The sequence below is a fragment of the Rutilus rutilus genome, assembly GCF_951802725.1.
Source record: "Rutilus rutilus genome assembly, chromosome: 21".
Taxonomy (NCBI): Eukaryota; Metazoa; Chordata; class Actinopteri; order Cypriniformes; family Leuciscidae; genus Rutilus; species Rutilus rutilus.
In genome coordinates this window covers 5193641-5337819 of record NC_140226.1, presented here as the reverse complement: position 1 = coordinate 5337819, position 144179 = coordinate 5193641, and the positions used below count along the sequence as shown (strand labels likewise).

Below are 144179 nucleotides of genomic sequence, written 5' to 3'. Positions count from 1 at the left end.
AAAAGTCCACTGATATGGTCATTTTGAGGCACTTTAAAAGGCTGGTAAATGAATTAACATTTATATTTCAGAGATAACTGAGTAACCGTCTGTTTAATTGAAATGATCCGTTCAAAAGAATTTAGTAAAATGAAGCAACCCAGACAGCAACATAGTGTCGGCCCAGATCCGGCCCACATCTGGATTGCACACGGCCCAGATGTGGGCCAACCTGTTGCCTTTAACTGTAAGAAATACTCAAACATCACCAGTAGACGGCGCTACAGTCATTACAGTTCTGTACTAGAGTTGCTTACACACTAAAAGCGGAACTTGAGGCCCACTCAGAGAAAGCGTTCACTCATTTATCTTATCATCTTCAGACCAAATCTGAAAAACTGCAAGCACATTATCTGTTGTACATCACATTACAGTTTGCAATTGTAAAAAAATATAACATTTAGCTAAACAGTTCTCTACATTGGACACGTTACTCAAAACTAACAGCTCTTGTGCTTCATTTGAAAACACTGGCATTTAAATGACACACATTTACTGATGACCTACAAACAGCATTCGTGTGTGAAAACACGTACACATAAATCGTTCTCTTAGAAATCAAAACTTATTTTACATCCTTGCATTTCTGTTCATATAGTGTAAATATACCTAATTTGTTCACTTAGAAGCCAATTTTACTGAATATGCATGCAAATCAAGTCACCTTTATTTCTATAGCACTTTTCAAAGCAGCTTCACAATTAATAACATATGCAAATTCTGCTGTAAAGCAGCTCTAGCAAGCCAATACAGTGTCTTTGTTCAGCTCAGTGTTTATTCGGTTCATTTCAATAAAATTCAATTGTGCATATGGACTGAATGCACAGTGTATCTGTGCACATACATTTTAAATGTTATACTTAACTCACACTAAATGTGTGAGTGCTATGACAAACTCCTGTACACTCCACAAGACACAAGTGTTTTAGATTTTTCACATGTTGTTTGACACATTTATGGCTAATCATTTGATGCGTGCATGTAGTTACTATATAAACACATTTGTTTACACACAGTTAAAGTAGTTTTAGATTAAGTGTTTGCTTTTGCAAAAGATGTGACCTTTTGCAAGCTGTCTGCATGCTATGTGGTTGTGTGGTCTTCCAGGAAATGGAGCCATAGTTTCAGAAATTGCGTGTAAACAATTAGAAGAAAAAAAAAAAACCTGTAAGTGTGTAGTTCTGCATTTCTTGCACACATGCACCATGAATTATCAGAAATCATGAACAGCCATGAAGCTTATTCACTTGACAAGCTTTTCCCCATTGTGCTCCATATATAGTGACTCCTGGTTTGTTTCAGTGTTTGTAACCCAGAATCTTTGTGCACGTATTCAGATGCAAAATACTGAAAGGCTACAGGGCATGTAAATGAAAAACAAGACAATTCATCATTTTACAGCTACCTTTATTTATATAAAAATACAAAACTTAAAAAAAAAAAATGTTTCCATAGGAAAGCAATATAAATGCAGTCCCATCTCTTTTTATATCCACTTCAAATGCATCAGTGGCATACAATTCAATCAATAATACATTTTTCAGGTCAATAATCTTAACGTTAAGTTAATAATCAAGTAAAAAAAGAGAAATGGTCACTGAGGAGGAAATCTGTACGTGTCTTTATGGAGGGCGAGATCGAAAAGCAGCTATTTCATGAAATGTTCTCCCAATAAACTCTTAACGCTCCACGGAAAGTAGCGTGTCTTCCATTTGGATGTTTAAGAGGGGGAATCAGTTCAGGAATAGACCTTCCTCCAACACACAGAATATCAGACACATGTACACCTCCCTCATATCCTCCACCCAAGTATCTGGCCTCAAATTACAAGTATATATGTAAATATATATTTTAAAAAAAGTAGGAAAAAACTAAATTAAAAAACAGCCACAGGACTGTCAGACAAAATTGTGCGTCTTCAGGTCTGAGGGTTTGCAACTTTTACAAACAAGAGGCAAAAGAGCTGCATTTAGAATAGTTAATTAAACTTATGTTGTAACTTAAAAGCACACATTTGGAAATGGACCCCGAGACAGTGTTGTGGTGTGAAATGCATGGTAAACGCTGTCTGAATGAGAACTGGCTCTAGCTGTGGTCGTCAGAGAGCGTCACAGCACGTGAGTCGGGCTTGGCTTGGCTGGCACGTCCAGGGTGCTCTCGCGCCCGCAGTGAGATGGCATGTTTCCAGTGCTTTGCTCCTCAGCGGGAAGAGGAATCCCCTGCTCACGGATCTGCTGCATGCACTGCCTACAATGAAACATCAGTCAGTCAGAAACAGCCTCTTCCATTAACCACTCTTTTAGTACAATAATCGGTAACACACTTTACAATAAGGTTCATTAGTTAATGTATTAACTAACATGAACAAACAATGAGCAATACATTTGTTACAGTATTTATTCGTCTTTGTTAATGTTAGTTAATAAAAATCCAGTTGTTCATTGTTTGTTCATGTTAGTTCACAGTGCATTAACTAAATGCAACCTTTGATTTTATTAATGTATTAGTAAATGTTCAAATTAATATTAACTAAGATTAATAAATGCTGTATTGTTCATTCTTAGTTCATGTTAACTAAGGTAGTTAACTAATGAACCTTATTGTAAAGCGTTACCCAATAATCATACTTTTTGCTTGGATAGGGGTATTATTTTTAGATATTTAAAAATATTATGTGTAATTTTAAACTAAATATTTAAGAAATGCAGTGTTATTTTACATAACAAGAGCATTTTAGTAAGGTGTTTGGTCTACATCAAACAAAAGAACTTAAAGAACAGTTAACATCATGAAAATGGATTCCCAAACCCAACTTACCAGGCGGTTCGGGACATGATGTAATAAATATCGGGTTTCTGGAAGCCATTGAAGGTGGAGGATGCGGCTACAGTGTAGGCACCCATGTTCTCGAACAGCAGCCAGTCGCCCACCTGCATGTCCGGCAGGCTGCACTGCTCCACAATGCGGTCGAGCCCATCACAGGTGGGTCCCCAAATACTGCATGGGTACATGCGCTCATCAGGCTTGGGTTTCTACAAGAGAGTACGGGTTAGTTTTAGAGAATGAAAACCATAAAAAATTTAATTAAAAGGATAATCTGATGGGCTAAAACTCATTTCCACACCTTGTGCAGAATGGGCAAGACATGCGCATGGTCGTACAGAATGCAGTTGAAGGAACCATAAACGCCATCATTCACGTAGTACATCAAGGTTCGGTCATTGGTCCCATCCTCTTCTTCTGAAGTGGGGGAAAAAATTAAACCAAGTCAGTCAAGTCACATTTACTCATGTGGCGCTCCAATGATGATTCAATTCAGGTCAATAATAATGTCAATACTGCAAAGTTCAACAATTACAAAAAGCAAAAAATTCAATTCAGCTAGAAGCAGCTCTACAGAAGACTGTTCAATAACAGTGACAATGGTGCAAATCAGTGTCATAACCCATCTCAATTCAGTAAAAATTTTATTATCCGATAGTGTCAGTGCAGTTAAATCGATAATATTGCTGAATATTAGAAACAAACATGGTTTTGGATGTTAGCTTTTACCGTCAGAGGCTGATTGCTCCTTCATGATGACCTTTTTGGCAATGATGTTGACCGCCAGCGTGTATGCAGACGCCACGTAGAAGCGGCCAGGTTCAGAAATGATCCTCACGCCGGAGTCAGCAGGGAAGTATTTATCCAGTGCAGGGTTAATCACAGCAGCGATCTGCAAACCACAAAAAACAAACAAGAGTTTATCATCTAAACGTCTTTGATCACCCAAAGTTAAGATGGTGATTTAAAAATAATAATAATAATAATAATAATAATAATAATAATAATAATAATACCTCTTCAAATTTCAGCTTGGTGTCCTCTGAGCCTGGAAAGCCTCCGCCAATATCAAGCAGGGTCATGTTATATCCCAGCTCCGCCTGGTGGACAATGCATTTTTCAGATTAATTATACACCATCGCAGAAATGAGTGTGTTTTTTTAATTTCTCCAGTAAAAGGCCACTCACCCCCATGTCAAATACACAGCGTGCATCGGAGATGGCCTGCCTGTACGTCTCAGAATCAGTGCATCCGCTGCCCACATGGAAACTGACTCCGATCACATCCAGCCCAAGCTCCTTCGCCCTCTCCAGCAACAGCCGGCTGCTCTTTAACGTGGCACCAAACTTCACGCTTAACCTGCACACGGCCTTGGAGTCGTCAGTGGCGATACGGAGAACCAGTCTGCAGACACAGAGAACGGGTTTAATGGTCATGAAAACCTTTTACATTATCGGCACAAGTCTTTCTGTTTGGCCGTTAAGTGTCTTGAGTGGGACTTTCATTTTGATTGAGAACACCTGAGCACAGCCTTAGTCTTCATTATTTTACCATCTTTATTTAACAGTTCATTTCTTAAGTTTAACAGATTTGTTATATTACATTTTTTTTGCAAGTTGAACATTTTTCTAAATATTTACTAAAATAGTGAAGTAAATTGTATGTCAAACATAATTGCAGTATTGTTATAATGTTATTTGTGGTGAAGTGAGAAATGGTTTCCTGGTGACGTTACTCACTTGGCACTATCATGGCACCGTGCAACCTTCATGAGCTCCACGTCGCTGTCAAACGTCATCATCTGCACGCCGTGAGCCGAGGCGTACTTGATCTGAGACACCTGCTTGCAGGGGTTAGCGTAGATGATCCTGCTGGAGTCCACACCCACAGACTGCACGAGCTGGATCTCCGTCTAGCAGAGGAGAGGAGGATTAAAAGTCAGGTTAATACAGGATTAAAGCTGCTAAACATACTTGGCTTTTGCAGCCGAGGTCATTGAGACACATGGAGAAGTCACGTTTGCGATTTAAGGGACTTGAATGAAGACTCTTCCACATACCTTGCTCGCACAGTCGAATCCCGCTCCCAGAGACGCCAGCGTCGTGACAACAGCCCTGCTGTCGTTGCACTTCACTGCGTAGAACGGAGTGATTCTGGGTAAAACGCGCAACCAACGGAGGTGCTTCTTCAGGACGTCTCCCAGGTCAGCCACGTAGAAGGCATCTTTGTCATCCTAAAGGAAGAGAAGAGATGCGATCAGAACTCTTGACTGTATATGCAGCCCCATTTAGGAACAAATGGAATTATATTACATGACCGTGTCACATTTCATCACAACCTTTTCCATAAACAAAAGGAGGCATATTTTTATATTAACATTTATAAATTTTTACAGCAATTAAAGCAAGACACCACAGGTGAATAGGGTTAAAAACAAAAAAAACGACATCATACTTCCCAGCTGACTGATTATATTAAGAATTGCAAACATTCTCTCTATTACAAGTTTTCTGAAATAGTATGTTAAAATAAACAAATGAGCATTATTTTATTTTATCTTGTTGACATATTAAAGTTTATCACTCCATAAATCAGACAACACGGTCAACAACCAGAAAAAAATAAATAAAATGAAATAAAATGTTGTATAAAATTAGGCAGAAGATATACATTATATATTATTCAGACAAGTGGAAAGACAACATTCATGTAAAAAAAAAATGCCCCAAACCTCGAAATATGACGAAAAACAACACCATTCCTTGCCTTAAGCGGAGAGGTAGGAATGCAGGTATAAAAGAAAGGGTTAACTCACCGATAAGGACGACTCGTTGATCTTCTGTTCCACGATATCCCGTGCACAGAATCCCTCCTCCAGGAAGGTGAAGTCAAAGTCTGATCCAGTCAGTGTGGTCATCGTGTTTGTTCAAGAATTAACTGTAAAAGAAACTGTAAAAGAAAATGCGTGTTATAAAAGGTGGCCTCTAAGATAACAGCCTTTACTCTGCCAGATAGTCTTTCCTGGAATTCAACAGCCACATGTCCTCAAACGAGACCTTATCTCTGCTGCAATGACTACAGGACGACTATCACAGCTACTGTGCAGTGACAGTCTCCACTAATCTAGTATTTTAATATCAATGAGATGCCATTAGAGTTATCAAAAGTTTTTATTTTGTACATTTCCCACAGTCGTTTTAATTTTAAAGTCTCAGTAATTTTATGGTGCAATTTTTGTTTATTTAAAAAAAAGTTTATATAGGCCTACTTGTTTTTTTTTTAGAGTTTTATTTCTGTTTTAGTTATTCTAGCACATCAGGATAAACTAAATGAAAACAACGAATGTTTCCTTGGCAATTAGCATTCATTTTATTCATATTTAAATTTATTTTGAGAAACGTTTTTGTTAAATGGTTTTAGTTACTAAATAAACACAAAGTTTAAGGAAAGCATCTCATATATGACTTTTTTAAAAGCTTTTAAAGCTATTAGGAAAAAAATTCTGAAATGTTTGTTATGGAAGCTTGTTTCTGACACATAATAAAAAAATAAAGGTAATTGCGACTTTTTATCTTTTTATAAAGTCCATTTATGAGGAAAAAAAAGCCGACTTTTTTTCTCAGAATTGCAAAGTTCTCAGCAACTCGTATTAACCCATTAACAGGGTTTCATAGCTTATTAATCCCCAGATCCTATTAATTCCCACATTAATTTCCTTTTTTTTTTTGTCACTTATAATGGCTTACCAGATGAATGGAAGAGATGGGATTTTAATATGCTAACAGACGTCAGACAGCCAGGGAGGTTCACCAGTGAAGTTGAATCCTTTCAGATAAGCCTCAAGGCCAGGGCCAGTGTGTACTTCTCTCAAGCAAGAATTCTGAAAGGATTAAAATGACAAGAAAAATGAGTACAGTCTATTAAAGCCTAAAGAGAATGTAATAAATCAGCCCAATATACGAAGTTTCTGGTAAGTCACATTGCGTGTGAATTTCGTGAAACTTTCATTGCGTGTATTAAAGTTACAACACGAAATTGGTCGTTTATCGTAACAGACAGATCATATCGTGTAAGATTGGGAAATTGTTTCCCAACGGAACTGGAACCCGCACACATTTTTGGACAAGACGCCGGGCATTTACGCAAAGGCAGTGAATTTAGTCCCTCCCCTTTGAAGAGCGCGACCACACCAGTTACCCAATAAGGAAACGCTCTGTTTGCACAAACTATAACAGGCATTCCAGTCAGCCAATCACTGATCAACTCCAGCCGGCTTCCGATTTCAGCTCAGCCAATAGAATGCAGTCATTCAGGCTAGTCAGGCTTTGCAGCGTGTGAGACTCCTGACTGACTTCATTCATTGATCTTGATCTTGAGAATAACGGTTAGCGTGTACCAAATAATCAAGATATACAAGTAAGTTACTTCGCGCTTGTCAACACAGCTGGTTCCGACTATAAAGATATTAGTTATAACATTTATCAAAGCCGGAGTTAAAATTACGCAAGAAAGCGTGATACACACACCGGCCACGTTGACTCACACAGTCTCACACACACCACAGAAGGCCATTATGTCATAACATACGCCACAACTACACAAGTCGCGATCTTTTAAAGTCAGAAAAACACTTTTAGCGATGCAACTAGCGGCTAGTTTCTTAATTTATGATTAGACTGTACCATACTGAAAGTGTATCCTAACATAACGGATATAATGATGCTAAATTTCACTCAATAATTTAATATAACTCACCTTAAAACGCATTTACAAAGAGTGTTCCCATTAGATCAGACAGTTGAAAATTAATAACGTTGTTCTCCTCGCGCACAAACGGCTATGGTGATGATCAACTGACGAACTGTCGGAGTAAAAGCCGGCGCTCGCTCTCAGCCCTATATATAGTGACGTGGTTTCCAAGGTGACGCACTAGCTGAAACCGGCTTCCTCCGAAGGGGCGAACCGGTTTGCTCTTGTTAGCGGCTTGAAGCGCGAGCGAGTGATAATGGAGGATCTGAATAAAGAACTAGAAGTGACAGACTTCCCGCTTCCCTATCAAACAAAGGTTCTTACTCATTTGGTAAATAAATCCATAAATATGATACTAAAACCTGTTAATGATACAGAATCCCCTAAAATGAACAACGTGCTAAAAAAAGAAAAGAAAAAAGGTTTTGTGGTTTACTAAACATAAACTCCCCTCTGAACTGTTGTTGCTAAATGGAAAAGTTTATAGTTGTAGGGAAGTTTGAATATACACACACTTACATTTTAGTATTCTCTCTATGAGCAGATAAAAGTTTGAATTATAAAATAAGATTGATAATATATCAGTGTTTCTATTGATAACAAAGTAAAACTACTACAGATTGTCTGTAGATAATTGATATGAAGATGAAAGTAAAATACAAAGTGTTATAAATATGAAATATTGGATTAAGACGACCACAAGCACATACTAAAACTGGCAATATAAAGGTAAAAGCTAATTAAAAATGTTAAAATAATAGCCTACTAAAATAGCACTATATATTTTTTTCTCTTTTTTGAACTATTTGGCTTAGGCCTAAGTCATTTTGGATAAATCCCTCTGTTAACTGTAAATATAAATGCAAATATAGAATAGAACTATATAAATGAAGAATAGAATAATAGGTCTTTATTGGTCTATATATGTCATTAAAACAACGTAAGACAACATTTTAAAACAACTAAACGTTTAAAACGTAAGCTAAAACAACTTTTAGCAGCTCACAAGGATTGGCAAAAATAGAAAAAGTGTACATTTAAGACAGTGTGGTAAAATAAACAATAGTTTTTGTGCAAAAAACATCATAGTGCTGTAACAATATATAGTATACATATTATAAATATGACAATATATGTAGAGATACTTATCCATATGATATATAGACATAACATATATATATATATATCACACACACACATTATATAGCTATACATACATACACATAAATACACATACTGTATAGATGTCAACATAAAAAAAAATCTGTGGCTGAGGAAGGGTGTTGCGCTTCCAGTTCGTGAGACAGGTTTATTGCACCCCAGTGTTTGGAAGTGAAAGGAGGGAAGGGAGAGGAGGAAGATATATTAGGGGAAAACAGTTATATACAGCTACATTTGCATTTCATTAGTAACACTTTTATTTAGATCGGGCCAGTGCGGATAATGATGTCATGTGGAGGAGAGTTTCTGTGCCTTTGTAACTTTGTTCCTTTCTCGTAACCAAACTAATCTGGTTCCAGTTAAACCTCGCTTTCATGACAGCAGCTTTCTGTCCACATGCTGCAAGACCTTGCTGAAGATGCCAAAATGGATGTTTCCTCACCTTTTGCACAAACGCCCCCTTCCGTCTTTTATCTTTGTTCTGCAGACTTTGTTGTCATCCTGCCAGATGTTAGAAATTAGCACTAAATATATCAATCCTAAAACTCCCCATAATCAAAGGAGTAGACTAATCATGGCTATATCCTGTGCACCTGGGCACTGCACAAACAACTTTTTCCTTCTTCTTTTTCAAATACACAATACTTAAGAAGAAAATTAGATCCATTGAGGCTCAGGAGCATCTTAACATAGATTTGACTGCCTTACAAGCACAGTATTTCATACTGTATTCCCCATATAGGCCCTTGTAGGCAGTTGTCATATCGGTTGCCATCACGTTGAATGATTTTATCTTAACAGCCGGATATCAGACTGCTGTTATCTTTGAATCGGTCTTTCAATTGTCTTCAAACCAACGGAGTTATCTTGCATATCATCCCAGTTATTACCATGTTGTCAAATATCTTTTGATTATTGATATATTATTGTTGCAAACACTGATCTGAATTACTGGCAGTCACCTCTAATCAATCAATCAATAATAAAAAAAATACACATTTAATTTTGCAAATTCATACAGAATTGTGCTTAAATGTATTCACAAATGCTTCAAAAATCATCACTACTGGAAAAAGCCATAAGCCTCTGTATTTCACATCCTCGCTGTGGCTTTTGCCCTGCCCCCTTTAACTCTATGATCCATGAAGGCTACATTGCTGTGGTCAGGAATACGTTTTCCAGATGCAAATGAGCCCAGACCTTTTGTAATTCATCGTCTTGCCAGTCAGTGTGTTTCCAGAATCCACACATAACCATTAGAGGTCAACTAGAACATGAGGTCATTGTTTATTGCTGTCCTCGAACACCACAAACCACATCACTTTCTCGTGAACTCAATAATATCTAATGCGTAAGAAGGTTCCTATGTAAGTTTTTCCCCCTCCCATAAGGCTCCAGGCAACACTTTTCATGTGGCAACATTTTCCACCCTTATCAAGATGCTGAGATCTAAATCGGTTTTCCTAATCTGTCAATCATGCATTTTCCCTGGACGTTAATACAGAGACATCATGGAGAGAATAAGGAGATTTCTCTCGTTCTTTTCCTCTCTGTGTAGCTGCATGGCCTTAGTGGACATTTTTAAGGATTCATATTGGATTTACTGTATGTGCAGTTGATAGTTATGGAAATATACTGATGTTTACAGCTGTGTGTTGATTTGGAGAGAGACAAAATGGCACGTGCACAACATAATAGTTTCAGAAATATGATATACACAACACACGGGCTGTTCTGTGTACAGTATACACAGTCTTGAACTAACAACCTCAAAACCTCTATTTCTAGCAACACAGATAGTTATGAGTCAAAGCAGTTTGAAGGGTGTGACTTATTTGATCAAACCCCAAACACTTGACATAAACACTGAGAACATGCTAGGTAAATAATTGAGTTTTTGTTTCACTTCTCAAAATAATCACAGATAGAAACATCCCAAGAGAGCTCAGACAAACAAACAATTACAGTAGTAAGACACTGCTGAAAGGTACATAGATGTTTCCATCCACATATGCAAGTTTTGGGATGTCGCATTTAAAACACTGCTGGATGGAAACGCCAAGATGCGCTCAAAATCTTAAAATGTGCATATAAAATGCATGCGCTCAGTTTGAGGATATTTTTAATATGATAAGAAGATGTGCATAAATTACGATTTATGCAGTTACCAAATAAATTCTTGGTTGTACAGCAAAAAACTTGACTTAGCAGATCAAATGATTGAATCTCAAATGTTGTTTTAGTCATTCTGAAATGCCTGAGCGATTTGATATAAGTAATTTGTTATTGCATCATTTCCTTTATTTATTACATAAAAAGTCACTGGCTTGGTTGCAGTGACTTTTTATCTTATTATTGATATATTTCACCAAGTTCCCTGGAAGGCAATATTTTGTTCTCTTGATCACATGAGGTGGAAATGGTGCTTTATTCCTAAATGTTTATTTCACAGCATTAGAAGGAAACAGACGATCTTTTCTGCCCCTAAAGGTACTATTTTTGTACATTTTCTCTGAGAATGTATAATGTATATTGACAGTGATTAGAGGAAGGAGGTTTCTGTGTCACATGTAAGCCTGCTGTATTTACCAGGACTGACCAGGTGACTATTTCAGGGCCAGCATCTGTGGTGGAAACAGACCTAAGAGCATTAAGACACTTTATGTGTGTCACAAACACAAGTCACACTCACACACGCACGCGCACGCATACACACACACTCTGAACACAGCTGATCCAGGAGAAGGGTTATTATCGTTTACTAAAACTAAAACCAATCTGTTCATTCAATACAAATAATTCAAATACAATAAAATAAAACCATTCACTCATGTCACCATTTATATAGCGCTTTTAACAATATAGATTGTTTCAAAGCAGCTTTACAGTGATAATAGGAAATTACAGTAACAGAGATTGTTTTGGCTTTACAGCAGCTCTAGAATAAAGTTATTGTCCAGCTAAAGTTAGTTTTGATTGATTGATTCACTTCTGTTGCAAAGATCATTAGTTATTAACTTAGGGGCCGCTAACACGACACCGTTCTAACAGAAAACACTAAACAGAAAACAAAAATATATATATTTATTTGTACAGAGGTAAAGATAAGGGAAGGAGGCCTTCACAGGGGAGGGACTGGTTGACACTTCAGGACTGCGTTGTCGTCGTGTCCAGACGCAGGTCCTTCATCAGATCTGGATACGGCCTGGATCCGGCGGACTGCGGTAAACCTCGGGATAAACAGAGAGATTAATATTAGCGTAGACGCCATCCTTCTTATGACGTAACAAGTACATCAGGATTTATGGGAAGTGTTCCCGGTTCCGGCTGACCTAATCTATGCAGCCTAACATTGAATTATAAAAGTCTATAATGTGTTATGAATATACTAGGCCAAAGAGATGTGTTTTTAGTCTAGCTTTGAACTGACAGAGTGTGTCTGCTTCCTGGACAATGGTAGGAAGACTGTTCCAAAGTTTTGGTGCTAAATAGGAAAAGGATCTACCGCCAGCAGTCGATTTTGATATTGTAGGTATTATCAACTGGCCGGAATTTTGAGATCGCAATAGACGTGAAGGACTATAATGCGTTAAGAGCTCGCTCAAGTACTGCGGAGCTAAACCATTTAGTGCTTTGTAAGTAATCAGCAATATTTTAAATCTTGTACTATGTTTAATAGGGAGCCAATGCAGTGTTGACAGAACCGGGCTAATATGGTCATACTTCCTGGTTCTGGTAAGATCTCGAGCTGCTGCGTTTTGAACCAGCTGTAGTTTGTTTTATAGGCAGGGCAACCACCCATAATAGCATTACAATAATCTAGCCTTGATGTCATGAATGCATGGACTAATTGTTCTGCATTTGTCATTGAGAGCATATGACATAATTTAGATATATGTTTAAGATGGAAAAATGCGGTTTTACAGATACTAGACACGTGACTTTCAAATGAAAGATTGGTATCAAAGAGCACACCCAGGTTCCTAACTGACGACGAAGATTTGACAGAGCAGCCATCAAGTGTTAGACAGTATTCTAGGTTATTAATTGAAGACGTTTTTTGTCCAATAATTAGAATCTCTGTTTTTTCAGAAGTAAGTAGTAGGAAATTACTAGTCATCCAGTTTTTTATATCAGCTACAGTATACATTCCATAAATTTTGTGAATTGGTAAATTTTGTCAGGGCGTGAAGAAATATAGAGCTGAGTATCATCAGCATAACAGTGAAAACTAATGCCATGTTTCCTAATGATATCTCCTAATGGTAGCATGTACAGAGTGAACAGCAGCGGTCCTAGTACTGAGCCCTGTGGTACGCCATTCTGAACTTTTGATCGATAAGACATCTCTTCATTTACTGCTACAAACTGATAACGGTCAGATAAGTATGATTTAAACCATGCTAATGCAATTCCACTAATGCCAACATAATTTTCGAGTCTATTTAAAAGAAGGTTGTGGTCAATAGTATAAAGTGCAGCACTAAGATCCAGTAACACTAAGAGATACAACCACGATCGGATGATAAGAGCAAATCATTTGTGACTCTGATGAGAGCTGTCTCTGTACTATGATACGGTCTAAATCCTGACTGGAAATCTTTGCAGATAGGCTACCATTTCTTTCTAAAAAGGAACATAGTTGTGAGGATACTGCCTTTTCTAATATCTTTGACAGAAAAGGTAGATTTGAGATCGGCCTGTAATTGACTAAAGTTGCGGTTTTTAAACAAGCGGTTTAATCATAGCCAGCTTAAAAGTTTTTGGTACGTATCCTAATGACAAAGATGAATTAATGATATTAAGAAAAGGAGCAACTGTGTCTAAAGTGCTGGAAAAGAGAGAGTCAAAAGTTTCTGTCACAATATCGAGTTCTTCTAAGCTATCTGGGATGCTGAGGAGATGAGACTGATCAGGAATATTGTTAATAAAGTAATCTTTAGTGGCAGAAGTGATAGTTCTAACATATTTGTAACAAAGAGTTGGCTTTGCAACCTTGGATGGAGTATACACGAGACTAGATAATGATCTGAGATGTTATCGCTCTGCTGTATCGCTCGCATCAACATTGATTCCATGTGATAATATTAGATCTAGAGTATGATTACGACAATGATTAGGTCCTGACACTTGTTGTCTAACTCCAATAGAGTTCAGAATGTCTTTAAATGCCAATCCCAATGCATCTTTTTCATTATCTATGTGTATATTAAAATCACCAACAATTAGGACTTTATCTGCAGCCAGTACTAACTCTGATAGAAAATCAGCAAATTCTTTGATAAAGTCTGTATGGTGTCCTGGTGGCCTGTGTACAGTAGCCAGCACAAATCTCAAACGTGATTTATCATTTACACTAGATAGATAGATAGATACAATAGATAGATAGATAGATAGATACATTAAGCACCAACACTTCAAAAGAATTATATTTAAAACAAGACTTCTCAGTTATTCTGAATATATTGCTATAAATTACAGCCACACCTCCCCCTTTGCCTTTCAGACGAGACTCATGTTTATAACAGTAATCTTGTGGGGTGGACTCATTTAAAGTAATGTAATTGTCTGGTTTTAGCCAGGTTTCTGTCAAACACAGCACATCTAGGTTATAATCTGTAATCATATCATTAAAAATTTTGAAGTAAGTGAATAATAATCTTAGAGAATTTACAATTAGCATTTGCCAGCACTTTTAAATTTGCTTTGATGTCAGGCGCTCTGGCTCCCGGCAAACTTGTGACTATGGTAGCTGGTGTCTCTATTTTCACGTTCCGTGTAATAGAATCCCCAATAACTAGGGCACAATCAACAGAATTCACAGTGGGTGTTTCACTGAGTGGGGAGAATCTATTTGTTATGGTAATCGGAACGGAAGAGCTGTGTTTTGTCCCGCGAGTACAGCATCTCACGGTCACCCAGTTGCCCTGCTGCACGGGATCTACAGCCGGAACCAAACAATGTACAGAGTTCACTAAACTAGTTGCATCCAAAGCAGTATCAAAAGCCTTTGCACTCGATTAAAGTTTGGATGCGTGTCTCTAGTTCTGAAATATTCTCCGTCAGCCTGACTATCTCCCTGCATTTTTCACATAGAAATCCCTCATTGCTGACAGAGAATGCTATACTATACATGTGACACGAGGTGCAAGTGACAATAACAGGAGAAGACATTACTCACAGTGTTTGTTGACTGATCCTACTCACCACAGTTGTTTGATAGACTTGTAAAAGGCGTGAGCGTGTAAGAGAAAAAAAGACGGCAAGCACGGATGGCAGGTTAACAGGCTAGCGAAATACTAGCGTGTTGTGCTAGCGATAATGATTTAGATAAAAGCTAGCGATGTCAGATTAATGTGATAGGCAATATTAGACAATATCTAATATATGTTGATGAGTAAGTTAAATTTAGCAAATAAAAACAACAAGGAATGATAGTAAATAGAGATTCAAAACAGACAGCTATACGGAGCTTACAGACACAAACCAGCAGCAAGGCAGACAGGCTTACTCATGTACCTAATCTTCAGACAAAGTATGCAAAACTGCAGGCACATTATCTGCTTTACACTCTGTTTGCAATTGTAAAACAAACTTTTTGCAAACCGCTAAACCCAGTTCTCTATACATTAGACATCACTCAAAACTAACAGCTCTCGTGCTTCATTTGGAAAACAGTGCCATTCAAATGGCACAGTCGTTTCCCAATTACCTACAGCCAATGATCATGTATGAAAATACTTACACATAAATTGATCACTTAGAACTCAAAACACTCAAATAAATAAATTATTTTTACCCTCTTGGATTTCTGTTGATAGTGTAAATATACCTAATTTGATCGCTTAGAAGCCAAAAATCAATGTTCTGAGAAACAAATATTTTTTTCACCCTTGCATTTCTGTTTATTTTGTAAATATACACTGAATATGCATGCAAGTCAAGTCACCTTTATTTCTACAGCGCTTTATACAATACAGACTGTTTCAAAGCCGCTTCACAAAAATAAAATATTCAAATTCTGCGTAAAGCAGCTTTAGCAAGTCAATAGTGTCATTATTCAGCTCAAGTCACTTCAATGTTGATTCAGTTCAGTTCAATAACTGTACAATTAAATTGTGCATATGGACTATGTACTGTGTATTTGTGCACATATAGACTTAACAGGCGCCACCCTGGGGAAGGCCGATGGAGATGGAGATCCAGGTGGAGGTGGAGCTGCAGCGACGAGCATCCAAGGTGGAACACGGGAACCTGTAGACCGAGGTGGAGACTGTGGGATAGAGGACGAAGGCGGAGCCAGACGGAACCGAAGGTGGAGGCAGGACGACGTCTGATCAAGGCGGAGGCTGTGGGATAAGGATCTGAGCCCGGTGGAGTCGTAAGGCTGAAGGTTTCCGGTGGAGCCGAGGCGGAGACGATGCATCGACAGGCTGTGGTTGAGTGTTGGATTCATAGGCTGGAGGCAGGGGATCATCTGGACTAGGCGGTGCTGGTGGCCTGAGGAACTGAGGCAGATCCTCACCGGATAGTGTAGGACAGTGGTTCTCAAACCTGTCCTGGCGTACCCCCAACACTGCACGTTTTCTTTGTCGCCCTAATCAAACACACCTGATTCAATTCATCAGCTCATTATAGCATGGGTGAATGAGCTGATGAGTTGAATCGGGTGTGTTTTATTAGGGAGACAAAGAAAACGTGCAGTGTTGGGGGTACGCCAGGACAGGTTTGAGAACCACTGGTGTAGGAGATGCAGAGGGGCTGAAGGGAACCAGCAGAGTTGGGGCTGAGGAACTGGCTGTTAGAGGAGGCGGGAGAGGGAGGCTGGGAAGGAACCAGCAGGGATTGAAAAAAAAACAGGGGAATTATGTCCACAAACACATCCCATAATCCAAGAAATGTTCTGGAGGCCATAGCAATAACATCCAACATGGTGAGGCTGTGGGTGGGGCAGTACACGATGTTGCAGGCTCAAGGGCCGGGCCGATGGTGGACGGGGAGTTGTTGTTCACTCTTTGTTACATATACATATTTTTAGATTTGGCATGCCTAATGAACTATCTGGTCCAAGGCACGCCTTCCAGTGAACAGTCCCTGAGAGGATTTCACAGCATTTGTGGAGTGGGTGAACAACGGATTGGTATTTACCATCTGCCGAGCTGAGGACAACATCACCAGCCCCACTCTGAACCCAGAGCTCAGCCAGCCACTGCCCACACACTGCACAGAACGAATGCCAGAGCCTACTGCAGACAAGTCTGCCACGATGCACAAGCAAGATAAGTGTCAACCCATCCCCGATGGTCCACGACCATTCACCTTCTACCCGCCTCCTCTTCCTCGGCCCCACCTTCACTGGTTCCCTTCAGCTCCTCCTCTGACACCACTCTATTGTGTGGATTTGCCGTTAGGTTATTAAACTTCGGGTGCTACTCAATATCCCTCCTCATCTCCTCGCTCCTCCGTCCTCCATCCTATGACCCGGAAACCGATCGAGCTCAGCCATCTTGAAGGACATCTCAATTCTCTAATTGCACCGCGAGGAGGCGAGGATCGAGGAGTGAGGAGTCATGAGCAAGGATGCACGGGTGTATCCTATGCGGAAGAGTTTTATCGACTAAACGTGACGCACGTATCAATTCTCCTCCCCCTTCACTTCGATCACAATCATTTTAATTTATACTTTACCTTTGCAGTTTATATAAACCACACATCTCACACATTTCAGCAGGGTATCTTGCTTTATTATTATTTATTATGAATTTCTTAAATAACCAAAACTTCAACAACATAAGGGCAGATGCTTTGAGCGCAGCTTATGACGTGATGAAATGATGCTTGAGTGATCAAGTATTCCAATGTATAAGAAAGCTTTCCTTCGATTCCTCTGTCCTCATTTTCTTTCCTTGCAGCCTTGCAGAAAGGAAGCGAGGAAAGGAAACGAGGATGCACAAAGAAGAATTGAGAAGCACCCTTTGAGTGTTTTGATCTTGAGCCGTCTGTCTTCGTCTTCCTTCCTAAACACAAATGTGACAATAACGTTCTCAGATTTAAGGTTTTGGCAAGGTTCTCTATATTGTTATGAACAAACTTTCTTCCAGTAACTTTAGAACGTCCGTTCAAAGTTATCTGGAACATATTTTTTGGAATATTTTAGTTGGATGTTTATCTAACATTTTTTTAACGTTACTACTTGCTTAATTTTTAAAGAGAATTAAAGAGAAGAGAACATGGAGTCCCAAGACACATGCATAAGGAACAAACACTGCAAGTTGTATATTGAACATACTGGCAAGCAGGTATAAATACACTGACTTCATTGAACCTAATGCATTACACTAAGCAATCAGGACTTTGAACTTCCCCTTCCGTAACAGCATTTCACCTGATTCCGAACTAAATTCTCTCATCGTCTTGCTATTTTTAAACCAAACATCCAGAGTCTGCAGACAACCGTTAGTAACCACATTAAAGATCCGGAATATTTCCTTTATCAAGACGAAAATATGCTTATAAATGACCTGATAGCAATATGGTGACATGCAAATACAGCTTTTAATCATTTCAGTGCTGCTCATATATTAAAATGAACCAAACAGAAGCAACTTAAAAGTGTGCATTGTAAAAGGCAATTTCTTTATATGACAAATAAAAACAGCCACAGGTCACTAATTCAGCCAAGCACATAAAACGACTCGGAAAATGACAGGGAACTTGATATCAGACGGTTTCTTTGAGTTTCATCTTTCCTGCAGATGGGAGAGTGTATAGGGAGAGTGTATAGCTGCGAATACTTTAAAGCTTCAAGTTAAAAGTTCAAATGTTGACATATCTAACTGAGGATTCAGTTTTATATAGTTTATAATCTTTATTATGTACATAAATGGGCCGTGGTGAACATTTTTAGTTGTGAACCCTGTTTTTTTTTTTTTTTTTTAGACAGTTGAATATGAGAAAATGCTCATTAAAGGCAGCTGTAACAGTCGCTAGTTGACAAGAAAAGTCCTCTGAAGGCTCCGTCCAACAACGTTCGCTGGTCCATGACCTTTGACATCCACACCCTTCGAAGGGAGCAGCCTCTGAATTGGGACGCAGCTTGTGAGTGTAAAATTACTCTAGACTTACAACCAACATTATTTAATTTTTATTAATATGTAATATTATTAATATTTTAAATTAACTTTTATTTTGATATTTTTTGTTAATTTTTGTTTAATTGTTTGTAATTTCGTTATGAGCGTTTGTCATTTTTTTATTTCCCCCCCTAATTGGCTATTTATGTTTTATTGATTTTAATTTCAGTTTAGGTAAGTTTCATTTTTTAATTTGTTTCCAGTTAATAATTTTAGTTCTACAACGTAAACTGCCATGGCAAATCTGTATTTCAATTCACAGAAATGCTTTAAATAGTTTTAGATTTAACAACAAACACAGACTTCATATGCACGTGTATTACTCATGAAATTACAAACTTTCTCAAGAGGAAACTCTCATCAGCGTCACTAGTTTGCGTAACAGGCGTGCATGAATGCGCACAAACAGCTTGTATGGCGTAATATTGCCTAACAGATCTCAGTGATATGAATGCATTTATTAGTACCCTCCAGCTAATCAATAAATAACACGCGTATACTACCGTTCAAAAGTTTGGGGCTGCTAAGATGAAAAAAGTCTCATGCTCACGAGTTCTGCATTTATTTGATCGAAAAAACAGTGATATTGTGAAATATTATCATATTGTGAAATGTATTTTTATCAAAGCTGAATTTTCAGCATCATTACTCCAGTCTTCAGTGTCACATGATCCTTCAGAAATCACTCTAATATGCTGATTTGATGCTGAAAAAAAACATTTGTTGAGTATTATCAATGTTGAAAACAGTTGTGCTGCTTGATATTTTTGTGGAAAGTTTGATAACCTTTTTAAGGATTCTTGTGAAATAAAAAACAGTATTTATTTGAAACCGACATCTTTTGTAACAATGTTAAAAACAATCTATGAATAATAATAATAATTTCTGCATTACATGCTGCTGGTATAGAGATAATAAAATCCGATGGGAGTTGACATTGAAATGAATCAGGACAGTGTTGTTTAGGAAACAAGCACAAACTGCTTCTTACTGGCTGAAGGTTGTTCAGACCTCGGCTGATGACATAATCACACATCTTTCCTCACAGACTTTCTTTCTTTCTTTCTTTCTTTCTTTCTTTCTTTCTTTCTTTCTTTCTTTCTTTCTTTCTTTCTTTCTTTCTTTCTTTCTTTCTTTCTTTCTTTCTTTCTTTCTCTCCCTGTATTATTTGGTGCTTCTATTGGCTGTGGGAATGTAAATCTGTAAAATATGTCAGGGTCATACAGTACGTGTCCAGGAGGAAGTTGTTATTTGGCTTGATTTTTGCCATCATGTTGTTCTAAAAGTTGCCCTAAACGGATCAGGGCAAATACTTTTTTTTTTCTTTTTTCTTTTTTTTACAAAACTCTGTTTGTTTGTATTACTCGTGCATTAAAACGAAAGTCACGAACTGGGATTTTTGACATCAAAACCCAGGTCTTCTTTGGTAAAGGATGAGTCCTGAATGTTTTGAAAAATTTGGTATAAAGAGAAACTTGTTTGATATGATTTAAAGCTCTTCTGGAGCTCTGGTAGTTGGTGTTTAAACAAACAAACTATTAATAAGTTTAACTCCTCATTTAAGGCGAGACACCAAAAAAAATAGATAGATATCACCATACTTCACCAGTTGATTGATTACATTAATAATTGCAAACATTTTTTGTAGTTTTCTTAAATGTTGTATTTTAATATGCAAATGAAGCGTGATCTAATTATATATGCACTCATTTGCATACATTTCTAGAACAAAAATCTTAACATTGGATAGAGCCAGGTTCAAAAATCTTGTTTAAATTTTTTTTTTTTTTTTTTTGATATATTTGAGTCAAAGGTCTTTACAGAAGGGATTTGGGATATCTTTATGTATCACTCCACAAATCAGAAAATACTGTCAAAAGCTAAAAATAAATAAATTTTTGCCATTTTTTTTAGGAATAAAATGTTGTATAAAATCAGAAAGATTATATATGAACAAACCCCTTTGTAAAAACCGTCAGAATATAGATCAGAATAAAACTGTAACGTTTGGTGTATGTTTATGAAGTGGAGATTTTTGGCTCAGTGTAGGAGGAAAAACTCATTTTGAGAAAACGGCCTTTAAAGATATAGACTGTAATTGAAATCTACAGACGCAGAAAGATAAAGTGCTCTAAAAGATACAGTTAAAAGTGTATTTTGGATGTTTTCTTTCCACTAGTGTGAAAAGACACTTTATGAAAAGCCAAAAGACCCAACATTTCAAAATTGACAGATGCCTGAAAAAAACCCTGTTTTTGCCTCTAGTGTCTCGCCTTAAGAAGTAGAAACAAATCATTTAACACTATCTTGGCTATTCTAAAATAATTCCGTCTTTGATGACTATAGCCTGCTCTGTTTTGGGAACTTGTTTAATAGTTAATGGCGAGACACCCCAGGTGAATGGGTATAAAAAAATAACTAATAAATATCACCATACTTCACCAGCTGATTGATTACATTTATAATTGCAAACATTTTTCGTATTACAAGTTTTCTGAAATGTTATGTTTAAATATGCAAATCAGGTGCTATCTAATTAAATATGCATTCATTTGCATAACTTTCTAGAACAAAAATCTGAACATCGGATGAAGTCAGGTACAAAATGATTGTTTCATTTTTATTTGTTTTTATATGTATTAGAGTCAACGTTTTTTTAGGATATCTCTATGTATCACTCCACAAATCAGAAAATACTGTCAACAGCTAAAAATAAATACATTTTCGCCATTTTTTAAGGAATAAAATGTTGTATAAAACCAGGAAAATTATATATGAACAAACCCCTCTTTAAAACCCTTCAGAATATTGATAAGAATAAATCTGTAAAGTTTTGTGGAGATTTCTGGCTCAATGTAGGAGGGAAAACTCATTTTGAGGAGACGGCCTTTAAAGATACTGTAATTGAAATCTACAGACACAAATAGACAAAGAGCTCTAAAAGATACAGTTAAAAGTTTTTTTTTTTTTTTTTTTTTTTTTACTAGTCTGAAAAAACACTTTATGAAAAGCCAAAAAGCCCAAAATTTCTAAATTGACAGATGCCTGAAAAAAACACTGTTTTTACACTCGCCATAAGAACTAGAAACAAATCATTTTACACTATCTTGGCTATTCTAAAATAATTCCGTCTTTGATGACTAGCCTGCTCTGTTTTGGCAACTAGTTTAATGAGTTAAAAGCATAATGTCTTTAACAATCAGCATTTTTATGAGAATTTGGGATTTGCGTGGCTTTTCTCTCCGTTACGTCATGTCTGAAGAGTTTTGTAACCACACTCTTCTGTGGTCGCATTTAAGCCCCAGCTCTAGACAAAATGCATTAGATTACATATTTCCCTGCTTTTGATCTATGTGGGCTATGGCTTTAGCAGGTGAGCGTTGACCCCAAAGCAGGCCATTCATTTCAAAAGCTCCCCGCATTACATTTTGCAACGCAGAGATGGCGATGATCTCAATAAATGTCATTTATGACCGTCAGCTGCTCCTACACTAGACAGACAGACAGCACAGATGCCAGGAGCCAGAGCTGAGGTCAGCACATTTCTCCCGCAGAAAACGAGGGAGACAAAAGAGGGAGATCAGAAGGAAAGCGTAAATGACGGCAGGATCAAAAGAGGATAAATGAGGGCAGACGGAGTGCAAAAAAAGAGACGTCAAAGGGAAGCTCGCCGTGATTGAGACAACTTTTGTACACGCATGGATGGACATTTATAGAGAATGACAAAGTGCCAGCAGAGACGGGCTCATGCGCTTGTGAAAAAGAAGTGCACTTAACTCTATAGTGAATGTGTACTTCAGATCTTCAAAGTAGAATCGAAAAACATTGAAGATAATATATTAATGAAAAAAAGGCCATTTAAAGCTGCAGTCCGTAACGTTTTTGGGTTAAAAATGATCCAAAATAGATTTTTGAGCAAGTACATCACCAGCCAGTGTTCAAAACTCTCTGCTTGTAATAATGTTTTTAACTCCAGTGGTACTGGTGGATTTCCGCGGGAAATTCGAGCATGTCTTTGCGTCATTACGTCACATCTGATCACATAAAGAAGAGTCTCGGCTGGTAGGCGATGAGTGTGAGGATGCTGGAGGTGGAGATTTATAGCCTTTTCTCACAGCACTTGATAAACTTATCAATTTGATGGCGGATCCAGAAAGGTTCAAACGACAACCACCAGTGACAACTGGAGATTCACCCATGTAAAACGCAAAAGACTTCGGACTTCGGAGAAAAAAAGAGACTGCAACCGGATCATGTGAAAACAAGGATAAATATCGGAAGGGCATTAAATGTAGTCACGCAATGCTGATGTTGTTAACATTAACAATTTGAGAACAAAGTATAATTTGCACGGTTTGACGTGATATGATAAGCGATCGTTGGATTTAATCAGCACGATTTACTGCAATGCTTTTTTCCCTTAGTTGGTCAGAACAAAAGTGGAGGTTACTTACTTGTTCAGACGACATTTTCAGGTGAAAATTCTTAAGTTGGTTGTACTTCCAGAAAGTAGAATCTGTGATTGCGAATGCCAGTATCCACACCGACTGACAGCCGCACATTCTCCTCAAAACACTGGATTCATCCGCGCTGTGCCGTGCCGAGGCACAACCCACGTAAAGTTGATAATTCCGCGAATAACTGCAATTGCAGATTTCGAACAGAGATGGCGACAAAGAGGAAAAATGACGGACTGTGTACCAAAAAATGTGTACATTGTAATAATGTCAGATTAAAAGTTTTACTTCAAAGTAAATGTTTTAATGATCTTTTGTCATGTTCTAAAGAAGTTCACTTATTTTTGATGGGTTGACTAACATCCTAAAGTACATGTGAAGCACTTGATTATAATTTTAACTGTATGTTTGATATTACAATTAAAGTATTGTAAATGTACTAACACGTTATAAATGTTTAATCATAATATTTTAAAATACATAAAACACAAGTTTCAATAGTACAGAACCCCTGAAGGGACATGATGAAGGAAAATATGAGATGGGAGGAAAAATTATGTCAATGCTTTTGCATTAACTATGCAAACTATAAGTATGATGTTAAGTTCACTTGCAGTAAAAAAAACCCAAAACAACTGAACTAGTAGTTTACTGAGCGTATACTTTAAAGCGTACTTTCATAAACTAAAAAAATATATTTAACTAGTAAACTATGAGATATAAGTTCACTTGTAGTATACAAACCCCCCCCCCCCCCCCCCCTCAAAGTTTACTACAGTAACACTTAAAAGTATACTTTTATACACTAAAAATTGGGGCTGAGATCTGTAATATACTCTGAAAGAGATTTTGATGGAAGATTGGTGAAGAATGTTTGTTTTTTTACTTTAATGTGCACCATATGTAAGTCAGGAGTGTGCATTGAGGAGGCAAATATGGTCGGCTTGGAATGCATGTTGACTTTAATAAGTGCTAGTGTTCTCTGGCATTGTGTGATCTGTCAGCACACAACCTATACAACATATACAAGATAAAAAAGTGTGATGAAGTGGACAGAAGCGAGTGCACCTGCTTTCCCTAGAAACTCTCCAGCATTCAGCCTGTAAATCCCAGCGCGGCCTGCGACGGTCCCGGGCTCAGACAGTGACGTGAAGAGGGGAGGCTTTTAGACCTGGACCGCTGAAGGGGGATTACTCTGAATAAACACACACTCTTTTATCTGGCTGTGTGAAACCCAACCAAAACTCCTCTCTTCTTCTCATCTTCTCATCTCATCCGTCCACTATAGACACCAAACTTACACTGAGGTAAAACATTTAAAGGGATAGTTCACCCAAAAATCTGAATTTGCCGTTCATTTAGGCTACTCACCCTAACGCCATCCGAGATGTAGGTGTCTTTCTTTCTTTCTTTCTTTCTTTCTTTCTTTCTTTCTTTCTTTCTTTCTTTCTTTCTTTCTTTCTTTCTTTCTTTCTTTCTTTCTTTCTTTCTTTCTTTCTTCAGTAGAACAGTTTTGAAGATTTTTAGCTGAAACCGTGGCTGAATCATATAATGCAAGTCAACAGCTAACTTTAATTCAATGATATTGGTAAAATTTTAAATGTCCATCTATGCATTTTGGATACACTTTTGCATGCGGGAAGGGCTCATACTAGGAAGAAAATCCAGGTGCATTAGCTCTTTATAAAGGCCATAAAACTCAACCTAGTTGACACTTTTTACTGCGCCGAGTCGAAGTGCTCCCGAGTGCTATTCCGCCATACATTATAGTTATCCTTTTTACCCGCTTAGAAAAGCGCCACGTTTTATTTTGTGTCACCATACTTGGTCGTGTAACTACTCGTGTAACTGTATTTAAATAGGGAAAACGTGGAGGTGTTTGGTCGCTTCTAACGTCATCTCTGTTTGGTCCCTAATGAATGAACTGGGCTAAGCTAAGTGCTATCAAAGTGTCGCCGCGCGCCAGAGCGATTGAGTGCACGCACTGAGACTAGAGACCCAGCAAACACAGAACGTTGGCACAATACCAGAGCCCGTCTACGGAGAGCCTGCCCACTCCCTATTAAGTCCTATTGTACCGAATTTTGGTTGTAGTTCCACCAGAGTTCCACTGGGGGCGATCGCCCATGAGTGCAGAATGAATGGGAGTCTATGGGGCTAGACGGCTAAATGTGTCTCTTTCACCCGATTGCCGTTGAGAAATCTCAGATTTGATTGTAGGTTTTGCAAGTTCAACATGGGTTATAGGTCGAAAGTTGAATGAACGAGTACTTATGTCCTTTCGATTTCTTACAGGTTGAGTTGTTGTTGCCCATAACACGCTAGCATGCATTCTGCTAATGAACGCTGATTGGTCAGTGAAGGACTGATTACGACCAGAGATACCGCTTGATGGCATCGTGGCATCCGAAGCGGGACCAGAAACAAACAAAACAAAAACTCGTCGAGCACTGTGTTTTTACCTGTGTCAGCTGTGTTGTCGATGCCTCGAGAGAAAAGAAAGTGCAGAGCGCGAAAGCGCTCAATCCATATCAATGGATTCATGGATTCCATATCAATGGATTCAATGGATATCATATCAATGGATTCAATGGATTCCATATCAATCTTATGATTGATATGGAATCAAAGTGTAACTGCAACCATTTCAGAAGCCGGAAGTGTACTGAGAGTGAAACTTCTCGCCTTATTAGACATTCTCTGGCACAAAGTAGCCAACCTTCTAACAACGTTTTAACAACATGGCCAAAAGGTTGCTATAACTACGTTGTGTAGTGAAGGTTGTTACAGCGTTGTCACAATGTTGACATTAAACCATTGTTCAGGGCCATTGCTTAAGGTTGTGCCAACGGTGTCTTGACAACCACTGGACTACATATGTACTCGTCACTGCCCTGAAGCGCGAAAATCAGCCTTTTAAATTTCAACCACCTGTTGTTGGGCTCATTTGTGTTCTCATTCATCATCGATCAAGGATACGTGAGTATTGCGTTTAGCCTATATCAAACACAACCTACAACTTTAATTTCTAATGTGATTAATGTAGCATCGCTCGCACTGTTTAGTTTTTCGTTTGATTTTTCCGCTATTTAGTCTCATTCGTTTCTTTTCTCCTCTGGATTTGTGGATGTTTCCCCGGTGACAGCTGCTTTCGGCTATAGGCCTACTGTCTGCCATACAGACCCGGTTTTGTTCATTAAATGTTCTGATCTGCCTTTGCTTTTTATGTTTTATTTATTATACTTAAAATAAATTTGTATATTCGTTTATTTCTTCTTCTTTTTTTTCTTTTGTTCACAAATGTATGACTTTTGGAAGTGCAATTTGATTATATGCAGTTTTAATAAAGTTCAATTAATGAAACCTTCTGTCATTTTTACTCTTCAAAGTGTAGGCTACACTTGCAGGTGTTGATAGCCCCATTACATAATAATATAGATAAACAATAAACGATAAAAAGTATATAATTATCTAACAAAATACACCATATAAAAATATTTTCAGAACGTCGTCTCTCAGTTGCTGAATGTCGCGCAATAACGTTGCTACAGCCCTGTCACGTCTTACAATTCTACGTTGTTACAATGTTGCGATCACGTAGACAGCGACGTTGCCATAGCAGAAATGCAACGTGCCAGAGACGTTGCCACAACGTAAATGTGTTTGCTGGGGAGGTATGTATCAACTCGTTTTAGTTAAGGGAATAACATAGTGTTCCTTTAAGTATTTTACTGTTATATGTCAACAAGATTCAACAAGACATTTTCGCCTGGCTATACCCAATGTTTAGACCTGTTGTGGTATTTATGCAAATTAGCACATACGTAATTAGATTATGCACCGGTTGTCCATGTTAACAATAATTAAAAAAAACTTGTAATACATTTTTTGTTTGTCTTGATGTACAGTGAGGAAAATAAGTATTTGAACACCCTTCTATTTTGCAAGTTCTCCCACTTAGAAATCATGGAGGGGTCTGAAATTGTCATCGTAGGTGCATGTCCACTGTGAGAGACATAATCTAAAAAAAAAATTCCAGAAATCACAATATATGATTTTTTTAAACTATTTATTTGTATGATACAGCTGCAAATAAGTATTTAAACACCTGTCTATCAGCTAGAATTCTGACCCTTAAAGACCTGTTAAGGCGGGCGTACACGGTGCGATTTTTGCTGTTTTTACGAGCTCGCAGATGATTTTTTTTTCACTCGGGAGAAATCGAGTGGAATCGGTGATGCTCGCATGGTCGCGGCTCGCAGCGTGTGAGGGGAATTACGAGCCGAGCACGTTATGAGCACCTCCCAGACCTCCCGATCATTTTTTAAACATGTTTAAAAAATTCGGGGAGTCGGCCCGATTTTCACCAGCTGTCCCCTATTGCTAATCATACACAACCACGTGGGGCTATACCTCAGTGGCAGCAACCATATAGCGTGCGCATAAACTGTCACACACACACACACACACACACACACATACATATCTCTCTCTCTCTCACACACCAAACAGTGTGCGCATAAACTGTCTCACACACACACACACACACACACACACACACACACACACACACACACACACACACACACACACACACATCTCTCTCTCTCTCTCTCTCTCTCTCTCTCTCTCTCTCTCTCTCTCTCTATCTATCTAGTTTTTATGTTGAAATGAATGGCTACTGTTCTCTGCTTTACAACAAATCATTTGCACACACATTTCTGTAATTTTTTTCTATCTGAAGCTTTGCCTGCATGCAACATTGACGGTCTCTGTGTTTAGCGCGAAAGCTCACGTGATTGCTGCCGGCTCGGGATAAAATTCGTGCAGGACAGTCGTGCCGTGTACCAGCTGCTTTGACGCGATTATCAGTTAAACTGACTCACAACGTGTGCAATATCTCACGACCTCCCGAGTGTCCGATCCTGGTCCGAACTCGCACCGTGTACGCCCGCCTTTAGTCTGCCTTTAAAATGTCCACCTCCACTCCATTTATTATCCTAAATTAGATGCACCTGTTTGAGGTCGTTAGCTGCATAAAGACACCTGTCCACCCCATACAATCAGTAAGAATCCAACTACTAACATGGCCAAGACCAAAGAGCTGTCCAAAGACACTAGAGACAAAATTGTACACCTCCACAAGGCTGGAAAGGGCTACGGGGAAATTGCCAAGCAACTTGGTGAAAATAGGTCCACTGTTGGAGCAATCATTAGAAAATGGAAGAAGCTAAACATGACTGTCAATCTCCCTCGGACTGGGGCTCCATGCAAGATCTCACCTCGTGGGGTCTCAATGATCCTAAGAAAGGTGAGAAATCAGCCCAGAACTACACGGGAGGAGCTGGTCAATGACCTGAAAAGAGCTGGGACCACCGTTTCCAAGGTTACTGTTGGTTATACACTAAGACGTCATGGTTTGAAATCATGCATGGCAGGAAGGTTCCCCTGCTTAAACCAGCACATGTCAAGGCCCGTCTTAAGTTTGCCAATGACCATTTGGATGAAATGGTCATGGGAGAAAGTCATGTGGTCAGATGAGACCAAAATAGAACTTTTTGGTCATAATTCCACTAAACGTGTTTGGAGGAAGAAGAATGATGAGTACCATCCCAAGAACACCATCCCTACTGTGAAGCATGGGGGTGGTAGCATCATGCTTTGGGGGTGTTTTTCTGCACATGGGACAGGGCGACTGCACTGTATTAAGGAGAGGATGACCGGGGCCATGTGTTGTGAGATTTTGGGGAACAACCTCCTTCCCTCAGTTAGAGCATTGAAGATGGGTCGAGGCTGGGTCTTCCAACATGACAATGACCCGAAGCACACAGCCAGGATAACCAAGGAGTGGCTCTGTAAGAAGCATATCAAGGTTCTGGCGTGGCCTAGCCAGTCTCCAGACCTAAACCCAATAGAGAATCTTTGGAGGGAGCTCAAACTTCGTGTTTCTCAGTGACAGCCCAGAAACCTGACTGATCTAGAGAAGATCTGTGTGGAGGAGTGGGCCAAAATCCCTCCTGCAGTGTGTGCAAACCTGGTGAAAAACTACAGGAAACGTTTGACCTCTGTAATTGCAAACAAAGGCTACTGTACCAAATATTAACATTGATTTTCTCAGGTGTTCAAATACTTATTTGCAGCTGTATCATACAAATAAATAGTTAAAAAATAGTTTTTTGATTATGTCTCTCACAGTGGACATGCACCTACGATGACAATTTCAGACCCCTCCATGATTTCTAAGTGGGAGAACTTGCAAAATAGCAGGGTGTTCAAATACTTATTTTCCTCACTGTAAGTAATCAACTCACTATTTTTCATGGTGATATCTAAAGGTTAAAATGTTTACCCTATTCAAGTAAGAAAAAGAATGAATAGGCGTATGAATAGGCTATATTTGGGTCTTTTTCAAAACTTTCCCCTAATGGGATTCTTCTGGACTTTTTTTTTTTCCTTACTCAGGACATATTGAGGATATAAAATTCTATGTTGTTACAATGTTGCGAGCACGTAGACAGCGACGTTGCCATAGCAGAAATGCAACGTGCCACAACGTAAATGTGTTTGCTGGGTTGACATCGCAGCCTGACCTTGACGGAAATAAATATCCTACGCCAAAAGTAGGCTACCAGAGAAAAAGTCTCAGCTGTGCTCAGATTTGTAAACCGTAGCCTACAGTTGCTTTGGTTTTTCAATCCGTACCCGTTTCTCTCCCCCTGGCTCAAAAGGGACGCAACAAAACACACGAGAAAGCCAAATAGAATGCAAAATTTATTAACAAAATAACTACGTACAACGGTAACAGTGAACAAATTCATAATCCCATGCACGCTTTCGCAATCGTTGTTTTGTAAATCGTTCTTTTGCAATAGTTGTTTGTAACATTCAGTTCCTGTGAAAAAATTGTGAAATATTGTTCCAATAGGTGAAGTTACACAACAATATGCTGATTTATTACATAACAATATTTGGATGTAATATTCAGTTCCAGTGAAAATCTGTTCCAGTTCATGGAGTAGGCTATAGGCTATACACAGGTGATGTGTAATATTCAGTAACTCCACCCGCTGGAAGAGTTTCTTACCATAACTGAATATTACACATCACCTGTTCAGTGTTTTTTTTTTGTTTTTTTTTGTGAACAATTTTTTTTATTTAGTTTCATACTAACAAACAGAAAATAGAATAAACAAGGCATATACATGTACAAAAAATACATTATACACACCCTCATTCCCTCACTCGCTTAACCCAAAAACTACATATGCACACCCACCCACACACATACATACACAAACAATACAAACCAAACTAACACAATTCTACATTTATCGAACCCCCCCCTACTCTCCCTACTGAGTGATCTACCATGTCTCCCTCCCCCTCCCGGCAAGAGATTTAGTAACTTGAAGAGTTTCCGACCAAGATCTTATGGTCTTTTCCTTAGCACCGTGAGACCGTGCCACAGAGAGCTCTAAAGTAAGAATATCTAACAGCAAGTGATGTAATGAGAGAGTATGTGGTGGTTCCCACCGTATAACCAGGATTTTCTTTGCAGCAGTTGGGCCAGAAAGCCAAATTCTTTTTTCATGCACAGACATCGGAACCCGAGAGTTGTCATTTAACAAGCATAATACGGGACAACAAGGAATCTCTTTATTGAGATTTTTCAGTAACTTGTGACCAAAAGGACTGTACTTCCGAACATTCCCAAAACATGTGAAGAAAAGTACCTACACTGCCCTGTGAACACAGTTGACAGAGCGGAGATGACTCTAACTTAATCAAATGTCTGATTCTGGGCGTTAAATAAGTTCTATACAAATCTTAAGTGAATGGATCGATGATTAGGATTTTTTTAAGCTTGGTTAATATTATTCCAAATAGTTTTCCAAGCTATTGTAGGGGAAATGAAACTATAATCATTTTGCCAAGTTGTTTGAATTGTAATTAGCCTAGTTTATAAGAACTTTGCATTATTTGAGAATACATTGTGGATACAATTCCCTTAGTGTTTACGTTGTACGGTTGATTTGTAAAGTCATGTTTTGGAAGTTTAGAGTCCCATGGAGTGGGTCCCATGCCAGAACGAAGCTGCAAATATAGAAAAAAAGAAAATCCAGGTAAATTATAGCTTTCCTTCAAATCTTGAAATGTACGGAGACCATTAGTGTTGGATAATTGTCCAAGTAGATAAATTCCATTGTTCGTCCAAATTGGGTAGGCCACCCAGCAATAAATTATGATTATGAAATATTGGAGTATGATAATGCCACTTTTTTTTATAATAAGTATTGTTAATCGCAAGCTTCCAGGTTAGTAAAAGATTAAAAATAATAGGCCCCGAAAAGCATTTTGGCTTGTTTTAAAGGAACTTCTGCATAAATTAGATCTTGTAATCTATACGGATAAACTAATTTCTCTTCCAGAGAGCGCCAACAAACAGATTTTGTGGGGTCTAGCCAAGATTTTATAGTGCGCAATACAAAACACCAATGATAGACTTTGAAATTTGGGACTCCCCAACCTCCGGCTAATTTCTCTCTCTGAAGAGTTGTGAGTTTAATCTTTGGTCTTTTGTTATTCCAAATAAAACCAGTGATTAAACTATGTAAACTATATCCCAGTGCTCAATCTGTGGACTCAAAGGCAACATAGAGCTAACAAAATGTACTTGCGGTAACACCATCATTTTTATAATAGAAATCCTAGCATCAAAAGATATAGGCCTTGACATCCATTTCCCCAAATCTTTTTGGGGATTTTTTCCAGGACTTTTATATAGTTTTTACTAACTGTAGATTCTAAAGTTGGAAAAATGTCTATTCCTAAATATTTAAATTGGTTTACAATTGGGATCTTAATTTGAGTTAAATCATCGCCAGAGCTACTTGCCTAGTTCACACTACACGACTTTAAACGTCGGCAGATCGCTGTGCTGTTTAGACTACATGACTTGCTCTGGAGTCTTGAAGTCGTTGTGGTGTTCACACTATGTGACACTACGTAAATGATCTGCAACAGGGGGTTACACACTACACGAGCTGACAACAACTCTGTCACCCAATGACTCTATCCGGTCCCAAAACCACATTTTGTCACGAAAACATGCGCAAGAAGTGGAATGGGAAATGGCGCATTCCAATGGTGCATTATCTATTTGAAAATGGATGGCGGGACAAAATTGGCGGTAAAAAAAAAAAAAAAAAATATATATATATATATATATATATATATATATATATTGCGCAATGATCTGTTTAGAATCATTTCGCACACCAGACTGCTTTACAAACGAGGGTCAGTATAAAGCTGGTTTTGCTAAGAAGCTGCTCCTGAAAAGGATCGGTACCAACTATTCGTGTTCCTGCTGCACCTCCAGAATAACTGAAGTGAGTGTAATGTTTTATTACCCTTTATATTAATATTTATATTAATCTTTGCAAATCGCTTGCACGCTTCACGATGAATGCGGCTGTTTACACTCAGGGTGCATTACAGCATGTTTTCTATATACGACATTCGCAATATAATTCATAATCCCACGTTTATAATGAACAACGCGTTATGGTTATTGTGTTATTGTGTTACAAACGGTGTACGCACAGAACAGAGGGGCGGGGTGAGCAAAGCTCATTATCATTTAAAGACACATGCACTTAAACGGCGTGCTGAAAACAGAGCTGTTTTTGACCAGGTAAAATGAGTGTTTTCTTATTTTAATTAAATAAGAGAATTTTGAATTAAAGTATATTAAAAACTTTTAATTTAGACCCTAAAGAATCATATTAGCTTGTACAAAAATGGCATTATATGACCCCTTTAAGGAAATATTTTCTCCTAAATCAACTGCTTCTGTTTCAGATAGTTTCCTTATACATCGGTAAGGAAATTCTCGAATCTCTCTTTATTGAATATCATATCAGACTTATGAAGATTTTTATAAAAACAAACAAGAGCTGCATTAATTTCTGTCGGAGTAGTTACTATATTTCCATCTGGAGATTGTATTGCAGAAATGCAAGCCCGCCGTTCGTTAGAGCGAAGCCGAAGGGGCTAGCTGATGTGAGGGCCTGCTACCATTAAAGTAATGATGTTCTCTGGATTTTTGAATTAGAAACTCAGCTTTTGCTCTAAATAATGAACTAAGCTCAATTTTCACCAGACTAAGCTGACCTGTTCGTAAAGAAGCAAAGGAAGAAAGTTCTGTTGTGCTCTTTCCATGGATGCCAACTGTTTCTCCAACTCAACAATTCTTTAGTCGCCTCCCAAATAAACCTGAAATCTTCCACTGAGTCCTTATTGAAAGAAAGAAATTCACTTAATTTAGATTTGAATTGAGAGCAAAATTCATTATTTGATATTAAAGTGGTATTAAACCTCCAACGGGGTGCTTTTTGTTTAGTAAATGGTAGTAGAAAATTTGCTTTATTTGCATGAGGATCAGACAGTGAAGCTACAATAATGTCAACTTTTTTGAAACTTTTTGGCAAAGTGTCTTAGAAACAAAAATATAATCTATTCTTGAATATGATTTACGTCTGTTGAAAAAAAAAAAAAAAGTATACTCTTTGGCCACTGGATTATGGAATCTCCATAAGTCTGACAAATTAAGATCCAACATGCACTGCTGCAAAGCCTTGGTGCTTGATGCACTGCTTGCTGAAGGATTTGATTTATCCAACATAGGATTTATTATAGCATTCATATCTGCTCCAATAAATAAATAATACTCTGACAAATTCATCAGCATATTTGTTAATATTGAAAAGAATGTTTTATCATAATTAGCTGGAGCATAGGCACTGACAAAAACAACTCTCAAATTAGATATATCTGCTTTAATATAAGCAATCCTACCTTCCATATCGTTGTCCGTATCAATAATGTTTATATTTAATGAGCGTCTGATTACAACTAGCACACCTTTTGTTTTATCATCTGCTGAAGATGAAGCTACAACTTCATATTTGGCATTACTAAAACTGTTCACAGACTCCTTTGTAAGATGTGATTCCTGAATATGTTTGCTATCTATATACTCCAGACAGGCAGTTCTCTTAGTCATCCTATTCAAACCTTGTACATTCCACGATATTACAGAAAGATTAGTCATTAGTGTCAAAAGGAAATGTAAAACATTTGACTGTAATCAAAGACCACCGCTTTATTTGTGCGTAAATTCTGTGTAAAATATCAATATACAGTGGGTACGGAAAGTATTCATACCCCCGGTAAATATGATCAAAAATGGCTGTAAAAATGAAATCTTTAATTCAAAAAAATTGGCAAAAATCTAACCTTTCATTGAAGTAAAAGAATTCAAATTGGGGGGGGGAAATCACATTATGAAATAAATTTTTTTCTCCAAAACACGTTGGCCACAATTATTCATACCCCTAGAATGTTTTATGAATAAAATATCTCTGAAGTATATTCCCATTAATATTTACCTTTTTTTAGCACACCAGGGGGACTAGGAACATGAAATTGTCCATCTATGACTTCTTGTTTCACAGGAGTTTAAATATGAGGAAACACAAAGGCCAAATCCCCTTAATCATCCATCACAAAGTGTAAAACCAAATAATACAGTTCTGATTTGCAGCAAAAGATTGTTGAGCTTCACAAAATAGAAAGTGGCTGTAAGAAAATAGCTAAAGAATTGAAAATACCCATTTTGACCATCAGGGTAATAATTAAGAAGTTATAATCAAGTAAAAATGTTACAAATCTGCCAGGAAGAGGACGTGTCTATATTGTCTTAATGCACAGTGAGGAGGATGGTTTGAGTGGCCAAAGACTCTTCAAGGATCACAGATGGAGAATTGCAGAGATTACTGGAGTCTTGGGGTCAGAAAGCCTATAAAAAAAATATAAAAAAAATCAAACAACCCCTACATCACCACATGTTGTTTGGGAGGGCTTCAAGAAAAATGCTCCTCGCTCATCCAAAAACAAACTCCAGCATATTCAGTGGTCAGACATGACTGGAACTTCAAACAACACAGGGTTCTGTGGTCAGATGAAACTAAAAAAGAGCATTTTGGCAGCAAACACACTAGATGGGTTTGGTGAACACAAGGATAAAAAGTACCCCATGTGTACAATTTAATATACAACTGGATCTTTAATGTTGTGGGCCTATTTTTCTGCTGGAGATCCTGGACTTCTTATTCAGATACATGGCATTGTGGATTCTATCAAATATCAACGGATAAAAAAATCCAAACCGGGCGGCTTCTGCTAGAAATCTTATAATGGGCCGTGGTTGGATCTTCCATCAGGACAACGATCCAAAACAAACATCAAAATCAACACAAAAATGTGTTTCGGAGCACAAAAAGCATCTGCCATGACCCCTGACCTGATGAGTGGAGTGAACTGAAGAGAAGAAGCACCAACATGGATCTGGGAATCTGAAAGATCTGGAGAGATTCTGTATGAAGGAATGATCGCTGATCTCTTGTCAGATGTTCCCCAAACTCATCAGGCATTATAGGAGAAGACTCAGAGCTGTTATCTTGGCAAAAGGAGATTGCAAAAAGGTATTTACTAAAAGGGTATGAATAATTGTGGCCAACGTGTTTTGGAGAAAAACATTTATTTCATAATGTGATTTCCCCCTCAATTTGAATTCTTTTACTTCAATGAAAGGTTAGAATTTTGCCAATTTTTTGAATGAAAGATTTATTTTTTACAGCCATTTTTGATCATATTTACCGGGGGTATGAATACTTTCCGTACCCACTGTACTTGCCAGGCCAACTTCCCAGTAGATCACTCAAATCCCCTCCCAATCCCTTTATCTATATTATCGTCCATGTTTAGTGGATGCAGAGTTGTGCTCCTGTGAGCACCTATTCCCCTTCTTGCAGCCACCAAAAAAAAAAAGAAAAAAAAGAAAAGGAATAACATCAACAATTATGCTTGCTTGTTAAATTAATGAAAGAAAGTAGGCTGTTCATACATTCAGGTCATATCCACATCAACCTAAAACTAGTAATTAAACCCACTTATCTTTGTTAGCTTTCAAAACAATAGTTCCTATATATTTCCCATCTCTGTTTGAAGCCTAGCCTACGGATTAATTCATTTGGAACGTCATTTATTATCCAGTCCAAAATAATATGAATAAAACATAAAGGAGAAAAAGGAAAAGGGGTCAGCCTGCTTGGCAGATTCACTGCTGTCCTGAGGCAGGGAACTGATCGTCTCTGACCCAACTGCCCCATCATCCGAGCCCAATAAACGGTCCAGATTGAGGCTGTTCGCAAATGTTTCTGCCTCCTCCGCACATTTGAACAGCATGACTTCTTTTCCGACGGTTACCTTGAGAGTTGCTGGATGAAGTAGAAAGTTAGCGATGCCCTCTTTTGTCAACCTGTTGCATATGTCGCCGAAGGCCTTCCTCTTATGTGCCGCGTGTTTGCTGTAATCCACAAAAAAACGCAGCTCTTTTCCCGCATATGTGATTGGTTTCCCCCGTCGTGCTTCTTTTAGTATCGCCACTCTCGTACTGTATCGCAGACATTTGAAGATCATAGTTCGTGGATGGCCAGTGTGATTTCCACTGTATATTCTGTGTCCATATTCTAGATCAAGTGGCCTATCCTTGAGAGCAGGTATCTATAGTGGGAGATGAGTTGAAAGAAACTGCAGTACATTACTGCCTTCTGCTCCTTCCTTCAATCCGCTGATTCGAGTGTTTTTTTGCCGTGCCCGGTCCTCCTGGTCCTCCTGGTCCTCCAGCCTCAGTGTGAGTTTTTCAATTTGGCTGTGGCACTCTTCAATAGATCCGGTGAGGCTTTTTTGTTCTTTTTGAAGTGTACTGGTTGCTAAAATACACTGCTTAAGCTTCATATCATTTTCTTTGGTCTGTTCTTTCAGAACGTTCAGACTGATAGAGAGAGCCGACAGTGTGGAAATACCCTCCGACCTGTTCAGTTTTGAAAACTGTAGCCTACTCAGATTTGTGGTCTATACCTTATTTTAGAAATCTGTTTTTCTGTATATTGATTTGTTGTGTATTGTTAAGATGAATACAACTGTCTTAACTGAATTTGGCGATGTGGTGTGTGTATAGATGACATGAAACCGCATGTGGTTGAACTGAAACCCCCCCCCAGGTCTCCCGTATTTTGGTACCCAAATTTTGACAGGTAGGCTATGTCCCTGATGCGCACAAATTATGTTGCATACAATAGATATCTCCCAATATCAGACCCATCTCTGGACTGTGTAGTTGTGGCTCTGGTCTCTGTTTTTGTTTCTGTTTGTGCTTTGAATATTGAGAGAGTACTTAGATTATGGTTGCACTTGCACTTATTGCTTGCACTTAATAAGACTAAGAAAAAACTGTTATTTATTTGTTTGTTACTTATACTGTATTTATTTTGATATTCAATTTGTGGAAGAGTTCAGCTCGGTGGTCACACACAGCCTCAATCAGAAGTTCTGGAAGCTCATAAATCATGTACAGTAAGATCTGAACAGACTCGTGTGAAATCATACAGGAGAAAAGCCAGTCAGTTGAGTTTGTGGCTAAACCGTTTACAGTGCTTGTAGATTGTTGTCTTTCAATGCATTTGACTATTCATACTCATAAAGTAGAACTGAAATGACATTCATTACAAAAATATTAGTTAAAACATTTCAAAATGCACCTGCAGACTATTTTTCCAGTCATGAATTTTGCCATTGAGGATTTCTAAAAAATATTGTGCAAACATCTCATCTCATCTTGTCTCGTTATCCTGAACCCGATCTCCCATATAAAACGGATACTCAGCAACTTGTGTGTAACTGCACATGCCATCTGTTTTATTTCTCATGTCTTCTAAGATAACAATCTCAGGCAGGTTGAAGCAGTTTGCCGGGTCTTAAATGGAAAAATCTACTTCAAGAGATTGTACCGCGTTATTACGCAAGTCACAGTTCTCATAAAACATGAGGAGGAAGAAAGAACTTTCTGAAGATGAAAAGCATCTTGCTCACTGCAAATACCCGTTTGCTGCTCACCAGTGGCTTTTTTACAGTCAAATTAATTAGTTTGACAGACACTTTTCCTTAATAAGCCTTTATCTGACCGAGTTCTCTTGTGCTGTAAATCACTCACAAATCTTGTAGTTTGATAATCTCTATTACGTTTTCACACATTAGGCCTAGTTGTTTTCATGCCTTTTGCATAACTGCACCATTTCATGCTTTTTATCTTCAGAAAGATCTTTCTTCCTCCCCATGTTTCATGAGAACTGTGACTTGCTTAATAATGCGGAACACCCTCTTTAAGAAGGGTTCCCATTTATCTAAGTAGGCAAATATCTCAATAAACCTGTTTGAGAATGATACCAGTTATCTAAAAAAAAATTTTTGGAGGAATAAAACAAACAAACACTTTCTTTGAAAAACTTAAATTCCTACTGATATGTCACTTGCATATTAATTTGGAAGTGTATATAGAGACCTATATTAACATTAATTTGCATTTCACCATTAGATCTTAAATCTACTGTATATACATATATTTTTTTAAGTTGTAAACAAAACAGATTATTTTTTTCTTAAGAAACTGTCTTTTAACTTCAAAATATCATTTTTGATTCAATGTGACTGTCCATTTCTTTTTAATTATTTGCAAGATGTATCAGTCATTTCTGAATGCAAACTATAAACTCTGTGCACTGTGCAGTTTGATCAATAAAACAATGATTTAAAGAATCTTAATATTTCCACTCAAGATATGGAAAGTGCTAAATGGCTTTAGCTGTGACCAAACTCAGAAAGTAAATGAATGATTTTATGTTAAAATAATGAAATTAAAACACAATTTAATTCTCCTGTAATCATGTGGTTTGTGCAGTGATGTCACACTGCTCCTAAAACAGACATGCAGAAGCACTTTCCTAAGAGAAAGAAGAACCAGAGCACACATCTAAAGCTCTTATTATTGCTTTACAGGATTAAAGATTTTTAAGGACCTGATGAGGAAAAGATGATCTGAATCTGTGTTATTTTATCATTGAGATTTTTAATTTGGTTTAAGTTATTTTAATAGGCTACATCAGGATAAACTGAATGAAAATTACATTTTATTTATTATTTATTTTTATTTCAAGTAATTATTGCAATATTACTGCGAGAGTGGTGAGATGGTAGCCTGGTAATACCAAACTCTGCTACTTCGCTTTGCTTCGTAGACAGAGTCTGGCATGGCATAATTGAAAAGCGTTTTCTTTCTCGCGGGGGGGGGGGGGGGGGGGTGCTTGTCTGAAGTTTAAAATCATTGGTTCCCGTAAGCCAATCACATAACGTTTGGTTGTTATGTGCATGCTCAGCCGCATCTAACTTCCACTGTAAACACATGTAGTATGATGCGAAAACAAAACCATCGAGCGAAATACCGGAGTGAACATGGCTGTGAACGACTTTTGCAGATGATGTGAAGTAAATCTACGCATCCACGGTACAATCAGTGTCTATGTCACGGCTCTCAGCCCGCCCTCTGTTCGTTGATTGGCCGGCTGTTTTCAGGCTGGAGGAAAACGGAAAGCTATTACGCTGTCTCAGACTGAGTACAGAAGCGAAATGAAATTGAGCGGAAGTAAGAAGTCTGACGTAGTCAGGCTAGTGAGATGGTCCCCCTGTGGTGAAAATCAGGCTTTTAATGTTGTTTATATGTCTATGTGGAGTTTTTAATATGCTTTAAGACAAACCATGCATGTGCAAATTCATAAGTCAACTCCATTGCTGAGTATTTTCCCCTTAAGGGCCAGATTTACTAACAGCTTGCGCCAGCGAAAACCCTCTTTTGGCGTTAAAAAACTACTGTCAGGATTTACTAAAGACGCAGTGAAAAATTAAAGATGAAAAGACGTGAACAGTTATTTTTGCGGCTGACCTTATTGCATATGCATTTGTAGGAGTTTCCCTTTCAGGCGCAAAATTTATGGGAGGAGAGTATTTAAATGAATCACGCAAGGTTTGCGCTCGTCAATGTACGGGTGTTTGCGCCATTATTTACAGCCCCAAAAAAGCACGTCTTAAACCAGACGCTATCTGGTAGATTGTGTTGGTCATTATGGAAATGATCTGACTGTGCGTGTGTTCTTTAATTTGCGCGTCGTCAGTAGATCACTTGCAGAACTTTCCACTCCCATCAGCGCTGTTTTGGAATTGTGCTCTCACAATTTTTCTATTTTCCCAATATTTCTCTCTAATTTGCCGTTTATTAAATCTGCCCTTAAACTGCAGTGAACCAAAGAGTCTCAAAAACACTGGTGTTTCTGACGTCACAAACTACCTTGTAACCAATCAGATCAACGTGTGATCATCAACGAGTGGATCTCTGAACTGCTGTGAGTGAGTGGAGGCGGGGCTAATTTGCATATTCATAGAACTGCGTATACTAAATGAGGAAAGGGTATAGAGTTACATTCAAGATATTTTAAGGCAAGTTTAAATAGGCCTATATAATTTTGGTGATCAAAGATGAATGTTAAGGGATAAAATTATTGACTACAGGTGAACTTTAAGTGATCTGGTGTTAAATACTCTATGTCTGAATGCAAGTTATCAAAGGAAATCTGACACTGAGGGCAGGAGGAAGTTCACACATCAGATGGGCAATCTGCTACTTTCACTTCTCTATATTACTCTCAATATTCAAATATTAGCAACTGATAGTTTCATATTCCATTAAAGCAGATGTCATTTGTTTAGAAAACCTTGTGAATTTGTGATTATTTTGATGTTCTTCAATCAAACAGCAAGGGAGAAATATAGTTTTTACTGACAGTGATAATTTTTTTAAAAGTAAGGTTAGTTAAGAGGATGGAGCGTATATCCGTTTGGACAGTTACATGTTTGTCTGTGCTGCTCTGTGTCATGAATTTCTGTGTCCCGATTTGTTTCTTAAATAGTGAGAAATATTAGAACGGAGTCTCCAAAATCATAGTACGTTTGCAAAAATATGACATTTGTACAGACACACCATTTCTGATGGATTTTCAAAGTATGCATATTTTTGGGCTTATATTGTGCATGACCCCTTGGCACACCCCAAGAGAATTTTGTTACAAATTATTTTTTTAAAAGAAAAGTGGAGGAATATGAGGCCACGTCGCCATTTTTCAAATGCATTAAGAACATCCCTTTACTGCATTTTTGTGGACAAAACACATCTGAAAAATATCAGAGGACACAGAGCGAGCTGTTGCAGGAAAAGTGCATAAGCCAAGTGGACCTAAACAGAATACTTGATATTAAAGCTGCAGTCCGTAAAATTGATTGGGTTAGAAAATTATCCAAAAATAAATTGAGCAAGTACATCACCAACCAGTGTTCAAAACTATCTCGTCTTAGCTCGATTCAAAACAGTAAGTTTTCTCACAGCACTTGATATAATTAAACTTATCAATTTGATGGCGGATCTAGAAAGGTTCAAACGACAATCACCAGTGACAAAATGCAAAAGGCTTCGGACTTCGGAGTGGCTACAGAAAAAAAGAGACTGCAACCGGATCATGTGAAAACAAGGATAAATATCGGAAGGGCATTAAATGTAGTCACGCAATGCTGATGTTGTTAACATTAACAATTTGAGAACAAAGTATAATTTGCACGGTTTGACGTGATATGATAAGCGATCGTTGGATTTAATCAGCGCGATTTACTGCAATGCTTTTTTCCCTTAGTTGGTCAGAACAAAAGTGGAGGTTACTTACTTGTTCAGACGACATTTTCCGGTGAAAAGTTCTTATGTTGGTCGTACTTCTAAAAAGTAGAATCTGTGATTGCGAATGCCAGTATCCACACCGACTGACAGCCGCACATTCTCCTCAAAACACGTGATTCATCCTCGCTGTGCCGTGCCGAGGCACAACCCACGTAAAGTTGATAATTCCGCAAATAACTGCAATTGCAGATTTCGAACAGAGATGGCGACAAAGAGGAAAAACTATGGACTGCAGCTTTAAGCATGTTATACAAACTCGTAAGCATAGTTTAAGCGGCTTGCCTTTTCAGCCGCTCTACGAGATTAATTTGTTTTCTCCTGTATTGAATGAGTATTTCCTTGCAAAAAGGTTCGTCCTGACAGCAAAAGTTTAACTTCACAGACTTCACTGAACAAGCGTGTGTTCATCAAATAAACGATTTGCAATCATTGACTAAAAAATACATTTCACTAAATTGTATTTGTCTGATTAATTGACTAAATAATAAACAGATTAATGTCAAAACAATCGTTAGTTGCATCCCGAATATAACAATGTCAGAAACGATTGACTTGAGTCACCGACTATAAAAGACAAAATCCCATGATAAAGTGCACATATTTAGTACAAACTACACAGTAAAAGCATGTGAAACAGCACTTTCAAGCATTCTCTTTCAAGCATTCGTTTCGGTGTCTCACTATGGGAATACTATACGCCCCTTCCGCGTATTCCTCAGAAGCCCAATTATATTACGCCAGCCCCAACTGGCTGGCAGACATGATGTAGTGTCTGGGAGTGGCTACCCCACCCCACAGTATAAGAGGAGCAACACAACATCATTACGACATTCAAAAAGTGATTCTCACTTCACACCAGAATTTTTACCTTAAATTATACGCTTATCTCTGTAAAGCTGCTTTGAAACAATCTACATTGTTAGAAGCGCTGAATGAGGATGACTTGACTTGACTTGACTAGAAGCCTACAAAGTTTTCAACAAACTACTGGCCAGAGGCCACCACAGCGTTTTTCGCCTGGCTCCTTTGATTCGCATAGCAAGGATTGTTTCGATACAACGATGGCTGCAGCAATGCAGACTATCCCGGCTAGTGATGGAGATTCTGTGCGACTTTGTTAATGCGGGAACAAAATTTCTGCTCTGCATGTCTTGGGCTGAAACATGCTCAATTGGCGATTGAGAATCCCGGTTCATATGAACACTGTGCACAATTCACCATGAAGAGCCTTCGTCGCAGGCTAGCCTGTCGGGCCAGGGTCCTCTCATGACACCTAGCCCTGCGCCAGCTGCCACACCGCAGGTATCCATATTCCTGTGGAGCTGCTCACCACAGCAGCTCTATCCTGAGGTGAGTAGCTCGATGTGTGCGTACCTCTGCCCAGTCTGCTCAGCATGGACAAAGGAAGAGGATGCGCTTGATTTCGAGGAAGAGGGGCAATCGGACTTTCTTCTCGATGAAGAAGAGGAAGACTTCGAGGACTCCCCATTCCTCCCCCCTGCGCACCTGGCACAACTCCTCGCTGCAGCGGGATCCACGGAAGAGGCGGGCGGGGCAAAATCCTCCCCGCTTCTCAGTGTTGATCTGCAAGATGTGTGCAAACGCGCTGCAGAGAAGCTAAATATTTAGTGGCTGACCGGGGTAGCAGAGACTGCAAAGTCTCGCTATGAGGGTAAGAGGCTTCCGAGTGCGAAACGGGAAGCATGACAGCTCCTTCCTGTTTTTCCAAAACTCCTGGATGAGCTTGCGGTTACCTGGAAGGACAAGCCGTTTACCAGCAAGATGTCCGTGCAGGGAGGATCCACTCTCAATGTGGAGGGGATGGAGAAGGAAGGCCTTCTCTGAATGCCCCCCATGGAGCCATTAGTTGCCGAGCACTTGCACCCAAAGCGCACGGCGGCTGCAAATCCGTCGTTGCCATCTAAAGCTGACCGATTCTAGTCGAGCATGACGGAACGTGCTTATGAAGCAGTCGCTCTCTCTGTCAGGGCTATGAGTGCGATCTCTCTGCTGACCGCATACCGAGCGGAGTTGCAGGACAAAGCGTCTACCATGCCAGGTCAGACACATTGGGAAGAGATCTGTGTTACGGATCTCTCTCTGCATCTTCAGAGATGCGCGGATCAAACCGCGGGGAAAGCCATGGCCACAATGGTTATCCAAGAGAGAGGACGATGGCTTAATCTGGCTAATCTCTCTGACAGGGAAAAATAAGCCATCCTGGACACACCGGTCATTGCAGAGGGCATTTTTGGCTCAGCTCTGACACTGATGCAAAAGAGATGTGAAGGAAAAAAAGAGGAATGATGAGGCCTTGCAAATCTGTATGCCGAGAAAGACACAGACTGCACCCCCTCCGCCACCCCAACAGACCTTCGCACAAGCTACGGCGGAGACAGCAGAGACCGAACGTGAATGCAGCGGTTCAGAGCGGAGTACCGGAACAGAGAACTGCCTGGCATAGGTGTTTATAAAATGTACAGAACTGACTCCACTCAGGGAAAAAAGCATTCAACTCGCTACTTACATAGACGACTGGTTGGTGACCGCTCAGTCAGAGTGAGAAGCGAGAGATCACACAGTTATGCTTCTGGAACATATACAGAAACTGGGCTTAAAATTAAACAGAAAAGAGTGTTTTAATTCCCGCACAGTCTATAACATATCTGGGGTTGCCACTGGACTCGGTGACTTTCAGAGCGTGACTGTCAGAGGAGAAAGTGGGAAAATTCACCCAATGCCTGACCGAATTTTAGAGGGGGAAAAGTGTCTCTTTCCGCACATGCCTCAGGCTATTGGGACTGATTGCCTCAGCCCTGATAGTTATTCCCTTAGACAGACTGTTCATGAGAGATTTTCAGCGCTGAGTTGCGTCTCTGAGCCTGAACCCATAACGGCACTCCCGGAGGAGAGTGTGAGTGATGTCAGTGGCAGTCTTGGCCCTGCGCCAGTGGAGTCACCCAACCTTTCTGGTTCAAGGAGTACCCATGGACGTGGTTCAAGCCAGAAAAGTCATAACGACGGTTGGGGGGGCATTCACAAGGGCAGGATAGGGAATGGAAGACGGGATCATCATCTGACCAATCTTCACATAAACTATCTGGAAATGCTGGCCGTGTTTCTGACGTTGGAGCATTTTCTCCCTTTTCTGAAAGGGCATCATGTTCTTGTGAGAATGGACAACACTACAGTTGTGGCTTATATAAATCGACAGGGAGGTCTCAGATCACTTCCCTTGCCAAGCAAACTGATTTTGTGGAGCAATGGCAATCTTTCGAGAGCGACGCACGTACAGGGTGTCATGAACCAGGGTGCGGATCTGCTGTCCAGGGGCAATCCCCTTTACGGGGAGTGGAAATTGAACAGGGAAGTGGTCGAACAGATTTGCTCAGTGTCCTCGGTTTTTCTCCCTGAAAGATCAGAGTGCGCCTCTGCGGATAGATGTGCTGGCGCACTAATGGCCCCGCACTCTCCTTTACGCATTCCCACTGATAGCGTTAATATCCCCAACAATCTACAGAGTGAGGGAGAAGGGACTAAAGCTGATATCACTAGCTCTGAGGCACTATTGGCCTGGCCAGTGAGTGGTTCAATTTGAATAGTTGTCAACTGTCTGTCTGACAGTGTTATCAGAACCATACAGAATGCTCGAGCGTCGTCGACTAGGTCTCTTTATGAATGGAAATGGGGTGTGTTTGAGTACTAAGCCCGAGATTCCCTTTCAGTGTTCAGTGGCAGTCGTTCTATCATTTCTGCAGGATTTGATTGACCAAGGGAAAGTGTTTTCTACCATAAAAGTGTATTTGGCCGCAATTGGTTTTGATAATAAAACCGTTGGGCAGCACCCTTTAATATGTTCACGCATACATTTGCAAGGTTGTATAAACTGGATGTTGCAGCTCAAACTTTAGCACATGCTGTACTGGGCGTAGGAGTTTGAGTCATGACTCATGAATCGTCCAGCCCTGGAGGCAGGGCTTCCAATACAGGCAATATGGGAGTTAGGACATCACATAGTGAGACACCAAAACGTACGCTTGAAAGAGAACAATAGGTTACTTGTGTAACATCGGCTCTCTTATAGCATTAAGTGAGGTGTCTCACCAGATCACCCTCCTCGCTGCGTGAAGCGAGGAAAAGGTGTGGTTGTTTTAAATGTCGTAATGACGTTGTGTTGCTCTTCTTATATTGAGGGGTGGGGTAGCCACTCCCAGACACTACGTCACGTCTGCAAGCCAATTGGGCTGGCGTAATGTAATAGGGCTTCTGAGGAATTCGCGGAAGGGGCGCTTCCCATAGTGAGACACCGAAACGTATGCTATCAGAGAACCGGGGTTACATAGTAACCTATTGTTTTGGTCTGCCTCTCTATGCGTTGGTTAATAATAATAATAATAATAATAATAATAATAATAATAATAATAATAATAATGCAATTATTTGTAATGCCCTTTTCTTTAACCTAAAGTACTACAGTGAAATAAAAACTAACACATGTAAAGAACAACAATTAAAAACAACCTTAAATAAATGCTTCTTAGTCAACTTTTTAAAACCTATTAAGCATTTCTGATATTGAAGGGAAGCGCATTCCATAACTTGGGGGCTGTAAATGAAAAAGCTCTTTCCCCCATGGTCTTAAGTTTACATGAAGGCTGATGAAGTAAGAATGTTGGCAGAACAGAGAAAACGCGAAGGAGTGTATGGACTAATAAGATCACAATGATACACTGGTGCGGTTCCATGTAATGCTTTATCCGTTAAAATTAGACTTTTGAAATCAATTCTAGCATTAATGGGAAGCCAGTGCAACTGTGAAAGCATCGGTGTAATTGTGTTCCCGAGGAGAGGTACACGAGAGTTAGCACACGAGCAAAAGAATTTTAAATATACTATAGCCTGCTTAAAGATTTAGCTGGAAGGCCAGAGATCAAGGCATTACAGTAATCTAACCTGGACGTAATGAAGGCATGTATGAGCCTTTTTGCATCGGTAAAAGAGAGAAAAGGTCGAAGTCGTGCAATGTTCCTAAGATGACAGAAGGCGATTTCTGAGATGCGTTTTATATGTGCATCAAATGTTAGTTGAGGATAAAAAAGAACACCAAGACTGCACACCTGTGAAGTGGGAGGTACCATATAAGAGTCAACAACCAAGTTAATATGATTAGCCTTACGAGTAGCCGCCTTTGTACCAATAAGCATCAGCTTAGCTTGAGTCGTTCAATTTCAGGAAGTTATTCTGCATTCAGGTTCTGATCTCTTCTAGACACTTAAAATAGTTCACATACGGTGGACATTAGGGCTAGTAGTGATGTAGATTTGAGTATCATCCTCATAGCAGTGATACTCAAGGCCATGTTTCCTGATAATCTACCCAAGTGGAAGCATGTATATACTTAATAAAGTTGGGCCCAACACTGAACCCTGAGGAACTCCCTGTCGAACAGGTACGGTGTCAGATTTGTGATTTCCCAGGCTAACAAACTTGGCACAACAAGATAAGATAAAATAAGATTTAAAACTGTCCCAGAGAGTCCCAGCCAACTATGCAGCCTATCCAACAAAACAGAATGGCATAAGGTGTCAAAAGCAGCACTGAGGTCTAGCAAAACCAAGATACCGCATACACCAGAGTCAGCTGCAATAAGGAGATCATTTACGACCCTCACTAAAGCGGTCTCAGTACTATGCCCTTTTTCTGAAACCAGATTGAAAAGGTTCAGACTGTTTAGTGCTAAATGATTATTTAACTGAGTAACCACATCACACTCCAGGACCTTAGTCAAAATGGGAGGTTTGAGATGGGCCTATAGATAGACAAGTCAGAAACACCTCAAACAGGCTTCTTAAGGACTGGTGTAATGACAATTATTTTTAATTCTGTAGGAACAGATCCAGAATCCAATGAATTCACAATTGAAGTTATAGGAGGACAAATTGATGCAAATTGACTAGTTTTGTAGAGTAAAACCATGACTTAGTTGTAAACTAACATGTGTCTAGTATCTGTAAAACTGCATTTTTCCATCTTAAAAATATATCTAAATTACGCCATATGCTCTCATTGACAAATGCGGAACAATTAGTTCATGCGTTCATGACCTCAAGGCTAGATTATTGTAATGCTCTACTGGGTGGTTGCCCTGCACGCTTAATAAACAAACTACAGCTAGTTCAAAACGCAGCAGCTCGAGTTCTTACCAGAACCAGGAAGTATGACCATATTAGCCGAGTTCTGTCAAAACTGCATTGGCTCCCTATTAAACATCGCATAAATTTTAAAATATTGCTGATTACTTACAAAGCACTAAATGGTTTAGCTCCGCAGTACTTGAGTGAGCTCTTAACGCACTATACTCCTTCACGTCTATTGCGATCTCAAAATTCCGGCCAGTTGATAACACCTAGAATATCAAAATCAACTGCTGGCGGTAGATCCTTTTCCTATTTAGCACCAAAACTCTGGAACAGTCTTCCTACCATTGTCCGGGAAGCAGACACACTCTGTCAGTTCAAAGCCAGATTAAAGACACATCTCTTTGACCTAGCATTCACATAATACATTATAGACTTCTATAATTTAATGTTAGGCTGCATAGATTAGGTCAGCCGGAACCGGGAACACTTCCCAAAAATCCTGATGTACTTGTTACATCATGAGAAGAATGGCATCTATGCTAATTTTAGTGTCTGTGTTTATCCCGAGGTTTTCCTGCAGCCTGCCGGATCCAGGCCGTATCCAGATCTGATGAAGGACCTTCGCCTGGACCGATGACAACGCAGTGCTGAAGTGCCAACTAGTCTCTCCCTATGGAGGATCCCTCTACCACTATACAGATAAGGCGTTGTCGGGAAAATTTGTTTCGCGTTCCTACCCCAAAGCAACAAAATAAAATAAAATTCTTTATCAAAATTTATAAGGAAAGACAAGTACTTTGTTTAGGCTTGGCTTGTAGGGAATTCCAAACCTGCGTATTTTCAAATGCACATAACTATAGAACCCATTCTAAATGCGCATGTGAACGCCATCAGCGTTTCTAACAGGTTCGCGTTTAAAGTCTGTGTAGAGAGAATGGTGTCGTCTTAGCAGCCCCTAATTTAATAACAAATGATCGTTGCGATGGAAGCAAATCAATCAAAACTAACTTTAGATGGAAAATAACTTAACTCTGCTATAAAGCCAAAACAATCTCTGTTACCTTAAATTATACGCTCATCTCTGTGAAGCTGCTTTGAAACAATCTACGTTGTTAAAAGCGCTATATAAATGAAGATGACTAAACTACTATAAAGATTCAAAAGCATTTCAAAAATGATCAGCAGTAAAAGTGAATTGATGCTGAATGGGAATTCATTTGTGTGTGTAAATGTAAGAGAACAGAACAGGACAGAGCAGATGTTGATAAAAATGTTTTATGGTTCTTCACAAAACACAAGGTTCTGTTTACTGTGCTGAGAGACGTGGAAAAAGAGAGGTCTGACAAACACACACACACACAGTCTCTTAATGTGAATCAGTGACGGCATCTGTTATGGAACGGTGTCTTGAACACAAAAGTGATTCCTGCAGATGTCTGATCAGACACATTTTAAGGCAGTATTAAAAGTCCTGTGTCAACGTCTAGTGACCACGATCAGTCCTGAGTTTAAAAGGGTCTCCTTCCTCTTCCTCTCCCGCCTCCTCTTCCTCTCCCGCCTCCTCTTCCTCTCCCGCCGCCTCTTCCTCTTCCTCCTCTGTTAGAATGTAAGTGTCCAGCCGCCCGTCTGATCTTCCTCCTCTCCTCATGATGGTCACGTTCAGCCTGCTGTTGAAATCGCTGCTTCTCCGTCTGTGCAAGTACAAGATGGAGTTAGTGGCAAAGCCAAAATGGTCCACAACTCAAAGGGATTTTTTAATAATTGGTTCCAAAAGGTTACTACTGTGATGAATCTTAGCAGTGTTGGGTTGTGATGAACTAAAAGCAGCGACACAATAGACGTTTCTCCACTGTCTGTTCAGTAGCACAATACCTCCGCTATTTTAAAAATAGTCTCTTTTCCACTAACTGGCAACCTTTTCCAAAAAAGATCAGACTAGCGTGACAACTCACCCCGGCTGTAATCAGATGCTTTTTTTTTTGTGTGCTTTCTCTCCTAAGAGGCACTGGGAAGCTTGATTCATTTTAGTGATTCATCAGCTTTCTTTAGTCATTCATTGGTTTGTTCAGACAGTTCATGGAAAGAAACAGTTCAAAGAAATGCCCCAGCATGGCATTTATAGTAAAATACAGTCTTTAAATAAGTGCTGTGGTCTTTTCTAGTTTTGTAAGTTGTATTTAGTGTTTAGTATTCAGTTATCTGTTCAAGTTTAAAGTGGTAAACCTTAAATGGATTGGAAAACAACTACTGCTTACACTTGTCAGAGAGGTCCAAACAAATCTATCATCACAGTCTAGTGTTTTAACTCTCCCTTACTGTCGTTTGGTTGAGACGGTCAAGAACAAATTATGTTTTACAGACTATCATGCAAAAGTTTGTACGATTTTTTAAGTTTGTGAGAAGTCTCTTCAGCTCACCAAGGCTGTATTTATTTGATCAAAAAGACAGAAAAACAGGTATTGGCGAGTATTATTACATTTTAAAATATATTTTAGTTATTTATAACTTTTAGAAAATTTTAATTTATTCCTGTGATCAAAGCTGAATTTCCAGCAGCATTACTCCAGTCTTCAGTGTCACATGATCCTTCAGAAATCAGTCTAATATGATGATTTGATGCTCAAGAAACATTTCTCATCATCAATGTAGACCAGTTTTTTCATGTATTTTTCTCAAGATTCTCCAAAGAATAGAAAGCTTAAAAGAAATCTTTTCTAACATATTTTTTACTGTCACATTTAATGCGAATAAAAGTATTAATCTCTTTAAAAGATCTTTCTGACCTCAAACTTTGAACGATAACTGTGTCATATTAATTTGAGAGCATCAGCAGAAGGTGTAGATAATCACTGAACAATTACAGAATGTTATTACATGACTTTAGTAAAGAGTCAGAGAGTGCATGAGTCAGAGTATTTTAATTGGTGCTTGACAGTTTGTTGTTGTTCTATGAAAAATTTGTGCGTGAAGATACTTTTGTTTGGTGTTCCATTGGAAAATCTATTAGCATGTGAGTGAACAGTTAAAAAATAATTCATTCATTCATTCTAGGGATGCACCGACATGAACATTTTGGCCGATACGATAATTCTTTATATTTGAAAGCCGAAAACCGATATATCGGCCGATAAATCTAAATCCAAATTTTTATATAATTTTTGAGGGCTTGATTACAAAAACAAGTCTCACCATTAAAATCCACATCCCATATTTTATATATTATAATGTTCTCACTATAATTTTATGTAGCCTATATGACAGACGTGTTGCACTTTACTGTATTTTCCTTTTTTTGAAGTGATTTCAATCATATTTCAAGCTATTCAAAACCATCATGTTGAACAGTGCGCATCTCAAGTGTCTCAGCTGAAGGAAATAATCCATTATTTATCAGCTTTAATATATCATCCAAATAAGAAAATTTGTCCGATATATTAAAGCTGATAAATAATGGATTATTTCCGATAACATTATAACTGAACATATATCGGCCGATGCCGATAAGGTGGCCAATATATCGTGCATCCCTAATTCATTCCTTCAATGCAAAGAACAATCATGTATGTTTAGATTTTGTAAGGATTACATGACCTCAGATTACTGACCGATTACTAAAATATTTCCAGGAACATCCAACAAAGCAGCAAAGTGACTTGACTGAATAATGTGTCCGACAGAGAGGAGGAGAATGGGAATTAAATGGGCGTGCGAGCGGTCAAAGGACAGAAAACAAAGGTGAGAATTTCAGGGCATACTGAAGCCATTCTTCTGTCTATGGTGTGAGTCAGCAGGAATCTGAGCTGGGAATGTGTCTGACCCAATTTTACCACACTATCATCTTCATTTAAAAAAAAAAAAGAGGGAGGAAGAGTGAGAAACAAACGTATGACTAGGTCCAGGTTAAATGAAAAGGTTTTCAGCAAACCTGTAAATAATGGTTTATGTAATTGTTTGAATAAATCTGTCATCTGTTTTTACTCATTCTGAAATTTCTAGGATTACAACATCACAGCTGTTCATTAAAGAAAATTCACCCATATTAACACACTTTCAGTGCTCTGCGACTCAGCTGATCTGGATGACGCATCAGTAGAATTCAAACAAGTGTTATAAAGCGTTAGTCTGCACAGGTGGCAGCTGGGATAGGTTGTCGTCATCATGCTTACCTTCTTGAGAGTGAAAGTGAGCTGTTTGCTTCCAACCGCTGCGTCGTTGAGGTTTAGCATCCCTGATCTCTCCTCCCGCTGCAGTCGCTCCTCCAGAGATGTCCTGTGTGACGGCAAACATAGCGTTCAACTTTCATCTAACAGCGATTGAGCAAAAGACATAAAAATTACCAACAAACAAAGAACGTCTCAAGTAAAGGGGCACAACAACTCACCGGAGCGCAGCAACACAAAGTTGATTCTGCACCAATTTGATCTTATATCTTATGTAGGGCTATCACTAGCGATACTTTTGATAATCGAGTAATCAGCCAATTATTTGGACGATTAAAAGAGTAATCGGATTTTTTTGCGGTAAGAAAATTGACCTAAGCAAAGACCTAAGAGTGAGTGTGTGTATGTGTGAGTGTTATTGTAACACTACTTGACAGTTTCATGCGCTTTAAGTATTTACTAGTGTTTATTAGTTCTAAACTCTCGACACAGGTTAATTGCAATTAAGGATTGGTTTAAAACGAGTACTCAAATTTAAATCAATGAATTGTGACAGCCCTAATTTAATGTTTATTTTTCATATTTTTATTTAAATGTAAATTTTTTAATGTTTATTTTTGGTACAATATCCACATATATTTTGAATCAAAGGTCTTAATGATTTTCATGTGTGTTAAATCAACAGTTTTTCAAAAACTGAGGAAAGTGTGAAAGTATTAACGTTAGCATGACCCTAACCGGCCTAGGTGACATCATTTAGTCTTTTTCTTTATAATAATGTACATTTAAGAATCATTCACAATAAGACTATGAATATGTATAATGCAAATAGATTGAATTTTGATCTCTTGTTGACTTTAATATGTCAAAACCGTGCTAGGTTAGGTGCAGATGGTTAATCATGTAAAACCAAGTCTGAGAGCATCAGACAATTGGGTAACACTTTACTTGAAGTGGTGTGCATAAGACTGACATGACACCTTCATAATCATGACACGTCATTATTAAAATGTCATTAAGTGTTAATACTGTCAAATTATTTTATAACTAATACTGGAATACTGGGAAAAAAAGTGGTCAGAAATATATTCATTATGGCCTCATGACAGCCAATGTCAAAACCAACCACATGACAGTTTAATGTAATGTTAACCCATAAAGCTAAGTTTGATAATGAATCTGCTATGTCATGTTTATGACACATTTATGACAGGTTATGATGTATTGGTTTATGTAAAGTTGTCATAACAAAGACATCTCAAACAATGTCATATTTGCATAAAAATGTCATAAAACTGAGCGAATGACACCTAATGACACATAAACATGCATAAAACCTCCTTCATATTCATGACGTGTGTCATGTCACGATTATGAAGGTGTCATGTCAGCCTTATGCACACCGCTTCAAGTAAAGTGTTACCCAATTGTCTAGCACTTTAAAGGCCATTAGGAGGTTCAGAAGGACATGCTCTCTATATTTGGCACGCTCATTTATATGTGGCCCTGAGTCAACATGTGTTACCTGTCAATAAACCACCCACTGAGAGTCAAACGAGGGTAGGACTCAGTGAGAGTATAGCTGTTTTAATAGTTTCATTACAGCATGTACACATTGATCCTATGTCTTTGAAGAAATAATAAAAAAAGCACCATTTTAACTCTATTTTGGCTTTGTTCGAAGAATTGTGAATCGAACCAAATCGTGACATTAGCATATTGTTACACCCCTAATAAATAAAAGCGTTTCAAATATTCAGAATCGATATGCATCAAACCGATATTTTTGACAACACTAGTCCCTTCCCTTTAAGCAATCCGTCTTTAAAGACGACCTATTATGCCCTTTTTAAAGTCTTGATTTTGTTTATGTGCTCTACTAGAACAGGTTTTCATGCTTGCATGTTCAAAAAACACATTATTTTTCTCATTTTCCCCATTGTTGCAGCTCCTCTCTTCCCAGTCTGTCAGTAACGCTCTGTTTAGTTCCTGTCTCTATGAAGCTCCTCCTCCTGAAAAGCACACTGTGCTCTGATTGGTCGGCTGGATCAGTGTGTTGTGATTGGTCAAGAGCTTCAAGTGTGACTAACTAACACATTACTAACTAACTCAACCAGGCCCCGCCCCTTTATTCTGCTTATGAATAATTTAAATGAGGAATATTGTGACGTGTTCGTTCCCGGAAGAAACTCAAGACTACAATGGAGGCGTTTCAGGAGTTCAGAAACACTGACACTGTGCTTTGAAACTATGCAGAGATTTTTCATGCTCAAACAACAACATTTACACACTCTAAAGAAAGATGGAAATGTGAAAAAGGCATAATAGGTCCTCTTTAAGCTCAAGGTGAACTTAATTTTCCAAAATGTGGTGCTATAAATGGTTTTAAAATGCATCTATGAGAACGGTTAACTTACTTCTGCATCTTCTGCTTGTGGGAAACGTCGCTGAAGCTGCGAAACTCCTCTCCTGCTTTGATCTGGTAGAATCGAGGCTGGCTCTGGTTCTGCCGCTCCCGCTGGTTGTTCCCGGCTGGATCTGAACTCTGTAAGTTGGTGTCTCGGTCCTGTTGCCTCTTCTCTTTCCTCTGGATGAAGTTGCGCTCTCGCTCCTCGGCCCGTAAGAGACGCCGCTGAACCCTCACCTCCTCCACCCAACTCTTATCGTCATCATCAGAGCTCTCCTCCTCCTCTGAGCCTCGGCCTTCCACCTCCTCCTCCTCGCCATCCTGCAAGTGAGACCACGAGTTTGAAAGAAATGATTATCTACTTATATTATCATCTCCCACAAATCAGAAGACGTTAGCTCTGTTCCTTGTGACCTGCATTTTCGTCAACAACAGTGTTATTTTAGTATCACTGAGATACTACAGTAGTTTTTATTCAGTAGTGTCTCAGTGATACTAAAACAACACACAACTGGTGTCGTTTTTATTCATATTTTGAATTATTTTTATTTAATATTTTGTTTCCTTTTTAATTTTTGGCTTTAGAAACGCTGTTGTGTTTTTCAGGGTTATTATGACTAACTAATACAAAAAAAAATTATACATTAAAAACATTTCTGTAAATTGAAATTATTAATTTCGTTAAAAAAAATTATGAAACAAATTTGGTTGACGCCCTTTTTTTCCATTATGATACCGATAAATGTCAGTAACCAAACAGTTGATGGTTCCCATTAACTTACATGGTATTTTTATTTCCTACTATGGAAGTCAACGGCTACCTTCAACTGTTTGGTTACCGACATTCTTCAAAATATCTTCTTATGTGTTCAGCAGAAGAAAGAAACTCATAACTTGAGGGTGAGTAAATGACACAATTTTCATTTTTGGGTGAGCTATCCCTTTAAGTGCATAAATGCAATGATAAATCAGAGGTCATAAGCCTTGTTGTGTCTACGAAACAGTCCCAATGAGGAAAGTTTGAGCAGCCTGATACAAACATGCATGTTTTACTTGAAAAATAAGAAACGTCAGTGTTTAGTTCAGCGCCAGCTCACCCACTGACTGTCATTGAGCAGCATTATAATCATGCAGGGTAGACACGGTCTAAATCAGAGGTTTATTGTGCAGCACTGACAGCTTCCCTCATCACAACGAGAGAGTGTGTGAGGGTGCAGTGACAGTCAGAGAGCTCGCGCTGAACCATTCAATCAATCTGATCCTTCACAACAATACAGCCGGAGCTTTAGTGTGCTGTCGCTCAGCGCTCATCTCGTTTTGCATGGATATCCTACATAAATAATATGGCCCGCAACACTACACTACCTTTCAAAAAGTCATTAAGATTTATAAAAAAAGAAATGAATACTTTTACTCAGCAAGAATGCATTGAATTAAATAAGAAGTGACAGTAAAGACTTTTACATTGTTTCCAAAAAACGTCAAATAAAAGCTGTTCGTTTGAACCTTTTTTTTTTTTATTCATCAAAGAATCATAAAAAAGACTGTTTCCAACAAAATATTAAGCAGAAATTATTAGAAATCAGCACTGATTTCTGAAGGATCATGTGACACTGAAGACTGGAGTAATGATGCTGAAAATTCAGCTTTGATCACAGGAATAAATGACATTTTACATTATATTCACATAGAAAACCGTTACTATAAATTCTAATAATATTTTACACCATATTGCGGTTTTTACTGTATTTCGGATTAAATAAATGCAGCCTTGCGGAGCAAAAGAGATCAACTCCAAACTTCTAAACAGTAGTGCATGACGGTAGTACACTTAATCGTAGTTATATTTATCATCATTAATAATCGCATTATATTATATGGGAAATAATCGTGCTGCTCTAATTTGGCTTATCGGATTATGAAATTGCAAAGGCTGCGATAGTTTTTTTGTTATGTTCAGCTTGTCACTGATGATCGGCTCTGTAAACACTGCGAGTTTGAGTCACTTATAACGTGAATTTGAAAGAGCAACACACGCGTGTCAAACATCATTTATGAACCTCTTGTCCAACAAAAAAGACAACATTTAATAACATGCTTTTACTCCAAACTCACTCCATAAGGACAGTTGAGCTCCTCCTTCTGTGAGATGATGAGCTTCTTACACAGAATAAGGCAGTCGTGTGTTTATTAGTCATGTTTAATCAAAGCGTTTCAATCTTCTGTTTATTCAGCTACAGTGATAGGGATTTCCTGGGATGATGTGTGTTATCGTACTTCTTCTGCGGGACATATATGGCGTGTGTGTGTGTGAGAGCGCCCTCTGGTGTTCAGATGGATCAGCATTTACTACCGATCAGCCGTTCTGCACTGACAAGCTGCACATAAAACAATCGCAGCCTTTGCCAAATCACGTGCGGTTTCATTGCGATTGTGCAGCCCTAACTACTACATACTAAATAATCATTTTACGTAACTTATTGTGAGGCATTTGCAGATACCCAGCTCTATCAGAAAGTGTGAGTTTGCTTTTTGTGAAAGACTAGGGGTGTAACGGTTCTGTTCTCCACCCATGGTTCGGCACGCACTTGCACCGCTGTTCATCTCAAATCTGATGACGCATCTATAATATAGGTTTGTTGAAAATAACGCATAAAACAGACAGATCGTTCCGCTAATGTATGTTTCTGTCAATAGATGCGCATTCTGGCTTCCCAATACGTTACAATAAAGAACGTGGACAGTCAGTCACTCGTTTGTAAACTTTGTTTGCGAGTGTCATATGCTCTATATGAGCAGTCATTTACGCCATCATCACCCGCGAGCACAGGTAAGACCTGAACAGCACACGTTGCTGTCTGTGTTTAAACTAAACTCCTGTAAGCCTTACCCATTTAAGCATGAGAAGGTTTGTGTGTGAAAACAGAAAAAACTGAGCCCTGATATATTGAAGGGCAGGTAAATGTGACATGAGTTTATGTGAAGATTGTTTGAAGTTCACAAATTAAAAGTTGTATTTTGTAAAGCCTAATTTAAAAAAAATAATTATTGATAGCTTTCAATTATACTGTAATGCTGAATGGCTAAAATTGAGAAAAAAATATTCATAGAGAAATATTCATTCATTGGTGATATCATTGATACCAAAAGACTCCATTAAACAAGTATTTAAAATATACTGTCTTTATGTTGTTTCTACATTAATTTGGAGATAAAGTGTGAAATTATTACAATAAAATATGAAAAACTTATAAAAACAGTTAATCGAGATTAATTACAGAAAAATGATTAATTAGTTAATTTTTTTTTAAACTAAAAAAAAAGCACTAATTTATAATTGTCATCTTTTATTTAAATATTATTCATGTATTTTTTCCCCACTGTAATTGTCTTCTCTAAGCTGGATACATGCGATACTGCCTAAGAATCTGGCCAAAATGATCTCATATGTTATTAGGCAGCATTATGACGCCTATCTTTTCAAACAGATTTTGGGACACTAAGTCCTTAGGTTTGGAACAGAGCTGTAATTAAAGTGATGCTGTTGTGTACCTGCTCCTCTTGCTGAACAAGCTGGCTGAGTTTCTTCCTCCGCTTCTCTCCCACTTTAGACACGATGGGGTTCAGCAGACGGTACTCCTCGCTCCGCTCATCCACCTGGTAATCCGGGTTCTCGAACATCACCTTGAAACGGTCGTCCATCAGGAGATTGTCTACGGCCTTGGAAAGACAAAAAGATGAGAGCAAATTTAGAAAAAGAGACAAAGATGACTAAAATGTCTGAAATATTTATATAGTAAATCAGTGTGAAAGAGACATTGCCCACATTGGCCTTTTTCTTCCTCTTCTTGCTTGGAAGCTCACTCTCCTCCATGAGTTTCAAGGCCAGTTCCTTATTGACCTTAGGCAGCTTCTGTTTAGAGATAAGAGCGAGAGAATGACAGTCAAAGCATTGACGATAACAGAGTCTGAGGAATTAGAAACATTCACTCAGCCGATGAGGAATCCAGTCATAAGAATGGATCACGGAATGCCACGAGTCTGGATCATTTTGGACGAATAAATAAAAAGTAAGGCTGTACACAATCAAATCAGGATATGGACGAGTGTCTGTGAATATATAAAAATGCAAAAAGACTATTGATATTGAAATCTGCACATCTCTGTTGTGTGAATGAGCGGCACAGTTTCGTCAACTGCATATCCTCAAGCTTGTTAAAGGAATAATCACACAAATTTCAAACTGAATCGTTACATTTTCGTTTAATTATGTAATCCAGAAAAATCACTGAATAAAATTTTCAGAAATGTTTTAGTTAGCTGTGATTATGAAATTCATTATTTTTTTGCAACTTCTGACCCCTGAATGGTTCAAATAATTTTAGTAATCAAAAAGATTACTAAAAACACACAGACACATATACATTTTTTTTAATTAAATTGTTAATGTTTCATGCCTAAATTTGATTACAACTGTTTTAGCTAATACATTTGTAATAAATCATAAATCCAGAAAAAGACAACAGATTTTCTGAAAATTCAAAACATTTTATAGGGCTCTATTATTGTAAAAAAAAAATAGTGAAATCTTAAATTGTAAAAGATCTATGATTTTTCCAAATTTAATTAAACCATTAAACCGGTATTAAAAAAATCACATGTATTTTATAGGGTCCTAAAAATGCAATTTCTTGTTCCAGTTTTGATAAAATGTTGTTAATCTGTCCAACTTTCATGTTTTCAATTAATTAGGTAAGCTTATTGATTACTAAAATTATTTGAACCATTCAGGGGTCAGAAGTTGCAAAAAAATCTAATGAATTTCATAATCACAGCAAACTAAAACATTTCTGAAAATTGTATTCAGTGATTTTCTGGATTAGACTTTATCTGGGTAACACTTTATTTTACAGTGTCCTTGTTACATATGTTACATGTACTTACCATAGTAATAACAGCAAATTATGCATAATTAAATGCAACTAACCCTCAGCCAAACCCTAATGCTAGCCCAACCCTATAGTAAGTACATCTAGTTAATTAATATTACTCAGTACTTAAATGTATAATTACACTGTAACAATGACACTAAAATAAAGCGTTAACTTTTCTGTAACGAGCTTTCTTTCAGCCAATCCTTCTGTCATTCTTCATCTGCTACGTTTACTCATAGCTGAGATAAGCACACAGTCACACATGCAGACACAGCGTGAATGTGGCAACAAGCGTTACCTTGAGCTGGACTCTCTGAGCTCTGGACTCATCGATCTTCTGTCGGATTCGGTCCTTACGGTACTCCTCATAGGCGAACGGGTTCGCCATGGTCTTTACCTACAGAACAGCACAGCAATCAAACATGTATCATCATTTAACCATTTAAAAGATGTCTTCTAGAGAACATGCACAAATGCCCTGACACAAATCTGCACCTTGTGGTAGAGCCTGATGTCCATGAAGAAGCCGTGCATGTAGGCCCTGAGAAGAGCCGAACCAATCAGATGCGTCAGACCTTAGAGGGGGGAAACAAGCTCAATTACAGGAATTCATCCATTTTTGGGGGTTTGGACACTTTTAATGCACAGATTTAACGCAAAGTAATACAAACTATAAAGATATTGTTCAAAATGAAGACTAGTATTGTGCCACTTTGCGTGGTTAGTGGAACATTAATAGTTAATGTGATGAACTCCAGTTGTGGTTCCTCTGCTTTCTGTGTAAAGTTCAGCAGAACTGACTTACGTCCACTAATAATCACCTTGACATCAGTTAATTAAAGGTCAGTTAGTAAAAATAATGAAGTATTAGTTATGAGAAAAACATGAGCAAAACTGGTTTAATACTTTAATGCACTGACATTCAGACAAGTTACATAGTGCTTTGAACAATACAGATTGTTTCGAAAATCGGTGTTAATGTTAAAGCTCATCAATTATATTTCATCTGTAAAGCAGCTCTACAGAAGACAAGTGACATAATTCAGCTTGTTGATTCAATTCAGTTCAAAAAGTGTGGACGTAGCAAAGTTAGCGTCATCGCAATTCAGTTCAGCTTTTGTTCTCATCCGATAGTGTCAGTGCAGTAAAATTGATAAATGTTACTGAATATTGAGTATATTTTAAACCCCAACTCAGCAAAGACAAAACCGACAGTGGCAAGGAACCCAAACTCATCAGGTGATGGAAGGGGAGGTTCTGGAAGATGTGATTTAAGTGTGCGAATACATTTTGGAGCCACTGCAGTACGTAATCATGCACAAGTTTAACCTCCTGCACTATGATCACCGCCTAAACACTCGAGACACTCCTGAACTCTGAGCCTCCTGAACCAACATCCCCGCAGGACAACATCTGTCCTGCTTATATGGCATTTTCATTGTTTTCATTGATCTAAAATGAAAAGGTTCAGCAGGGATGAGCTATTCTATAGATTACACTCACTGATATCAGCAATTACACTACTGATAACACACACATCACAACATTTAAACAATCACAACATTTAATATTTCATGTTAGATCCCTTCAAATTCCACCCTCTTTTGACTTCTATGCAACTCAAGGGAAGCACTGAGCAGATCAGCTGAGCTACTTCCCCCATTCATCAAGAGAGATTCCTCTGAAGCCATAGACCAGCTTTGTGTGAGAAACAAACCGAAACTCAAGACCCTTGCCTTCCATCCAATCAAATCATGATGCAACACTTCACATTACATAAAATATCCTGTATATTATCATACTTTTCATGCATTAGGCACCTTGAACTCACAATGAAATTTTTTAATAGCATTTTTTTTTATTGATTAATCTATAAATTAATGATCATTTCAACATTTACTAATACTTTATTAAAACCAAAAGCTGTATCTGTTAATATTATTTAAAGGACCTGAACATTTCTGAACGTTAACTAATGGGGCATTTATTGTACATGGTTGCCTAAAATGTATTTTTTGTGAACTAAATCTTTAACATGATTAATAAATGCTGCTCTTACTTTGCATTAACTAATGCGGATTTATACAGCCTTACTGAATTACCACTTTATTTGTTCAGGAGGAGGCACAACCAACTTTATCGGATCTCATGTGCATCTCAATGTGTAAGATTCTTGTATTTTATCGGTCAAAATGATAAACAGCATTCGACTTGCTTCATCAATGCTTTCAAAATTTGGTATATGAGGGAAAGTTTCAGTTCCCATAACTTCTGCCTATGCTAGTGCACGAGAAATATGCTCACTAGACTTTCTCTCCTGTTACATAATCCAGCCATTGCACCTGGCCCTCCACATCACCCCCACCCCACACACACACACACACACACACACACACACACACACACACACACGATCCGATCCGCTTTCTGCTGACGGCAGCATTCCTGAGCGGTTTTCCCATCTCCGACCCACTGAACTGGATCTTATCACCGCGGTAGGTCTGACTCCATCCAGTGTGGCGACTACCGTATCTGTGATACTTGTCTCTGTTTGAAGTTTAGCAGATTGACGTTTTGAGGGTCAAAGCTTGTAATCACAGCTCTGCCTGTCTTTCGCAATTACTGGAATGTTCTCATAGTAAATACTTGGTACGCAGACTCAGCCCAAACTTTGCATATAGCGTGTCATAACGTGCTCCTCAATGATAAAACTGTAACTATGTCTATGAATCTGAAGCTGCAGAATTCCAGATGTTCTCTTCATCTGAACACTCACTTCCATTAAACAGTGCAAAACACTAAAAACAAAACACTAGAAAAACAGAGCTGGGGGAATTTGCCTATTTTTTTGGTCTACTTTATTGCTTTCTGTGTATCAGAATAATTCATCGTGTCATCGGGTTCATGATCAGACGTACCGCTGTATCAGTGTCCTTATTTGCACATATCCATTTCATTTGTTGAAGACGTGATGAAATATCTGGTTCATGTTTGGAGTAGGAGAGTATGTGAAATATGTCTTTATTCTCTTGTATAATATGGAGAAACTGATGACGGAGAAACACACTCTCTAGGGCTGCACAATATATCGAATTTGTAATCGCGATTTCAATTACGGATGCCACAATTATGTAATCGTTTAAAGGCGCAATTACAAAATGTTTTGTTGTTTTTCTTTCTACAGCTTATCTTATCTTATTCCCCCATTGTTTTAATTTTAGTTTTAATATAACATTACAATACCATGCATATATTTACTTTGGTTTGGTTTCTTGAAATATATATATATATAAATATATATATACACACACACATATACACTACTGGTCAAAAGTTTTAGATCTGTAATATTGTTAATGTTTTTAAAAGAAGTATCTTCTGCTCACCAAGGCTGCATTTATTTGATAAAAAAAAAAAAAAAAAAGTAATATTGTGAAATATTATGACAATTTAAAATGACTGTTTTCTATTTTAATATATTTTAAACTGTAATTTATTTCTGTGATGAAAGCTGAATTTTCAGCATCATTACTCTAGTCTTCAGAGTCACATGATCCTTCAGAAATCATTCTAATATGAGGATTTGATGCTCAAGAAACATTCATTATTATTATCAATGTTGAAAACAGTTGTGTACAATTTTTTTTCAAAATTCTTTGATGAATAGAAAGTTCAAAAGAACAGCATTTATTTAAAATAGAATATTTTCTAACATTATAAATGTCTTTACTGTAACTTTTGATCAGTTTAACTCATCCTTGATGAATAGAAGTATTGATTTATTTTATTTCTTTCCCCCAAAAATAAAATGATAATTCTTACTGACCCCAAACTTTTGAAGGGTAGTGTTTAATGTTACAAAAGCTTTAGATTTCAGATAAATGCTGTTCTTTTGAACTTTCTATTCATCATAGCATCATGAAATAAAAATGTAAAAAAATGTTTTCAACATTGATAATAATCATAAATGTTTCTTGAGCATCAAATCATCATATTAGAATGATTTCTGATCACATTTGTTCATGATGTGCAACCTGCACATATTTGTTAACATCCCAAAAAATGTGACGCTTTAATGCAAGTATCGTATTGTTGATCTTAGGACAAGGATCTTAGATTCTCCAGCTTACCCAGGTTCTCCAGGTCTTGGCGGGTGACAAACTTGTAGTCGTCATAGATGGTGCTCTCCGGGTTCTCCTCAAGCTCCTCGGTGAGGTTATCCAGGAAGGAGCACCAGCGTGGAGCCGGACCGAGAGCCTGAAACACAGCGACACACAACAGAGAAAACGCGAGTCAATGGCAAATAAGGATCCTTTTCAGGCAGATCATGAATAGCTTCCCAAAACATGGCAGTTTACAGATATTATAAAGATGATCTTCAACAATTAAGGATCAAGCTAACGAAAATGGTTGTAAACAATTGGTCAGATTTCACAGCAAAATCAAAAGAAGTTGCTTGAATGAAGGCTATTTTATGTGCCAGTTTGCATTGTGCTTAAATGTTGTGAAAAGAACGTTTTCTTCCAAAATTCCCAGTGAAGTGGAAAAAAGGGTACATTATGGCTGTATTATTTGTAAATGCCAATAATTTATGCTGAAAGAAACATGACCCTCTGATCTTTACTACAAACCACCAGATAAAATTGTGGTTCACTTGAATAAATTATGACAGAATTCTATTAATATTGTACAGTAAAATGTATTTCTCAAAGTAATAATAACAACGTATAAAAACATTAGATTGATTTATTATTATTATTAGGAATATCAAACAAACAAGATAGTTTAAAAGATGTTTTAACTTGTACAGTATACAAGTTCTGTTGTGCAGCCCCAAAAAATAAAAATGCAGTTTAAATTGTTAAAGTTTTATGATTTTTTGTTCATTAGACAATTATTTTTATTTGATTACATTTTAAATGACTTATTTAAGTTTTGTTTTTAAGTTTTATGAATTTATTTTTTAGACACCATTTTTGAGATAAAATTTTAATTAAATCCCGAAACATAATCCAGGAAAAAATACAATGGAGAAAACAGAATCAGGCAACAAATAAAACTGGTCTCATGTGTAAAAAAAGTAGCTTCCTCTGAGGAGTTTACGTTGCAATTACATTCTTGAAGTCTAACAAACACGTGGAATGCATTTCCTTCCCTATGAATGGTATGAAATTAATATTGTTGTTAAATATCAATATCACATGATATCGGCCACAATATTATCATACAGCCCAACCCTAATTGTGTGTTTGGAGGAAATGTGATGAAAATAACATAAAACAGGCTTCATTTTCTTTATGAAAATATGAAATGTTTTTTAACTGTATCGTTTTCTTTTGAGTTTAATGTGAAATGTGATCCAGACATTGATATAAGATTCACTGTTAGAAGGTCTGAACCATGTTCTGTTTGACAGAAATGTCAGTGCTTTCATGAAGGGCTGATAAACTGAAATGATTTTATTGAGATCTCGAGTTTGTAGATCTTATTTCTGTAATTGTGTGTACTCAACTCAGGTCCTGCCCTGACAAGTCTTTTCTGTCTTGTCTCTGTTTAATGTTTCTTTGTTTGTCTTGTGTCTGACCACATGGCTCTGTCTTTGTTAATGTTGGTCATGTGTTCTTCTAGTCCCGCCTCCTTGTTTCCCCCTTTTCTAGTCCTCATTTGCTTTTGCTTGTGTTCACCTGATCCTCATGTGCTCTGCTCTCTTTATATTGTACTCCTTTCCCTCTTGTCTTTGCAATTGTTGTGTGCGTGCGTTTCTCACAGATCTCCTAAGTCAATGCTAGATTTAGTTTGCTCTGTCAGTTCTAGCTTTGTATTTATTTCATTTAGATTTTTTCAGTTTTTTCTTTGTTCCTGAATTTTATTCTAGTCAAGTTGCTCTAGTTCTCCCAAGCTTTGTTTTTGTTTTCTCTCGTTTTTGATTTGATTGTTCAAGTCCCCCTGTAGTCAATAATTGTATGCCTTAAAACTCCAAATGACATATTTAAAAGTTTTTCTTTGAAAAAATATTCTTTACGCCTTAAAATATCTTGAATGTAACTCGACACTCTTGCCTCATTTAGTATACGCGGTTCTATGAATATGCAAATGAGCCCCGCCTCCATTCACTCACACAGCTCAGAGATCCACTGGTTGACGATCACACGTTGATCTGATTGGTTACAAGGTAGTTTGTGATGTCAGAAACACCAGCGATTTCAAAGCGTGTTTTTGAGACTGTCTTTGGTTCACTGCAGTTTTAAGGAGAAAATACTCAGCAATGGTGTCGACTTATGAATTTACACATGCTTTGTCTTAAAGCATATTAAAAACACCTCATAGACATATAAACAACATTAAAAACTTGATTTTCACCACAGGGGGACTTTAACTATATAACTCTATATATATATATATAGGACTTGTATATAGGATATAGGACTCTATATATATATATAGGACAAATAAACTTGCCTTGCCTTAACTAATATTTTATTTCTTTCCTCTCTATTCCCTGCAAGGTTGCAGTCTTGTTTTATTTCTTTTTTTCCGATTTCCAGTTATTTATTTCTAGACGACTTTTGTTTGTTTACTTATTTATTTGCTAGATCCTGTTTTTACAGTATTTACTAGTTTCTTTATTTGATTTTCTCTAGTCTTTACTCAGTTTAATTGGCTTTTATATCTTAAATCTTGTCTTGTGTGTTGCGTTGACTCTCCTGGTCTGGCTAGTCCGGTGTTCCCTGAGCCGCTGCCTTGTGCCCATCTGTGGCTGTCGCATCTTTGAGGTCTCATCCCCGACCAACATGTTCTCCAGTTGTGTGCCCTGTATTCCCTGTATTTCCACCTCACCTATCTTGTGCTGTTACTTTGTTGTCAATAAATAACAACCCTTGGTTATTCTGGGTCCTCCCTCTCAGAACTCCTGACACAGACAGAATAAATGCTCTCTTATTGCCAAACACACAGAGCTATCTAATGTGCAGGTCTGGATCAGAAGGCAGTTTCTCAGAAAGGTTTCGGTTGCCCTTAACTACCACTGCTCTGTTAACTATAAACACTATAAAACCACTGGGAGGTTTGCTTTTACTTAGAAAGACATGAAAAGGAGTAATTGGTAGAAGGCGTTCAGGGACGTGCTGTGACTAATCAAGGTACAAAGAAAAAAAAGTGCTCAAAGCATCTGCTCATTTTCACGTCATACTTCATTTCGCGCCATCTGGTACTTACAGGAATGTAAAAGGTGTTCATTTTGGGATCTTCATTGGCAGTGAAGAGCATACCTGTAAATTGAGGCATATAGACGCAATTAGAAAACAGAAACGCCACACAAAACCCCTATATACGCGAGTCACCTTCAACAGCATGTGTCAGATGATGGTCTGATGGTCACAAGACATGTGTGTATGCAGGCCTTATCATTCTAGCTGTGTAAATATAATGCACTCACAATAAAGAAAGCACAATGAACCGGTCACCATCGTTCATGTTTGAGATCAGTAAGAGTTTGGTCAGCAAGCCTCTTATGCGCACCATATATTTGATCAAATAAGTTGGACAGTAAAAAAAAAGAGTCACTATTATTATAATTATTATAATGAAAGATTTTATATAGGAGTTACTGTATTGTTGTAAGATGTTTAATTGTAAATTGTGTTATACTTTATATGAATGTATTTTTATATATATTTTAGTCATATATAAAAAAAGTTTGCCATATATATATATATATATATATGATTATATAATTATTTTGTCATATATAAAATGGCAATAAAAATGTTTAATCATTAACAGAATATGCACTACCGTTCAAAAGTTTTTGAAAGAAGTCTCTTCTGCTTACCAAGGCTGCATTTATTTGATAAAAAAATACAAAAAATATTGTGGAATATTATTAAAACAATTTAAAATATGAATATAATTTGAATATACAGTACAGGTCAAAAGTTTGGAAACATTACGTTTTTTTTTATATTTTTGAAAGAAGGCTCTAATGCTTATCAAGGCTGCGTTTATTTGATCAAAAATCCAGAAAAAAAACAGTAATATTGTGAAATATTATTACAACTTAAAATAATAGTTTTCTATTTGAATATACTTTAAAAAATAATTTATTCCTGTGATGCAAAGCTGAATTTTCAGCATCATTACTCCAGTCTTCAGTGCATGTGACATCCAGTCTATCACATGATCCTTTAGAAATCATTCTAATATTCAGATTTATTATGAGTGATGGAAACAGTTCTGCTGCCTAATATATTTGATGAATAAAAGGTTAAAAAGAACTGCATTTATTCAAAATAAAAAAATATTTTCTAATAATATAAATCTTTACTATCACTTTTTATCAATTTAACACATCCTTGCTGAATAAAAGTATTGATTTATTTCAAAAAAAGAAAGAAAAAAAATTCCAGACCCGTAGTGCATATTGTTGTTACAAAATATTTCTATTTTTAAAAAAATTGCTTCTTTTTATTTTTTTTATTTTTTTTTACTTTTTATTCAAAGTATCCTAAAAAAGTATCACAGGTTATGAAAAAATATTAAGCAGCAGAACTGTTTCCAACTTTGATAATGAATCATCATATTAGAATGATTTCTAAAGGATCATGTGATAGACTGGAGTAATGATCCTGAAAATTCTGCTTTGATCACAGAAATAAATGATAATTTAAAGTATAATAAATTGAAAACCAATTATTTTAAATTGTAATAATATATCACAATATTACTTTTTTTTTTGGATCAAATAAATGCAGGCTTGATGAGCAGAAGAAACTTCTTTCAAAAACATTAAAAATAATAATGTTTCCAAACTTCTGACCTGTACTGTATTTTAAAATGTAATTTATCCCTGAATTTTCAGCATCATTATTTATTATTTAATCAATGTTAAATCATCAATGTTAAAAACAGTTGTGCTGCTTCATATTTATTTCTGGAAACCGCGGTATCTTTGAAAAGAGCAGCATTTATTTATAATCGAAATCATTTGTAACATTATAAATGTCTTTACTGTCACTTTTGATCATTTAATGCGTCCTAGATGAATAAAAGTATTATTTTGGTTAAAAAACAAACAAACTCTTGAACAGTAGTGTGGGTGTGCTAGTTTTATGTATCACGGTCTTTCTTCTAACATACAAAAAATATTTATTAAAACTGAAAACCCAAATCAGTACTTCACATCTATGTATTACTTTGGCATGTTGGAATTACTGCTAGAATAAATCCTTCAGGATGATACAAGATCCTCTTTTGGTCCAGATCACCCTGCAGTGATAATGACTGGCAGATTGCCTTTTAAAAGGGGTGGGACACATTAAAAGCTCTTTATGGGGGTTTAAATATCTAACAGTGTTTCGTTTAAGACAAACAGAGACATTCTCATTCTAGAGAGCATCTGATTGGTCAAAAAAAATAAAAGTTTGTACACACCCCTGTGAGCAAGATGAGATCAATCATTTTGCTCTGCTTTCCAGTAAGAGAAAAACTGTAACTTTTAAATATATATTTCGTCTACAAAGTTTATGTTGGCAACCTCCAGCAGTGTATAAATGACCTTACAGCTCACACACAAGGACGAAATGCCACAGAATTCAAATTTAGGTTTCATGGGGTCAGATAGAAATGAACTAGTATCTTATTGTGGTTAAACTTCAGTTCTATTTGTGTGAACTAACCAGAGCCGGGGTAGAGACACACATCATTGATGTTGGCCTGCGGTTCGATGGAGGAAAATACTCTTCCCTGAAATCAAGACAAAAAAAACAAAAAGTAGTTACGCTTTTGATGCTTTTCCAATAAAGGATCCATGCTGAACGTCTGGATAAAGAAATACACCAGCGAAGCCGGTCTTACATTGTCTTTGTGCCACATCTTGATGATTTTGGAGTCGGCGGACAGCACCAGGTCCAGCGACTCGTGGAAGTGAAGGGATTTGATGGGAAGCCCATAGTAATGATCTTTAACTAGCAGAGGATGTGAAGAACGAAGATCATAGACGAGGATCTGAGAAGAAATCACAACTCCAAGTCAAAACAAGCACTGATGGCCATGAATCTGAGTTCACGTTTGCTCTCTCTTTTGAGCGGAGGTGTCTCTATTTTACCAGGACTTTACACTTTAAATGTGAGGGTTAAATCAGTAGTGACCTGTCCGGTGCTGGTGCCCACCGCCATTCCCAGAGAGCCGTTGAACTTCAGAGCGCTGACGGACGGCAGACCTTCCACCCTTCAAACACAGGACGTCAGACGGTTATTATAGAGTTGTCATAAGTACCAACTTCGGTACCAAGTCGGTACAGATATAAAAAAAAATGTGACACTTTAAGCGCTGTTGAGCGGAATCGTAAACACCTCTGATTGGCCGTTGTGTTCATGCGCTCATCAAATGTGTCTGTGATTGGCTACAATGATCAGCGCTTCAAAAACATGTTGTAAATATACATCAATGACGCTCTTCACCAAGCGTTTGAAAGCAGGCGTCTATCGGCGGACCGGTCCTGCTTGTGCTTTCAAACTCGCTTTTTAAAACACTTATCATCACATTTTTAAATTTCAGTACCGACTTGGTAGGGAAGTCAGTACTTTTGACAACACTACGTTATTACTTAAGCCAGTGTGCTTTACATTAGGGCTGCACAATATTGAAGAAAAGTGCGATATGCAATAACTCATTACATAATGTGATATTCGATATGCGATACGATAATGCTTAAAGTGTGTAAAATAAACTTCAATTATCTTTAAAATGATATAACCTACATACGCGTTTCACATTCTTTAACAACAGAAACTGAATAATCAAATGTAAAAATAAAACACTGCCCAGTTTTCACTGAATGAATTAAATACATACTGACTCTTATTAAAGCTACAAAAGTTATTCAGCCAAGAGCAGCGAGTGATTTTCTCTGTCTTTTGTTCATGACCCCAGTTATTGCAAGCCGTTGTGATATGCATATCGCGATACACACATTTGCGATATTTCGATAATTTCGATATATTGTGCAGCCCTACTTTACCATAACAGCTTTGCATCACTGTAATAAATTGCATCTTATTTTAAATTGCTAAATTATTTCATAATTTACTGAAAATTTGATTTGTTGTTTTTGAAACAATAAATGCAGCCTTGATGAGCAGAAACTCAAAAATATTCAAATATGATACAATGATTTAAATATTTATAATACAGATATTACAAACCTGGATATTTAAACAATAAGTTATATTCTTGCACCACTGGTGAAAAGTTTGAAACATGGAAGATTTTATTTAATGTTTTTGAAAGAAGTCTATTATGCTGATCAAGGCTGCATTTAATGGTAACACTTTACAAAAAGGTTTCATTTGTTACCATTAATTAACTACATTAGTTAACATGAACTAACAAATGTACAATACTTCTACAGCATTTACAGCAATCTTAGTTCAATATTTACTATTACACGATTAAAATCAAAAGTTGTATCTGTTAACACTAGTTAATGCACTGTGAACTAACATGAACATTCAACATTTCATCAAGCTTTTTTATAAACATTTACAAGGTTAATAAATGCTGTGAGAATATTGCTCAGTGTAAGTTTATGTTAGCTAATGCATTAATGCTAACAAATGACACTATTGTAAAGTGTATGCCATATATTTGATCAAAATTACAGTAAAAAACAGTAATGTTGTGAAATACTATTACTATTATAATTATTGTGAATATTTATATAAAGTGTAATTTATTCCTGTGATCAAAGCTGAATTTTCAGCATCATTACTCCAGTCTTCAGTGTCACATGATCCTTCAGAAATCACTCTGATATGCCACTTCATATTTTTGAAGAAACCATGATCATTTTCAGGAATCTTTGTTGAATAGAAAGTTCAAAAGAACATACATTTCTATTTTAACAGAAATTTTAAATAGAAATCTTTTGTAACATTATAAATGTCTTTACAATCACTTTTGATCAATTTAATGCATCCTTGCTGAAGACATTTTTTTTTTTTTAAATCTTACTCAAAACTGATAATAATAATAATAAATATTTATTGAGCATCAAATAGAGTGATTTCTGAAGGATCATGTGACACTGAAGACTGGAGTAATGATGCTGAAAATTCAACTTTGATCACAGGAATATTTTTTTTTTTTTTTCATATATAGAAATCAGTTCTTTAAATTGTAATAGTATTTCAAAATATTACTAATTTTTCTGGAGAGAAGAGTAATTTTTCCAAACGTTTGACCAGCAGAGTATATTTAATGTGATATCTCAGGTCTCCTGAAGCCATATGATAAACAGACTGGACCTTGTTCACAGAAAATCTAGTTTAACAGTCGACATTTTCATTGCACAACACTTGTTATGAGTCGCCAGAAAAACATAATCATGCGAGTATTGATAGACGAGATGGAGAGTAAACAATGACAAATGGCTCATTCTTGGCTGAACACTGAACTATTTCTGTTCATGAATGAAACTTACTCAGTGGCGTCAGTGATGCTGCTCAGAGCGCAGTCCAGAACGCCCACTCGACCCCGGACACGAGGATCCCAGCAGTCCACTCTGCCCTTCACAAACACACACGCTCATTGATACACAGCAGCACAAAACATCAGTCAGTCTCCTGACATCAACACATACCTCTAATGTTCCCGCAGCAAACAAGTTATGGACGGGGTTGATGTCGCACACGTTGATTTCCCTGCGAAAATATGAGAATTAATGTTTGGCATAAACAGCATTTTCTATTCCTCTCTTAGATCTTATTGTAGAAGTCGCTCTTTAATTGAGAGAATATATGTGTCATTTTAAATGTGTACGTCACACAGCTACGCTACGCATTACAAACGTAAAGAAAGAGTGATCATCTAACTAAAAATAAACATTTCTAATATTAGGGGTGTAACGATGCCCTCATGTCACGATTCGATACATGATACTGAACACACGCTACGATATTATTACGATACTACAAGACATATGATAAAAGGTTAACAAGAAATTTACTATTGATTAAAATGCTAAATTTGGTATTACATTGTGTGTGTAAATGAATAGTCTTGGACTTGGTGCTGAAACCCAAAGCACAGGACAATAGAGACGCCAGAGTAACAATATTCATGATTCTGAAGCTGAAAATACAGAATTATTTTAAACTAACATACATGCACGCCTTCACTGACTAGATATACAGTACTGGTAACATCAGACATCTGGCATTATCAGGACCCACAAATATTCCCCCACTGCATTATTATACATTATATTTAACATTGAATATAGTAGTTTAATGTCGTACTGACACTAAAACTCTGAAAATGTGAATTTTTTCCTCACACAGAAGTTGTCGTTTTGGGTGAACTATCCACGATACATATTGATGCATTTTTTTATTGCTATATATTGTGACATTAATTATTGTTAAACCACTAATCCATTTAGAATGGATTCATTCTAAATGCACCTGAAGTGATGGTGTATATGACTGTAGAAGTGCGCCCTCTGGTGGAGAGATACTTACGCCGCATCGGTCTGTAAGGAGTTCAGGAATCGGCCCTGTTCAAGATTCAGCCTGAAGATCTCCGAGCTACACATGCATTTCATTCAAAGAACAAAAGAGAGGACACAGAGGTAGGAGTTAACAGGGATTTGCACAGAGTCCCGTGTATGTCTATCATTTGTAATGGTCCTAAAGGTCGTTTAATAACAAAAAAAAAACAAAGCCAATCGAAGATAAAAGCTCCATTCACGTCGAGAGTGAACTGAAAAAGCACACTGGGTGTTCACTTGCGTTCATGTCAGATGGACAGACGTCAGTCGTTCTAGCAAATCAGCCCACATTTTTCAACCATCATCTGATTATAAATATTTCGCTTGCTTTAATGCATTTATATACTGATAGCATCACAGCTAATGCATTACTGATAGCTTATGACACAGATACGCAAATAAATGGATATTAAATATTGCACTACTGGTCAAAAGCTTGGGATCAGTAAGATGTTTTATGTTTTGGAGAGAAGTCTCTTCTGCTATCTCTATTTGATCAAAAATACAATAAAAACAGTAATATTGTGAAAAACAGCATCAAAAGAACAGCATTTATCTGAAATCGAAATCGTTTGTAATATTATAATGTCTTTACTGTCACTTTTGATCAATTTAATCAAAAGCATTCTTGCTCAATAAAAGTGGTCTTAAAAAAAAGAAAAGAAATAGGTAACACTTTACAATAAGGTTTCATTTGTTAACATGATGTAACAATGAACAATACTTCTACAGCATTTATTAATCTTAGTTAATGTTAATTTCAGCATTTACCTATACATTAAAATCAAAAGTTGTGTTAGCATTAGTTAATGCACTGTGAACTAACATGAACAGATGGATTTTATTAACTAACATTAACAAAGATTAATAAATACAGTAACAAATGTATTACTCGTGTTACAGTTCATGTTAGTTTGTACATTGATAATGTTAGCAGAAGAAATGTTAGCATGAGTATTACCAATTATCTTACTGATCCCTTACTAACAGCAGAAAAAGAAAAGAAAGTGAGCAGAATGAAATGTAAAGATATTAAAATATAAAATTGGAAATAAAAAGTTTTAATTAGTTTAAGGATGATTATACAAATACAAGCGTACGTTTGACCAATCATACAGTCCAGACAACCATAAAAGGACTATATTCAGTATAATGACAACAATATGTTAGCTCTTGGTGTGAACAGTCTCTGTTTTTACCTGGCACCAACAAAGTAGAGATCGCAGGACGGGTAGTGGTAGGAGAAGTCCCGGCCAAACTTGGGGATGCGTGTCTTATAGTAGTGTCCGTGCTGAGAGTGGAATGACACACTGCGGTCGATGTGCAGAAACACCAGCTGGGACACACAAAAACACACTAAATGAATCCTTCTGAAATCACATCACATTTGTTTTTCTATTCAAGTCAACGTTTGTCATATCACAGCATTAACTCTCAAACATCATGATGACAGAGTCTCTGCATCGTTTTAAAAATCCATTATAATGCGCTCATCGATTCGTCCCTGTTGGACAGACAAATTAAAGTGCCACTGTGATGAAAATCAAGCTTTTAATGTTGTTTATTTTTATTTTATGTTGTTTAGTTGGCAGGGTTCATACACCTCGGTTAACTTCAAATTCAAGGACCTTTCAAGGACTTTCCAGTTCCAATACCCTCAAATTCAAGGACTTAATGTGGGGACACATTTCAAGTGAGAGCAAGGTTACATTGTGTTACCTTGTAAGATACATTGTTACAGTTTTGCGCGCGTGAATGTCATGGCAACGTACAACACAAAGTACCTCACGGTGGGTGTGCTCTTTGATACCAATCTTTCATTTGAAAGTCACGTGTCTAGTATCTGTAAAACCGCATTTTTCCATCTTAAAAATATATCTAAATTACGTCATATGCTCTCATTGACAAATGCGGAACAATTAGTCCATGCGTTCATGACCTCAAGGCTAGATTATTGTAATGCTCTACTGGGTGGTTGCCATGCACGCTTAATAAACAAACTACAGCTAGTTCAAAACGCAGCAGCTCGAGTTCTTACCAGAACCAGGAAGTATGACCATATTAGCCCATATTAGTCTGTCAAAACTGCACTGGCTCCCTATCAAACATCGCAGCAATTTTTAAATATTGCTGATTACTTACAAAGCACTAAATGGTTTAGCTCCGCAGTACTTGAGCGAGCTCTTAACGCATTATACTCCTTCACGTCTATTGCGATCTCAAAATTCCGGCCAGTTGATACCACCTAGAATATCAAAATCAACTGCTGGCGGTAGATCTTTTTCCTATTTAGCACCAAAACTTTGGAACAGTCTTCCTACCATTGTCCGGGAAGCAGACACACTCTGTCAGTTCAAAGCCAGATTAAAGACACATCTCTTTGACATAGCGTTCACATAATACATTATAGACTTCTATAATTCAATATTAGGCTGCATAGATTAGGTCAGCTGGAACCGGGAACACTTCCCATAAATCCTGATGTACTTGTTACATCATGAGAAGAATGGCATCTACGCTAATTTTAGTGTCTGTGTTTATCCCGAGGTTTTCCCGCAGCCTGCCGGATCCGGGCCGTTTCCAGATCTGATGAAGGACCTTCACCTGGACCGATGACAACGCAGTGCTGAAGTGCCAACTAGTCTCTCCCTATGGAGGATCCCTTTCCCTACAGATAAAGCGTCGTCGGAAAAACTCAATTTGCGTATCTACCCCGAATTGATAAAATAAAATAAAATTCTGAATCAAAACTATAAGGAAACACCAGTAATTTGTTTAGGCTTGGTTTGCAGGGAATTCCAAACCTGCACACATATATTCGAACGCACATAACTATAGAACCCGTTCTTAATGCGCATCTGAACGCCATCAGCGTTTCTCACAGGTTCACGTTTGAAGTCTGTGTAGAGAGAATGGTGTCGTCTTGGCGGCCCCAATTTGAGAACAAATGATCGTTGCGACGGAGGCGAATCAATCAAAACTAACTTTGGCTGGAAAATAACTTTATTAAAGAACCGCTATAAAGCCAAAACAATCTTACATTAAATTATACATTTATCTCTGTAAAGCTGCTTTGAGACAATCTACATTGTTAAAAGCGCTATATAAATGAAGATGACTTGACTTGACTTGACTTGACGCGGGAAACACTTAACATAACGCGTAAATGCGTGTAACTAACGTAGGCTAAATAAAAAAATCAAGCAAGCTAGCGCGCATAGGGCACGAAGTGTTGGCGAATAACACATTAGCGGACCGGAGGGAATAATATGGAATTTTTTACAGAAAACTTCTTGCACAAACTAAATTCAAGCACTTTCAAGGACCCGTATCAGTGCATGTATATTTTCAAAAACTTTCCAGGGCCTTGAAATCTTTTTTTCATATTCACAAACTTTCAAGGATCCGTGGGAACCCTGAGTTGGTGTTTTTAATGTGCTTTAAAGGGATAGTTCACTTTTTGATATGTTTTAGCTTACCTCAAGGGCATCCAAGATGTAGGTGTCTTTGTTTCCGCAGTAGTTTCAATTTGGATATTTTTAGGTCAAACCGTTCTTGTCTGTCAGTCATATAATGCAGGTCTATGGTCACTGTCTCAAAGAGCATGCACAAAGTCCAAATTAAACAATTCCCCATCGTAAGTACACATTGATGGCCTAAGACACGAAACGAGCGGTTTGTGTGAGAAAACGAACAGTATTTATATCGTTGTTATCTCTTGAACACAGCACACGTCCAAATGATCTGACGGCGCGGGCGGGTATAGATATATACATAGATGTCGCCTTGGCTACGGTTTCGTTCCAATGAACTGCAGTAGCGAAGGCGACATCTAGTGTATACATCTATACCCGCCCGCGAGCGGGTATAGATGTATACACTAGATGTCGCTAGGCTACGGTTTCGTTCCAATGAACTGCAGTAGCCAAGGCGACATCTATGTATATATCTATACCCGCCCGCGCCGTCAGATCATTTGGACATGTGCTGTGTTCAAGAGATAACAACGATATAAATACTGTTCGTTTTCTCACACAAACCGCTCGTTTCGTGTCTTAGGCCATCAATGTGTACTTACGATGGGGAATTGTTTAATTTGGACGATGGGGAATTGTTTTAATTTGGACTCTGTGCTTGGGTTTTGAGACAGTGACCATCGACCTGCATTATATGACTGACAGACAAGAACGGTTTGACCTAAAAATATCAAAATTGAAACTACTGCGGAAACAAAGACACCTACATCTTGGATGCCCTTGAGGTAAGCTAAAACATATCAAAAATTAATTTCAAAGTGAACTATCCCTTTAAGACTAACCATGTGTAAATTCATAAGTCGACATCATTGCTGAGTATTTTCTCCTTAAAACTGCAGTGAACCAAAGACAGTCTCAAAAACACGCTTTGTAATCGCTGGTGTTTCTGACGTCACAAACTACCTTGTAACCAATCAGATCAACGTGTGATCGTCAACCAGTGGATCTCTGAGCTGTGTGAGTGAGTGGAGGCGGGGCTCATTTGCATATTCATAGAACCGCGTATACTAAATGAGGCAAGGGTGTCGAGTTACATTCAAGATATTTTAAGGCATGAAGATTATTTTTCAAGGAAAAACCTTTTAAATATGTAATTTTGGTGATCAAAGATGAGTTTTAAGGGATGCAATTATTGACCGCAGGGGGATTTTAAGATTTCTAAAGGATATGCTAGTCTTTGGACGAATCACGTACGACAATAACATAAACAGCAGACAAACAGAAAGAGACACACAGGCATATAAAGGCCGTTTGGGTTTTACCTTCGAGTAGTCATCTGATAGGATGTCAAACGCCACCACTGTGAGGGGAATAAACCAATGTCGTCATCAAGCAGCAGCTTTAACCATCATCTGTTGTGTTATTCATAATCAGCGGCACATTAATGACAGCTCAGGTTGTTTTTGTGTGGACAGTCTCATTAAATATTCAGTGCATTGGGCTTTTATTACAGAGACCATCACCCAAAACCTTAGACAAGTAAAACTAGCACATACAACATGAAGCGTTCAGACCCTGCATGCTGATTGGCCAATAACATCATATTTGCATGCATTATACACTTACCATCAGAGTCCAGGCACCTCTCAAACTTCAGAGACAACTGGTAAGTGTCATAGCATCGGACTCTAGGTTTGTACGTGCCTGAAAGCATTCAAAAAGATTTCAGTGTTCACCATCATCTGTCCCCGCTCTATATTCAGCTTATACACAGCACAGGTAAAGCTGGTAAAGACACAGACCTGCCGCTAAAACGAACTGGCCATCTCGTGACACTTTGATGGAGGTGCAGACTGTGGGCATCTCAAAATCCTGGATGAGCTCGATCCTCTTCTGGATGTCTATTACACACACAGACAGAAATACATAACCACGTCTTTATTTAAAGCTCTACAGGAGAAAGTGTGGAAAGCTGTGCTAAAGAAGGTATAGGCTAACTAATACGTCAAATTATGATTTAAGAAGTCTGCTTTTAGATGAAATTAATAGAAAAAGATCATACTATATAGGCCATAGAAATATGCAAATATTATTATTATTATTAATAATAAAGGTAATATTGCCAAGGTATATACTGAATCACTGGGGAACAAACACACACACAAGTTTCACAAAAAAATTATATGCATTTCACTAAATGAAAGGGTGCCGTACATTTTAATCACATTCAAGTCGGTTTTAACATTTCACAAAGATGACTATTAGAGCAGTATTTAACATAAAATGTTGAACTAACTCACCAACATCCTTATTCTGTAAAACTCTCTTCTTTCGATCAGACAGCCACTGAAATAAACATATGCAATTAGGACTGCAACTAATGATTGTTTTGATAATTGATTAATCATACAAGATTGTATGATTAAATATATATATATACACACAAAAAAATTAAATAACATAGGGCAATGCATAAGTGAATACACCCATGCTAAAGTTGACTAAAAAGAGGAATAAAAATCATATTTTGGAAATTGAACTTAATGCCTTAATTTAAAAAATTAGGAAAAATCCAACCTTTAAGGACACCAATTTTCTTTGTGAATGAATAATGTATCGTAAATAAATAAATGTTCTTCCTTAAAATACATGGTGCATAAGTGAGTACACCCCTATGTTAAATTCCCATAGAGGCAGGCAGATTTTTATTTTTATGTATTTAAAAAAAAAAAATTTTAGGATACTATGCATCCTGATAAAGTTCCCTTGGCCTTTGGAATTAAAATAGCCCCACATCATCACATAGCCTTCACCATACCTAGAGATTGGCATGGGGTACTTTCCATAAGATCATCTCTCAATGCAAATCAAACTAGCTTTTAGGCTAACTGAAATAAAACCATGCCAATCTCTAGGTATGGTGAAGGCTATGTGATGATGTGGGGCTATTTTAATTCCAAAGGCCAAGGGAACTTTATCAGGATGCATAGTATCCTAAAAAAAAAAAAAAAAAAAAACTTAAAAATAAAAATCTGCCTGCCTCTATGGGAATTTAACATAGGGGTGTACTCACTTATGCACCATGTATTTTAAGGAAGAACATTTATTTACGATACATTATTCATTCACAAAGAAAATTGGTGTCCTTAAAGGTTGGATTTTTCCTAATTTTTTAAATTAAGGCATTAAGTTCAATTTCCAAAATATGATTTTTTATTCCTCTTTTTAGTCAACTTTAGCATGGGTGTATTCACTTATGCATTGCACTGTATATATATATATATATATATATATATATATATATATATATATATATATATATATATATATGATTTGATGCTCAAAAAACATTTCTGATTATTATCAATGTTGAAAACATTTTTTGCTGCTTAATATTTAAGTCTTTTCTAACAATAAAATCTTTACTATCACTTTTTATCAATTTAACACGTCCTTGCTGAATAAAAGTATTCATTTCTTACAAAAAAAAAGAAGATAAAACAATTACTGACTCCAAACTTTTGAACGGTAGTGTATATTGTTAGAAAATATTTTTTATTTTGAATAAATGCAGTTCTTTTTAACTTTTTATTCATCAAAGAGTCCTGGAAAAAGTATCAAAGGTTATAATAAATATTAAGCAGCACAACTGTTTCCAACATTGATCATAAATCATCATATTAGAGTGATTTCTGAAGGATCATGTGACACTGAAGACTGGAGTAATGATGCTGAAAATACAGCTTTGATCACAGGAATACATTACAAAATATATCCAAATAAAAAAAAAAACATTATTTTAAATTGTAATAATAATTATTTCAGAATATTACTGTTTTTCTGTATTTTTGTTCAAATAAATGCAGCCTAGGTGAGCAGAAGAAACTTATTTTAAAAACAGTAATATTTTTTGTAATAGTAATAACAGTAACAAACTTTTGACCGATAATGTACACACACACACACACACACACACACACACACACACACACACACACACACAGATAGATAGATAGATATATTTACATTAAATTTAAAATGATAAAAAAACAAAAGCACAGATGTGTTCTACAAGTAAACATTACATGAGGTGCATTCATAATTGTTAAAAACTAGAGTTAAATATAAACATATAAACATGTATATTAGCATCATCATATCATAAAAAACTGTTAGTGACATCACTGACACGCCATAATGTAATATATAACATTCCTGTAATAGTATATGTCCAAAGCATTAGTATTTATACTAATTCATTAAGAGTCTTGAATGTAAACTCACACTAGCTGTGTACATAAACATAACGTGGAAACAATATAATTATTTGACATGCATTGAAAACAGGCTTATTTTATTCATAATTATTGAAAAATAATAGGGGTCATAAAACTAACTTTAATTGACAGGTAAAATGAGTAAAACTACTAAGCTATGCGGGTTAGACTTTTGATGTGTGATTTAGAGGTAAATAATGAGGTTTTACACTACAATGTTTACTGTCACTGTATTTACCCGGCTTACTACCAACACGCTTCAGACTAACACAAACAGAAGAAGAGTTTTACCTCCGGAAGAGATTTCCCGTGACTCAGATTATATATCTTCACGTTATTCACACTAGACACCTGCATCTCTAAAGCGCTCAGACAGAGCTTTCAACCATATCACATAAAGTCATGTAAAAACTGAAGAACTAATTTAAGCTGGCATTAACATCAGCACAAAACCCACGTGGATCCACAACAGGAAGTGAAGACAAAATGGATGAAGACCGTGTGGAAACACATCCGGCGACAATAGTTCCGAGGGTTCACCGATCGCAGAGAATAGTGGTTTTTTTTTATTATTATTATTTTTTATGTAGCATTTTATTGTTAACGTTAACATTTAATAATAATAAAAATACAGCCAAAATTAGCCACTACTAATTATTCGGTGCTCTACTTTGAAATAAATGTTCCTGTAATGGCAAAGCCCCATTTTTAGAACAAAATAATCCAGCACCATTAAAATCTGCCATTTAGATTATTTTGATAAGAGATATTAAATGTTAATGATAGATGTTAAGAGATTCTTACACAGAACGCAAGCCTGTAACATAGTAACATAGTTGACTGGAAACATTGTCAACTGTTGTGTCTCACAGTTAAATCGTGAGTTGCCAAGGAAATTTAATTGTAAATTTCACCATTTTGATTTATAATTTCAATGGGTGGCCTTATTTGTCCAACAGGATAACCTCTAAATTAAATAAATTTTAATAAATATTTTAATTGAAATCATAAAAAATAACATAAAATACATCAAATAACATTAAAATAAAAATAAATAAAAGGTTGTTGTTGTTTTTTTCTTCTTCTTTTTGTGGTTCCGCTGTGAACACTAGACTTGCCATGGCCGGAGAATTAAAAAATATTTTACAGTGGGGAAAATAATTATTTGATCTCCGGATTTTGTAAGTTTGCTACAAAGAAATTGAGGGTCTATAATTTTTATAGTAGGTTTATTTTAACGGAGAGGGACAGAATATAAACCAAAAAATACAGAAAAAAACATTATTTAAAGGTTGTAAATAAGTTTTTGATCCCCTACCAACCAGCAAGAATTCTGCCTCCCACAGATTGGTTAAGTGCATGTAGAACACAGATTAGTCCTGTCACTTTAAGAAAGTACTCCTAATATCAGCTCGTTATGTTTATAAAAGACACTTGTCCACTGACTCTGTATCTTCCATTCCAACCTCTCCACCACAGCATGACTGAAGAGCTGTCAAAGGACATCAGGGACCTGCACAAAGACTGTAGATGTGCACAGGGCTGGGATAGGCTGCAAGACCATCAGCAAGAAGCTTGGTGAGAAGGAGACTTGTTGGTGTGATTATTCGGAAATGGAAGAAATACAAAATAATCATCACCCTCGGTCTGGAGCTCCATGCAAGATCTGGCCTCATGGGGTACGGATGATCATGAGAAAGGTGAGGGATCAGCCCAGAACTACACGGGAGGAGCTTGTTAATGATCTCAAGGCAAGGTTAGGACCACAGTCACCCTTCATCTCTTTGTAAGTGGGCGAACTTACAAAATCAGCAGGGGATCAAATATTTATTTTCCCCACTGTACTCAAATTTGAATATATATTTTAATTGAAATCATAAAAATAACATAAATACGTCAAATAACAGTTCAATAAAAAAAAAAATAATAATAAAAAAAAATATATATATATATATATATATATATTTTTTTTTTTTTTGGTTCCGCTGTGACCACTAGACTTGCCATGGCCAGAGAAATATATATATATATATATATATATATATATATATATATAATATTAAATACAAATAAAATATTAAATAAAAAATATTAAATACAAATAAAATATTAAATATTAAATAAAAAATATTAAATACAAAATAAGAATGGTCCATTTTAATTTCATCGGGACTTTAATTAAAAATATTTTTTATATATTTAAAATATATATAAAATTTTTTTTTAATAAAAGTCCCGATGAAATTCAAATGGACCATTCTTATTTTTTATTTTTTATTTTTTATTTAATATTTTATTTGTATTTAATATTATTTTATATTTATAATTATTTATCAGTGCATATCATTATTGTTTTAAATTCATGTGGCTGGTAATCTTGAATCAGAATATATTCCCCTCCCTCTTCTATTCTCTGATGACGAGGGCGGGGCAACCTGTCACTCACATGAGATCAGCCAATAGCAAACCACAGCCATCCAATCACATTTGTTCTTGTTCCAGAAGCCGTTTCAATCGGATATACGGCACAATAGGGAAGAAAAGACTATTGAAACTTCTGTTAATTGATGACATTAAATAAAAAAAGATATATTTATATTTTATATTAATATATTTTTATTTTTTTTAATATATTTTATATTAATATAAATTCATGGTGCACTCAACCGGTGGTGCTTGAGGTTTTGAGAGCCTGACCCCAATATTGGCAATGAATAAACAATGCCCTCACATGATGCCAAATTTCACTTTAACGTTTTAAACATTTCTAGACCCTAGACCCCCAGCCAGAAGAAAAAGAAAATAAGATAGAAACAATAGCTTCCTACACAAACAAGCAGACAGTCATGCTTTAAAAAAACGTGATGGGAAACGAATTGTACTGTATGCAACGTGAGAAGAGCGTGTGTCTCTCTCATTATGGTGTGTTTGCACACAACACCTGTTCTCTCTCAACGATCAATTTACATAACAGTGCACTGTCTGCCTTACCTCACATACCTCAGACCACATGAAGAACACAGGCCTAAACTTCATTCATTTAATTTAATTCATATTTATCTTCATTCATTGTTTTATTTATATACACCTGCCTGCAGGAAACATGACAAAATAGGTAAGTCAGAACTTGTAGGCCTTGTCTAACAGTTTAATTAAATATTATATAAACAAACAAGTAAAGTAGTAATTGGTGTGCTGAATGTGCTGTATTTTCAGTTTAAGAGATGGGATTTGTTCGTCTACCAAGTGACTGGAATATTAAACACTTGAACTTCTGACTTTTGCGTTTTGCACACCACTGAGTTTTGTAAAAACTGAAGATGAATCTCACAGAGCGTTCTTGATGAGCGATTACCTCATTCACTCTCATCATAAAACTTTAGTGTCTTTAGAACATGAGAATTGTGCTCGTCTGTCTGAGAAACCTAATCTTCTCCGACACTGTAATCAGCAAACCAATGATACAGTCAGCGAGCGGTCAAGGTACGTCCACTAGAGTTCCTCATTTGCCTCAGTGTAAGTCTCAGACTCCTGTCACAGGTGAGAAGGACGAGCATGATGGAGTTCTGGTTGATTTCGGTTCCTCTGGATAAAATCAGCTGTCAGTCTTTAGAGAAACTCAAACGAGTCGCAGCTAAATCAGGTCTGGCCACGAGCTCCAGATTCAATGTCCCAGAGCTGAAGGTAAGGAAACACTCTTCTTCTTCCACTTCTCTCTGGAGAATCTCAGATGATTCACTGTACGCCAGTTTACGGGTCATGGTTGAATCCCTGCTAACAAAGAACGTTTTGCTAACGTTCACATTGAGTTCTAAAAATGTTATTTCTGAATGTACTCTGAACGTTCAAAACATCCAGTTCTTTAAATGTTATGTGAACGTTAAGGAAATCTTCTTATTTATAATTTTGCACAAATTATGGGAACATTACTTTTGAATTTTTTATAATCATTCTGAAACAAGTAGTAACATTTAAAAAACAACTAAAACGTTTAAGGAAAAGCAGTTCCCCCAACGGAGGATGATGAAAACAATGAAAAAACAAACTAAACATGTTCATTCTTAGACATTTCCCATTAATAGAGTACAGAATATGGCTTGAAGGAGATGCTTAAGCTTCAGAAAAAAGCTGTATTATTTTCATGAGGAAAATGGAATGAGATCTCTAGTGAAAAAAGTATACTTTATTGTAATTGAAATATATTCCCTTTTTCAATAGTACATTGCAAATATACTAACAAAAACTTTACTATCTTTAAATATATTAAAAGTAGATTAGCATCATGCTGTTACCTATTTTCACAATACAACCTTTAACACACTTTGAAACAATTGTACTTTAGTATATTTTCTGAAAAATATATTTTAGAAAAATATACTTGAAGTGAAAATTATTTTATTACTTTTTTTTATGTATTTATTTGCACTTTATTAAAAATATATTTTAGTTATATTTTAACTGTGTGCTGGAAATGATCATTGTAACAATGCATGGAAAGTACACTTTCAAAATATATTATAGATTGCAATAGTATTTTGTACAAAGTATAGCATATAGTATATAGCAAGTATAAATATAGTATTATTCGTCTATTAATGTGCATTAAGACAGAGTGAAGACAAAGTGTGCAATTTGTAGTAGAACTTATGGTCGGCTCCGATAGCCTTGTGGGCAAGTGTATTAACATATAGCGCCGTTGTGCTTTCAGGAGACCCGAGTTTTGAGTCCCGGCTCATGGACCTTTCCCGATCCCGTCCTATATATATACAAACTTATGGTATATTGCTTGTATGTTTCGAAGACACTTGTAATGAATTTGTAATGTACTTGTAACACAAATAAAGTTCACTTTAATATCACTAATCCATCCATCCATCTTCTTCCGCTTATCCGGGGCCGGGTCATGGGGGCAGCAGTCTAAGTAGAGATACCCAGACTTCCCTCTCCCTAGACACTTCCTCTAGCTCTTCCAGCCGGGAGACATAGTCCCTCCAGCGTGTCCTAGGTCTTCCCCGGGGTCTCCTACCGGTGGGACGCGCCCGGAACACCTTCCAGGAGGCATCCGGAACAGATGCCCGAGCCACCTCAGCTGGCCCCTCTTGATGTGGAGGAGCAGCGGCTCTACTCTGAGGTCCTCCCGAGTGATCAAGCTTCTCACCCTATCTCTAAGGGATCACCCAGCCACCCTGCGGAGAAAGTTCATTTCGGCCGCCTGTATCCGGGATCTTGTCCTTTCAGTCATGACCTACAGCTCATGACCATAGGTGAGAGTAGGAACGTAGATTGACTGGTAAATCGATACTTTCTTCACCACGACAGACCGGTACAGCGACCGCATTACTGCAGAAGCTGCACCGATCCGTCTGTCAATCTCCCGTTCCATCCTTCCCTCACTCGTGAACAAGACCCCAAGATACTTGAACTCCTCCACTTGAGGGAGGAACTCTCCACCAACCTGAAGTGGGCAAGCCAACCTTTTCTGACTGAAAACCATGGCCTCGGATTTGGAGGTGCTGATTCTCATCCCAGCTGCTTCACACTCCGCTGCAAACTGTCCCAGTGCATGCTGAAGGACCTGGTCTGATGGGGCCAGCACGACAACATCATCTGCAAAAAGCAGAGACGAAATCGTGTGGTCCCCAAACCTGACACACTCCGGCCCCTGGCTGCGCCTAGAAATTCTGTCCATAAAAATTCTGAACAGAACCGGCAATAAAGGGCAGCCCTGCCGGAGTCAAACAGGCACCGGGAACAAATCTGACTTACTGCCGGCAATGCGAACCAAGCTCCTGCTCCTGTCGTACAGGGACCGGACAGCCCTTAGCAAAGGGCCCCAGATCCCATTCTCCCAGAGCACCCTCCACAGGACGCCATGAGGGACACAGTCAAATGCCTTCTCCAAATCCACAAAGCACATGTGGATTGGTTGGGCAAACTCCCATGAACCCTCCAGCACCCTGGAGAGGGTATAAAGCTGGTCCAGTGTTCCACGACCGGGACGAAAACCGCACTGTTCCTCCTGAATCCAAGGTTCTACTATCGGCCGTATTCTCCTCTCCAGTACCCTGGCATAGACTTTCCTGGGGAGGCTGAGAAGTGTGATTCCCCCTGTAGTTTGAACACACCCTCCGGTCCCCCTTCTTAAAAATAGGGACCACCACCCCGGTCTACCATCCCAAAGATACTGTCCCGACCGCCACGCGATGTTGCAGAGGCGTGTCAGCCAAGACAGCCCCACAACATCCAGAGACTTGAGGTACTCAGGGCGGATCTCATCCACCCCCTGTGCCTTGCTACAAGGAGCTTCTTGACTACCTCTGTAACTTCGGCTTGGTTGATGGACGAGTCCACCTCCGAGCCCTCAGCCTCTGCTTCCTCAATGAAAGACGTGTCGGTGGGATTGAGGAGATCCTCGAAGTACTCCATCCCCCGTCCAACGACATCCGCAGTTGAGGTCAACAGCTGCCCACCTCCACTGTAAAAAGTGTTGGTAGGGCTCTGCTTCCCTCTCCTGAGGCGCCGGACGGTTTGCCAGAATCTCTTCGAGGCCAACCGGTAGTCCTTTTCCATGGCCTCACCGAACTCCTCCCAAGCCCGATTTTGCCTCCACAACCACCCGGGCTGCAGTCCGCTTGGCCTGCCGGTACCCGTCAGCTGCCTCAGGAGTCCCCCGCCATCGGATCCAACTCACCACCAGGTGGTGATCAGTTGACAGCTCCGCCCCTCTCTTCACCCAAGTGTCCAAGATATGCGGCCGGAAGTCGGTTGAAACAACCACAAAGTCGATCATCGACCTCCAGCCTAGGGTGTCCTGGTGCCACGTGCACTGATGGACACCCTTATGCTTGAACATGGTGTTCGTTATAGACAAGCTGTAACTAGCACAGAAGTCCAATAACAGAACACCGCTCGGGTTCAGATCAGAGGGGCCATTCTTCCCAATCACGCCCCTCCAGGTGTCACTGTCGCTGCCCACGTGGGCGTTGAAGTCCCCCAGTAGAATGACGGAGTCCTCAGTCGGAGCACTTTCCAGCACCCCTCCCAGAGACCCCAAGAGGGGTCTGCATTGTCGTTCGGCCCATAGGCGCACACGACAGTGAGATACCTATCCCCGACCCTAAGGTGCAGGGAAGCGACCCTCTGAGCTGGGGAGCTATAAGCAAACCCACACCCGCCTGCCGCCTCTCACCATGGGCAACTCCAGAGTGGTAAAGAGTCCATCCTCTCTCAAGGAGTGTGGTTCCAGAGCCCAAGCCGTGCGTGGAGGTGATCCCGACTATCTCTAGTCGGTACCTCTCAACCTCACGCACAATCCCAGGCTCCTTCCCCGCCAGCGAGGTGATGTTCCACATCCCTAGAGCTAGTTTCCGTGTCCAGGGATCGGGTTGTCGAGGCCCCCGCCTTCGACCGGCCCCTTACGGTCTTTCATTCAAAAAATTTGCAAAATTCTAACCTTTCATTTAAGTAAAAGAATTGAATGTGGGGGGGAAATCACATTATGAAATAAATGTTTTTCTCCAAAACACGTTGGCCACAATTATTGGCACCCTTTTATTAAATACTTTTTGCAATCTCCTTTTGACAAGATACCAGCTCTGAGTCTTCTCCTATAATGCCTAATGAGTTTGGAGAACACCTGACAAGAGATCAGAGACCATTCCTCCATACAGAATCTCTCCAGATCCTTCAGATTCCCAGATCCATGTTTGTGCTTCTTCTCTTCAGTTCAGCCCACTCATCAGGTCAGGGGACTGGGACGGTCATGGCAGAAGCTTCATTTTGTGCTCCGCAACAAATTTTTGTGTTGATTTTGATGTTTGTTTTGGATCGTTGTCCTGATGGAAGATCCAACCACGGCCCATTATAAGATTTCTAGCAGAAGGCATCAGGTTTTGATTTTTTATCTGTTGATATTTGATAGAATCCATGATGCCATGTATCTGAACAAGAAGTCCAGGACCTCCAGCAGAAAAATATGCCCACAACATTAAAGATCCAACAGTATATTAAATTGTACACATGGGGTACTTTTTATCCTTGTGTTCACCAAACCCACACGAAGTCATAGCTGGACAGTTTCATGTTCCTAGTCACCCTGGTGTACTAATAAAGGTAAATATTAATGGGAATATACTTCAGAGATATTTTACTCGTAAAAAAATTCTAGGGGTGCCAATAATTGTGGCCAACGTGTTTTGGAGAAAAACATTTATTTCATAATGTGATTTCCCCCCACTTTCAATTCTTTTACTTCAATGAAAGGTTAGAATTTTGCACATTTTTTGAATGAAAGATCAAAAGGATAAACGATGCAGATTTATTTTTTACAGCCAGTTTTGATCATATTTACCAGGGGTGCCATTAATTGTGGAGGGCACTGTATATACATTTGGATGCTGCATTAAACAAAGTCTTAAAAAACATTTAAATAATAAATCAACTCCATAGCTGATTCCAAGTGATCAAGGGCTTAGGACGTTCCAATTCAGCCCATTGCAGTTTCCGCCAATAGTGGGCACTCGTGCAACGTAAGCAATGACGTACATCCGAGTGAACGAGACGGAGGGAAGTTAGCGAGTGAAGGGCATGACAATTTTGGACTGGAACGCAGCCCTAGTATTTACAGCGCATTTACAGTATCAGGTGGTATTATATATGGTAAGGGGCGTTGCTTTTCCGACACATGCTTAAAGCGGTAGACCAATCACAACAGACTGGGTTGACCAATCAGCGCAGACTGCACTTTTCAGAAGACGGGTTTAAAAAAAAAACAAGACTAAGACGGCATCCCAAATCACATACTCTCTGGGTAGGTACTTATTTTGAATAAGTAATTACTTTGCGACTACTAAAAAAAAAGTATGTTCTATCACGTCACTGCTATTCACAAATCATCTCCCGCAGTCTCATGGTATAGTAAAGTGTCCATTGTATGCGCATTACTCTATTATGAGTACTGTGAGTTCGGACATACTGTTTTTCGCCTACTATATAGTAGGGAAGTAAGCGATTTCGGATGCAGCCTAAAACAGAGCGTTCAGACAGACGTTGAAAACAGGTCAAAATAATGATTTTTTTTAACATTGAATGATATAAAAGTATTCTAGTAGACCCCATAACAAACTTATGAACCCCTAAATTAGCATAATAGGATGCCTTTGTATTATTTCACCTAAAAAGTTCACACCAAAATGAAAAATCTTTCATCATTTCCTCACCCTCATGTTATTCCAAACCTGTATGACTTCGGTTCTTCTGTGGAACACAAAAGAAGGTATTTTGTAGAGCCCAGAGTATTTTTGGTGCCTAGTGACTTCTATTGTATGAACAAAAATCACTCACTGAGACATTTCTCTGAATATCTTCTCTTATTAATACAAATATACAAATATAAAATATACAAATATAATATGAGGGTGAGCAAACAATGACAGAATTTTATTTTTAGGTTGAAGTATCAATTTTAATGGTGAAGTGTGTAATTTTGTGAAGTGTGAATGTTTCCAAGCAGGTTTCCCAAACACTTAGACTGTACAACAGTGTCTCCCATTCTTAGTTTAAAAGGCATTATCTCCTCAAACTCAATACTGATGAGCCAGAATCTGACATGTCAGGCTGCTCAAACTATGTTATCAAGGCACCAAAGCACCAAAGAGTGTTACACTTTTTAGGAACTGCAGGAGAAAGAAGTTTATCGGAAATAATACACACTTTTGTACAAAATGTAGGCTATATAACTTTATTTCTTAAGTCAAAAAGAAATTAAGGGTTTTGAGGAAAACATTTCAGGTTTTTTCTCCATTTAATGCAAGTAAATGGGGCTCACTTGACAGTAATAAATTTTTTGACTGACCAAAACCCAGCTTTAGGCAGCTTTAAAGAGCTCCACACAACTCCAACCGACGATCATCTCTAGTGAAACGATCAGTCATTTACAAAATTATTTTTCTTCTCTGAAAATATCTGATTGTTTTGCTGGAGAAGACCCTTATTTGTTTGGTTGGGGACCTGTGAAGCCCTTTGAAGCTGTCTAAATGTGGATTTTGGACTGTCGCAAATAGACTATAGCTGAAAAAAATGAAAAAAAGTCATATACATCCAGGATGGCCTGGAGTAAATAATCAGGAAATGTTAGTTTTTGGTTGAATTAATCCATTAACAGAAGCTGATAGAATATGATAATGGAAAGCACAAGTTCTGCTTACCAATAATTGCAACACGACTCTAGATAATGACCAGTTTGTTCCATATGAATTTACGGAAACAAAAAGAGCTTACTGGTGTGTCAGCTGCTATCTGTCAGTCTATGAATCATTACAGGTGTTAGATTCCCTGCTTCAGTGAAATGTCTCTTTCAGAAGCACGCTTCTCAAAATCAGTTTCAGAATGGTAATTTCAGATTGTAAAAGTATATATGGGCTAAATGTTTGACCTCTTAAAGGTTTAAGTCATATACATTTCTGGGGGACCATGCAGTTAAATGGACCCTCAGGGTTAAAAGCCTCAACATATGAGAGGCAGATAAACCAAATACTTTATGGTTAAATTGTCTATAATTCTGTTGGTGTAGGTTGTGTAACTCTTTGTTATGATGATTATGAAGGTAGGAACACTGGATGTGCTGCTGGGAGTTTCTGATGACCTGTCCCAACTGGACACCTATACAGAGGGGTAAGTACTGTTGCTTTAAAAATATATTTATCTCAGTATGAATGCATCATGTGTTCTTTACTGAACTATCACATTCTTCTATAATGCATCCCAAGTATAATAATAGGATTAACTTTGACTCAGCTAGTTTACAACTTACTGTAAATTTACAGTAATATTTAACGTTTGATTCAAATAATGACATTTTTAGTTAATGTGTTTGCCATCACCAAATCTTATTTTTACCTTGTAAAGCCTGATATATGAAATTACTTTTTTTTTTTTTTATGGAACAGTTTATTGAAACTTTAAATAAAATATATTAAAACATATATTTTTTTTAAATTACATATGTAGAAAGTATCATATTTGAGCCTTCATAGCTCATATAGAATATAGTGAGAATATGGAGCTCAAACTCGAGGGGGGAAAAAGCACCTCAAAATTATTTAGATTCCCAAACTTAGCAAAAATATGCAATTTGGTGTAGTTTTTATATGGCCAAAAAGTAAGATGAAATTCTGATATGGTAAAACAATGACATATTTACACCAGTATAGCAGACTACTTGCATAAAATGCATATAAATATCAGTCGTCACTCTATATCTGTTATGGTGCAGCCGAGGCAAGGAGGAGAAGGGAGAGGTGGATCCAGTTGCAGTACTAAAAACATAATAGCCAACCAAACAGCAAAGACAATACATGACAAAGGGTAGAGCAAAACTGAGGCCTAAAATACACAGGCTAAAAGAAGAACCAAACAAGACACAGGTGAACGTAATCAATTAACCAATGAGTGGTCATAGAACTAACATGGTGTGGTTTAATTCCAGGCTGTGTCACAAGTAAGAATTTCAGATTGATATAACTCAGAATATTTCATCCAGTTTATTCTGCTTAAAGATCAGGGTCCATTACACCGACATTTGGAGGGAGGAGGAGTTGAAGCTGGCCATAGGGTCTGTGCAAAAGACTAGTCTTGTTCTTGTGGCCATAATGGTTTGCTCCAAACCAAATTTAGTGTGGCATCATCTAGGTTTGGCCAACTCACAGAACTTGGTAGAGTATAACAACAAGGGAAGACCTTCTCGGGCAAGATCAATGAAGGCTGCTGCTAGATCCATGTTAGTGGTCCTGTATTCTATTACGGTGTAGCCGAGGCAAGGAAGGAGAAGTGAGAGAGGTGGATCCAGTTGCAACTGCACTCTTAAACTTTTATTAAACAAGCATGGTATTCCGTAACACGGCGAAGCACAAACATAATAGCTAAGCAAATAGCAGACAAAACAGGACAAAGGGTAGAACAAAACTGAGGGCTTAAATACACAGGCTAAAACCAAACAAGGCACAGATGAACATAATCAATTAACCAATGAGTAGCCATAATAAAAAAGGAAATAATCAGGGTCATTCTTCAATTACGGTGGCAAATGGTTTTCCCCTAATTTGCGAAAGTTACATTAACCTTAAAAACAATGAATCATGACATATTTGCATATTCTAGGGTCAAAACGATTTATGCACTGTTAAAATTATTATTTTTATTTTTACAAATGCATATTTAATCGAGTTTGAGAGATTTAATTTGTAACAAAATCTCTATGTACCCGCCACAAATCTGGTATCGTGGGATGTAATTACAAAAATACAAACAAATAAAATGGTTATATTGTAATTTAGATGTAATTTAACAAAAACGATTTATTAAAGTGCCCCTATTATGCTATTTAAAGGTTCCTAATTTTGTTTTGGAGGTCTCCTACAACAGGTTTACATGCATCAAAAGTAAAAAAAACACTTACATTTTCTCATAATATACATTGAACATCATTTTTCAATGATTCTCAAACATGAATGATGATTCCTTTCCGTGAACTTACTCTGCTCTGATTGGCCAGATGGCCCAGTCTGTTATATTTGGTCTGTTGCTCACATCGCGTGTTTCAGAAGCTAAACGCCCATTAACATAACTGAACTTCAGTTCCGTCCGGAGGCTTCCTAAAGCTCAGCGATTGTACACATTGTAAAGACAGTAATGATGACTTCGATTTTACCATATTAATCCCAGCACGAGTCCGGTGATGAAACATTGAACAAACTAGTTCCAAACCTCCATCGCAAGGACAACTTGAGCAGGACGTTTCTCAGTGATACGCTACTCAGTTTGATGTACATTATGAGATGTTTCAACTGTAATTCCTCACCATCAGCATTGACAAGAGTATGTCCATCAACAAACCAATGTGTATATTATTGCGGTGCACACGTGGGAACTGTCAATAATGGTGCATACGTTAGCCCAGCATTAATGTGAACGGCTGATAACATAAACGATAACATAAACAAATCTTGCTCCATCCTTTATCATTACTAGTAGTAAGAACGACAGACATTCTGTATTAATATACAGTTTTAGGTAATAGTGGCCCTCAGTTGCTTAGCAGAAGTATTTTAAGTAAGACAAAGACAGTAATAACGTGAGTTAGCTGGTTAGCCGGAAACTTGCACAATATAAAACGCAAAACTACTTATTTTGAACACCCAGTAGAAAATATATACATCAATATTGAATCATACTTACAGGTTGTGATTCTTCTGAGAAGCAAGCTGGTCCAAATAAACTGGGTACTGACTGACCCACCTTTCAAGAGCAAGCGTTTTGCGAATCTTGCGTTCCGAGATTTGAGAAGCAGTTGTCTGTAAAATGACGTGTTGTGGGCAGGTCAAGTTGGTCGCTGGCGGACATCGCACAACATAGACAGGCATTATGAAAATATATCTTCTAGTGACTTAGAACCGTCACTGTCACACTCACACACCATTTTGGACTTTGTTTTCAGTTTGCACTGTTTCCCTCATTTGTTGTCATGGTTATTAAAGGGATAGTTCACCCAAAAATGAAAATTAGGGCATAATTTACTCACCCTCAAGTCATCCTTGGTGTATATGACATTCTTCTTTCGTCGTAAATCGATGCCGTCTGTGTCACAGATCACCCTAGCCACCATCCTCTTCACTTCATTTCCCAGCACTCTCCTCGGTTCCCACCTGCACATCATTCCCAAACAATCACACCTGCACCTCATCATCACCACCACTATAAAGACACACGCCTCACCACAGTTCCTTGTCCGACCTTGATTGTTCGTGTGTGTTATGTGGACTCATCTCCCTGTCTCCCATCCCTCATCCCTCCCAACCCCCTTCTCCTACCACCTCTCCAGAATATTTCTGAGACTGCTTTATTTTTTTTGTATTTTGTATTTGTAAGCCCCTCTCCAATCCCCAGCCATGCCTGCCACCCAGTCATCGATGCCTGTCATCAGCCCTTCAGTTTCACCTCAGCCTTCTCTCAGTGGAACGGTTACACTGCTGGACAGCTGGGAGACATCTCCTCCTGACTGTGGGGAGACCGTAGCTTCTGCCTCTGTGCGCTCCGCTCCACCATGACCTGACGCTCTGACACCTACGCCTACGCTCCTTCTACCCTCGACGTCAGCAGTGACCCTCGGGCATTCGGCCTCGCTTGGCCCCCTCAGTACGTCGGCTCCGCCTGGGTCGGACATCGCACCACCTTCGCCACGAACTTGCAGGCCCTTTGCTGCCCTCCACCCCTATGGCTATGGCTAGCTCCACCCTCCCTCAGGCTTCACCTCTGTTCTCGGTTGCTCCAGCTCCACCTCTGCCCTATGGATCCCTGCTTTTACCTCGGAGTCGGGGGGGTTGTCGCTACGGCTCCGTCGCGGTTGCCAAGGCCATCGGTGTCCCTTTGCCACCGTGGGGCACAGTCTCAGCTGTGTCCTGGATCAGTTATCAGTTACAGTCAGTAGAATTCGAAATACAAACAAATTTAAATTGAGCTAAATTCATTACAATTTCATGTGTCACACTTTATTAGAGTCTGTAGTGTTACACTTACAGATTTTTTACAGATTTTAATCACAATTTTGATACAGTCTTATTAATATTTCAAAAATCACCCCAGACGTTGAAATGTCTGATGCATATGGCATACTTAAAGGGTTAGTTCACCCAAAAATGTTTATTCTGTCAGTAATTACTCACCCTCATGTTGTTCCAACCCTGTAAGACTTTCTTTCATCTTCGGAACACAAATTAAGATATTTTTGATGAAATCTGAGAGCTGGCTCACTCCTTCATTGGCTGCTAGGTAATCGATATCTGCCATCGCAGAAAAGTTAGTAAAGACATCATTTCAATCTGATTGAAAAGTTTTATTCTACAGGATGTCCCGGAGACGTACAGTATGTGTCGCGTTCTTTACAGTCTGCCTGGAAACAAAGATGCCGTGACGCCAACACCCCTTCAAGGATAAAGAAAGCCGTCGTATTTACAACTGTGACAATGAGCATTTATCAGGATCAACTAAACGCTGGATTTTCAAAAGTATGTGAAGTGTGTAAAGTTCACGGCATAGACTCTTTAAAATATGTCCAAGAGTTTTACACACCAGTCTGTTATTTTAGGGACATCTGCATTACATTTTCACGCCCCTAAACATGACGTGAACAAAACGAACTGTGATTGGTTGCTTTACATGTCAGTCAGACGGCCTCTGGGCGGTCCTTAGCCAATGAAAGCTGTGATGGAGTCCAGACCTTCTGCTGTCAGTATGAAGATCTGGCTATGCAAGACTAGTGCTAATTGTCTTCGTGTTACCGTCTTTCATGGTAAAACCACATACTCCATTTTAACTCCACAGACAATATACAACTAGAAATGTTCTATTTTTAATAAAAATATACCAAGATCCAGGTATACAAGGCTTGCGTGGTGAGCACGTTTCTCTATGGCAGTGATTCTTGGACCCTCCATGCTCGGCAAGAAAGACATAACGCTTTACATACAGGTATGCGTCGCATCCTGGGCATTACCTGGCAGGACAAGACCCTCAACTACACCATCCTTGAGAGAGCAGGGATTTCTTCCATGTTCACCCTTCTCAAGCAGAGACGCATGCGATTGTTGGGTCATGTTGTCCAAATGGAAGATGGGCGCATTCCGAAGGATGCCCTGTATGGTGAGCTGTCACAGGGAACGTGACCAACAGGCAGACCCCACCTAAAGTACAAAGATGTTTGTAAAAGAGATCTTAAGGCCCTTGGAATCAACCCGGACTCTTGGGAAGCTACACAGCAAAATCCCCAGAGTGAAATGAACTCTGCTCAGAGTACATATGATCCCACTCTGAAGAGTGTTAAAGTAACTCTGAATATGAGTTAATGTTAATTAGATAATTTAGTAATTAATTAAGTGATGATTGAGCATTAGTGATGAACACCTGCTGTTAACAAGCAGAATAACTGAAGGTAAGATAAACAACAAGAACTACAACTGACTTCAAACACAGCCTTAGATGAAATCATCTGAAGATAAAAAGAAGACATGAAATCTCTCAAGATCTCAGCAGATCTTACCAGCTTCATTTATTACAAATCAAATCTTTTTCTTTTTTTTAGCATTAACTGAGGTTTAGAAATTGATGTTTTATGGAAATGTTTGGTCACCATCAGTGATGGGAATAACGGCGTTATAAATAAACGGCGTTACTAACGGCGTTATTTTTTTCAGTAACGAGTAATCAAACTAATTACTGCTTCCTCCATAACAACGCCGTTATCGTTACTGTCAATAAAAATGCGGCGTTACTATAATTGAGCTCACTGAAGCGGTTTTCATCCGAGTAGGCTCTCTCTCAGCCATAGGACCTGCAAAGTTTTTTCTCTGGTGTGTGTGTGTTTATGAGGCGCCGTACTGGACAAAAGCGAGGCGAATGCCGCGAGCGCGCTCGACAGTGCGCGAGAGAGACCGAGTGTGTCCGAGAACGCGCTCGACAGTGCGCGACAGAGACCGAATGTGTCCGAGCATAAATACTTTATTTATAAATAAATTACACATTTCAGCATTAGAATAATATCTGTAGCATATCGGTATCATATCATATGCAATGTTTTAATTAGTTTATATAACATAAACTCCAAAATAACCTGCAGGGAATGTTCAAACATATTTGTTTGACGGTTGTGAACACGTGCGGCAAACATGACTAGAATTTGGCTAAAATAAATAACCTCTGATGATGACGTTCTCTGTAGGTTATAAAAATAAACCCCCAAAAGATTATATATTATTTATGTTGATACATTGTTCAGTATTAATATTTAATTTAATAGTTGTCTCTCACATTGTCCCACAGCAACATTAAAATAGTGTAGATTAGTGTACAATGTTTTATAATAATAAGATGTTCTATTTAGTGTCCATTTTATTAATTTAACATTTCATATTGGGGGTATCTTTCTTATAAGTATTTTTCTAAATTTCTTACATTTAAACTTTTTTATTTTTTTTTATTTTTAAGTAACGCAATAGTTACTTTCCCTGGTAATTAGTTACTTTTGTAATTATGTAATTCAGTTACTAACGCAGTTACTTTTTGTGAGAAGTAACTAGTAACTATAACTAATTACTTTTTTTAAGTAACTTACCCAACACTGGTCACCATTATACACCATTACACTGGTGACAAGTATTTCCTTTAGTTGGGCAGTTTGACTCTTGGCTTTTTATGTGAGTTTGTGGTCTTTGTAACAGTGTTTAACAAAACACATAATTTATGGCAAAGGGAACCAGAAACGAAGATGATCATGTGATAATAGTTTTCAGCATCATAAAGTAAAATACATCACTAATCTTATCCCTAACCAAAAGTGGTTATTTCTTATTAATAGATTATATTCACCAACAATACTTTCTTGCAACAGATCAGACATTCATTTAAACCCTGCTAGTGTCTTCTGCTGGTTAGATCAGCATTAAAGAATAATATCAACTGTTAAATAGCATATTGAAGATTAAAATAATATCAGATTTAAAATAAACACCAAAAATAGAGATGAAAAATGAATATTAGTAAGAAATTTACTTTTGCTATGGTTAAATAAATGTTCAGTGATATCTTCCAAAGATTTCAGAATTTTGGCGCAATTTTTTCTCTAGTGTTGATATTGCAACTAGTAAATACACTTAGTTTCATCATGCTAGCTGTCACAAACTGCTCCAAGACACGAAGGTGGAGAATCCAAATGCAGATTTTATTAAGGGGTAATCCAAAGAACAGACAAGGTCAAACACAGGCAGGCAGTCCGTACAAACAAACACAAAAAACAGGCAGGGGTCAGGACAAAAGAGTAATCCAGGGAACAGGGCAAGAAATCCGAAAACCGGGAGAATGCTCAGAATTGCAGTGTGACACTAAAACAAGACTTCGCCGGGAATGATTGAGTGTACTAGGTATAAATAGGCTGAGACTAACAGGGTAATGAGATACAGGTGAATGCAATCAATGATGAGTCCGGGCAGTGAGTTCTGGGAAATGTAGTTTGTGAGAGTGACAATAGTCTGGTCTGGAGTGCCCTCTGGTGGCTCTTATGGGCACTCCAGCTGGTGACCGTTACACTAGCATGTGTGGAAGTATTTAAAACAAGGGTGTGATAACTAGCCCCGCTCTAGGTTGTGCCCCGCTCTCCCCTACTCTGAGCAGAGTTAATTTAACTCTGGGGATTTTGCTGTGTACTGCCTCAGATAGACCTAAGTGGAGACAGGCTGCATTGTAAGGCCTCTCCAACTTTGAGGAGACATTCAATCAGAGGTCTGAGGAAAAGCGGCTACAGAGGAAGGCCAGGAGCCAAGCTATCCAACCTGCCTCAGAGTTCTTCTGCAGGTTTTGCAGCAGAGACTGCCAGAGACCGAGCGTCACAACCGACACTGCACTGGTGATCCTCATCTGGCCTGATCCATGGACTCCTGAGACTGGAGGATGCCTATATAGGGTTAATAACCTTTTTAATAGAATATAGGCCTTGTTCTGTTAGCGTCATGTATTTAATGCAAAAACAAATTCAATTTAATTAATGGTTTTTATTTGCTGACTAACTAAATAATTGTCAGTAATGAAATCTTGTACAAATCACCTAGTCAACATGGAGGAAACTCTCATTTTGTGTGCTCACCTAATGGTGTACACTTAAAAAAAAAAAAATGTTTTATCTCATGCTTCACAGCCAACACAAGCAAGGTCTGAAGTCTACTCTAACAAAGTTAACACTATTCAAATAATTTGCTTAAAGAAGCTTACTCAAAAGTGATAATACACAACTGTTAGTTTGTGGGTTTTGTGGGCTCCCCTTCGTCACATTATCATATCTTGTTCCTACATCACAAATAAAGACTGTCTTACTAGATCAGACAGTTGTGTTCTAGCACGTGTACCACTGAGTGTTTGTGGAAATACTCAAGCTGCTGTAATACAATTATCACTGAGTCACCCAATCCAGTTGATTCCAGTATCAGGTGTCAGCTGACATGAATCGTCCTGTCTCAGCTGCAATGTTTATGTGTTGTGGAAACTGCCCTCTCTTTTTCTCCTTTCTCTCTTACAGTCTACAATATCCATTCAAATGACTTCCAGACAAGGTTAAACTGGGTTCAGGTGCTGGGTTGAATTTTTTGGTCATAGTTCTAAGTGTGAATAGTGGCATGATTTCAATGCTTCATTATTATCCTGACTGAGAGATATTTTTTGCCACTGCAAGATGAATGGAAATTCAATGCTAAAGGTTACAAACCGTATTGTTACATGTCTTCGTTATCATTTATGCTATATTTTTTATCTGATTTCTTTTAAAGTACAAAAACGTAGTACTTAGTAACGTATTCTTTAAAACGAATATACTTAAGTGCAAACTGAATGTAATGTTAATTTCAATAAAATAAAAATATTATAGTTTAATTTTAATAAATTTTTATTTAATTAAATACAACACTTTAGATTGTTTTAAAGAAGGACTTAAGCACATATTTATATATAATTTCATAATTACTTGTCTGTGAAATATGGTTAAAGTGTACTGCTGAATGTATAGACAGCATTTAATTTATAAATTAATTTATAAAAAATATAGTTTAAATTAATAAACTAAAATGTTCTTTAATGTAATTTCTATTGACAATTCTATGTTGAAATGTATTTGTAATTACACATTTGTAATGATGAAGTTGCAACTTAGAACATTAAAAATGCTTTACCAGGTAATCACTTTAAATATAATTTTGAATAGTACACTACAGTTAAAATAATAATCAAGTTTAAAGCATGACAAAAGATTACTAAAACATAATTATTTAAAATGTACTTTAAGTAAAAACTTTTTGACATTTTAATTTGTGAATTTTTAAAAAGAGTAAGTGTGTTAAGAACATTCACTTAAGTGGCCTTTTTTGTTAAAATTATATTATCAGAAAGTTCTGTTACAAAATATACTTTTAAGAACTGAAGCACACTATAAATTAACAATATTGATAAATGCTGTAAAACATGCTAATTCATGATACCTTGTGCCTTAACTAATGTTAAAGTGGACCCTTATTACGAAGTGTAACCAACAATTCACTCTTGATTTCTCTTGCACCATAACACAGTGTGATGCGTCAGACGTCTCAGTGTTCGGGTGAGGTGATGGAAGAGTTCAGTGGAAAACTCCTGGAGAGCATGCTGGCCAATGGAGGTGAGTGAATGCGGAGAACACAGGCTCTGTAACGGCTAAACCTGTTCCATAAGAAAGCAGAGAAGAGCTCATTAGCACAAGGCCACCCCCTCTGAGCCAGGCCATGTTCACCAGTAGATCAAGTTACATATTACATAAACATGGCCTGATGGAAGGGTTTCTATCTGCCTTGCAATATTATTATTTTTTTGGACAGTTAAAATAAAAATTCTCTGTAGTACTTCACTGTAAAAAACTGAAAATAAGTATATTTTGTTTATTTTTTGCATGTTTTTTTTTTAGTTTTACTTATATTCCAAAAGTTGAGATAACCTTTTTTTTTATTTTGTGAATTCAAAAATATTGGACAAATCTATTAGGTAAACAAATTTTAAAGTTTATTTGACAAAAAAATAAAAAAACTGTGTTTTTTCTATATTCTCACCAGAGCACAAGATTAACCAGAAAAGTCGACGGTCACCATTGAAATCGTACTGCCAGACCGTACAAGGTACGCTAACATTTGCGAGTTAACTTTCTGTGCTAATATTATATACTTAATATTAATATTATATACTTAATATTAGTATACCAACCTTGTCTGTGTAAAGTTATAAGCATATCTTTCAGCCCTTGTGAAAGAAGTTTCCTTAATTATATTGAATATGCACTTGTATAGTCATAAAAGTGTAGTTTTTTTTAAAGTCTGTCCTTGCAGATAATATAATAATAATGAAATAAAAGGCAACTTATGTGCACTGAAAGGCAGTGCATGAAGATTTAACCAGTTCATAGCTACACTTCGTGGATTATAGCTACACTGTGTAGATTAATGACCAGTTGTGTGCAAATGTTATTCAGCAAAAATTATTAAAAGGGACATATTCGGTATAGTAAGCCAAAAATCACTTTGTCTGCTTGCCTGTTGTAATTATGCTGCTGATTTGCTTACACATTGCTAGAGTGTGTAGTGTGAAACAGACCTTCGTTTCAGATGCATTCATACAAGAATATTCCTTTAATATATTTTGTGGTTTACTGCTTTCTGATTCAGTGTTTCCTGATGTTTCAATGGACTTGGCAACATATGTGACCAGATTTCAGTGGGACAGAGCCAAATACCCCACTGCACAACCTATAAAGACCCTAACTGAGATCATCTCCAAAGTATACACCTTATATAAAGCATTTTTTAAACAATAACAACTATTTGTTTCTATATTTATGTCCTATCGGATAAATGTTTGTCTGTGTGGGTGGTTGTGTGTGTGTTAGCAAGTTTCGCAGGTGGACACTGAGTTGAAATCACGCAGGGCTGCTTACAGTCACCTTAAAGCCAGCATTCAAAGCTTTGAGCGGAAAAATGAGTGAGTTTTCATATCTAGAAATAGGGCAATTTAAATGGGGAGATGCATAATATTGTTTAATAATGTCTATTATTATGACCTTTTTTTGCATTGTTTTCATGATTCATTACGTTTATTTTAACTAACAGGACATTGAAAAATGAGATTGGAGGAATATGTCTCAGGTTACATATTTTGCGTTGAAGCTGTAGGAACGCTTCTGTGTGAGCCGCAAAGGTTTATTAATTTCACTTTTGGTTTGAAAGGGCCTTTGCATTTGCCAATAATAAAAAAATATATATATATTAAAAAACAAACAACCAAGCCCAGTCCAGATGAGGAAAAGTAACACAAAAGTAACGTAATACATTAAAACATTTCCATAAAAAGTAACTAAATAATGCAATTAGTTACGTATTAGGGAGTAACACAATATTGTAATGCCTTACTTTTAAAAGTATCTTCCCCAACACTGGTCATGAAGTAGCATAGTGAGTCAATAAGTCCATAAATAGACAGCAAAAATGTGTGTCGACAAATTCTAATTGTCTAACTGAGACGTGGCAACACAATGCTGCATCTCGTTCCCTTCTCGGGGAACTGGGTTACATACGTAACCTGAGACATTCCCTTTGAAGTCGAACTCCGATGCTGCGCCATGGTGTTGGCGCTATGGGAACTTAAATACAAATGTTACCACGCCCATATTAACAGAGACTCCCTACAATGCTGTGTATAAGCACAGACGATTGTTAAGCTCAGACTGGTCAACCCTGAATGACTAAAGATCCTGGGGTTAAATCTGCATACGAACTGAAGAACCTGATGAATGTGTGCGGAGAGGACCAGCCTACCCTAGCACAAACATCCTGTAAAGGTGCACCCCAGCAAGAGCTTTCAAGGACGCTATACTCCTAGTGGAATGGGCCCTAACCCCTAGAGGCGAAGCCATTACACATGCCTCATAGGAGAGGGTGATGGCTTCAGTAATCCAGTGCGGGAGGGAACTTGCTACTGGCAGATATGCCTCAACTGTCTGGCAACGCACAAAAACAGAGACACCATGGTGTCCCTCCCAACCAAAGGCATGTGGATAGCGGGAATAATGGCCACATATAAATTTAAGGTAGCCAGAGCCAACCCTGCTGAGAGACGTTCGTGAAACTCCAGCACTGGACCAATCAGGCAGTTAACTGGATTAACCTCACGTTGTTCACACAATGTTACAAAGAGTTGCCATTTCAGGGCATACAACTTCCTAGTAGAAGGAGCTCTAGAATTGAGGATTGTCTCAGTGACCTCAGCCAAAAGACCATAATCTATTAGCTGGTACTCCTCAGGGGCCTGACCCAAAGCTTCCAGATCTCCGGCTGGGGATTAAAAATATTGTCCCCTGCACTTGAGAGAGAAGATCTATTCGGATCAGGATCTCCAAGAGGATGCTGTCCAGGAGAGACACTAGGTCCGCACACTGGCCAGAACAGAGCAATTAGAAGGAGGTGAACTCAGTCCTGGCGGTCCTGGTAGACAGCATGTCTGCCCCCACGTTTATATGCCTCAGAATATAAACTACTCCTAGAAAAAGGAACTTTTCTTCTGGACCAGAGATCTGCTGCTCCTACCTGAAAAGGGGGAGTGAACGAAGCCCGCCCTAGTGATTGATGTAGTAGACTGCCAAACTGTTGTCTGTATGAACCAAAACATGGTAGTCACTCAGCTTTGGAAGAAAGTGTTTCAGAGCCCTCATCTCAAGGCAGTTCATGTGCCAGGAGAGATGAGGGTCACCCCATAGACCAGGGGCTGGCTGGTCATCAAGAACCGCACCCCAGCCTGCAACAGCAACATGCTCCTAATGTCAGGCCCCTGTTGAGGCACCCAGGCTTCTTCCAAAGTTGAAGAGCACATAGCCCGCGACACATGACTCTTAAGACTCTGCAAGGATGATTCAGCGGATGAAAACCTATGCTCTTGAGCCAGAACTGAAAATGTCTTGTGCAGCAGACCCAAATTAATAATGTTGGCTGCTGCTGCCATGAGACCTAACAGCCTCTGAATTTCTATAACAGAAAGCTCCTGACCTAGCTTGATGTCACTTACAGTGTTTAGAATTGAAACCACACTTGCAGGAGACAGATTTGGCTGCATTGTGGTCGAGTCCCACACTGCCCCCAGAAAAGTAGTTCTCTGTTTGGGAGAAAGTACACTCTTTATTCTGAGTGTCGCAGACTCCTCTGATTGAGCTAGTATCAGCTAAACATCAGATGATTCACTGAGGAGCCTACTGAAGGGAGGGTTCACTCATGAGAGAAGATGGGGCGAATGGCCCATCAGATGCCTCCACCTCCTGAATCACCAAAGGTGGCGGGAAAAGTAGAGACACACCTTGAAAACCTGAAAAAAATCTGGCACACGATGTTGTCCTTGCAATGTGGTCTTTGAAGGTCAGTTAGTCATCAAAGATATTTACTGTACTGTATTTACTGCATTGCCGAACAGGCCAGAGGGCAAGATCAGGGCGTCAAGGAGAAATGCCTTGTCTTTTCTTTTATTTCCATAAGGTTGAGCCACAGATGCTGCTTTTGATCGCAAAACGTAAAGTTTCCTAGGAGGTGGCAAAACACAAAATGCAAGGGCATTGACGTATAATTTTTCCTTCCATCTCATATTTTTATATGTCCTTTTTCAGTGTTCCGTACAATTCCCTCAATGTCAAAGAGTAAAATAAGGTTCTTAGTTTTTAAATGTGACCTAGACATGTTTATGTGAGATTCAAAGAAAGATTAATAACCATTGCTACTGCTGTACCTAACCAGGGGAAGCTTGCAGACCCGTTCATTGACCAATATTGTGAAGAAGGAGGACTTGGTTTTGAATTCAGAGTACCTCACAACACTGCTAGTTGTGGTGCCCAGGTCAGTGTGAACTCTGAGAGTAGATAGCTCATGTATTACCCATCAAGAGTTTTTCTGAATGTATTTGTATATGTATCTCTATAGGACGGCATATGCACTATGGGAGAAGACATATGAGTCGATGTCTAAGTTTGTTGTTCCTCGTTCCAGCCGGTTGGTCCCATGCATGTTTGTGAAGAATTTATATTTAATGGAAAACCTGAAAATATAAAAAAAATTGTTTTAATATATTAATTACAATCATTGGTATATTACAAATTGATGTCTGCCCCAGTAATCTCTATAAGATGTTATTTAGCATTCATGAATGATTGAAAAAGTTGTTGAAAAGTCATGAGAATTCATTGCTCAACACTGGTACCCCTGTTGTTTTGACAGGAAGTTGGTTGAGGATGCAGATGCAGGGATTTTCACAGTAACACTTTTTAAGAGTGTCATCAGTGAATTCAAAGCCCATGCCAAAATTCACAAGTAAGCATACTTTCAAAGTGTTACTACACTCCCTTGTGAAAATTTTTGCATACTTTAAAAAAAGAGTGCTTATTACCTAATAAAAATAATTTAATAAATAGTGTTTTCGGGCACTTAACTGCATGACAATTACATTTAAATGAAAATGTATTACAGTTTAAAGGTAACACTTTATTTTAGTGTCCTTAGGGCCAGATTTACTGACAGCTTGAGCCAGCGCAATCCCTCTTTTGCCGTTAAAAAAACTACTGATAAATAAAATAAGCGCTGAAAAGACGTGGACATGGTTATTTTTGCGGCTGACCTTATTGCATATATGCATTTGTAGGAGTTTCCTTTCCGGAATCAAAAATTATGGGAGGAGAATATTTAAATGAATCATGCAAGGTGATTTACTAAGGTTGCGCTAGTAAATTTTCTGGCATTTGCACCATTATTTAATGACCAAAAAAGCATGTCTTAAACCAGACAGTTGTTCTCCTTTATAGGTTCACTCGACGCTGCGTAGCGATGACACAATGGGAACACCCTCAGGTCGGTGCAGATTGTCTGAACCCGTATAGAATCACGCCAATTCATTGGCCTGATGACGCGGGCGCCTCCTCAGCAGCGCTACGTCACTCACCCTTTAAATAGTGAACGCGCCATCTGCTCCTCAGATTTTCTTCTTCAGAAGAAGCGATTCTTCTGGCCCATTAACTAGTTCACTTTTGGGATTCTGCATTTGGATTTTTGGATTTGGATTCTGTCTTGTGCTTCAGCAACCGCACTCTGTGGAACTTTGTTCTCCTCTCGGTGAAGCACTATGGATTTGCGTCGTTGCCAGCTTCCGTGCTCTTGCTTCATTGCAAGTGACGACCCACACGGTAAGTGTGTGAAATGTCTTGGCATAGCACATGCTCGCGAGGCTATCTTTGGCCCTTCTAGCTGCAAGTCTTGTGAGAATTTTAGACTAAAAACTCTCCGCGCTAGGCTTGCCTGCTTTGATAAAGATACCCAGTCCGCTCTCACCCACCGCGCTGCTGTTAATGACGAGGCCCACGCCCTTCATGAAGCCAAGGCCTGGGGATCGAACGTCGAGCTCGAGGCGTTAGAAGCTGAGCAGGCCTGCTATTCCCTCTCTCACTCTCTCTCGCCCGGGTGTGTGTGCCGCGCCGATTCTCCGGTGGAGTTTCTTCACGATTATTTATGCCCCAACCCAGAGGCACGCGACGTCGTCTCCTTTGGACTGGAGGGTGTTTTATTCACTGCGGCGTCTGATTCTGAGGATTTCGGGTCCGCGGCCGGCGCTCTCCCGCCCAGCGGCCAGGAAGCGCGGCCCTCTGTGGCCTACACCGAGCTTGTGGATGTGCTACTGAGAAGCTTAGCATTGAATGGCCGGACAAGCCTCATGATTCTCAGTCCTCCAAGCTTGACGAATGTTTTTTTAGTGGTTCTTCTCGACACTTGAGAAGAAAGCTGCCATTTTTCAGCAATCTTCACTGTGAGATTTCTAGGCCCTGGAAGCAGCCTTTCTCTGTGCGGCTGACTAACGCTGACGGCCGATGACTTCACCAACCTGGTTGGTTCTGTGGAGCAGGGCTACACATGCATTCCAGTGGTTGAGGACACGTTGGCCATACACCTTTCACCTTCGTCCGCTCCTTCCTGGAAGTCTCACCCTCTTCTTCCGTCGAAGCCCTGCAGGACAACGTCCGCCCTCGTGGGAAAATCTTACACGGCGGCTGGCCAGGCAGGTAATGGTGCTCCATACCATGTCGATTCTCCAGGCCTACCAAGCGGAAGTCCTTAAGGAAATGGATGAGGACGGGGGCCTCATGTCAGAAGCGGTCAAAGAGCTCCGCAGAGCTACCGACCTCGGTTGGACGCACCATGGCAGGTTTGGTGGCTGTTGAGCGCCACCTATGGCTGAATCTCACTGAGATTCGTGAGAAAGAGAAGGTCTTCCTATTGGACGCCCCTATCTCCCAGTCAGGCTTGTTTGGAGAGGCGGATAATTCAGTGGTTGACAAATTCCGAACTGCTAGGACTTAGTCGGCTGCCCTTAAGCAGTTTATGCCTAGGAGGGCCCGTGATCCTCCTACTCCTTCCCCAGCGCCTAGAGACCCGAGACCCCTAGAAGGAGTGACTAGCCGAGACATCCCCCACCTCGCACAGTCTGGGGAGCTTGAGGCCGTCTGATGCCCCGTCAGCGCCCCCGCTGCTTCAGCTTCGCAGGGGCGTTCCTGATCCACGTGTCAGGAAATGGAGAGCTTCCCCCGTCTCAGAAGGGAGGGACAGACCGCTGAAGCGTATCTGTTTCCCCTCGAGATGCTCTCTGGATCAAAATCTGCCATACCCCCCGCCATGCGCGCTTGGGGATGCAGAGTCAGCCTACCAAAACCATCTTCCTGTATTGAAGGATGGAGAGGATCAAGGCTATCTCCCCTCAAAGCATCTTCTCTCTCGAGTTGTTTCACCCACGGAAGGAGAAGCATCTGGCTTTCTCCTCGTGTCGAATGCTCCAGCCCCTATGCTAGACCCCAGAATGAGAGAGACCTCGATGACCCCTGTGGGCCAGTCTTCACAGTCAAAGGACGCCTCAGGCCCTCCTTCGGCTGTTTTAGCTCTGTGCCCACCACCTCTCGCTGGGAGTCACTCAGAGAGTCTGGCGGCGAGGCCCCTCCCAGGGCCCATTCCCACGCAGCCCTTGTCTCACCACCTAGCAGCGTGGAGACCCCTAGAAGGAGTGACGAGCTGAGATATCCCCCACCTCGCACAGTCTGGGGAGCTTGTGGCCGTCTGATGCCCCGTCAGCGCCCGTAGACGCGTTGACTTGAGACAGCCAACAAAAACCGCTGCTTCAGCTTCGCAGGGGCGTTCCTGATCCACGTGTCAGGAAATGGAGAGCTTCCCCCATCTCAGAAGGGAGGGACCGACCGCTGAAGCGTATCTGTTTCCCCTCGAGATGCTCTCTGGATCAAAATCTGTCATACCCCCCGCCATGCGCGCTTGGGGATGCAGAGTCAGCCTACCAAAACCATCTTCCTGTATTGAAGGATGGAGAGGCTCAAGGCTATCTCCCCTCAAAGCATCTTCTCGCTCGAGTTGTTTCACCCACGGAAGGAGAAGCATCTGGCTTTCTCCTCGTGTCGAATGCTCCAGCCCCTATGCTAGACCCCAGAATGAGAGAGACCTCGATGACCCCTGTGGGCCAGTCTTCACAGTCAAAGGACGCCTCAGGCCCTCCTTCGGCTGTTTTAGCTCTGTGCCCACCACCTCTCGCTGGCAGTCACTCAGAAAGTCTGGCGGCGAGGCCCCTCCCAGGGCCCATTCCTGTGCAGCCCTTGTCTCACCACCTAGCAGCGTGGAGACTTCTGCCAGATGTGTCGCGCTGGGCTCTCCGCACAATCCAATTCGGATACACACTCCAGTTCTGCCGCAACCCTCCTTGCTTCGATGGGGTTCACCCCACTGTCACGAACAGCACCCTAGAGGCTTCTGTTCTACAGCAAGAAGTAACATTCCTCCTACTGAAGGGAGTGATAGAGGAGGTTCCTCCTTCAGACTTGGACCGCGGTTTCTTCAGCCGCTACTTCCTTGTCCCAAAGAAGGATGGGGGTTTGCGCCCGATATTGGACCTGCGTTATCTGAATTTTTCCCTTTTATAAAGGGAAGTTCAAGATGCTGACGTTGAAAACTATCCTGGTGCAGATTCGAACAGGGGACTGGTTCGTCACCGTGGACCTGAAGGACGTCCATTTCCACATCCAGGTCATTCCACGGCACAGGAAGTTCCTCCAGTTCGCCTTTGGGGGAAAGGCATTTCAGTATCAGGTCTAGCTCTGGCTCCGCGGACGTTCTCCAAGTTCATGGATGCAGCTCTGGCCCCCTTGAGGCTCCGGGGAATCCGTGTGCTAAATTATCTAGACGACTGGCTCATTCTGGCTCATTCCAGAGAGTTGGTGTGTCGTCACAGGGACATCCTTCTCCACCACCTCCGGTCTCTTGGTCTCAGGTTGAATGCTCAGAAGAGTGTCTTAACTCCTTCTCAGCAGACCACTTTCCTGGGTGTCCAACTCGATTCTGTCTCGATGCAGGCCCGTCTGGCCCCTGCTCGAGTTTCCAGTCTCTGTGCATGCTTGGCCCATTTCAGGCTCGGCCATCATGTAGTGGTGGGCATATGTCGCCGGCTTCTGTGGCTCATGGCAGCAGCCTCTCCTGTGCTGCCCTTGGGTCTCCTTCATATGAGACCATTCCTGTGGTGGATGAAACTCAGGGGCATCCGCTCTTCTTGGTCTGCCTTCCACCTGCTGAGAGTGTTGCGCAGTTGCCTTTGCGCTCTTTGGAGGTGGAAAAACTCCCCTTTTTATTTAAGGGGGTCAAGATGGGTGTAGTTTGCTGTCGCCAGGTTGTCACAACGGATGCCTCTTTGACTGGTTGGGGTGCGGTCTTCGAGGGCAGACCGGCATGAGGTGTTTGGATGGGCGAGCTTCTCTCGTGGCACATAAATTGCCTCAAGTTGCGAGCCGTCTCTCTGGCTCTGGATAATTTTCTCCCGGCCGTGAAGGGCTGTCATGTCATTGTCAGGATGGACAACATGGCAGTGGTGTCCCATTTAAATTGCCAGGGAGGCTCGCGGTCACACACCCTTGACAGGCATGCGCGCTGCCTCCTCCTCTGGGCTCAAGACAGGTTTCTTTCGCTGAGAACAGTTCTCGTTCCAGGGGACCTGAACGTCGCAGCGGACTTTCTGTCGAGACAGAAGCTCAAGTCGGGGAGTGGATGATGCACCGCCAAACAGTGGCTCAAATTTGGAGCATGTTTGGTGAGGCAGAGGTGGACCTCTTTGCGTTGCAGAGCTCGGCGCAGTGACTCCCGTGGTTTTCCCTGTCTCATCAGACGCCTCTGGGGATAGATACCCTCGCTCATCCGTGGCCGGAGTTGAGTGTATGCATTTCCTCCGGTCAAGTTAATCCCTGCAGTCCTTTGGGTGTGTGGAATCTGCCTCCTTCTGGTAGCCCCATTCTGGCCATCCCAGACGTGGTTCTCGGAACTGAGCTCCCTGGTGGAGGGGTCCCCTTGGCAGATTCCTATCAGGAGACATCTGCTGTCTCAGCTCCAGGGCAGGATTTGGCATCCTCGTCCCGAGATATGGAGGCTGTGGGTGTGGCCGATAAGAGGCAATCGCTAGCGACAGTGGTGTCTGGTCTTCCCGCTGATGTTTCGGGAGACCATTGATAACGCTTGTGCGCCTTCTACTAGACGACTGTATTTCTCTAAGTGGAAGGTTTTTGAGTCTTGGTGTTCGGCTCATGCAGTGGACCCAGTCAGCTGCCCGGTCGGTTCAGAGCTGGAATTCCTGCAGAATAAGTTTGAGGCTGGAGTAGCTGCTACCACCTTGAGAGTTTATGTTGCGGCTATCGCCGTCTATGGGGAGTCAGATGAAGTCCCCTTAGGTAGACAACGTCTGATCTACTCATTTATGCGTGGAGTTAGATGCTTGAGGCCTGCATGTCTTGTTAGTGTCTCCACGTGGGATTTATCAGTTGTTCTGGAGGGGCTATTAGAGCCTCCCTTTGAAGCCTTGGAGTCAGCTCTGGACTGGATTCTGACTCTCAAGGTGGCACTTTTGTTAGCGTTGGCCTCTCTCAAGCGCGTGGGGGATCTACTGGCTCTTTCTGTGAGTGAGCCTTGTATGGAGTTTGCCCCAGGTCTTGTGAAGGTGTTTCTACGGCCTAGACCTGGTTATGTCCCCAATGTTTTGTCCACATCATTTCGCTCTCAAGTGGTTGTGCTTCACTCTGCTGAGGAGGAGAAGCATAATTTGCCTTGCCCTGTTCGGGCTTTAAAGGCATATGTGGCCCGCTCTGGCCAGTGGCGCAAGTCATCTCAGTTGTTTGTATGCTTTGGGGCTGGCCGCCGAGGGCTTAATGCCTCTAAGCACAGAATCTCTCATTGGGTGAGAAACGCAATTTCCCTGGCTTATGAGGTTCGGAAGCTTCCTTCATCTCTGGGCATTAAAGCTCACTCTACTAGGAGTATCACGTCCTCCAGGCTCTTTACAGGGCAGTTCCTTTGGAGGATATTTGGGTGGCAGCAGGTTGGTCCTCTCTGCACACTTTTATTAGGTTTTATAACTTGGATTTAACTGGCCCCTGGTTCCCGGGTTCTTTCTGTATGAACTGGTCACCTAGGTCCTGGTTGAGTCTGGTCTGGCAAAAAAAGAAAGAAAAAAAGTTATAGGTAAGTTCCTTGTTGGGCCAGATCCGGCAGCGCTTAGCTTGGCATGTGTAGTATATCGTTCCCATTGCGTCATCTCTACACAACGTCGAGTGGACCTATGAAAGAGAACGTCTCAGGTTACTTGCGTAACCCATGTTCTCTGATTCCATACGGGTTCCCAATGGATTCCCAATGCGTCATCGCTACGCAGCGTCTTGTTCCCTATTCAGAGAACAGTGGACGTTTGCGCTGCTCTTGGTAGATTGCGTTGGTCATTATGGAAATGATCTGGCTGTGTTCTTTAATTTGCACGTCATCAGTAGATCAGCAGCAGAACTTTCCACTCCCATCGGCACTTATTTGGAATTGCGCTCTCACGCTAATTTGCCCTGTTTAGTCAATCTGGTCCTTATTGTTTCTCTGTTGGCCAACAGGTTTACAGTGCGGGAATACAATTCGGATGAGGCCGAGAAGCAAAAGCAGGAGATAAGCCGTCTCGCAGTGGATAAGAAGGAACTGTATGTAAGTAAAACAAGAACAAATATAGGGTGGGACTTGATTTTGTCCATGGGAATTTATTGGATGGCTGGATGACTGTGGTTTGCTATTGGTTGATCTCATGTGAGTGACAGGTTGCCCAGCCTTGCGCCAGTTAACAGGTCATCAAAGAAGAGAAGAGCTGTTGCTGCAAGAGGAAGTTATTTTGATTCAAGATTATTCATGATATGAATTTAAAAAATATGTGCATGGATAAATCATGCTGCAATACTGCAATATTCCATAAAAAACAAGAAGAGTCAAATTTTAAGCACTGATTATTAAGACAAAACAGACCACTGCATCAGTGATCTTGATTAATATCTTCAACTTGTTCACCTGTGTTTGGCAACCTCGGGTGATTTTGGGATAGTGAGAGATTTAATTTGATAAAACACAGATAAAGAAGAGGAAAACAATTGAAATTGCTATGATTATTTTCAAGACTAATGGCAGGTGAAAGTTTTATCCCATGTCTCAAGAATCAATGCAACAATAATAGGGTGCTTTTTGTCCCAACAGAGAACATTTGTGTGTTGGCTGAAGGTGAACTTTAGTGAGATCTTTGTGGCCTGGATTCATGTCAAGGTCCTTCGGATATTTGTTGAGTCAGTTCTCAGGTAAAAGAACCTCTTGAAACAAGCAATGAATCAAAACTATAAACAGATCAACACACACATTACAGTTTCTCTGCTGTTGGTTAGGTACGGTCTGCCGGTCAGTTTCCAGGCTGTTTTGCTACAGCCCAGGAAGAAGAGTATGAAGCAGCTTAGGCAGCAACTCAACTCTATATTCAAACACCTCGACCCAATGGCTGTGACTGGTAAACAAGATGTAAGATTTTTCTCTCTCTCATTCTGTACCTGAATTTCCACAGCCACTCATAGTTAAAAGATCAGTTCACACAAAAATGAATATAAGGCAATATTTGCGATTATAAAAAAAAAACAAAAAAAAAAAACATTTTGGCAGAATGCGCAGACATTTTAGAATGACCATCAAAGTATCACAATCTGTCAGCTGTATTGAGTGCTTGACGCAGGAGAATATAACAAAACAATTTAATTTAAGTCTTTAATTAATAATCTGGTTTCACTTTATTTTGATGGTCCCTTTAATACATTCTGCTGACTGTAAGTAACATTACACTTACATGTCTACTAACTCTCATTAGAGTGTTAGTAGAGTATTAGTAGACTGTGGACATGTAGTTGCAAAGTTACAGAGTTACCATAAAAAAAACAGTGCAGGTGAAAGGCAGGAACTGAGTGGCACTGGTGGCAGGAGAGACCAGGGCAGTGATGACAGAGGGAGGAGTCAAGAAGGAGACAGAAGCAGGAGGACCCAGGCAGGGACCCAAAGTGCAGCCAGGATGATGGCCCACGGCGGAATCGAGGGAGGGAGGAACCACGGAAGAGATTTGGCTGATGACACCAGGGGACGTCTGATGTAGATAGAGCCACTGGAAGAGGAGACCAGGGTGCAAATGGAGAGCTGACAAGACCGGGCGACACCGATAGTCCTGGAGGTCTAGGCAGGGCTGCAGTGACAAGCGTCTGAGGTGAAGCCAGGGTGCCAGAGGACTGAAGTGCCGGTACGACAGAGGACCAAAATGGAGCTGGACCCCAGTGGAGAGTGGAAATGGTGAAGTGGTGGAGGGACGAAGCGTTGCTGATGGCCTGTAAGTCCATGGTGCAAGCAGAGCAACATCTGACCAAGGTGGAGCCGGAGGAACGAGGGAGCCCGGTGAAGCCGTAAGGACAATGGTCCCAGGTGGAGCTGAGGGAGGGAGGCCAAGATGGAGCCAACCGGTCGACGGGCCGAAATGGAGTGACGGGATTGATGGCTGGAGGCAGAGCCAGGGGATCCTCTTGACTGGGCTGGAGACAGGAAGAACCGAGGCAAATCAACACAATAGAGTGGTGTCAGAGAAGGAGCTTAGGAACTGAAGGGAACCAGTGGAGGCTTGGCAGAGGAACTGCCTGACCTTAGAAGAGGAGGTGGGAGAGGAAGGCTGGATGGGAACTCTGGAGACACAGGAGATTTTGAGATGGGCGGAAACAGCAGAGACACAGGAGATTAATATAAATATTCTCTTCCAAATCCAACTAATGTCGAGAGGTCAGCAGCAGCTCATCCTCAGAAGTGCAAGTGTGGGTGGGGTCTTCCTCCATTCCCTCACACTCCACTAATACTCCCACGGTGGCACATGTTGTTGCCAGCTCACGGACCTGGTCAGGCATTTCGAGATGCTTGGGCTTCGGGGCAATGGTTGGCTGAATCCTCTTACCTGCCGCTGGCTCGTGCATCATGGCAGGCTCATGCTCACTGTCTGCAGTGGGCTCTGGTGTCATGTCCGTGCAGCGAGGTGAATGACTAGCTGGGTTCTGGGTCCGGAGTGGGGCTGGTGAAGTCCTGCCCTGGGCCGATGGTGAAGGCAGATCCAATATTCACCAGCACACACTCCAGCACAGCTCAAGTCAAGTCAAGTCATTTATATAGCGCTTTTAACAATATTAATTGTTTCAAAGCAGCTATACAGTGATAATAGGAAATTACAGTAACAGAGATTGTTTTGGTTTTACAGCAGCTCTAGGATAAAGTTATTGTCCAGCTAAAGTTAGTTTTGATTGATTGATTCACTTCCGTTGTGAAGATCATTAGTTATTAACTTAGGGGCCACTAACACGACACCGTTCTAACAGAAAACCCTCAATGCGCTCCGGCCGCCCATCCACAGAAAACAGTGCCTGGTGGCTCGAGAACGCACTCCCGGAAATAGGTTCCAAGGTGCAAACGATTATCAGTTATCTCTGCGCAAACCTATGCAACCTCTGCGCAAACACAGACGTCGCGCACATGCGCATCATGTGTTCAGTCCATAGGTATGCGCGTTTGAATATATATATATATATATATATATATATATATATATATGTGCGCAGGCGTGTAGTCCTTCTTTCCAAATCAACCCTCAAACCAACTTCTTGTCTGGCCTTAAAAATGTATAATACAGAATTAGTTATCGTGTCCATGTAGACACATAGTGACTCCTTCGTTGCCGTCGTGTCCAGACACTGGCCCTTCATCAGATCTTGAGTGTGTGTGAGAGCACAAATAGGAACATACGCATTGCACAAAGGAGAAAGATGCTCTTTATGGCCAGATGATGTAGTTACCCATGTGACTTTTTATTTCTTCTGTGGAACACTAAAGGAGAAATTCAGAAGAATTACAGGCCTTCTACTTGCTATTTTTATAATGAATGGGAACTAAAATGTTCAAGCTTCAAAAATGACACAGTAACACCTTACTCAATAATATAACTTTAGTCCACATAGCTTTATTCCCCACATAGCTTTATTCCAAGTGTTCTAAATCCATACGTTATATTTGTGTGAAGAACAGACTGAAATTTAAGTTGTTTTGGTTTAGCAAGTTGTTTTGTTTCCATCCAAGGATTTGTTTGCGATTTTTGGCGGGAAGGAATACAATCTTAAATTGTGCTTGAAAACCATATGCACTCAAATGAGGTGGATCTTTTTTCTTTTTTTTTTTGGTAAGAAATCATGTGCACAAATAAATGTTTTTTAAAATTTGTGGCAGTGCAAAGTGACAGTGCATTCACGCTATGTCAGAATTAGCGTAATTACACTTCCTTACAGAATTCATAATTACAACTTGTAAACACTTTTCTGAGAGATCCAACTTGTACTATGTATTCGCTGTACCATCTGACCACTGCAGATTCATTTTGGTGTTGTTAGTATTGACATAATAATGCATAATTCCAAATCTGAGGTCCAGGTCCAGCTCTGTAGAATGTCACATGTTGTCATCTCGTTATCACGGTAATTCCAACATGGTGTGAATGCAGCATTTGACTCAACAGATGTATTTGAATAACTGAACTTGCCAGCGGACCAGTCTCATTTTACACCATCTTCTGAAATGCCTGAGCCAAAGTCTGTCATTAAAATTATTTTCTATAATCACCTCCTAGAACTCTCACATGATTGCATTCCCAAACATCAGGCATCCAAACGCAAGATAACATGACATGTCAGTTACCCAGGAAGTGAAGATTTTGTTCTCTAGAACACATGGGATGATGGGATGAAACACACGTGCTTTATTCGCAGCTGTTTTAGTGCAGTTTCATTTGCAACTTCGGATGGAAACATAGCTATAGTGTGTAATTAAATGAGGACTTTAAAGATGAATAATGTTTTGCATTCTGTTGTGATTGTTTTGCTGTCACTCTTCTTAGGTGGGGCTTGAAATCCCAGACGGAAGCACCGGTCAGCAGGAATATTACACCTTCATTTGCTATCCTATCAAAATTAATTTGGTGGATCCAAGTTAGTGCTAAATCATGAAATCAACTCAGGAATTTTAAGTTATTTGGCACTCATGTTTCTGTTTCTGTTTTGCATCTTGCATATTAAAATAAACCCCGACAAACAGATGAAATGCATGTCTACTGAGTTTTTGTACTTTTTTTTTTTTTTTGTTAAACAGTAGTAGGATTATATGAAGTTTTGAAATTAATTTAAGGAACCTTCAACCAACTGCAAGGTCCCATGTTATCCATAAAGAGTTTAGTATTCTTATGATTGGTGCGTGTGTAACAGAGGAAAGCTAGTTAGACCTGTGCTGTAAAACTCACTCCCTTGGCCTCAAGAGGCACACCTGAGACACCTTTTCGAATCCTGCTTGGAACAAAATTACCAACAGGCTCACTGGAAAAACATCCCTCGACCTACATTTTTGCAAAACTTAAAATTTACATATACCAGTCCTACAAGGATTTTGTGATTATTGTTATAAATTTTTTGGGTGATTTTTATGTGATCAAAATGACTGATTTTGTGCTGGCAATTTCCATAAATGTGCAAAAATTTGCTTTGTTTTATTTATAACCAGGATACCACATTTACCATATTGTGTATTATATTAGAAGACACAAAGGACAAACAAAATGCATAAATCTTCTTTTTGTTTTGTTTTTCACACAGACCACTGACATAACATGAGTGTGAAAATAATTGTTTGTTTGTTTTTTGTTTGTTTACTTTTATTGTCCCCCTTGGGGGAAACTAGTTTTGCGGCAAAAAGGTAACAGACATACATACTGACACATGCCTGTCCTGTCTTGTGCTGCACATGGGTGTTTGTTATGTTGGGCCATGTGCTCGTGTCTATTGTCTAGCCCCTCCCAGCTTGTTATTTGATTATTGGTTAATTTATCCCACCTGTTAGTCTCATTACCCTCCTTTGTTTGTTCCCCTATTTAGCTTCCTTGTGTTTGTAGTCCTGTGCTGGTTCGTTGTCCGTGTTACCTGTATTTGATGTTCCTGTGCTGTTGGTGTCTGAGTTCTGAGTTTTTGTATTTTGTCTATGTTTGTTTATTAAATCTTCTCTGCACTTGAATCCTCGTCTCTCGTTCACTCGCCCGTGACAGAACGAACCAGCCAAGTATGTGGATTCAGCAGAGCGAGATTTTTCCTCCGGGGGAGAACAAGGGAAACTCCATTTCCCTGTTTGAATATTTTGCCAGGTGTGCTCAGAGAACTTTGGAGGAGGAGAGCACCATGTCTGACGGTGATCAGATCGGAGGAGGTGGTTCGGTGGTTTCGGAGCCGGTGGTCAGGAGACGGAGGAGGAGGAGAAAGGCGCCACTTCAACGTCACGTCACATCTGCCCATCCAGAGACTGTTCACGTCACATCTGCCCATCCAGAGACTGTTCACGTCACGTCTGCCGATCCAGAGACTGTTCACGTCACGTCTGCCGATCCAGAGACTGTTCACGTCACGTCTGCGGAGTCTGTATCCCTTGACAAGATGGCCGCCGCCGCGAGGGTTCACGTCACGTCTGCCGAGCCTGTGTCCCCTGACAAGATGGCCGCCACCGAGAGTGTTCTCGTCGCGCCTGCCGAGCCTGTGTCCTCGGACAAGATGGCCACCGCCGAGCCTGTTCACGTCCAGTCTGCCCAGTCAGAGACTGCTCACGTCACGTCTGCCGAGCCAGAGACTGTTCACGTCCCGTCTGCCCAGCCAGAGACTGTTCAGGTCACATCTGCCCAGCCCGAGATGGTACAAGCCACGTCTGCCCAGTCGGAGATAGATCGGGAGATGCCCATTCTCATGGCCGGGGGGGCACTGATCGGCTATTTAGAGCGTTTAGCTCGGATCCTGGAGACGCCCTTCAAACCTCCAGTGTCTGTTCCTGAGCCGGAGCCGGTGTCTGTTCCTGAGCCGGAGCCGGTGTCTGTTCCTGAGCCGGAGCCGGTGTCTGTTCCTGAGCCGGTGTCTGTTCCGGAGCCGGTGTCTGTTCCTGAGCCGGAGCCGGTGTCTGTTCCTGAGCCGGAGCCGGTGTCTGTTCCTGAGCCGGAGCCGGTGTCTGTTCCTGAGCCGGAGCCGGTGTCTGTTCCTGAGCCGGAGCCGGTGTCTGTTCCTGAGCCGGAGCCGGTGTCTGTTCCTGAGCCGGAGCCGGTGTCTGTTCCTGAGCCGGAGCCGGTGTCTGTTCCTGAGCCGGAGCCGGTGTCTGTTCCTGAGCCGGAGCCGGTGTCTGTTCCTGAGCCGGAGCCGGTGTCTGTTCCTGAGCCGGTGTCTGTTCCTGAGCCGGAGCCAGTGTCTGTTCCTGAGCCGGAGCCAGTGTCTGTTCCTGAGCCGGAGCCAGTGTCTGTTCCTGAGCCGGAGCCTGTGTCTGTGTCTGTTTCTGAGTCTGTGCCTGTGCTTGTGTCTGTTTCTGTGTCTGTTTCTGAGCCGGTGGTGCCTGTTCCTGAACCCTCAGTGACCGCGACACTGGCCATTATGGCCACAGCCATGTGGTGTGTGTGGGCTACGCACACACTTGGACCGGTGGTGTCTGTTCCTGGGCCGGTGGTGTCTGTTCCTGAGCCGGTGGTGCCAGTTCCAGTGCCCGAGCCGGTGGTGCCAGTTCCAGTTCCTGAGCCGGTGGTGCCAGTTCCAGTGCCCGAGCCGGTGGTGCCAGTTCCAGTGCCCGAGCCGGTGGTGCCAGTTCCAGTGCCCGAGCCGGTGGTGCCAGTTCCAGTGCCAGTTCCAGTAGTGGCAGTTCCAGTTCCTGAGCCGGTGGTTCCAGTTCCAGTGCCAGTTCCAGTAGTGGCAGTTCCAGTGCCTGAGCCGGTGGTTCCAGTTCCAGTGCCTGAGCCGGTGGTACCAGTTCCAGTGCCAGTTCCGGTGGTGCCAGTTCCAGTGCCTGAGCCGGTGGTGCCAGTTCCAGTGCCAGTTCCGGTGGTGCCAGTTCCAGTGCCTGAGCCGTTGGTGTCTGTTCCAGTTCCTGCACCGTGGCCGCCCGAGGGGTCTTCACCGCCGTGGCCGCCCGAGGGGTCTTCACCGCCGTGGCCGCCCGAGGGACAGTCTCCTCCCTGGCCGCCCGAGGGACAGTCTCCGCCCTGGCCGCCCGAGGGAGAGTCTCCGCCCTGGCCGCCCGAGGGAAAGTCTCCGCCCTGGCCGCCCGAGGGAAAGTCTCCGCCCTGGCCGCCCGAGGGAAAGTCTCCGCCCTGGCCGCCCGAGGGAAGGTCTCCGCCCTGGCCGCCCGAGGGAAGGTCTCCGCCCTGGCCGCCCGATGAACTGCCGTCTCCGCCCTGGCCGCCCGAGGGAAAGTCTCCGCCCTGGCCGCCCGAGGGAAAGTCTCCGCCCTGGCCGCCCGAGGTAAAGTCTCCGCCCTGGCCGCCCGAGGTAAAGTCTCCGCCCTGGCCGCCCGAGGGAAAGTCTCCGCCCTGGCCGCCCGAGGGAAAGTCTCCGCCCTGGCCGCCCGAGGGAAAGTCTCCGCCCTGGCCGCCCGAGGGAAAGTCTCCGCCCTGGCCGCCTGATGAATTTCCCGCTCCGCCCTGGCCGCCTGAAGGAAAGTCTCCACCCTGGCCGTTTGCACAGCCTGCCCCGTCCTGGCCTCCTGAACCCTGTGGACCACTCTGGTGTCCCAGACATTTTGTTTCCCCTGTCCCGCCCTGGTCTGTCCCTCCCGTCCCGCCCTGGTCTTATGGAGCGTCTGGTAGCCGCTCCGTAGGGAGGGGGTAATGACACATGCCTGTCCTGTCTTGTGCTGCACATGGGTGTTTGTTATGTTGGGCCATGTGCTCGTGTCTATTGTCTAGCCCCTCCCAGCTTGTTATTTGATTATTGGTTAATTTATCCCACCTGTTAGTCTCATTACCCTCCTTTGTTTGTTCCCCTATTTAGCTTCCTTGTGTTTGTAGTCCTGTGCTGGTTCGTTGTCCGTGTTACCTGTATTTGATGTTCCTGTGCTGTTGGTGTCTGAGTTCTGAGTTTTTGTATTTTGTCTATGTTTGTTTATTAAATCTTCTCTGCACTTGAATCCTCGTCTCTCGTTCACTCGCCCGTGACACATACAATACATAAAAAAAACACAATACATAATACACATTGCACACATCATAGTTCATATACATATAAAAAACACAAAACACCTCCCATGAAGAGTTCAATAGACCAACAGCCACTGACACAAAAAAAAAAAAAACGATGCCCAGAAGGCAACAATTGAAATTCTTTAAATAAGGGATGCTCAAAATTTTGTAAAATTGAATGTGCGTTATTCAAAACCTGTCTATGATAAATATCAATAGGCTGGATTTGACTTACCCCTGTAACTTTTCCTGCAACCTTAACCAGACTATTTAGCCTATTTTCTGTAATGCGTTACAATTTTAATTAAATTAGGGATAATTCAATTAGATAATTATAAAAAAAATTGAACACATTTTTTTGAGATCTTTTAATGTTTGCGAGTATTTTGTTGTGAAATGGCGAATTATGCTAGATTGCAAAAATGTAGTTTATTTTGAATTGTATTCAGCGATTGGGGAATCGTGGATTGATATACATACAAATCAAAGCAGTTTACAGTTGAAATTAACACAAGTGGCAGTACAACACCAACCACTTTTATTCCTTTTCACACTAATTATAATTACAGGGGCAGATTATTGATTAATAAAGACAACATGGTTATTTGCACATTACTATATGTCATGAGCTCAAAACACTTTTACCATAGTACATGATTTGTAAATATGTGCATTTCTGATGTAGTCAACTAGCTTGTTAGTTCACCTGGAACAGCATTGCACTTGTGCTTGGAAACGAGTCCTGGTGTTACACCAAATTCTGTGACCCATTGAATGAAAAATGACTGTAATAGACACTGTTGCCAAACTAACCCTAATCCCAACACTAACCCTTATCCTACCATCACTACAGTGCAGCCTACTATACTTATACAGTCACATAATTCGATGGGTCACAGAATTTGGTCTGACACCGAAACCACGAGTCACAATAAAAGAGCTCAAACACTTGTAGAAGTAAGTTGTGTGAGAAGAAATGGCATGGTTGCTTCAACAAATGTGTTTTATCTCACGTTTGCTTTTGTCAACACTATCGGTTAGGTTTAGTGTGGGTTATGCGTACTCCTGGGGGCACACAATCAAAATTCTGAGTTTTGCCGTTCATTTGATTCTAACGCACCTTAAAATAACAGGCAATATACCACCTCTAGTGTAAAAACAGGAAAATGGTAGTGCTGTAAAAGGACAAATACATGACATGCAATCAAATGACCTCATCTTTAGTCATCAGGACTGACTGCACCCACACAAGCAGCGTGCACATGATAGGTTGTGTGCAGAATATGCTGCTTTAGCAAATCGTGCTACATTACTGCTGTTCTCGACATGTGTCTTTGTGTAAGTGGGGATTTGGCACTTTCTAGCATGTAGAACAAATATAGACACAGATGGTGCACAGAGATCGATTTTAGACTCAAACTCTCTTCAATACAAAAACACACCCTTTGTGAGTTCTTATTTTTAATGTTGATTATATATTAAACAAGCAAGAATGTAATTTTTCACGAATACACACAAGATTGCAAATGTGACGTTGATTTTATCTCATAACATTATCTATGCCGCTGTAATTGTATTCATGCCAGCATTAAACAGTGTGTAAATACAGTACATCTAGAAATAAGGCTTTTGTTGATACTGATTTCATTTGATTATTAATGATTTAGTTTCATTTGTTGCTTTATTTATAAAATTAATAATTCAATTAATAGAATTTGAAGAATTCTACCAAAAAATGACACATTTAATAGGGTTAATTGATGCATGCTGGTGAGAAATGTGCCCGAATGATGTAAGGAAAGAAAATGAGGATGGAGGAATCAAAGGAAAGCTTATTTGTACATTCTACTCAAGCATCAATTCAAAGCATCATCAGCAGCGTTCAAGTGATCTACCTTTATGTTGTTAAAGTTTGGTCAAGACTAGAGCTACTGAGAAGCACCCTATTTCTCTCACCCGACAGTGTTGAACAAGGGTACGATGGGAAGCGACTTGCTGACGAGTGACGACATAGCTAATGGCAGTTCAGCAAACCTAGTACACCTGGGGAGAGTTAATGTATGAGATCTCTCCCGAACCAATCCGCCTCTTTGAATCAGACCCCTTAGTGGGGGATAAAGAGGAGGAGGAAGATGATGACACTATTGTCCATCTCTTGGAATAGGATATGGAGGAAGATGAAGAGTATCCAAATATAAGCTAGATAGATATAATAGATATAAGCTATTGACGGACAAATGCACTTTCCTGGCCAAGCAGCTAATTCCATTCTTCCCAGAATGCATTTGTTTCTGAGACAAGCCTTTCTCTCACAGAGTGCTTTCTTAAAGGTTTCTCTAGGTTGGATGTGCATAATATGGAGGAGTTAGCGATATCCAACCTCTAACCCTTATCTCCATCCCATTCTGGATTCTGGAACCTCAACAAACACCTCAGAAAAGCACGAGTTCAAAATTCTAATGCTAAGGCCTGGTTTCACAGACAGGGCTTAGATTAAGCCAGTATTAGGCTTTAATTAAATAAGAACATTTAATTAGCTTTTATAAACATGCCTTATAAAAAAAAAACATTACTGGTGTACATCTTGACATTAAACAATGGCACTGATATGTTTTAAGATATGTCAGTGCAAGTTGCTTTTCGTTAAATCAGCTCAAACACGCATTTTCACGCATAGGGGGTGGTGTGGCGCAATGGATAAGACACATGCCTTTGGTGTGAGAGACCCGGGTTCGAATCCACTGTGAGACACCAATGTGTCCCTGAGCAAGACACTTAACCCCTAGTTGCTCCAGAGGCGTGCGACCTCTGACATATATAGCAATTGTAAGTCGCTTTGGATAAAAGCGTCAGCTAAATGAATAAATGTAAAAAAATGTAAATGTAAATTTTCGTCTGGGACTAGCTTAAGCCTCGTCTGTGAAACGAGGGGTAAGAGTGCTATCTCACTTTACTCATCCCAAAAACTGTTTTATGTCAGTTTATCTGAAGGATTCATATTTTCACATAAGCATCTATGGATAATCTATATATAAGCATCACACAGAAAATTCCTCAGGTTTGCCCATCAAGGCACAGCCTACAAATGTTTGACTGTTCAGCAAATGTGTTGAAGCTGCTCTGACTCCGCTGAGAATGAGTGTCAGCTTATCTGGATGATATGCGGCTCTGTGCTGTCACACAAAAGATCGCAGAGATAGATATGAATATGTTAATGTCTCATTTAGAGAACCCAGGCTTCAACATAAACAAGACGAAAAGCTGCTTGGTTTCCTCTGCTGGATCCATTTGTGGTCGAGTCTTCTATAATGTAGAGGGAACTCAAAAACGAAGGAGAGCTGGATTCAAACACAGAGAACAGAGAACCAGGAACAGAATGATCACAGGACTAATCAACAGGAAGAACTACAAAAGATTCCAAAACATGGCAAAGTACAGGAAATTACGGAAAGTCCACACAACCAGGGGAGCACAGGCCGGGATCATTGAAATTGCATACTCTCAGATACTTATTCTGAATAAGTAATGACTTCACAATGTGTGTAGTATTAATGTAATCCGGACTAGGCTACATTTTTGTAGGGGTGACAAGACACTTATCTCATGAGACACGAGGTTGGGTTCACGTAAACAAGACGAGAAGAGAAGAGATTTTTGTACAATATTATAGAAATCCACAATGACAAAATTCATGACTGGAAAAATAGTCTCCATGTGCATTTTGAAATGTTTTAACTAATAATCTATTTTATATCTATTATATGATTTAAAATATAGATAATATGATTATGAGTCTCTTCAGGCCTTACTGTACATGAATAATGAGCTTGCAGATCTTCTGATTGAGGCTGTGAGACCTTCTAATTAAACTCTTCCACAAACTCTTGAACATAGAAATAAAATACAGCCTATAGCCTAAATAACAAAAATAAATAACAGTTTTAACTTAGTCTTTTTAAGTGCAAACAATAAGTGTAAGTTCAAAGTGCTCTCTCAGTATTCAAAGTGCAAACAGAGACCAAAACAGAGAGCCACAATTACACAGTCCAGACTGAGATAGGTCTGATATTGGGAGATAGTCTATTGTATGCAGCATAATTTGCACACGTGGTTTACTTTCACTTTCGGATTGTGTGTAGCGAGCAACGGTACTGAGCACGCATTATACAAGATAAGACATTTATCAGATGCTTAGGCTCTGTTGCGCAATGAATCATCTCGTCTCTCATCACGCGATCAGTGAACTGTACCCCTGCTGCACTGTAGGCTACTGTGTGCGACTGCAACTCGCGCTGGATGAGCAGAGCAGACGTTTACAATAGATTACATTGGTTTTTATTTTGATAAAAACAGCAAAACGACAGTGGAGGCAGTGACGCGATGGCCACCGTAATGTAATGTAAATGTAGTGGTGGCATATTCTGTTGATTTCACCCTCGAGCTCCGTCATGGCGATATCGCGAGACAGCTTTTCACTCGATGAGAAATCTGGTCACATTTTAGTCTCGCGAGATCTCCTGGCATGAGAACTCGTCCCACCAGCGTCAGTTGCACTGCTTCACTGCCATTCACAAATCCTCTCCTGTGGCCTCAAGGGACAGTAATCGGATGCACACTTGAGAGAATCTCGCCGGAAGCAGTAGGTCATCCAGGTACTTTTCACCTACTCTTTTATGACATTGACATTTAACATTTAATCATTTAGCAGACGCTTTTATCCAAAGCGACTTACACCTGAGGAGAACAATAGAAGCAATCAGACCAGCAAGAGGGCAACAGTATACAAGTGCTGTAACAAGTCTCAGTTCGTCTAGTACTGTTAAAACATTGCAAGTTTTTTTTTTTTTTTTTTTTCAGAAAAAACAAATAGAATAGAATAGGCAAGCGTGCTAGTATTAATTGGTCAGGTGCTGGCGAAAAAGATGTTTCGGTTACACTTTATTTTACAGTGTCTTTGATCACGCAAACCGCGCATTGTTTCATTTTCATATTGGGGCTTCTGGGAAATGCATGGAATTGCCTTAATTTATTTAGACAGTGAATAAACTCGTGAAACAGAGAAGTATCGTAATGTAATCCACTGATTTCGACAAAAACTGTATTCTAAATACCAACTATTTAAAATGTAACTGTAACGGAATATAGTTAGCTACTCATAATTTGTATTCTGAATACGTAACGCCGGTACATGTATTCCGTTACTCCCCAACACTGGTCTTTGTTACATGTTACATGTACTTACCATAGTAATAACAGTAAACTGTGCATAATTACATGCAACTAACACTCAACCAAATCCTGGGGTGGTGTGGCGCAATGGATAAGACACATGCCTTTGGTGTGAGAGACCCGGGTTCGAATCCACTGTGAGACACCAATGTGTCCCTGAGCAAGACACTTAACCCCTAGTTGCTCCAGAGGCGTGCGACCTCTGACATATAGCAATTGTAAGTCGCTTTGGATAAAAGCGTCAGCTAAATGAATAAATGTAAATGTAATCCTACCCTAACCCTATAGAGCTGGTAAGTCCCGCCCCTTTCGCTAACCCCGCTGGACCTCTAGGTTGAAAAATCGTCAATGTGAGAAAATTATTATTTTCTGGTCCCGTTTGAATTTTGCCATGAATGTGAACATATGTTGTCTGTGAATTTTTTATATAATTTTTCGTGTGAAGAATGCTACAATTTAGCGGGTAGAAGTTTGATACGGTTAGACTTTGTGTGAGAGCACTTTGTGGTCTACAACTCTTCGCTGCTTTCGACGCGGGAATCTGAAGAAAGAACAGCCCATTTTGTTTGAATGGTGACATTTGGGTACAAAACACACAGGCATCTCGATCTGTCTCCATAGATTATCGCAGCATTAGCACCGTGATTTGACAAGTGGAGGGAAAATGTGTTATGGGGTGACGTCACATAGGCGACATGTAGTCTTTCTCGTTATGTCTTTTCCACAACTGCTAGCCAAAGAATCATACAATATACTGTCAAACTCGTAACATGAAAAATTATATAAAAAATTCACAGACAACATATGTTCACAATTCAAACGGGACCAGAAAATAATTATTTTCTCACATTCACTTGCATTGACGATTTTTCAACCTGGAGGTCCACTTGGGGTTTTACGGATGGGCGGGACTTACCAGCTCTATAGTAAGTACATGTAGTTGCTTAATATTTATCAGTACTTAAATATATGATTACACTGTATCAATGACACCTTAAAATAAAGTGTAACCGATGTTTCTTTAGACATTTTTTGAAAATTGAGATAGGCAGGTCATTCCACCAGCAGAGAACAGTCCAGGAAAAGGTCTGTGTGAGTGATTTTGTGCCTCTGTGGGGTGATGGCACCACGAGGCGTTGTTCACTTGCAGAACGCAAGCTTCTGGAGGGTGCATAAGTCTGAACTAGCGAGTTTAGGTATATTGGTGCAGACCCAGTGGTTGTCTTGTAGGCAAACATCAGTGCCTTGAATTTGATGCGAGCGGCTATTGGCAGCCAGTGCAAAATGATGAAGAGAGGTGTGACGTGGGCTTTCTTCAGCTTGTTGAAGACCACCCTGCTGCATTCTGGATCAGTTGCAAAGGCTTGATAGTACATGCCGGAAGACCCGCTAAGAGAGCATTACAATATCCAGTCTGGATAGAACAAGCGCTTGGACACGGAGTTGTGTAGCCTGCTCTGATAGGAAGGGTCTGATTTTCCTGATGTTGTATAAGGGAAATCTGCCAGGAAACGAGTGGAAGCAATAGCAGGTAAAAATGTTTATTTGACAAATAAACAGTTCACGGTCAGAAAGACACAAAACACAGAACACAGAAGTTGGCGAGTGACGCAGGGACCTCGATAGGCAACCAGGCAGGTGATGTAATCCAGTGAATGGTAATCCAGAGTCTGGGAAAGTGATGAGTGATGATCCAGGGAACGAAGACCACGAAGAATGCCACAGAACAGGACAGGAACCAACACAGGACAAAATCACAACGATCTGACAACACAAGATACCAGTCACTGAGAATATATACAAGTTGAAAGTGAAGACAGCTGGTGCTGATAATTAGCTGATGATTAGCTGTAATCAGAGGACACACCCACACAGACATACAAGTTCACACACACACACTATCACAAGACATGAAGAAGGCAGAGAATTCATAAACTGTGACAGTACCCCCTTCTCTAGGAACGCCGCCTGGCGTTCCCAGACTCCCTTACCTGTCGATTGTAATCATCAATAAGAGAGTGATCCAGGATGTCCCTAGCAGGTACCCAACTTCTCACCTCCGGACCGTAACCCTCCCAGTCCACCAAGTACTGGAATCCGCGTCCCCTCCGTCTTGAGTCCAGAATACGATTAACCGAATATGTGGGTTCCCCGTCTACGAGTCGCGGCGGGGGGGGGGGGGGACCGGGGCTGGCGGATTAATGGGAGAACAAATTACGGGCTTTGTTTTAGACACATGAAAGACGGGATGAATCCTCCTGTACGCCGGAGGAAGGTTGAGGCGGACTGGCGAAACCCCAAAATCGGACTAATGATTTTGGTGACAGTGAACGGGCCAATGAATTTGGGAGCAAGTTTATTAGAAACGGAGCGGAGAGGAATGTTCTTGGTAGAAAGCCACACTTTTTGACCAACGACGTATACGGGAGGCTTAGACCGGTGGCGATTGGCTTTAGCCTTGGTGCGCGCCCCCACTTGGAGTAGAGTCTCACGGGGCTGACCGTCCAAGTGCAGTGACACCTCTGGACAAAGGCGTGAGCGGTGGGGACCGCGACTTCGGATTCCAGATTAGAAAAAATTGGTGGCTGGTAACCTAAACTACACTCAAACGGACATAGGCCCGTGGATGACACTGGTAACGCATTGTGGGCGTACTCCACCATTGACGGTTGTTGGCTCCATGAGGAAGGATTCCTGGAGACCAAACATCGCAACACTCTTTCCAAATCTTGGTTGGCTCTCTCGGTTTGGCCATTGCTCTGGGGATGAAACCCTGAGGACAGACTAACAGTCGCTCCCAGTAATCTACAAAACTCTCACCAAAATTTGGACACAAACTGGGGTCCCACGTCCACCGGGAGGCCAGGTAAGCGAAAGACGTGGTCTACGACTGTCAACGCTGTCTCCTTGGCTGAGGGTAATTTGGGCAAGGGAATGAAATGGGCCGCCTTCGAGAACCGGTCCACCACGGTCAAAACGACCGTGTTGCCCTGGGAGGGTGGTAATGAAATCTAGCGCAATATGGGACCAGGGTCTCGAAGGAACAGGCAGCGGTTGAAGTAACCCATCTGGAGGTCGATTGGAAGTCTTACCAGTGGCACATACCGAGCAAGCCAAAACAAAACTGTGAATATCACGAGCCATAAGTGGCCACCAGAATCGTTGCTTGACCAAAAAACTAGTGCGATTAACTCCTGGATGACAAGCCACGTTGGAACAATGCCCCCACTGAATAACGTCCGACCGCAATCCCTCCGGCACAAATAACCGATTCGGTGGGCAACCGGGCAGAGGCGTTACCCCTTCTAAGGCTGTCTTGACCTTCGATTCGACCTCCCATGTGAGTGTGGAGACAAATAGGGTCTCAGGTAAAATGCACTCGGGAGTAGACGGGCGTTCGGAATGGTCAAAAATGCGCGACAAAGAATCGGGTTTGATGTTCTTGGAACCCAGGCGGTACGAAAGAGAAAAATTAAAACGACCGAAAAAAAGTGCCCACCGAGCCTGCCTGGAGTTCAGTCTTTTGGCGGTTCTAATATATTCCAGGTTCTTGTGATCGGTCCAGACGATAAAAGGTACCCCCGACCCTTCTAACCAGTGACGCCATTCTTCCAATGCTAACTTGACTGCCAACAACTGTCTGTTACCAATGTCGTAATTACGTTCGGCCGGGGATAGACGATGAGACAAAAACGCGCAGGGATGCATCTTGTCGTCTGTGGAAGAACGTTGGGATAGCACTGCGCCTACCCCCACCTCTGACGCGTCGACCTCCACCACGAACTGACGTGAAGGATCAGGGGCTGTAAGGATGGGGGCTGAAACAAAGTGGCCTTTCAGTTTGGTAAACACAGCCTCGGCTGTGTCTGACCACCTGAACGTAGTTCTGGGGGAGGTCAAGGCAGTCAGAGGTGCGACTAGTTGGCTGAAGTTGCGAATAAAACGCCGGTAGAAGTTGGCAAACCCCAGAAACCTCTGTAGGGCCTTACGGGAATCTGGACTTGGCCACTCTACCACAGCCTTAACTTTCTCAGGATCCATACGCACTCCCTCAGACGAGATGATGTACCCTAGAAAAGAAACAGACTGTGCATGAAAAGCGCATTTCTCCACCTTGACAAAAAGCCCATTCTCTAGCAACCTCTGAAGCACTCGCCGGACGTGCTGCACATGTTCCTGGAGAGAAGACGAAAAAATCAAGATGTCATCCAGGTAGACATATATGAACTGATCTACCATATCTCGCAGCACGTCGTTGACGAGTGCCTGGAAGACTGCTGGGGAGTTGGACAGGCCGAAAGGCATGACCAAATATTCAAAGTGCCCCCTGGGTGTGTTAAAAGCAGTCTTCAATTCATCCCCCTTCCTGATACGAACCAAATGATAAGCATTACGTAAGTCCAATTTTGTGAAGACCGATGCTCCCTGCAACCTCTCGAAAGCTGAAGACATCGACGGCAAAGGATAGGTATTCTTTACCGTGATGTTGTTCAGCTCTCGGTAGTCAATACAAGGTCTCAGGGATCCATCCTTCTTCCCCACAAAGAAGAACCCCGCCCCCGCTGGAGAAGAGGAAGGCTGGATGAACCCTGATGCTAGAGAATCAGAAATGTATTTCTCCATGGCCTCCCTCTCAGGAATCGAGAGTGAGTATAACTTTCCCTTAGGCAGAGACTTACCTGGCATTAAGTCGGGTAAGTCTCCGGGTAAATAGCCGGGTATATCTTCTACCGGGTAAATAGGGTAGGCAAATATAAGCCTTGGCTTCAGCCTACTCCTTTTTTTTTTTGGTTATTTCATTGTCATTTCATTGTTATTTAATTATTTTATTGTTAAATTTACCAGAAAAATAAAATAAATCAAATCAAATCAAATCAAAGTCTATGGCACAGTCGTAGGGACGGTGCGGAGGGAGAGAAGCAGCACGGGACTTACTGAACACTTCCTTCAGGTCCTGGTACTCGACGGGCACGTTAGATAAATCCCCTGCCTCCTCCTGCAACACAGAAACAGGTACAGATGGACAAGCAGACGTAAGACAAGACTCATAACACTGTGTACTCCATGCAGCAATGGAGTGTTGGCGCCAATCCACCCGGGGATTATGTTCGGTGAGCCAGGGGTGTCCAAGGACTATGGGAGCTAATGGTGAATCCATAAGAAAAAATTGAATGCTCTCTGTATGGTTACCGGAAGTAATGAGTGTGATGTGATCAGTAGCGTGTGAAACATTGGGAAGCTCCAGTCCATTGATTGCGTGAACGGATATCTTGTGAGTGAGTGAGTGAACAGGAATCTGAAGTCTCTGAACGAGCTTACTGTCAATAAAGTTCCCTTCAGCTCCTGAGTCCAGTAAGGCGTGACAGACGTGAGTGCCGGTTGCCCATCTTAGTCTTATCGGGCGGAGCGTGGACGATGGTGATGAGGTCTTCTTGGCGGAGATCCCACCCGATAGTAGCCTCAGATTTACTATCGGGCTTGGCCTTTTACCGGGCAGGTGTTACTGAAATGGCCCGCTCCCCCGCAGTAAAGACAAAGTTCTTGGGATCTCCGCCTCTCCTTCTCCTCCCGGGAAAGCCGAGCCCTACCCACCTGCATGGGCTCGTGATCGTTGTTTTGGCTGACCGTGTCCCTGCCACTGGTCTGTGGAGTTCTTCCATTTATGTCTAAAATATTAGAAAAAGTGGTGTCCGCTCAATTGTGTTCTTTCTTGCAAGAAAATGATATCTATGAAAAGTTTCAGTCTGGTTTCAGGCCGCACCATAGCACTGAAACTGCGCTCGTTAAAATCACAAATGATTTACTTTTAGCTTCTGACCAAGGCTGTATCTCAATACTAGTTTTACTTGATCTTACGTTCGATACTATAGATCACACAATACTCTTAGATCGACTACAAAATTATACTGGTGTTCAAGGACAAGCATTAAGCTGGTTCAGATCATACTTATCTGACCGCTACCATTTTGTCTATTTAAATGGAGAAAAATCGATCATAACTCCAGTAAACTATGGAGTGCCGCAGGGATCTGTGTTAGGCCCTCTGTTATTCTCAGTATATATGATGCCACTTGGAAATATTATAAGGAAACATGGAATTAGTTTCCATTGTTATGCTGATGACACTCAAATATATATTTCATCACTGCCAGATGAAAACGCTAAATTATCCAAATTGACAGAGTGTGTTAAAGATATAAAAGATTTAATGACGCGTAATTTTCTTTTATTAAATCCAGACAAAACAGAGGTACTAATCATCGGTTCAAAAAACCGCCCACAAAACCTCTCGCAATACAACTTTAATATAGTAGGATGTCCTGTTACTTTATCCTCTACAGGAAAAGACCTGGGTGTTATACTCGATTGCAACCTGTCTTTTGAAAATTATATTTCATATGTTACAAAAACCGCCTTTTTCCACCTTAGAAACATTGCTAAGCTACGTAATATGCTATCAGTTTCTGATGCAGAAAAGTTAGTTCATGCATTCATGACCTCGAGACTAGATTACTGTAATGCTTTATTAGCCGGTTGTCCTGCATCCTCAATTAACAAGCTACAGTTAGTCCAAAATGCCGCCGCTAGAGTTCTTACTAGATCAAGAAAATATGATCATATAACACCGATTTTATCATCACTGCATTGGTTACCTATAAAGTTCCGTATTAATTACAAGGTATTGCTACTGACTTATAAAGCCCTAAACGGCTTAGCTCCAGTCTATTTAACGGATCTTCTATCGCCCTATAATCCATCGCGCTCTTTAAGATCACTTAATTCAAGGCTTTTGGTCATACCTAGGATATCCAGAACCACCAAAGGAGGGAGAGCATTTTCACATTTAGCTCCAAAACTCTGGAATAGCCTTCCTGATAGTGTTCGTTGCTCAGACTCGCTCTCCCAGTTTAAAACTAGATTAAAGTCGCATCTCTTCAGCCAGGCATTCATATAATATTTTTAATCTTACAGTTCAAATTACAATCCGGCCTCTAGTTAATAAACGCCAGAGGAGAACTGGCCCCCGACTGAGCCTGGGTTCTCCCAAGGTTTTTTTTTCTCCATTGGGTCACCTGATGGAGTTTTAGGACACCATTAGGTCACTTGATGGAGTTTTTCGGTTCCTTGCCACTGTTGCCTTTGGCTTGCTCAGTTGGGGATATTATGGGGATATTTATTTTGATTTTATCAATCAATAAATTCCACTAGAAACAAACCTTGTTGTATTATTTTAATTTAATACTGTGAAGCTGCTTTGATACAATCTGTATTGTGAAAAGCGTTATACAAATATACTTGACTTGACTTGACTTGACTCTCTTCCCGCCATCGACCGATCAAACACACGCTTCATCTCTTCGGCGAGTGCCTGGAACGAGGCACAGCAAGGATCTTGATTCTCCCACACTGCCATTCCCCATAGGGCCGCTCTTCCAGTCAACAGAGTTAAAACGAAAGCCACCTTAGAATTCTCGGTCTGGAAGGTGCGGGGCTGTAGCGCAAAGTGCATGGAGCACAGAGTCAAAAAGGCTCTGCAGAACTGAGGTTCCCCGGAGTATGCCTCTGGTACTGGTAGTCTGGGTTCTGGCTGGAAGAGCGACTCCGGTGGTGTGGGTTGAACGGGCGGTGTGGGCGGCGCAGCAGGACTTCTCAGATGTTGGAGTTGTTGGGTGAGCTCGGACACCTGCGGCACTAATGTTTGTACCGCCCACCCTGTGTTATTGATGCTCAGCTCCTGCGAATCCATCCGAGCGATACTGCGATTGATGAATTCCTCAAGACTGCTGGTCGCGGGACTTCCTGCTGCTTCCATTGTTGTGGTCAGATCGTTCTGTCAGGAAACGAATGGAAGCAATAGCAGGTAAAAATGTTTATTTGACAAATAAACAGTTCACGGTCAGAAAGACACAAAACACAGAACACAGAAGTTGGCGAGTGACGCAGGGACCTCGATAGGCAACCAGGCAGGTGATGTAATCCAGTGAATGGTAATCCAGAATCTGGGAAAGTGATGAGTTGAGTAGATGGTGAAGCACGGAGAACATCCAGGGAACGAAGATCACGAAGAATGCCACAGAACAGGACAGGAACCAACACAGGACAAAATCACAACGATCTGACAACACAAGATACCAGTCACTGAGAATATATACAAGTTGAAAGTGAAGACAGCTGGTGCTGATAATTAGCTGATGATTAGCTGTAATCAGAGGACACACCCACACAGACATACAAGTTCACACACACACACACACACACACACACACACACTATCACAAGACATGAAGAAGGCAGAGAATTCATAAACCGTGACAAAATCTGCAGTACCGGGCCGTTGAAATAATATGGTCTGTGAAGCTTAGCTGATCATCAATCACAACTCCAAGATTCCTGGCTGTTCTGGAAGGAGTTATGGATGATGAACCTAACTGAATGGAGAAGTTGTGCTGAAGTGTTGGGATGGCTGAGACCACAAGCAGCTCTGTTTTAGGAAGGGTGAGTTGAAGGTGATGGTCCTTCATCCAGCAAGAAATGTCTTTCAGGCAGGCTGAGATGCGCGCAGCTACCATCGGATCATCCGGCTGGAATGAGAGGTAGAGTTGTGTGTCATCAGCGTAGCACTGATAGGAAAAGCCATGTTTCTGAATGACAAATCCTAGTGATGACATGTAGATGGAGAAGTGAAGTGGTCCAAGCACTATGATGAGTACTGTGAATTCTGACATACTCCTTTTTGTTACATACAGTACTGTTTTTCGTCTACTATATAGTAAAGTATGTGATTTTGAATGCTGCCACTGTTTCTCTGTATAATATAATATAATATAATATAATATAATATAATATAATATAATATAATATAATATAATATAACAATATATGTATCCCTGTATAAAGTTTTGAAAGGTGTTTGTTGAGGTCAGCTGATCCATGTCTCCTCCAGGGTTGTTAGAGTTAACTGATACTAAAACTAAAACCATAAAAAAATGTGTTGCTTGAAATTAAAAATATGTTAACTGAAATGAAATAAAATAAAAGATAAAACTTATTTAAACATTTAGTTTAACTTGATGTACTAAAATAACTAAAACTTTAAAAAAAATAATAAAACCTATGTAGTTTGATGGAACGGCTGCCTCTCCCTTGTAATCAGCGCCACCCCGTCCCTTAACTCGCCGCCCTTCGCCAGGTTCCCGACTGGAGTGGGTGTGATTGGAGAGGAGGGGCGCTGAAGAGGAGAATTGGCTGCGTGTGAAGCTAGCCCTGCGTCTCAATGTCCATACTATCCATCCTAAACAGTATGCGAGATTAAAATAAGTGTGTCCCAAAGCATAGTATGTTGAAAAGAGTATGCCAGAAGTCCCCGGATGGTCTACTATTTCCGGTGGATTTTCGAAGTGTGGATCCGTGCACACTCTAAAGTCTAATATTACCCACAACCCACTGCGCTTTGGAGGAGGAACTACAAACAGGAGTAAAAAGTGTTAAAAAAAACTACAAAACATGGCGCAACCAACGGTGAGAGGTTTAGATAAAGGTTTGAGTGACTAATCAAAGTTTAACCTGATACAAAAATATGTATTTAATTTATCCGTGTGTAACAGTTACCCTGTTACAGGGGTGAAATTGTGCATCCTGGCCTCAAGAGAGCAACAAAGAGAGGAAATGGTTTTAAGGTTGCAGGTAGCATAGAGAAAGAGAGATGGAAGCATGGTGATGGAATGGGTTGAATGAGGGTGAAAAAAGGCTGGAATCACATTGTGTTTAAGGATGTTTGCAGAGAAGCTCACAGAGGACTGTTGGATTACGCCAGTGGAATTATTTGAAGTTATTGCATATCTTCACTGCCCGCTGGGACATTGCAAAGACTGGGACTTTCTACAACATTCAGATTAGAAGATTTGCATTACAGACTGTATTTCTTTTCTCATACTGCAGTTACACCTTCCATACCTATTTTGCCTGTTTTTGTTTATTTGTGTTGCAGTGGTTTGGGGAGTATTGTTACATTATCCTGGGTACTCCATTCCATCAGGAAAAAGCCATATTTTCTGTAGCAACACTTTATTATTTGTTTGTTTCCAGTATTGAGCTTGGTATTTGCTATCATTCAGTTTCAATATATACTATTTGTTTTCACTCCCTTATTGAGACTCTTAGTTATTTTGAACACAACTATTGGTAAAAGTGTATTTCCCTTTTTATGTAACTTATAGTCTATGAAACAAAAAGGCGAGAGAGTTACATAGTAGTGGCCTGTACGGGGAATTGCATTTGTAGGTTGTTGTTTAATTAAAGAATCTCTACTGCCATGGCAGACCTGTGTGCTGGTACAGTAGGTGAGTTTGAGTTTAATCCAGATTTCACCGCCAGACAATTCGTTACCAGAAGAGAGCCTGTGAGAGAACTTATTACTACATTCAGTGGCCTCTATATAGATTCTGATGGAGAGCCCAAGGCAGAGAGTGATAACTGTGAAGCCGATGATGATGATATCAGCCTTCCTCTTCCATCGCCACCAGAAACTGAGATAAATGACCAAGACATGGTGGAAAATCTTAGGAGAAGAGTCGTTTCTTTGGAAGAGCAGTTGACAAACTGTATGCAGAAGGTGAGTGAGGATGTTACCAGTGACCAATTAGAATGTAGATGCATAGCAGGAGATGATATAATGTCCTATCATGTTGAAAGAGCATGTGAGAGGGTCAAGAAGAAGTTGGAGTTAGACATACAAGATCTGGGGAAGTTGATGGTTGATTGCCTTGCTAGACGCGATGTCCAGATGGACAGAAGGATCAACGCTTGCATACCCTCAACATCTACTGCAATGCATCTAAACCCAAGCTCACTTTCTAATCCTGCAGTCTCTCATATCTCCAATAAAACTTACAGTGTGCAAAGAAGTCATCCTACATTTTCATCTGCATCCATCTCACACCGTCTTCCTGTTGATATTGAGTTTCCAGGTTTTGGTGAAGATGAGGCTGATGATCCCATTCCTTATGTTGAGAAATGTGAAGAATATTAAGCTCTACAACCTATTTGTGAGGTTGAGTTGTTTGCTACCCTCTCTTCAGTGTTAAAAGGAACTGCAAAAGCCTGGTGGGCAGCCGAGAGGAGAAATGTGAGTTCCTGGAATCAGTTCAAATAAGTTTTTCTGAAGTCGTTCCTAACTGAGGACTATGAGGCGGAAGTTACAAGATTGCTGAGAGAAAGGAAACAGGGAGGACAAGAAAGTATCCGTGACTTTGCCTTCCAGTATCGTGCTTTGTGTCTCAGATATAGGAGGGACATGCCTGAAAAGGAAGTCATCCAAGCTATCCTAAGGAACTGCAACCCAAGGCTAGCCAGTTTGCTCCGAGGAACAGTGAAGAGTGTGGGTGAGCTGGTAAGGATTAGAAACCCAGATTGAAAGGGACTTTGAGGAATCAAAAAAATATTGGAGCAGCATAAATTCAGAATCCCAAAGGAAAAAGAATCAGCACGTACAATGTCCATCCACCCGGTCATCAATGACAAGTACTAATAACATACAGTCTGAACCATTACCCTGCCTGTTCTTCTACATGGCCGATATTTCCACGCCATGCTTGACACTGGGAGTACATGCTCCTTGATCCAAGAGTCCTGTCGGAGGCAGCTGGAGTCTAAGCAGAAGTTGAAATCTAGTGGAGGACAGATGTTTTTACTAGCAAATGGACAAGGTCAGACTGCATTAGGACGTTCAGACTGGGAGTGTTTGGACAAAAGTTCATGGTCACCTCATATGTGATGAAGGATTCTGATTTGACATTTCCGCTCATTTTGGGAATGGAGTTTTTGATGTTTTCTGGGATCATTTTGGATTTCTCTAGATCTCAGTATATCCTACCCACAGCTTCAGATGAAAAAGATCAAGTCTATCCATTTGTTACCAAAGAATCATGTTGCCCACCTCACCTAAACTTTTACCTTGCCATACCTCTTCCTCCAGACACCATAGAGACTAACCAGTTGATCCATCAACTTGTGCAAGCAGCTGACACCACCAACGAGTATACGGTTTTGTGGCAAGGGGTCATGAGAGAATGGCCAACTGTGTGCACCACTGCCATTGGGCATATTAAGATTGTGAGGCATTCCATCATCACACATAATGAAGTTCCCATCAGGAAAAGGCTGTATCGGGTTTCAAGAGAAAGACAACAGATTATAGATCATGAAAGTTCAAGAGATGCTGGCTAAAGGTATTATTTGTCCATCTGTCTCTCCTTGGGCCTCTCCTGTAGTGCTGGTACCAAAGAAAGAAGGAAGTACAAGATTCTGTATTGACCACAGCCGTCTAAATGCAAAGACTTACCTGGACTGCTATCCAGTGCCTCAAATCCTAGAGATCCTAGAATCACTGCATGAAGCCACAGTGTTCAGCACCTTGGATCTGAAAAGTGGATACTAGCAGCTGGATATGGAGTCAGTCAGTATTCCCAAGACAGTATTCGTTACATCCTCAGGGCTTTATGAATTCCTCCGTCTTTCTTTTGGCCTGAAAAACTCTGCTGCCTCTTTCCAAAGGTGGATGGAGTTTGTGTTGAAAGACTTAAAAGGGGAGTGCTGTTTCGTCTACATAGACAACATTGTTGTTTATTCTAAGGGTGAAGAAGAACATCAAGAACACCTCTCACAAGTCTTCAGCTGTCTTCAGAAAGCAGGTTTGAATGCTTAACCTCAAGAAATGCAACTTGGTTCAGAGATCCCTTATATTCTTGGGGCATGTGGTGTCAGCTGAAGGTGTGAAGACGGATCCAGAAAAGGTGAGAGCTGTGAGGGAGTTCCCAACCCCTCAGTCACTCAAAGATGTACAGAGATTTTTTTGGCCTAGCTGGACGGTATCAGCGATTCATCCCTGGTTTCGCTGAGAGAGCCGCACCTTTGCATGCCTTGAAATGAAAAGGCGCCACGTGGGTCTGGTCTGAAGAGTGTTAGAAATCTTTTGACGACATAAAGCAATCACTTACTCCAGTCGCTAACACAATCGCTCCAGTGTTGAGTCCTCCTAAATTCTACAGACCATTCAGAGTTCAGACCGATGCTAGCCAAGTGGGTCTCGGAGCCGTGTTAACCCAGGAGTATGAAAGTATAACCCATACCTCATTTTGCCTGTTTTTGTTTATTTGTGTTGCAGTGATTTGGGGAGTATTGTTACGTTATCCTGGAGTACCCATTCCATCAGGAAAAATCCATATTTTCTGTAGCAACACTTTATTATTTTGGGTTTGAGTTTGATTTGTTTGTTTGTTTCCAGTATTGAGCTTGGTATTTGCAATGCTGTCTTGGGTTTCATCAGTATGTTTATGGTTATTGGTATCATTCAGTTTCAATATATACTATTTGTTTTCACTCCCTTATTGAGACTCTTAGTTATTTTTAACACAACTATTGGCAAAAGTGAATTCCCCTTTTTATGTAACTTATAGTCTATGAAACAAAAAGGCGAGACAATTACACGTGTTAGATTTCATCTGCAATAACAATGTGGACTTTTATAAAGATCCGTTTGGCCATTAACTTTTAAATGCATCATTATGCATTAATATGAGGAGAGTTCTCTGCATGAAAGACATGGTCAGTGCTAATGCACTTAAAATTTAAGGTCTTAAAAAGACAATTGACTTTGTGTGTGCAGAGATTAAGGAGGTAAAGAGAAAAGTGTGTACACTCGAGGTGAAAATGGCAAAAGAAGAAAAACGAGTAGACACATGTCAGCAAAGGGTCTCGGAGTTAGAGAGATACTCCAGGAGATGGAACCTTAGACTTTACGGAGTTGAAGAGTCAGAAAAGCAAAACATACGAAAGAACGCCATCGAGGTCTGTCAGACTGTTCTGCCGGAGGAGAAAAACAGGCTGGCTGACACTATCGACACCGTACATCGGCTCGGCACCAAACGGCAGAATGACTACAAACCCAGAGGCATCATCATCCAGTTCATCGCACGTGTCTGCAGAGACGCCGTATGGAAAGCTGCCAAGACATCACCGTACCTGCGCGACAACGGATTAAGATTTGCGGAGGATCTCTCTAAAGAAGACAGAGAACGAAGGAGCAAACTATGGCCAGTTATAAAAAAAGCTCGAGAGGAGGGCAAACCAGCCTTCTTCATTGGAGGTCGCGGATTTATCAACGGATCAGAAGTCCCCCTGCCCACCTAAGAAACAGACTCTCCTGCTGCCTGTTAACACAAGGACACCTACTGGTTTGATTTGCACTACATTCAGAGTTGATATTGCAATGTTATAGTTTTTGTTGTACTGTAACTAGGACTTTACAAAGATACTTTAATTTACAAAATCGCTGCCATTTCTATTATATGTTCTGCTTTTTAAGGCCATTTAATAACCGAGGCAGCTGATTAGGAACGCTGTGTTTTTTAGTTGGCCGGAACTATTTCTTTTCTTCTTTACCGTTATTTTTTTTATATGAAGCAGCACTCGGTCCCCTTATCCGGTAATACATTTCTAACTAATTGGTTATTGATCACTTTCTAGTTTATTCCTCGTTCGCGTTCGTTAATAACTTTGTCTTTATCTGTTGTTTCTTTAAATGCCAGGGGACTAAGACAGATTTGTAAAAGGAAAGCCTTATTTTTATTTGCCAAACAACTTCGTACAGATTTTTGTTTTTTTCGAGAAAGTCATTCCACATCTGCTGATGTAAATTTTTGGAAATCTCAATGGGGTAACGATATTTGGTTTTCTCAGGGCTCAGAGAGATCTGCTGGAGTCACCACACTTAAAAATACTTTCTCAGGTGATGTCTTACACTCAGACTGTGACTCCCTAGGACACTACATATGTCTTATAATTAGAGTTGACAATATTTCTATCATAGTTATTAATCTTTACGGTTACAATAACAAACTTGAGAATGATAAATTACTTGATTCAATAGAGGAAAGAATTACATTTTGGCTCACCAGATATCCAAACTCTCTTCTTTTAATTGGTGGAGACTTTAATATTGCGCTAGATAATGCTATTGACATGTGGCCCCCTGGGCGGCCCTCCTCCATCAGCACAAACCTTAAAAGACTTATGGGAAGATTTAACATTGTGAATGTATGGAGAGAAAACTTTCCTGATGACAGATCCTTTACATGGAGCAACAGGTCAGGATCCAGCCAGTCTCGCATTGATTTTTGGCTATCATCCAGTAGCATTGATAAAGAGAAAATTACAGTAAATATCCTTGCCACACCCCTTACTGACCATAGAGCAATTCATATAAACATCCAATTTAGTGCATCTAATACGTTCCATAGATCTTGCTACTGGAAATTAAACAATTCCTTGTTAAAGCATGAAAAGTTTAAGACTGAAATTATTAAGTTAATTACTCTTTTTTACAACAAGGCTAAAAAGGAAAAATCCTACAATAATAACTGGGAACTACTTAAGTTTGAGTCAGGAAATTTCTTGAGACAGTATGGAACCTCTATTGCCAAAGCTAAAAGAGCAGAAGAAGATGAAGTCATAAGTAAAATTTCCTCATTTTATCAGAGACCCCCCGAGGAAGTTTCAGAGGAGGATAAACTACTTCTTTTACAACTCCAAAGAGATGGCTGGAGGAGGGGGAGCAAAATTCTGCTTACTTTTTCCGTCTTGAAAGATACCGATCTAAAATCAATTCCATCTATAATTTAAATATTAATGGAGTCGTTACTGATGACGCTAAATTAATTTCAGATTTTTGTTCAAAATTTTATAGCAATTTATTCAGCTCAAAATATAATAAAGAAGTTACGTCTCTTTTTCTTAACTCAGTATATAACGTAAGAAAGATTGATGTGGCAGACAAAGATTATTGTGACACCCCTCTTATATTGGCAGAGGTCACTGATTCGATTGCTCTACTTTAAAACAATAAATCCCCCAGCACTGACGGTTTAACTGCAGAATTTTACAAAGCGTTCTCAGATCACTTAGCCCCATTTTTACTACAGGTTTTTATGGAGAGTATAGAGAATGATACCCTTCCTCCTAGCCTCTCTCAAGGGCTGCTCACATTGATTCCCAAGCCTAGAAAAGATACGCTTTTTATTGACAGCTGGAGACCCATTTGTCTGCTAAATAATGATTACAAAATGATGGTGTCAATATTTGCCAGGAGAATTAAAGAAACTCTTGACACAATTATAGACACAATTACGGTGCTGGACATGAACCTGAAGAGAGGGTGAGAAAATCAATATGTCGTCTAGATAAACGAAAACAAAAATATTGAGCATGTCCCGAAGTACGTCATTAACGAGGGCTTGAAAGACGGCGGGGGCGTTGACCAGACCGAACGGAAGGACCCGGTATTCAAAGTGGCCTAGGGGCGTATTGAAAGCGGTCTTCCACTCGTCCCCCTACTTAATACGAACGAGATGATAGGCATTGCGGAGATCGAGCTTAGTGAAGATCTTTGCTCCCTGCAAGACTTCGAAGGCTGATGACATCAGTGGTAATGGGTAGCGATTCTTAACAGTGATGTCATTCAACCCACGATAGTCTATGCAGGGATGCAAAGAGCCATCCTTCTTCTTAACAAAAAAGAATCCCGCACCGGCGGGAGATGAAGAGGGAACAATAGTACCGGCGTTAAGGGAATCGGAGAGATAATTTTCGAGTGCTTTGCGTTCAGGGGCAGACAAGGAATATAGCCTTCCCCGCGGGGGTGTGGTGCCCAGAAGAAGGTCTATACTGCAATCGTATTGCCGATGAGGGGGGAGAGAAGTGGCCCGGGAACGGCTGTAGACCTCTCGCAAATCGTGATACTCCTTCTGTATCCCAGGAAGGGAACTGCCATCTAGGGCGAAAAGAGGGGTGGAGTCTTTTAAGTCTATGAGGGGAATACCTTGCTCAAGGGCCCATGCTTCATCGACGAAATTTCCCTCCGCCCCGAATCTATCAAGGCCGTGCAGGAGACTGAAGAGCCGGGCCAGCGGAGAAAAACAGGAAGAGTGGTACAGGACTTTGATGGAGAGATCAAGGAAGTAGCGCTCGCCAGTAACCCTCCGCCTACTGACGAGCTCTGACTTTTACCGGACAAACAGAGACGAAGTGATCAGCCGATGCACAGTACATGCAGAGACGGTTGAAAATTCTCCGCTCACGTTCCTTGGTGGAGATGCGTAATCCACAGAGCTGCCTCGGCTCGGGCTCTGGACTGGTGGAGGGCGGAGATTAGGCAGCAGAAGTAGCAGAGAGCAGCTCGGATTCCAGGCTGCGGGCTCGTTGACGCAAATCGAAGCGTTTCTCCACGCGGATAGCCAGGTCAATTAAGGGGTCGAGACGAGTCGGTACCTCACGAGAGAAGATCTCGTCCTTGAGCTCAGGGTTGAGTCCCTCCAGGAATCGAGCCACCAGCGCAGGTTCGTTCCAGCCGCAAGTTGTGGACAGGGTGCGAAACTCGATTGCAAAGTCCGCGGCGGAACGTCTTCCCTGGCGAAGAGTCGAGAGCAAACGAGACGCTTCCTCCCCATGGGCTGAACGGCCGAAGACACAAATCATTTCCTCCTTGAACAGAGAAAAATTCAAGACGCAGTTTACCTCTGCTTCCCAGTTGGCCGCTCCCCACTCGCGAGCTCGCCCAGCGAGGAGAGAGATAACATAGGCCCCCTTGGCTCGATCCTTGGCATATATAGAGGGCTGCAGAGAAAACACAACCTCACATTGGGTTATGAAGGAGCGGCATTGAGTGGGCTCACCCGAGTAGCATGGAGGGTTGTTAATTCATGGTTCGGGTGAATCGCGGAAATCTGGAGAGAGGGAGGATCACGGCGAAGATGATGGAGCTGCAGAGAAAGATC

The 144179-nt window shown here is 39.9% G+C and overlaps 3 protein-coding genes across 3 annotated transcripts; 1 reads left to right on the top strand and 2 right to left on the bottom strand.

Annotated features, from left to right (window-relative positions):
• Nucleotides 1-1429: 1429 nt before the first annotated feature.
• odc1 (ornithine decarboxylase 1) lies at nucleotides 1430-7917 on the bottom strand. The gene is made up of 11 exons (XM_084392504.1): nucleotides 7619-7917; nucleotides 6610-6743; nucleotides 5679-5812; nucleotides 4923-5096; nucleotides 4603-4775; nucleotides 4051-4267; nucleotides 3879-3962; nucleotides 3592-3754; nucleotides 3164-3279; nucleotides 2857-3071; nucleotides 1430-2286 (listed from the first exon to the last, which is right to left on the bottom strand). Exons 3-11 carry the CDS (start codon nucleotides 5778-5780, stop codon nucleotides 2148-2150), a joined length of 1383 nt encoding a protein of 460 aa, XP_084248630.1. The 5' UTR covers nucleotides 5781-5812; nucleotides 6610-6743; nucleotides 7619-7917; the 3' UTR covers nucleotides 1430-2147.
• Nucleotides 7918-49498: 41581 nt separating this feature from the next.
• nol10 (nucleolar protein 10) lies at nucleotides 49499-81531 on the bottom strand. Its single transcript, XM_084393867.1, has 21 exons — nucleotides 81331-81531; nucleotides 79063-79108; nucleotides 78565-78663; nucleotides 78389-78466; nucleotides 78085-78122; nucleotides 74486-74622; nucleotides 73258-73323; nucleotides 72378-72438; nucleotides 72219-72304; nucleotides 69886-69964; nucleotides 69593-69742; nucleotides 69415-69481; nucleotides 66956-67008; nucleotides 63871-63997; nucleotides 60236-60315; nucleotides 60039-60137; nucleotides 58633-58719; nucleotides 58359-58526; nucleotides 54817-55127; nucleotides 52406-52508; nucleotides 49499-49930 (listed from the first exon to the last, which is right to left on the bottom strand). The coding sequence occupies exons 1-21, from the start codon at nucleotides 81394-81396 to the stop codon at nucleotides 49748-49750; spliced, it is 2184 nt and encodes a 727-aa protein (XP_084249993.1). The 5' UTR covers nucleotides 81397-81531; the 3' UTR covers nucleotides 49499-49747.
• Nucleotides 81532-84594: 3063 nt separating this feature from the next.
• Nucleotides 84595-117338, top strand: atp6v1c2 (ATPase H+ transporting V1 subunit C2; the record flags this gene model as incomplete). The annotated part of the gene is made up of 13 exons (XM_084394017.1): nucleotides 84595-84723; nucleotides 91643-91710; nucleotides 101193-101278; nucleotides 101706-101768; nucleotides 102312-102424; nucleotides 102533-102624; nucleotides 105417-105515; nucleotides 105600-105668; nucleotides 105894-105986; nucleotides 112625-112712; nucleotides 113250-113347; nucleotides 113432-113561; nucleotides 116998-117338. 13 exons carry the CDS (start codon nucleotides 84595-84597, stop codon nucleotides 117091-117093), a joined length of 1224 nt encoding a protein of 407 aa, XP_084250143.1. The 3' UTR covers nucleotides 117094-117338.
• Between the last annotated feature and the right edge of the window lie 26841 nt (nucleotides 117339-144179).

What these genes read in the sequence shown, in the direction of transcription:
- odc1 (XM_084392504.1), bottom strand. Translation starts at nt 5,780, where the DNA reads ATGACCACACTGACTGGATCAGACTTTGACTTCACCTTCCTGGAGGAG. An exon ending in GGAGCAATCAGCCTCTGACG is followed by an intron (nt 3,280 to 3,591) that starts GTAAAAGCTAAC and finishes CCCCCACTTCAG; the next exon opens with AAGAAGAGGATGGGACCAAT. An exon ending in ATCATGTCCCGAACCGCCTG is followed by an intron (nt 2,287 to 2,856) that starts GTAAGTTGGGTT and finishes GTTTCATTGTAG; the next exon opens with GCAGTGCATGCAGCAGATCC.
- nol10 (XM_084393867.1), bottom strand. Translation starts at nt 81,396, where the DNA reads ATGCAGGTGTCTAGTGTGAATAACGTGAAGATATATAATCTGAGTCAC. An exon ending in AGATGTGGCACAAAGACAAT is followed by an intron (nt 69,482 to 69,592) that starts GTAAGACCGGCT and finishes TCTTGATTTCAG; the next exon opens with GGAAGAGTATTTTCCTCCAT. An exon ending in CACAAGCAGAAGATGCAGAA is followed by an intron (nt 52,509 to 54,816) that starts GTAAGTTAACCG and finishes GCCGTCACACAG; the next exon opens with GACATCTCTGGAGGAGCGAC.